This window comes from Callospermophilus lateralis, unplaced genomic scaffold (genome assembly GCF_048772815.1).
Source record: "Callospermophilus lateralis isolate mCalLat2 unplaced genomic scaffold, mCalLat2.hap1 Scaffold_73, whole genome shotgun sequence".
In the NCBI taxonomy this organism is placed as follows: Eukaryota; Metazoa; Chordata; class Mammalia; order Rodentia; family Sciuridae; genus Callospermophilus; species Callospermophilus lateralis.
Window position 1 is genome coordinate 1,197,082 of NW_027515346.1, and position 144,179 is coordinate 1,341,260.

The window sequence follows — 144,179 nt, forward strand, 5'->3', positions numbered from 1 at the left end:
TGTTCTACTAAAACACTGGTTTCTTGGTTTTCCTTTAAATTTCAAAGGTAAAATTGACAAATGAAGTTAGCATAATAGAATAATTAAACACTTTGTCATCATTAAAATAATGTAAACTTTGAATTTTACAATTACATTTTATTTCATGCATGTAATATTTCAGAGTAAAATCAAACTAAACAAATGAATTCATGTACTACTCATTTTCTCATCATTAACTGAAAATTTTGCTGTTCATAATAGAAATAGTCTTCAAATAGAACTAAAATTAAAGGATTTTTTAATTTATCATTTAACAGTCTACTATAAATATCTACTGCTATTTAGTTCTGATTAATTGATTCTCTTTAATGAAGGGTTTCATTTAACATTTCTGCTTCATTTCATGTAAACCTTTTTGTTTAGATAAAAAAAAGGCAGTTTTCAGTTTAGAAAGAAACTGTAAAGAAGATAGATTTGTATTTAAAAACCTATAGTAAAAAGTATTATATTCCATGTGGTATAATCACAGGCAGATGTTATCTTGCTAGAAATAGAAAAATATTTCTATTAATTTTGAATGACTAATTGAGTTAATCAGTCAATATATGTTTTCACCAGTATGAAATATCATATACAGATACAACACACAAATATACACCATTTAAAACTTAATTTTTCTAATTTCTTATTTTGTAAAGTACCTAAAGCATTTTTTCTCTTTAACACATTTGTCTCCATATGTTTCCTTTCCCTCATATTTATAAAGTACTTGAACACATGATCTTTTAACTGATTTTTAGTCCAAATAACATGCAAAGTACTTAAATGTTATTTTATTTGCACATATTCTCAACATATTAATTAGATAAATACATTTAAATATTAATAAAACTACACAATGCAATGAAATATGTAAATAAAATAAAATATGATGTAAAGAAAATTCTTAGATAGTAAACCAAGGTCTATTAAGCGCATTTTTTGAGTAATTTCAACATTCAGAAGGACAATATTCTTAGTTAATTATGTGAATCTTTAAAAGTTTTGGAGGGTAAGATGTTGCTTATAAAGGAATAATATCTTCTAATTATTAATTTTCTACTTGAGGTAACTAAAAGACCAAAAGAAGCAAAATCTCCAATGTAAATTATACAGAATGATGAATGCCTTCTGAATCCAAGAAAAAAAACTTCTAAAGACAGATTTCTTAGAAGAGAAAATATGTATAAAAGAAAAATATAGATTTATAAATATTAATTTTAAAGTGTTAAAAATGTGTTCAGATAAAAAAGTTTAGTAGTAGTCAAAAATAGTTTCCTAATCTCATGTTTCTCAAAGCAAGAACAGTGTGTCATCAAGGGACTTTGTTAAAAAAGATTTCTGGTCCCATCATGGACCACTTAATCTTTTAGTATGGTACTTGAAAATATATGTCTTAAACAAGTACCAGGGATTCTAATGCATATTAAGTTTTTTTTCAAAATTTATTCTAATTTGTTATACATGATGGTAGAATGTATTTTGACATATTATACAGTACAACTTTTCATTCTTCTGGTTGTACAAGGTGTAGAATTACATTAGTCATGTAATCACATATGATGCTAATGTCTGATTCATTCTACTATCTTTCCTATTCCCATTCCCTGTTCCTTCCCTTCATGCACCTTTGTCTAATCCAAAGAACTTATACTCTTCCCTAACCCCCAACCACTTATTGTGAATTAGCATCCACATATCAGGAAAAAACATTTGGCCCTTGGTTTTCTAGGATTCAGCTCAATTCACAATAATAGCTCAACTACAAAACCAACCTCGTTGCCCTTAAACAGATGAATAGATAAAGAAAATGTACATATACACAAGGAAATATTACTCAGCCATAAAGAAAAATAAAATTATAGCATTTGCTGGTAAATGGATGGAACTGGAGAATATCATGCTAAGTGAAATAAGCATATCAATATTTAAGATTCATATGGCTTATACATTTGTAAGTGATTAAGCCAACAATTACTTATCCAATGTCTATTTTATCTATACTAGGTGCCATGCTTGGGACATATGGGCGGGGGTGTGGACAGGAAAAATTGCCCTCATGAAGCTTATATTCTAGCAGAAAAGGCTTATATGCAAAAAGACAATTGTGTGGTGGGAATTAACAAGACAGAATTCAGTTAGAATGGCAAGATGGACAATAGCAGCATCCAGGGAAACCTGTAATTTCTGGTTATCAAAATTCTGAACAAAAAGAGAAAAGACATTAAAATAGAGAAAGGGGAAAGCAAAAAGATGGCGATGGCATAACATTTGTAGGAGGATAAACAAGAAAGAAAAGGGAGTGTTAGGAAGCAGTAGTCAATTTTTCCCCAAACTATAGTTAAATCAATGTGCATGCAGACTGAGAAAAGGTCAGTGCTGAGAGCAGGGTGAAATAGATAAGGGGTGATGCATTTCCCTTTGGTGAAAGCAAGTAAGAAGAAAATGCACCTACAGACCAGTGCCTTCTCCAAGAGGGAATAGATAGATACACTGCAGTGAAAATTGGGTTGTGGCACAGTGAAAGTGAATGAATGGGTGAAAGAAATAGTTTCAAAACACGTAAATTGGTCCTGTGTTCATGGGATTTTTATTCTAATAGAGGGTAGAAATTTTATTCTGGTGCAGATTTAGGCAGCCCATTCTATCTACACTATTATTACTGCTAGTGTATTGGCAAAAATCTGGAGTACAACTGATTTGAACTTTAGCAGCATGCATGAGAATTATTGAGAATACAGAAAAAATAGAAAAATATTTATTGGAAAATGTCATGTCTTAATTGTTTTTTTAAATGTAACTATTGAGATAGATATATTTAGCTTGATTAAACATTGCACAATGTATACACGTATCAAAATATCATGAATTTAATGTCATACTGACAGCTTGCTAAATAAAACATATTCTCTACTTCTAAAAAAAGAAAATTAAACATTAGAATTGAAACTGAAAGTTGATATCAGTTGCCTTCTCAGTGTAATTTTAAAAAGAAACTGTAATTTATGATATGGAAAAGATAAAAATGAAGTGAGAAGACTTCTATGTTTTTCTGAAGAAGGCTAAAGTTCACCCCTCTGGAAGGTTATTGTGTTTTCTATTTTTTTCTGTTTGGAACACATCTCCCAAATGTTTAGATACTTGGCAGTATTCTTGTCATTCAAGATTCAACTCAAGTAGCCCTTCTCAGACAGGTTTACAGTGACCACCTTATTTAAGTTTTATGTACTCTAGTCATTCTCTAAATATCATCTTGAATTATTTTCCTCATTCCTATGTTACGATTGTAACATCCTGCATCCTGCCACCCCCAAAGTAGCATGCAAATATTTTAATGTAGGGTGATTTTCTTGTGTACTCATTAGATGTTAAATAAAATTATGTTGAATAAAGACACTTGGTTTTTTTTTTATTTAAAATAGCATGGATTATAAAAAAGAAAATTAAATTATTAGTTGAAATATCTGTGGAAAAGAGATGTCGATTTTTAGAATAAATAAAATATAATAAAGATGGCATAGAAAGGAAAAAGAGAGATCCTCATTTATAAACTCCCTTGTGCATGCTTTAGTTTTCAATTGGTTTAGAGCCCACTGCTGGATTGTATGGTACGACTGGGTAATTTTGTAAGAAGCTGACAGATTATCTTCTAAAATGGCTATACCATTTTGAATTTCCATTTACAATGAATAAGAGTTCATAAGAGTTATTTCACATTCATACAATTGGTGTTGGTCATGTACTTGGCCTTTCTAATAAGTATATATATATTCTTGTCTGAATTACTCTAGAGACTTATGATATGAATCATATTTTCATACATAAGTATCTTAAAATGTACTTTTTAAAAAATTTGATATGATGAAGTCAGGAATTTTTCTCTTCTGTATGAACTTTCTGCTTGTCATCTGATAATCTAATGATCTCATTATTCTAAATTAATAAAACAAAAACTGTATTTCTCAATCTGTCTTTCCCATTCAATCCATATAGCAAGTCTTTTAAAAGTTTTTAATTTGTTTTAATGAGTTATACATGATAGTAGGATACATTTATGCACTTTGATATATCACACATAAATAGGGGGTAATTTCTCATTTTTCTTATTGTACAGGTTGTAGAATCATGTCGATGTTTATAGTAGCTCAATTCACAATACCTAAACTATGAAACCAATGTTGGTGTCCTTCAATATATGAATGGATAAACAAAATGTTTATATATATATATATATATATATATATATATATATATATATATATATATATATATTCAATTGAATATTACTCAACTTCAAAGAAGAATGAATTTATGGCATTTGCCAGTAAATGGATGGAGTTGGATAATATTATGCTAAGTGAAATAAGCCAATAACCCCAAACCAAAAGAGGAATGTTTTCTCTGACATTTGAATGCTAATTCACAATAAGTGGGGGAGGGAGAGTGGGGGGGGCAATAGGGAACAATAGAGTTACTTAAGGTAGAGGGGAGTGAAGGGAGGAGATATGGAATAAGGAAGGATAGCAGAATGAAACACACATTATTACCTTATGTTATATATATAACTGCATGACCAATGTGACCCTTTTTTTAACCTATCTATTTTATCCACAATGCAGAATGAAGTTAGGAATATAAATATGTTACATATCATAATATATATATATATCTCCATCCAGGGATTAAACTCAGAGGTGCTTTACTATTGAGTCACATACCCAACCTTTTTTTTTTCTTTTGAGACAGTGTCTTGCTAATTTGCTCAGGGTTTCACTAAATTGCTAAGGCTGGTCTCAAACCCTTGATGCTTCTACCTTAGCCTCCCAAGCTGCTAGGATTACAGGCATGCACTGCCACACCTGGCAGGAATAATTTTTAATGATGTGGGCTTGATAAATAGACCTTTCAGTTCTTACTCTAGTTTCTACTAAAATGAAATGACTTCAAAGGGTAAATAAGAATAAATTTAAATGTTTAAAAAGCACATTTTCTTGTTTAAAAATTTATTGAGGTATAATTGATAAAACTCTATTTATTTAAAGAATAAAATGGGATGTATTGATAATATAAGTGTATCTTTTTAACATGGAGCTCATTCTTATTGAATGGGAAACTGTTACACTCAATGTCATCATCATCATCATCATTTTTAAATATATCAATGTCAATATCATCCCAATATTATTTTCACTTCATGAATTTTAACCTGCAAAATAGTCACATACCACACTGACTCCACATTCCTATAATTTTGAACGAAGTTCAAAGTGTTATTGGCAATACATTTCCTATGTTTTCAGACTCCGTACTTTGCTTTTACATGGATCAGAATTCTGTTGCATCACAGTGAACATTTTGAGGAGCCTGAACAGCCTATGTGCCACTCCAAACCTGTGTGCTAGAAAAATGGCCCACCTACTTTTAAAATTTCATTTTAGGTACTCACCTGATCCTCACAAAGCCAGAGAGTGTTTTAAAATTGTTCCCAATGCTTTTGGTGTTAAAGGGCCTCCTCCACTTCCTAGGACTTTTCTTTACTCTTTATCTGTTTCAGAAATTTGAAATTTATACCCTGCTTTTGAAGGCTCACACCTGCTTCAACAAGAGTTATTCTGTGGTCCTGTTTTTATTCTATAACCCAACCCATTTAACAAAACAGGTTTAGAAGTATGTTGTATGGTTTACACACATGTTATTTAGAAAATTGTCTTTAATTTCCAAATCAAAGATTTTTCAGGTATTTTCTTTAATTGGTATATTCTTTAATTACATTGTTGTCTAGAAAGCTATCTTCTACGATTTGTATTCTGTAAAATTTGTTATATTTTATGGCTGAGAATGTCACCTGTCTTTGTGAATTTTCTATACAAGCTTACTAATAAGTATTCTGTTGCCATTGGATGGAGACTGATGTCAATCACAGGAAATTGATTGATGGTATTGTTCACTTCAATTGTAACCTTACTGATTTTTGCTTCCTTGGTCTATTAATTTCTAAAAAAAAAAAGATACTGAAGTTTCCAACTATAATACTAGTATTACCTATTTCCTTTAGTTTGGTTTGCTTTGCCACTCGTGTTTTAATCCTTTTTTGCTATTAGGCACATACAAATAAAGAATGGTTATGGCATCTTGGCACTATACCAGCAGAATTGACTCTTTTTAATCACAGTTTAATAACGCTTTTTATGCTCATAATTCCCTGTCATATTGTTTGAATATGATATTATTTTGTTGTTGACCAAAAGACTACTTGGAATTAATATAACTACTTCAGTTCTTTTATGGTTAGTGTTAAGATGGTATATATTCTTTTAGCACTTTGCCTTAAACCTCCGTGACTGTGGCCAATGATTTTTTTTCTATCCGAAGCATATAATCTACCATGTTTCTGACAATATGTCTTTTAGTTGTTATACTTACACCATTTGCATTTAAATTGATTTATATACTTTGATTAATATTGCATATATATATATATATATATATATATATATATATATATGTATATATATAACAGTTTTTCATTCATTATCCTTCTTTGTTCTGTTTAATTTCTAGGATATCTTTTCTACTTTTCTTGATTTTAACTGAGTACTTACTATTATTTTATCTTTTCTCTTAGCATATGCATTTTAGTTCCTTTTAAATATTTTTAGTGGTTGTCCTATGGTTTGCAATGAAGAGTTCTAACTAATTTATGTATATCTTCAAAAACACTAGGTCAATTTATGAATAATGCAGTTGCCTTTTAAAATGAGAATTCCCAATTTCTCCCTGCTATAATTTATAGCATTATTGTCATTAATTTAAATTATCTATATGCTAATTTGTCCAGTATGTTATAATATTATTACTCATAGGCATAGCTATTATTCTTAAATCATTTAAAGATAGGAAAAAGAAGTGACATTATCTTACTACTATTTATTCCTTCTCTAATGTTTCTCTTTCTCATATACCCAAACATATGAAATATATAATTTCCTTTAGCCTAAATAAAATTTAAATGTTTTTATAAGGCATGTCTGTACATGATGAATTCCAACAGTTTTTGTTTCTCTTAATTCCATTTTTTATCTATTCTGCAGGTTAATTTAACAGGACATATTGTTTTACGTTGATGTTAATATTTTTCTTTTGCTTTCTGTGTTTTAATAATTATATACATTGTCTTATTTCTTGCATGGATTATTATATGAAGTCCACTATAATTTTATCCTTATTTCTCCTTAGGTAATACCCCCTTTTCATAGCTTCTTCAGGTTCTTTCAAGACACTGTTTTGTTTTTTATATTCTACTCTTTCAATATGATATGCCTAATTGCTTTTTGGTTTCTTATAGAACTGGGAATTTGTAGTTTCTTGAATCTGTTTTGCTTCTGTCAAATTTTCAAAATGTCTCAAACATTATTCTGTATGTATGGGTTAATTTTCTTTAGCTCATTTATCTCTTTCTGGTAAATCTATTACATGCACGCCACACATTTTGAAACTGTATTACAGTTCTTGTATATTGTGTTTAGGGTCTTCTCTTTGTAATATCTTTCATTTTGGAAGTTCTGGTCAGTATATCTTTAAGCTACTTAATTCTTTCCTCAGGTATTTTCAGTCCACTGATGAGGCCATCAAAGCCATTCTTCATTCCTGTTTTTTCCCTTAGCACTCACTTTTAATTTTTTTCTTCGATTTTCCATCCCTTTGCTTAAGTTACCCATTTATTTCTCACATATTATCTACTTTTATTCCACTAGTGACCATGCTATATTAATCAAAGTTATTTAAATTCCCTGCCTCTTAATTCAAAACCTATGACATAGGTGGGACTGGTTCAAATGTTTGCCTTGTCTCTTCACAAGATTTCTTTTCCTCATCTCTTAGGATGTTTCACAATTACTATGAGTGAGACATAATACATAAAATATTGGGAAACAAAGTAAATAGGATTTTAGTGAGAATTTTTTGTTTATTTTACTGAGGGCTTCTATTATGCTTAATCCTTACTATGAATTTGGAAATCAGAGTTATATAATCCTTATGGTATGCTTGGTTTTGCTGCTACTATTATATGTGAGTTTTCCTAAGAATTCTTACTTAGATTGCATCTGATTTTTGAAACCCCTTCTTTTGTAACCTAATTTTATTAAGCTGGAGCCCAAATGATAAGTCGATGCAATAATTTGTAATTGAAGCATCACAAAATTTTATGATTTAATACTCATCTGTTAGTGGACCTGTGTACCTCAGCTATAACCTGTAGCATTTCTGTTGTTAACTTCCCCAGTCACTTCAATCTTCTTATAAGAGACATGAATACTGGAAGGGCCTGTGTCAAATATATGCCTTTCATCAAGTGGGATTAGCCACAAAGGGCTCTTTCTACACTTTTCACTAGAAACTTATGGGGTTCATGGAAGTTAAACACAGAAAAGAATGTAACAACTACCACGTTTTTCCACCCAGCATTTTACTCTCAGGTTGTTCTGCAATATCATTTATGGGTTCCTACTAGTTAGTGACTCCTGGAGCTTCTGCGCCCAGTAACCTGATCTGAACTGTCGCTCTCTGGATTTGACAATTTCTCCTGATTTTGTTGTGGTTCTCTACCCTGAAATGTCATATCTTTGAAAGAAATGTCATTGATTTTCACTTTATACATCTTTTTCTTCTAGTTCTTGATTTTTGACAGAAAGGGAAGAATAATTTCCAAACTCTTTGTATGTTCAAACTGAAACAGGAAGTCCTAAATATCCTTTAAAAAAATACATTTAAATAATACTTACAAATATTATATTTTTTACTCATTACTAGGTAATACAGGTTCTATGATAGAACAGGTATAAGAATAATTATTTACCTTCTTTAATACTTGAAATTATGCATCAATATATTTGGTGATTATTTAAAATAGCTTCCGTTTAAAAAATGAAGTTCCCCTGATTTATTCTCTTATAAATATTCTTACAATGAATTTAGTGTCTTTTAATATATGCATATTATCAAAAGGTAGAAGTGACATCCTGAGCAATTTTGTCACTTAAAAACTAAACAAACTCTGTCACACAAAATTGCTTCTAGCAAGAACTGCACTAGTTTTTTCTTGTTCAGATATTTTGCAAATAAAATGAATCAATTGAGGAAACATGTTTGGATAACATCTGCTTTTTTCAACTTGCATAGTCTGAAACAAAGAGTGTGCTAGAGTATTTCCCATTAATTGTTCCCATTGTGAGTGAATTACCCTGAATAGCCAATATACTTTATTCTACAGTTTCTCATTAAAACCAAAGCAGCTAAAGTTTGTGGGCCATCATTTTCTATGCTACATTTAATATGCAAACTAATTTTGAAAGGCAAGAGGCACCTGCACCACAGATTTCAAAGGAATTTGCATAATAAATATAGTACAGACTCAAAGCTTGCCTTGTAGAGGACAATGACAGATGTGTAAGCAGTTTTGTGTGATAGTCCTGCATAACAAAACTTGCTCCAGAGTTGAATTTCAGGGTCAGAGTAGGACAAGTAATCTATTATAGGATAAACATTTCATGTAAGCAAACATTCTATGTTAAAGCATCCAAGATTTATTCTCCATATAAACTGATGGGGGAGGCTCTTGTCTTTTATCTAGAAATCTTGTATTCTTCCTTGACTATTTGACTGCCTCATATTTGAAGATAAGAGCCTTTTCAACATGACAAGGGAGAAGGCACTAAATTTCGATCTTATCCTTTTTCCGTTGAGTTTATTTACTGTGGTTACCATTATTTATTCTTCCTGAAAATTGTATCAAATACTTCTTATACATGTGATTATGGTATTTATAAATATTAATAAACAAATGAAAAATACTGATCAACATTACAATATACCCACTGGCTTTTTTCACAAACTATGTTAATGTTAAAAATTAATTGACAAAGTTAACTTTTAGGATAGCTCAGAGAAAAGCTACTTTTCCTAAAAAATAACTTGTGAAGTGATTGATTTGTGATTCATGGATTTATTAACCTCATTGTTAAAGGTATTGAACACCTGGAATAAAGTATAAGCAATGTTCTACATTTGTCTAATGGTAGCTCTAGGTAAATTACAAATTATAAGCTAGAGTAACTGTGGAGAAATCATTTACTTTTGTAGAATTATGCTTAAGTATATTGGAATTTAGTGGTGTCTACCAAATGAACTCTTAATTAAAAACAGAAGATCCCTTTCCACATGCACAGTGATTTGCTCAGCTGGAAATCTCTGTATTTCTACTCTTAGAATCCCACAAAAAAAAATCTTCAGTGGAATAGTTATTTAATGAGATTTTTTAAAAATATTGCATGTTAAAATATTCAAAATTTAAAAGTATAACAATGTATTGCACTTCTATTAAAATTATTTTTATATGTACATATGTATGCATATCTACATGTGAAGTATTGTTTATTTCTTTTTGAATACCTACGAAGTTACTGTTTGAATTGAAAAGCCTAGTGAAATTGTAGTATAGTATACTCCTTGTAGTTTTCAAAGGCAAAAATATCAAAAATAATAAAATTCAAAGAATTAAGTGATAGTGTGGTTTTGCAACTGTGATATATTTCAGTTTTGGGTAGGGGAAGGCATTGCAGACTATCTAAATATAAAAGTGGAACAAAGTTTTTGTCAATGTGAGTATCTCTTAATTGAAACTGAAATTTAATTAAGAGGACACCAAAACAGCTACCATGTTTTTAATGAAATCCTGGAGGTTTTATGCATAATCAAATAAAAAGGAGGGCAAAATTACAAGTGCTTTTATTTAAGTAGAAACATTACATCCTGGTCATGCAAATGGAGCTTAATCATTGGACTACACTTGAATCAAGAGCAATTTATGAAATAAAATTATTCATTTTTTTCTTCTCCTGTCACTAAAGTAGATGTTATGATTAGATTCTTAGGCAGGAAAAACTAGAGGTTTATTTGATTAAACTGAGACATTCCAATAGAATATTTAAACAGAATATTCCATCAGATTTGCTTCAGTGATATTGTATGCAAGAATGTAGCTGGTAAATATCAAAACTTTTATGTAATTGAAATAAAGACAAAATAACTCAGATGTATATTTGTTTAAAAATCTGGACTATTTTGTGCTTCGATTGTTAGCACCAGGAAAAATTAAGAAATTTAAATAGTACTCAATAAAAGTAAATAATATTTCTCAGAGTTTTATGAAATCTTAATATATTAGGCAGAGAAGAAACTACCTGCAAAATATTTAACTGTATTTTTGTGTAAGAAAATCTAAGTGCTAAGCAAGATAGTCTGAAAAATATGAATCTCAATTCCTCAAATAATTCTATTTTATAAAGTAGCTATAAAGAATATACGTAATAATATAACATTGGACAAATAAAAAATATAATAAAATATGAATAGATGAAGAATATATAGTTAAATGTAGGAAAACATACTGAAGAACAAGTTAGAGGCCTATAATTTATTCTAACTCCATACTAATATAATATCAAATAGTGTTCTCAAATTATGAAAATAACTGACTCAACTGAATTTCCCAGAAGCAAATCTCTTGATATTATGTGATATATTTTATGGACAGCACTTAAATCAGAGAGTGAGTAATGTAGGAGAAAATCTTATGATGAGTAATTGTTCATAATGGGTTTTAAAAACTGATGAAAATAATAATTATGGAGCATGAGAATCAGTAATACTTTTTTAAGGAGACAAAAACTTAGCAAGCAATATGCCAGGCTTTCTTCTTCAGAGTTTTATTTTCAGATTTAATTTCCCTAGAAGTATTCAATTTGAAGGGCTAAGTCTAAGATAGATTCTTTTAATTTACAAAGGATATTTGTTGATTTGTAGAAAACAAAATACTTTAAGTAATTCTAGAGAATCTGTGACAAATTGAGAAGCTCATCAAACAGATGATGACAAAAAGTTTTATTTTGAAAAACTAGTGATGTCTTACTAATAAATTTTGAGCATAGCAAAAGGAGTATGATAGATACATTATAAAAATATTAAACTGGAGGTGTCTGTAATCTGAAAAAGTTAATAGGAGCCCACGTACATTTTTTAGTTGTTGCATTCCTAACATAACACACACACACACACACACACACACACACACACACACACACACATTTATTTACACTGAGAATGACCAAACAAAGAAAATACAAAATAAAAAAAATAAAAATAAAAAGAGGAAGGGATATAAATGAATGGGGAACAGAATTTTAACGTATAACTCATTATATTATGTTTAAAATGGTATGTTGTACAGCATAAAACTTACTTTCTCTCAATGAAGGATTTATGGATTTTGAAGTTAAGGAAATTTTCTACGGCAAGTATCCACCCATGAATGTGTACTAACTTATCTATAGTTTTCTATTATATCAGAGAATTTTCAGTTAGTATTATTTTAAAAATTCTAAAATTAAAAAAAACTAACATATTCTTTGAAAAATCATTGAAATTATTTTGAAACACAGTCATTATATATACCCAATTCACACAGTAATGAATTTTGGAAAATAAAAAGTAATATGCTATATCTTCCCACAGTCATGAAATGTATTTTGGAGAATCTTTGCCTTCATATTTATCCTTATATATATCTTTGCGTACCTACACAGAGTCTTATTTTTATCACACGAAAGAAATGATACTCTATGTGTTGTTTTTTATTTTTAAGAGAGAGAGAGAGATTTTTTAGTATTTACTTTTTTAGTTTTCGGTGGACACAACACCTTTATTTTATTTTTATGTGGTGCTGAGGATCAAACCCCGTGCCCCGCGCAAGCCAGGCGAGCCCGCTACCGCTTGAGCCACATCCCCTGTCCTCTATATGTTTTGTTAATGTAACAAAATATAAAACTTTTTTTATGAATTAGTCTGTAGAATTGAGTTGTTCTTCCTTATTTTTTAGTGGTTTCATTGCATAAATAATAAAAAATTAAACAAATTTAACATTTATTTATTTATTTATTTTGCAACATTGGGGCTTGAACTCTGGAGTTTCTACCACTGAACTACATCTTCAGTCCTTTTTTTATTTTAAGACAGGATCTGTAAGTTGCCCAGTCTGGACTTGAACTTATCTTTTTCCTCCCTCAGCCTCCTCAATCAGAGTCACTAGGATTACACATATGTAGTCTGCACCTGCCTTTCATTTTGCTTTTTTGTTGAACGTGTCCTCACAAGTATTTCATAACATTCAATCACTATACTTTCAATACCTATAAGATCTGTAAAGTAACACTTTAATTTGCATGATTTGTGAAGATCTGTAAGGTCTGTAAAGAAATAACAGTAGCTTTGCTGAATTCCAGCTTCTGTCCACAGTTTGTTCGCCATTTCCACATATTTCACCATTATTTCTCTTATACTTATTCTAATGTTTGTTAATAATTTTCTTGCATCTTACGCAACCTCTACTAAGTAGTTTTTATTGAAGCCAGCACTGTAAACACCCTATTTCTTTCAGGTACCAAATTATTTGTATTGTTAAGTAACAAATCAGCCCAAACTGTAGTGTCTTAAAACAAGAATGAATGCATTTATCCATGAAGGGTCCATGTGTCTCTTGTGGCAGATTAGTAGGGCATCTGTATTTGACTATATGATTCCAAAGTGAAAAGACATAAGTTAACTTCCAAGACAAGAGCACTTTTCAAACCTGTGCTTTCATTATGTACCTTAATGTCCCATTGATCAAATCAAATCATGGTTTAGTCCAAAGTCAAATTGGGATGTACCTATTTAAATATATGTATTTAAGTTTAAAATTAGAGAAATTAATAATAATTTTTAGGCTCTTGAAATTTATATTTTGTTTTAAAAAGTCTGCTCTCAAATGTTAGAGAATAAAATTCACAGTCTTTCTTTTATAATATTTTTCATTTTTATTATGAATTTGCTTCTTCTGGAATATTGTTTGAAATAATTAAAACATAAACTTTACTTTATCCAAATGATTAGTCAATTAGGAGAGTAACATTAATGAATTACTTGAAATGCCCATGAATAATATTTAAATGTATCTAATAGTTTATTATTAAGATTTTATCACAATTATGGCTATTTTATTATGCCACTTTAATTTGCATGATATACATTAAATAATTTATAGTATTTCATTATGTACTATGTTATACCTAAAAATAAGATGCAATTAATAATATATGTTTTCTAATAAATAGTATGTACTGATGATCAAACACTGGTAGTATACATATATTTGTTTTGGACATCTATCACTTTGTTTGCCATTATTTTTATCTTCTTTTTGTTGGTTGGGGTTATTTTATATATCATGGAACCCTGATAAAATTAGAAACCAAGGAAGTCTTCATGAGACGCAAGTGAGTCTTTGCAGGTGTCTATTTAATCTTGGTGTAAAGGCTTGTCTTTTTGGTTTATTCCTTTTTTCGGACTATACGGTACTGGCAATCTAGTGGAGCTGACAAATAAATGACAATGATTTGGTAATAGTTGTAATATTTATAAAAGATACAATGAAATCACCAAGGAACAAAAATGCCTACATTTTCCATGCAGAAGGATGTAATGGATTGTTAAGGAATGCGGTATTTTTACTGAAAGATTTCTAAGCAGAATTGGCCTAAAATAGAATATAGCATGAAAAAGATCCATGACCTCTTCAAGAATATTTGATAATAGAAATTTTACTCTTTTTTTTAACTTCTGGGTATAATAATTGTTCTTAAGGAAAAAACAATAATAGAACCTTAATTATATAAGCATTCATTACTTGTCTTAATACTTAATAGAAATACTTTAGAAAAAATATGGATGTAGAAAATACATTACTCATACCATTTCTTTCTTTAAAAATGTTTTTCATACCCAAAATTTAAATTAAAACTTCAAAAATATAGACATCATTTTGTAAACAGAAAAATGAGAATATTCTATACAAATAATAATTTGTTTACAAATTATTTTATTGTATCTATCCAAATAATAATTTGTTTGCAAATATAATTTTAAACTCTTTGACATAATTCATTTACTTACTGTAGTTATTAATGTATTTGTGCAACCATCCCCACAATCCACATTCAGAACATTTCCATTACCCCAAATCCTCACCCATTTGCAGTGACTCTGTATTATCCACACAATTCTGTCTGTACAAAATTGCCTATTCTGGAAGTTTCATATAAATGAAATTACATCAAATATGGTTATTATGTCATTTTTTCCCAAAGCATTCAAGGATCATCCATGTTATAGATGATAGTTCACCAGTTTTCTTTATTTGACCAATAGTATTTCACTGTACATACTTACCACAGTTTGTTTTTTCATCAATGGAAGGACATTTGGGTTACTTCCACCTTTTGGGTTTTATGAATAATGGCGCTATGTACTTGTATGGCTGTACAAATACTTTCATTTCTCTTGGGTAGAAAGTATATTGGAATTACCATGTCCTGAGACAACTCTAAGTTTATCACATTGGAATACTGCCATACTGTTTTTCAAATCAGCTTTAATATGTTTTTTGACCATTTGTATGTCTTCTTTATACTGTGGTTTTGATTTGTGTTTCTTTAATAGTTAATGTTAATAATTGGATTTTCATGGCCTTATTGACCATTTTTGTGTCTTCTTTAGGTAAATTTTCTATTAAAACCCTTTACCAATTTTTAAATTACCTTTTTTTTCTTACAAAAAACAGCTGACTATAGTCAACTGTTTACAGTTGAATATTAATTCAGCAGTGGACTATTGAAAGTAATCTTGTAAGAGCTCTTCTTGGCTCTTTCCCTAGTTCTGATAAATTCTAATTGCTTTGCTACTTCTCTGATTACTGCCATTATCATGGATCTATGAGCACCCTCTTAATTGATCTCCATCAAGTCCTCTGTTATTTTGACAATGACCTTTAGACGTATAATCCTCACACTTTGTTCCAAACAAGGTCAGACCTTTCAGACAGCTACAGAGCTCTTTATTCTTAATGCTTGGCTGTTTTACAGGAAAGAACTTGTATAGTACAATAAAAGTGGAAGAGCTAAGGCAGCCATGAAATCCATTTCTCCTGTAGTAAATTCCCCCACTAACTCAAAGTTGCTGATGCACCTGGCAATTTCCTTGGTCTTCTTGATTTGTACCTCCATGTACAAAAATACATCAACCCCACGAGTAAGCTTCAGTGTTGGCAGATGTATTCCCAGTGTTCTCCCTTGCCATGCCTCATGTAGACCTCCAGACCTGAGTCAGGACTCTATTTTGAGTTCATTGCAAATACAGTTTCCGCTACAGAGTTGGGAAAGCTAGAAATTCTAGCAATCATCCTCTTGTGGGCTGAAAATGTATTATGGGAGTTAGTGAAAGAGGGCACTCTTGTTCTAATTCAGAGTTGAGCACCTGAAGTAGTGTCCATATGATAGAATTTAATAAGGGTCAGAGGCAAGGACAGAATGGGTTGTTTGCTCATAAACCACAAATGTATGGTTCATAGTGATATTTGATGAATATATAAGTTTCCCAGGTCTGTTACAAAAAATACCATAATCTTAGAGGCTTAAAACAATACAAATTTATTCTCTTAATGATTTGGAGGCTACAATTAAAAGTTAAAGAATTGGCAGGGGTGTTGTCTTTCTGAAGCCTCTTAGGGGTGAAAATTTCCTTCCTTTTCTACCTTTTGGTAGCCCCAGATGTTCCTTGGCATATGACAGCACATCCAATTTCATCATCACATTGCATTCTCCCTGTGTATTTCTATGTTGTAACATCATCTTTATTCATTGGTTCATTTTAGTTATGCAAAACATTAGGATTTATGTTGACATAATTATAAAAGCATGGAATGTAATTTGTTCTAATTCAGTCCCCAGTACTTCCTCTTCTACTCCCCAGCTATCTCCCCATTTCCTTCCCTTTATTCCAGTGGTCTTTCTGCTATTTATTTATAATTATTCTAATTAGTGTCTTGTGGATATACATAATGGTGAGATTCACTGTGGTATTTTCATATGTGTACACATATCATAGGTGTACACAGGAAAGTTAGGTTAGCTTCATCCCATCGCCTTCCCTTATGTGGTCCCTCCTCCTTTTCCCTTAATCCCTTTGTCTACTTCACTGATCATTCTTCTATTTTTTGGAGAGGTGTGCAGTACTAGGGTTTGAACTCAGGAGCAGTTGACCACTTAGTCATATCCCAGACCTATTTTATATTTTTCTTATTTAGAGACAGGGTCTCACTAAGTTGCTTAATGCCTCACAATTGCTGAGGCTGGCAATCTCCTGCCTCAGCCTCCCAAGTCACTCAGATTACAAGTGTGCACCACCTTTCCCATACATTCTTCTATTTTGATGGAATTCCCCTCCCTGCTTTTTTCCCCTTTCTCCCTTTATTTTGGAGAAATGTTATAGCAAACATTCTCCCTTTGATTTTAGGGATCTGTTTACTTGTTTACTTCACTTAGCATGATACTCTCAAGTTTCATCCATTTACCAAAAGATGCCATGATTTTATTTTTTTCTTTATGGCCAAGTAATACTATATTGTGCATGTATACAACACGTATTTATTCATTAATCTGTTGAAGGGTACCTAAGTTGGTTAGCTTGTCTATTGTGATTATGCAGTTATAAATATTAATGTGGCTATATCCTCATAGTAAGCTGATTTTATATCTTTAGTATATATTCTGAGGATTGGGATAGCTGGATTATATGGTGGTTTCATTCCTAGGGTTTTGAGGTATCTCCATACTCCTTTCCAGAGTGGTTGCATCAATTTGAAGTCTCACCAACAATGTGTGGGTGTACCTTTTTCCCCCACATCCTTAACAGCACTTATTTTAATTTTCGATAATTACCATTCTGACTGGAGATGATATATCAATGTAGTTTTCATTTGTATTCCCTTAATTGCTAAAGTAAATTTGAACATTTTTTAATATATTTTTTGACCATTTGTATTTCTTCTTTAAAGAACTGACTCTTTAGTTCAGGCATAGTGGCATCCACCTACAATCCCAGAGGCTCTGGAGGCTGGGGAAGGAGGATCATGAGTTCAAAAGGAGCTTCAGCAACTTAGTGAGGCCCTAAGTAATTCTATGAGACCCTGTCTCTGAACAAAATATTTCTTAAAAGGACTGGGGATATGGCTCAATGTTTAAGTACTTCTGGGTAAAATCCCTGGTACCCGCCCCCATAAAAAGAATCATCTCCTAAGTTATTTTGACCATTTATTAATTATTTTTTTCTGTTAAATATTTAAAGCTCTCTTGAGCAAAAGAAGTGATGTCAGAAGAATCACAATACTAGACATCAATTTATACTACAGAGATAGTATAAACAGTATGGTACTAGCACTAAAACAGTCAGGAAGACCAATGGAAAAGAATATAAGACAAAGAGACAAGCCCACATAAATACAGTTCTCTGATAGTAGACAAACTTTTCAAAAACATAGTTTGGATGAAAAACCTTTTAACAAATGATTGGAAAACTGGAAATACATATATAAAAGAATTAATTAGACTCCTATTTTTTAACCCTACACTAAAGTCAAATTAAAATGTATCAAATACTGCTAATCAAATCTAATTAGCAGTAATTAGACCCAAATTTCTGCACCTGCTAGAAGAAACTGAGGACACAACATTCAAACATGTTGTTACAGGAACCAACTCCCTTAACAAGACACCTAAAGTATAAAAAATGAAACCAGAAACAATAGGTTAGGTAGCATAAAATTAAAGAGGTTCCACACAGCAAAGGAAATAAGGTGTGAAGAGAGAGTCTACAGAATGGGATAAAATCTTTGCCACCCATAACTCAGATAAAGCATTAATTTCCAAGATAATAAAAAACTCAATAAACAACACCTAAAAAAAGCAATAACCCAATCAATAAATGGGGCTAATGATCTAAACAGGCACATCACAGAAGAATAAATAGGAATATTCAACAAATATATAAAAAAATGTTCAATATCTCTAGCAATTAGAGAAATGTCAATTAAAACTACACTGAGATTTCATTTCACTCCAGTTATAGTGGCAATTATCAAGAATACAAGTAACAACAAATGTTGATGAGAATGTGGGGAAAGGGTTCATTCATACATTGCTGATAGAAATATAAATTGTTGAAAACATTTTGGAAAGCAGTGTAGACATTCCTCAGAAAAATTGGAATGGAGCCATGATTTGACCCAGCTGTACCACTCCTTTGTATATATCCAAATGATTAAAATTCAGCATACTACAGTGACATAGCCACATCAATATCTGTAGCAGCTCAATTCTCAATAGCTAAGCTATGGGACCAACCTGGATGTCCTTCAACAAATGAATGGATTAAGAAAATGTGGTATATATACACAACGAAATATTACTCAGCCATAAAGAAGAATGATTTTATGGAAATTTCTGGTAAATAGCTGGAACTGGAAACTATCATGCTATGTGAAATAAGCCAATCCTCCCAAAACACAGGCTGAATGCTCTCTATGATATTTGCATTCTGACACACAGAAAGGCAGTGAGAGAAAAGAATAGAAGTTCATTGGAGTAGACAAAGGGAAATGAAAGGAAGGAAGTGAGGATAGGAATAACAAAGACAGTAGAGTGACTAGAACATAATTTTCTTAAGTGCATTTATGAATACACAAGTTGTAAAACTCCTCATCATTTACATGGCAAAAGAGGGATCCTAATTAGAATAAGTTATATTCCAAGTGTGTATAATATGTCAAAATATACTCTACTGTCATGTATATCTAAAAAAACAAATAAAAAAATCCATATATATATATATATATATATATATATATATATATATATACACACACACACACACACACACATATACATCTATATATCTGTGTATTCTTAGATAAATATATATGGCATTATATACATATAACTTTATATATATAATAGTTTGTGTGTGTGTGTATATATATATACACACATATGACTTTTATTGATTGTATATGTTGAAATGTCCTTTATCCTTGGGAAAAATTCCTGTTTTAGTGTGATTTTTAAGTCAATTCAGTAGTATTTTTTGAGTATTTTTTTGCATTGATATTCACCAAAGATATTGGCTTGTATTCTTGTGATCTTTTCTTAGTAGGTTTTGGGATTTGGATAATTTTTATTACTGTCTACTTCATAAAGTGATTTTGAAAGTGTTTCTTCTTCTTCTATATTTTAAAAAGTTTAGGATTGGTAGTAATTCTTTGAATTCTTGGAAGGATTCACCCATGAGGTCATTCTAGTTCTTTATTTCTTTTCTTTTTGTTTCCATTTTTTCTTGGAGGGTGAAGGAAGCTTTGGATTACTAATTAAATAACTTATTATTGGTCCGTTCTTTTTTCATCTTGGTTTGATTTTGTCAGGCTGCATGTCTCTAGGAATATATTCAATTCTAGATTATCTAATATGTTGGCATATATTCACAATAGTCCTTTATGATCCATTTTATTTCTGAAGCATCTGTTGTATCTCTCATTTCTTATTTTATTTATTTCAGTCTTCATTATTTTTTAGTAGTGAGACTAAGGGTTTATTGATTTTGTATTTTCAAAAACGCAACTCTTGATTTTGTCAAAATTGCCTGGTGTTTTCTATTCTTTATTTAATTTTGCTCATATTATTTATTTTATTTTGCTAAGTTTAGTCTTGCTATTTTGTTTTTCTAATTCCTTTACCTTAAAAGGCAGTTTATCTCAGATTTTTTTAAAATATGGACATTCATTGCTGTAAAATTCCTTCTTAGGAATTTTGTGTTGCATTTCATAGGTTTTGGCATTCTGTTTTTTCATCTGTTTCTTACAAGAGTCTTGTTCAAACCCTTTGATTTCCTTTTTTGAGCCACAGGTTGTTCAAGAAAGTGTCCTGTAATTCTTAGTATTGGAAAAATTTTAAAATATATATATTCCTGCTGTTGATGATTTCTAGTGTTTTTCCATTAATTAATTAATGAAAAAAATACTCAAAATGATTTTGATCTTCTAAAATTTGTTAAGTTTTTCTTGGGGATATCACATATGCTCTACCTTAAAGAATTATATCTGTGTGCTTAAAAAAAAATGGACTTTGAACCCATAGAAGATCAGCAGTGTCTTTTGACCTCATGGAAGAACAACAGTGTCTTTGGCTTCATGGGATGAGAATTCATCAGTAGGCACCTCAGCGGCTCAGTAGGCTGGGCTCAGTACTGGTGAGAACTGGGGGACCTTGGCAGCCAGTACTGCAGCTATCCATAGTAGTATTGGGAGTTGCTTAAGTCCTCTGTGCCCAGACTGTCTGCATTCCACTGCTTTCCTTTTCTTCCATAGAGGAAAGCTACAGCCAAGAAGACTTACCTTTGTTGTACGTTATGCCAATATAAGAATTGGGTATTATAAGTAAAATGCCTCCTATATTTTCCTATGCAATCATTCTAAGTTTTGTGCTCCACTGTTTGGCTGCAGCTTCTTAACTGTAGTCCAGAGCTATCTCAGAGCAATTTTTGTCTTGGGTAGTTGTTACTTCCTTGTTTTAGTAGAGGGGGCAAAGGGTGGTGGTTCCTAGCCTGCCATCTTGGTGATATCACTTCTTAAACTTGTTCCTTTAGGACTGCTGTAGTTACGCAACTCCACCTTAAGGTGCAATGTGCAATAATAATAACTAATTATCCCTTTTTATGAAGCACTGAAAAGTACAAGAACCTTTTGTCAGATTTATGGTTTGGTTACTTTGGAACATTGTTTTATCTTTTCATTTGTTGTTGTTTTAAGCTTTAATCTTTTGCCTATGACAGACATTTCTTGCAGCAGTAGCAACTGAAAAATGCCTCAATATAACTGTAGTGGTAAATTTTGTGTAGTTTTCCAACATATCTGAAAACTTTCAACAATATAATATTGTTTATTGGGTCTATCAAGTACAAACCTTTGCTCATGAGTCAGGTGAATTATAGGTCTGAGAGCATGGCATATTTACTCGAAAGGAAGGCTTCATCTTCTCTGCTTGCAACTCTGAGAAATGCAGGCAGTCTTTCAAGGAGTTCTCTTTACTGGATTCTAGCAGTGTGGGCAGTGGCACTTTGCCGAGCAAGACTCATGTCATTGAGCACATAACTCTTAATTACAAAAAAGATCATCACGGAGTTAAAAATCTACAGGGAAATTAAAAGACCTGTACCAGAAACCCCTGATGGGGAGATCTGCTTTACACAAATTAAATTGACTTATGTTACCCAAACAGTCCCAATGATTTCAACAGTCTGTCTTCTTACAGTGAAGAACAGTTTTAACTATGTAGTTCATTGCCTTAAAAGATATGGATGTGTCCAATTAAGGAAAAAAATGCAAAAATTTCCTGATTAAGGGATAAAAAGTAATGGTAGATCGACCCAGTTAGACTGTGAATCTTTTGAAAAAAAGAAATATTTATGTATACTCTTTATCTTAATGGAAGTTGTTTTTTAAGTATATTTTGCTTAGTATTCTGGACTATTTAGAAGTAAAGTTTTCCCTCAATTCAAATAATAAAATTTTCATTTGGCAGCAAAAGAATATTATAAAAACTGTTTTGTGATAAACTTAAAAAATGAAAGGTTAGTGGCATTTCAAAACACGTGTTGTTCATGTTATCAAGCTTAGTTCTGTGAGAATAAATGCAACTACTGATCACACATGGCATGCCATGGGGAATGCATGGGGAATGCATAAGATATACATATATATGTATATCTATATATTTGCACATATATGTATATATAAATATTATATAGATAAAGTATATCACATATCATAAATATATTACTTTTATGAATGATAATATTAAAATATTGGAAAGAAGGAAGATCAAGTAGCATGGGTCATAGGATGTAGGACTAGAATGTCAGGAGATATGATTAATATGCACAACAACCATCTACTTCATACTTCAACATTTTATATTGTATAGTTGCTCATATTTTAAATGGTTACCCTTTCTTAATATTTAGTAATTTTAGTACTAAACTTAGTACTAAAAGTGTAACAGGGCAATATTACCAAAATAAATGTGTCACAGCGCTTATGGAAAGAACAGCTAGATACTATAGGGCTCTATGGAATTTCTAGACTAGTCATTTCTGAATTGTTTCAGGCATCAAAGGCAACATTAGGTGATTGTACCCATACTGAACAGCTAAAATCCTGATATTTATGGACAACCAAATGAATGAAAAATGCAGAAAAATTGAAGTAGAAGAATAAGTTAGTTAAAAACTGGTAAGAGTCGAGTTCTGTAATAGAACATTAACACCACCAAGCTCCTTGTAGAAATCTGACCTGCTGCTGAGCCTCAGCACTAAAGAAAGAATCGATGCATGAGAAGCAGAGCAATGATTGAATAATTGGGCATGAAGTTGTGGGAATGAGGGCATTGGATAGGGAGAAAATAGCCTGAAATATTCCTTTAATGTCCACTCAGTGTCTGACAAACCTTAAGTGTCTGTTCCATTACCACCACCATGAAAGGTTCGCTTCTTTCCAGAGACTTATTGAACTGTCCAACTATCAGTAGTTTCATGGCACTGAATACACACTTCAGTTTTTTCCCTCTTTGTTGTTTTCAATTTACATGTTTTTTTGTTGTTGTTGTTGTTGTTTTTGTTTTCTAATGTACTGGCCTGTGAGATTTCCAAGAGGAAAATGTTTCCTTAATAACCCATCCACCAAACATAAACATACAGACACACATCCTTACAGATAGCACCAATAGCATTATATACAGGATAAAAGTAAACTTTAAGTTTTAGATACATAAATATTTATTGACTAAATTAAAAAACAAGTGGATTATGTTTTGGAAATTTTTACATTAAAAATAAGGTCAAACTTCAGGTTATTTCTATTTAATATTTGTAACTTACATAATTGATTTTAAGTAGACTTCTCTTTGAATATTTCTCCAAAAGCACTGTGCTTAACAACCTGTAGAATACTATCTGTGAAGCATATATTTGCAAATATTGAATATAGTCTTTATAAGCAAATTTATGCTATTCAGCTATAACTAAAAAGTGTGATCAAATTTAGGGTTAAACAATTTCTGAGACTTCACGTGAATAGAGTCATGATCTAAATTCCAAGAGATTATAGTAATGTCTAGTTTCTTTTAGTAAAAAACAAAAACAGGTTCATTCATGGACACTCCTTTAATTATCAGTTTAATCTCGTAACCAATTTAAAGATGCGTCTTATGACCTATCAATATAACCTATGATCCAATTCTCTTTAATAATTGAACTTTTGATATTAGTGTATATAAGTATTCGTCTTTTTTCCCACTCAAAATTATTGAATGATTGGGGATGAAATTGTGAGAATAAAGGCATTGGATTTGGAGAAAATAGCCTGAAATATCTTCAGTTAGGAGATATGATTAATATGTACAAGAACTATCTACTTCATACTTCAGCATTTTATACTCTATAGTTGCTCATATTTTTAAATGGTTACCCTTTTTTTTCTCATTATCTCTAGTTGACTTGAAACAAAGTGTACAAATATTGCTCTCCATGTATCTTTTTAGAGATGAAGTAGTCTTAATTTCTCAACACATATCAAAATAATTATATTTCTCTCACTGTCAACAAACTGCCCTTACCATCTCACCCAAATCCATTGATATTTTCTCTTTTTTGTTTTATTTGAATTAAAATTATAACACACACACACACACACACACACACACACACACACACATACACGCTTCATTACAAAATGTGGAACATGATTTTTATGCTATGTTCACTTATTTTTCTTTTTCAGAGAGGGTGAAATTTCATTTTTTTCTCCACCCAAAGCTTATAGAAATTAATAGTGGCATCCTTGGTACCTACATTATCTGTGACAACTGACAACCAAACTCCAGGTAGGTTTCACAGAAGAGGTGATATATCGCATTAGTCTGATAGTATGATTGGGTGACAAAGTTGATGCTAAAAATTGTCTGTGAGGTCCCTGTCTTCTTTCACTAGATCACAAGAATTTTGAGGACAAGGATAATAGGGAATTTACCTTTTTCATTTCTTTTCATCCTTGAGTCATATGGTTATTGGGATACAAAAGGTGTGTGAGACAAGTGTGTTAAATGAAATTGTTGAAGAAAGAATAGGCAGGGGGTTGTAACAGGAAGGAAATTGTCAAACACACAAAGGAGTGTTATTGAACATATGCTGCAAGCCAGGGAAGAAAGGGACTCAAAGAAAGGTGAAAATAGTATTCAGAGACATAGAAAATTAAAGTAAAATGGGGGGAAAAAGAGACAATGGGATCTTGTGACTGGAGTTTGCGTAACTTTTTATATATTAATTGGTCATATAGGTTTCCTCTGAAATGTAGTTTTTTATCCCTCACCCATTTTTCTCTCCCATTATTTATGTTACTTTTACACATTTGTGGAAATTCTTTCATTTTTGATATAAATCATTTGATGGTTATGTTTGTTTAAGTGTCTCTCCCAGAATATAACATACATCTTTACTGCCTTTGAGTATGCTTTATTTTAATATGGTCAAATTCATCAAACTTTTCTTTTTCATCTTAGTAATTTAGTCTTTTCTTACATGGATTCTAAAAATGATTCACCTCCAGTTCCTGAGAGTTTTAAAGTATTGTTTTTGCCAAATAAAATTAGAATCCATCTGGATTTAAATTTACATATTTCTATATCTCTATTTATGTGTCTATATATCTTGAGAGTGAAGGGCTGAATGGTAAAGCTGATAAAACATTAGTATTTTGTTCACAAGGTAATTTGGACAAAAATAAAGTTAATCTGAGGTAAAAGGGGCTTACACAATTGAATGAACTGAAAATAGGGATAGTAAGGGTCAATTAACGCTAATTGGTCTTTATAAGACATAACAAAAAGAAAACAGTTGGTTCTTTGTATAATTTTGATAGCAGAAACATATTTCGCAGACATTTGAATAAAACAACGACTAGCTTTACAGTCACTGCAAAGAAAGAAGTGCACAGGTCTCAAAGATGGACCATGTTGGATCCTAACTGAATTTGCAATGCCAATAATGACAAGAAAAAAAAATGATTTGGGAGCACTTTGACACTGAAAGCCGCAGGGAGACAAGCTAAAAATTCAAGTGAAGCCCAGCAATGATTTTGGATTTATTTTAAGTATATACTTTCAGACAAAAGTGTTTTTGAAATTTGGGTGGTTATGTTGGTTTTCCTGTTGACCATAGATGGATCAGAAATATTAATAAATCATGTAACTTTATACCAAATTTGCTTTACTTCTTTACCATTTAGTTAGTACGGATGTACAAAGGAAATCAAGATGGGAAAGAAGCAGAGCTCACTCCCCTGGAATTCAGGGTAAAGTTGACATGAATGAGAGAGAAAGAGCTCTCAGGGTTAGCAAGTGATTTAGATTATTCTCCTGGCATTCCCCTTAGGGTCATGCCTGCCCAGAGGCAAAGGTAATGGCAGAGTCAAAGTTTCTCTCTTTCTCAGTCTCTCTTTTTCAGTCTTTTTCAATTCCAAATTAGATAAGCTCAACTGTCAGACTTGGAATGAAGGTTAGCATAAAAGAAACAGCAAGTAAGAAAAGTACTATAAAGATATAATCTAAAAATGTCAATATCCTTAGTTATTAATATTTATATTTTATTACAATGTTGAATATATTTTAAACATCTTTTGCTAATTTAAGAGTAGCTTCTACCATAATAAATCAGAAATTGTGAATGAAAGGAAACATAGGATAATGGCTAAAAGAGTGGACTCTGGAGCCTCACTGATAAGCTTGGTAATTTGGATAGGTTAATTAGACACCTTGTGCCTCAGATTTCCTATCTATAAAATGGGAGGAGTGATTAAATCCTCTTTGTGGAATTGCAGTAAAGAGAAAAATGTGTGAATAGATATAAAGCACTGGGGGAAGGTCTGGCCTTAATTTTTAAAAAATTAATGTATACTAATAATTATTAGATGTTTTTGCCACAGTCCCATTGCACCATGGAATTATGGTAGGTTGCAGACAGGCCAAAGAAAACACCCAGAGATAGCATGGGAGACATATTATTTATTGGGGAAATCTTGTAAGAGATCAGAGATTGCAGCAAAAAGAGTTCAGTAGTGACAAGCTGATAGATAGCATGTCCATCTATCAAGGATCTTGCCAAGCAATGCTTCCTTTCCCTCATGGTGCTTTGTCTAGTGGCAGCCAGCTGGATGAATGACACATATCCTTTCCACAATGTCCTCATTTATGTACCCCTCCGACTCAGAGACAGGTTTTTATATGTTGGCCTGCATAAGGAGTGATATCATGAGCATTACCATGTTTAGTTTGTTTTTCTGACCTGCATCCCAAGGAGGAATTGTCTTAGTGTCCATGAAAGAAAGTAGCTTTCTATAGAAAACATTAATTTGGACTGGTTCCCAGTGTGCATGTAAGAAAGCAATTGTTCATTAAGATATTAATTATCTGGACCTCCCCACCCAAACTTGCTCTCATTGTTCCCTTAATTTGATGAGGGTGACAGAAAGGGGTCATTCTAGGACATAATGTATTACCTTTATTTTAGGGATGATGCATTAGAATATCCAAATGTATAAGAGAAGAAAAGGAGAAGATTTGATTGATTCCACTAAAATCAGGAGAGGGCAAAGAAGAATGAAGAATGATGTTCCTACAGATCTTATATAAGAAGATAGGATTCTAATATAATATATTCACACTACATTAAATATGAATAGATTATATATTCCTATCAGTTATGCATTATTAATTTCACATATATTCTATATTTTCGCTATTATCAGATGTGAACATTGTAAGTACTGTAATATAAAGTTTACTGTTTGACACAGAAAAAAACTTTTTGCATACATGGATTTTGGGATTTAATGGAGGAAGCAGTAATATGCTACCAAGTAATGTAACCACCACCCATATGTGTATAATTGTTTTTATATTTAAATATATTAAAATGAAATAAAATGAGTAATTCAGTTCTGCTGTCTCACTAGCTACATTTCAAATGTTTAATAGACATATGTGGTTATTACCTAATGTATTAGATAATGGAAACATAGAACACTTTAATAATATTCCATTGGATAATGCTAATAGAGAAGTAAACCATGACCAAATAGAAACATTTAGATACTAACGTGGGGCTGTAATGGAAATAAGGGAGAGCAATGTAATAAATATTACAGGAAATATTTAAAAGGTGGGGGCAGGCACAGTGATGAACAGTGAGGTTACAGAATGCTTTTGTGAGAGGAAAATGTACAAGCTGAAATATGAATGGTTAAACCAAGTCAACAGTCACCAACCTGTGGACAGTCATTCTGGAGAGCTAATACCATGCACACATTCTATGCATAGCATTTGGAAAAACTGAAATAAAAATCCTAAGGATGGTAAATAAGGATAAAAGTGTTGAGAAATGAAGTTAGATACATATAAGCAATAGGTTAGAACAGTTGGGGCCAGGTGGGCCAGGTTAAGACATTAGGATATAATTCTAATGTTAAGTCATTGGTCAAATCATTCATTGAAAATTTTTAAATGATAAAAGAGTGAATAAAGAACAAAAAAAAGAGTCTGAGTTTTTAAAAATCAGTAAAATTATTTTGTTAAGATATTAAAATAAAAATTACATGACGTCATTGAATACTATGTAATGGATAAAGAACAGTCAGATGAACATAAACTAGGAAAAAAATATTGGTAGAAGTATTATTCAGATGGATTGAAAACTAAAGCAATACAGAATGACATAAAGCAATATTTTACAATGATTAGTATATAATGTGAAAGCCATCAAGTTTTTCCTAAAATGTTCCATATATAAAACTTTCATATGTATTGCAATACTCTGGAATGCAAATATTGAACACACTGGCAATCATCAGGACGCATCTCAGATGTGACAATATTTGGACCCAGAAATTTTAAAGAGTAAAGGAGGCTAAATGAGGTCAAATGGGGGGACCCTGATCACTTTTGACTCCTGTTATCATAAAAAGAGTGGAGGACACAGGCAAGCACAAGAAGGAAGTCTGTGTAAGGACACAGAGACAAGGCCATCCAACAAGCCAGAGAGAGACCACAAAAGGAAATCAGTTCTGCTAACACCTTGATCTCTGACTTCTAGCTTCCTGAATGGTGAAAAAGTAAATATGTCATTCAAGCCACATAATCTTATTGGTTATGGCAGCCCAAGCAAACTTACACAGCTCTTGAACGTATTGGATTTTAAAGAAAATTGGGTTTCATCTTCTAATTATTTATTCAAATCAAAAAGTTATATATTGTAAATATATATTAATGAAAATAGAAGTTACCTGAAAAATATATGTCCATCCTAAAAGTCAACAATGAAAAAAAATCTTGGCACATCTTTTTTTTTTAATTAATAGGATAAATCATTTTAAAATAAATAAAATATAAATTTTGAATTGCTCTTTCCCATTTTTGTTTGAATATCCACATGTCCAGAATAAAGTTTGATTTGATTATTGTACATCTACAACTACTTACACTAGGTTTCTTGATCTGACTGTTATGAGTGCCCCCCCCATTTTCACCCACTCCACTTAGAATTTAAGGTATCTTGAATCAATTTTAGAGTACAATAGCATTATATATTTTTTCTTGTAAGCACAAAATTTGTTGGAGACTTGATGCTAGACATTAAAAAATGTATTTCAGTAATCCCATGAACTACATGTATATAATCTAATTTTTAAATAAATAAACCTTGGAAGTATTAGATCGCTTAATTAAACATAGCTTTTATAAATGTTGTAAATAAAACAAAGTACATATTGTTCTAAAACTCCTCTTTTTTATTATATAAAATGCTTTCCCTTTTAAGAATTAATTATTTTACATGGTCCAGTAGCTCCTGGGTGTAATCCCAATGACTGGAGGACTGAGGCACGAGAATCGAATTTTGAGGCCAGCTTTAACAACATATCAAGGCCCTAATAAATTTAATGGGATCATCTCAAAATAAAGAGTAAATTGGGTGGGGGGATGTTGCTCAGAGACAAATCACTTCTGGGTTCAATCCCTGGTACCAAAAATAAATAAATAAATAAGATTGAACTACTTTATTAATTTTTAATTGGCAAGTAAAATTATATATATTTAGCATACAATAGGATATTTTGATATATTATTAAATTGCTAAATTATGTTATTTAAGTTGTCCCCCTTTGAATGCAAAATAATGGCCAAACGGAATTACTGAAATTTCTTAATTGGTTTATCTTCAGTTTCAGGTGCCTACTTTATGCTCAGGGAAGGAATCTATAAGACTCAACTCTAAAAAGATTTGTAATGAAAGAGTAGTATCCACATACATAGACAATTTCATATAAAGCATCCTACTATTCACCTCCATTAAAAAATCCAAAAAACATGCTGCCTTTTCATTGCAAATTTGTCATTTGTGACTGACTCTGAAATAAAGTAATTTCACCTAGCATCGACACTTTTAACAGAGCACAAAATGGATTAACAAAGTGAAATAAAAAAAATTTAAAGACATTCAAAAGTGAAAAAAGAAAGTCACTGAAATCTCTACGATTCAACCAGATTTTCAGGAAGGCATGCCTTCTGACTTAAAAGAAGTTCATTTACAGCTCAGGTGCACATCATTCTTAATTAAGTCTAACTTACAGTTCATATGCTAAAAAGCATTATCATTATAAAATAAACTGGGGCTGCAAAAAAAGAAAAACATTCAAGATGAGTTCACCTTTTGGTTTTCATGTGAGTAGAGCAAATTACTAAATCTGCAGTTGCCAAAATGTGCACATATTTGTTAATGGAGCAGCTGGTAATGTTGTACACAAGCTGCACTCCAGAAATTAATTGTGAATATTAAAAATAATCTTGACCGGGGTCACAGCTGCACTGATTTATTTTTTTCTCCTAGAAATTTATCAGGCCTGTTCTTCTTCCATCTAACTGAAAAGCAGGAAGTCTTAGAGTTCATGATGAAAAACCCGCCAATGTATTATGAACCTATAAAACTAAGACATCTGTTTAAAACCCCATGCTTTTGGTCTTTTCATGATTGTAGAATGCCAAATTATGAACACCATATGAAACATAAAATTGATCTGGCTCACCTTTTTTTTTGTAGGTAATTAAAAAGAAAGACTCATCTAAGTTAACCAATTAATCAAAATTTAATGACTAAATCTTGTATGTATTCAAGTGGTAGAGGTAGATAACAGAAATTCAGCCAAATTTCTGAATTATGGACAAATTTAAAAAAATGTATGGAGTATATTGTTTTTCAGTGCCAATAAAATTCACTTCAAGAAATTATTTGGGTAGATTTTTACCTTAGTTATTTTCTGTTTTTGTTGATATGTGTTATGGTTTGAAATTGAGGTGTCCCCCAAAAGCTCCTCTGTGAGAGACTGCAAGAAGATTTAGAAGAGAAATGATTGCTTTGTAAGAGCCTTAACTCAATCAATGAATTAATCACCTGCTGAGGATTAACTGAGTGGTGATTGAAGGCAGGTAGAGTGTGGCTGGAAGAAGTGAGCATTGGGGTTGTGGCTTTGGGGTATACATATTTTTTTTATTGGTTGTTCAAAATATTACAAAGCTCTTGACATATCATATCATATTTCATATATTAGATTCAAGTGGATTATGAACTCCCATTTTTACCCCAAATACAGATTGCAGAATCACATCAGTTACACATCCACATTTTTACATAATGCCCTATTAGTAACTGTTGTATTCTGCTACCTTTCCTATCCTCTACTATCCCCCTCCCCTCCCCTCCCCTCCCCTCCCCTCCCTTCTTCTCTCTCTACCCCATCTACTGTAATTCATTTCCCTCCTTCTTTATTTCCCCCTTCCCCTCACAACCTCTTATATGTAATTTTGTATAACATTGAGGGTCTCCCTCCATTTCCATGCAATTTCCCTTTTCTCTCCCTTTCCCTCCCACCTCATGTCTCTGTTTAATATTAATCTTTTCTTTTTGCTCTTTATCCCTACTCTGTTCTTAGTTGCTCTCATTATATCAATGAAGACATTTCGTATTTGTTTTTTTTAGGGATTGGCTGGCTTCACTAAGCATAATCTGCTCTAGTGCCATCCATTTTCCTGCAAATTCCATGATTTTGTCATTTTTAGTGCTGCGTAATACTCCATGGTGTATAAATGCCACATTTTTTAAATCCATTCATCTATTGAAGGGCATCTGGGTTGATTCCACAGTCTAGCAATTGTGAATTGTGCTGCTATGAACATCAATGTGGCAGTATCTCTGTAGTATGCTCTTTTAAGGTCTTCAGGGAATAGTCTGAGAAGGGCAATGGCTGGGTCAAATGGTGGTTCCATTCCAAGCTTTCCCAGGAATCTCCATACTGCTTTCCAAATTAGCCGCACCATTTTGCAGTCCCACCAGCAATGTACAAGAGTACCCTTTTCCCCACATCCTCGCCTGCACTTGTTGTTGTTTGACTTCAGAATGGCTGCCAATCTTACTGGAGTGAGATGGTATCTTAGGGTGGTTTTGATTTGCATTTCTCTGACTGTTAGAGATGGTGAGCATTTTTTCATGTACTTGTTGATTGATTGTATGTCCTCCTCTGAGAAGTGTCTGTTCAGGTCCTTGGCCCATTTGTTGATTGGGTTATTTGTTATCTTATTGTCTAATTTTTTGAGTTCTTTGTATATTCTGGATATTAGGGCTCTGTCTGAAGTGTGAGGAGTAAAGATTTGTTCCCAGGACGTAGGCTCCCTATTTACCTCTCTTATTGTTTCTTTTGCTGAGAAAAAACTTTTCAGTTTGAGTAAGTCCCATTTGTTGATTCTTGTTATTAACTCTTGTGCTATGGGTGTCCTATTAAGGAATTTGGAGCCCGACCCCACAATATGTAGATCAGAGTCAACTTTTTCTTCTATCAGAAGCAGAGTCTCTGATTTGATATCTAACTCCTTGATCCACTTTGATTTAACTTTTGTGCATGGCGAGAGGAGGGGATTCAGTTTCATTTTGTTGCATATGGATTTCCAGTTTTCCCAACACCATTTGTTGAAGATGCTATCCTTCCTCCATTGCATGCTTTTAGCTCCTTTATCAAATATAAGTTAGTTGTAGCTTTGTGGATTAGTCTCTGTGTCCTCTATTCTGTACCATTGGTCCACCCGCCTGTTTTGGTACCAGTACCATGCTGTTTTTGTTACTATTGCTCTGTAATATAGTTTGAAATCTGGTATCGCTATACCGCCTGGTTCACACTTCCTGCTTAGAATTGCTTTTGCTATTCTGGCTCTTTTATTTTTCCATATGAATTTCATGATTGCTTTATCTATTTCTACAAGAAATGCCTTTGGGATTTTGATTGGCATTGCATTAAACCTATAGAGAACTTTTGGTAATATCGCCATTTTGATGATGTTAGTTCTGCCTATCCATGAACAGGGTATATTTTTCCATCTTCTAAGATCTTCTTCTACTTCTCTTTTTAGGGTTCTGTAGTTTTCATTGTATAAATCTTTCACCTCTTTTGTTAGGTTGGTTCCCAAGTATTTTTTTTTTGAGGATATGTGAATGGAGTGTTTTTCCTCATTTCCGTTTCAGAAGTTTTGTTGCTGATATACAGAAATGCCTTTGATTTATGCGTGTTGATTTTATATCCTGCCACTTTGCTGAATTCATTTATTAGTTCTAGTAGTTTTTTTGTAGACCCTTTTGGGTCTTCTAGGTATAGAATCATGTCATCTGCAAATAGTGATAATTTAAGTTCTTCTTTTCCTATTTTTATGCCTTTAATTTCTTTAGTCTGTCTAATTGCTCTGGCCAGTGTTTCGAGAACTATATTGAATAGAAGTGGTGATAGAGGGCATCCTTGTCTTGTTCCAGATTTTAGAGGGAATGCCTTCAATTTTTCTCCATTCAGAATGATGCTAGCCTGAGGCTTAGCATAGATAGCTTTTACAATGTCGAGGAAAGTTCCTGTTATCCCTAGTTTTTCTAATGTTTTGAACATAAAGGGATGCTGTACTTTGTCGAATGCTTTTTCTGCGTCTATCGAGATTATCATATGGTTCTTATCTTTAAGCCTATTTATGTGGTGAATAACATTTATTGATTTCCGTATATTGATCCATCCTTGCATCCCAGGGATGAATCCTACTTGATCATGGTGCAGAATTTTTTTGATGTGCCTTTGTATCCAATTCGCCAGAATTTTATTGAGAATTTTTGCATTTAGGTTCATCAGAGATATTGGTCTGTAGTTTTCTTTCTTTGAGGTGTCTTTGTCTGGTTTTGGAATCAGGGTGATGTTGGCCTCATGGAATGAATTTGGCAGAGTTCCCTCTTTTTCTATTTCCTGAAATAACTTGAAAAGTATTGGTATTAATTCTTCTTTAAAGGTTTTGTAAAACTCCACTGTATACCCATCCGGTCCCGGGCTTTTCTTGGTTGGTAGTCTTGATTCTGGGTGTGGAATCTCTCTGTGCTGCTTGCTCATCATGTGAGCTGCTTGCCTTTGCCATGCTCTTCTGCCAAGATGTTCAACCTCACCTAGAGCCCTAAGGAATGGAGCTGAAACTGTGAGCTGCTCAATAAATTTTTTCTCCTCAAATATTGTTCTGGGGAGTCTTATAGTCACAGCAGCAAAAAAAGCTAACTAGAATAACATGTATTTTAATTTCATTTAAAATTAAAGGGAGCATGAGGTTTTTTTTCTTCCAAATAACAATAGATAGTTTTAGAGGCATATTATTTTCAATTCTTTATTTTAAAATATTATATCATCTTTCATGTTGTGAAATTTAGCAATAAATGCCTTAATTTTTTATGTATAAAATGAGAATTACTCTAACAAGCTGATAGAATCTTTGTTTGATGTGAAATAATAGGTATAAAGTATCTGTCATAATAAATACAAACATTAAGGTATGGTTTTTAAGAAGTATTAGAAAATCTTGTTTAAGAGTATAGTCACTGATGGTATAAAGAACCAAAATTCTGCCTGTTAGTACTATATTTTTCTTACCAGTTTGTTCTTTTAAACTTAATACAATTATTCTATTAAAATTTATTTCATATATTTAAGAACACAACATGATATTATAGAATACATATTTAGTAAAATGATGACTATAGTGAAGCAAATTAATTTAAGCATCATGTTTGGCGGAAGAGAGAAACTACAATCTATTTATTTAGCAAAAGTCTCAAATATAATACACTGTATTAATTAGAACTCTAGACCTAGATCCTGTATAACAGGATTTTTATATTCTTTGGCATAATTCTTCATTTTCTTCTCTAACCTTCCCTTATAACCAGTTTTATCATGTACATCTACATATTCAAAGACTTTTACTTTGTTGGCAGGGATACTGGAGATTGAACTAAGGGGCACTCAACCACTGAGCCAAATCCCCAGCCTTTTTTTTCTTTGTATTTTATTTAGAGACAGGGTCTGAGTTGCTTAGGCCTCACTATTGCTGGGGCTGACTTTGAATTTGAGCTCCTCCTGCCTCAGCCTCCTGAGCTGCTGGGATTATAGGTGTGTACCACTGAGCTGAGCAATACTTTTACTTTTGGTTTTGTTTTGTTTTGTTTATATTTCACTTATAAGTGAGATGATGTAATATTTTTATTTCTACATCTGGACAATTTCACTTAGTAAAATGTTCTCCAGATTCATAAATTTCATAGAAAATGACAATTCTCCCTTTTTAAGGCAGAAGAATGCCCCCATTGTATGTATATACCATGTTTTCTTTATCCATTCCTCCATCAACAGCCACTTGCATTTTTTCCAAATTTTGGCTAGTATGAATGATGCTGTGATGTACAGGAGAGTGAAGGTATCCTCATGGGGTATTGATTTTATTTCCTTTGTGTATGTAACCAGAAGAGGTGTAAGCAGTAATCTATTTTTAAATGTCTTTGGGAATTTCCATACTGAAACAATCTAGGTCATCTACCTCTCCAACTTCATTGTAAAAAGGTTTTACTTTTTCCACATCCTAGTTACTACTGGGTATCTCTCCTTTCTTTCTTTCTTTTTTTTTCCAATAATATTCAATGTAACATATGTGAGATGATATAATCCAGTAGTTTTGATTTTCATTACCCTGATGATTAATGATTTGAGCAACTTTGAAATACTTGTTTTATATTGTGTTAATTTATTTATTTTGTCTTCTTTAGAGAAATATATATTCAGGTACCATACAATACTTCTTAATGTTCATTCTCTTTTTTACATATTCTCTGTTCATCTTAGCCCACAAATATCAATATACCGTGGTATTATTTTCATATTAAAAATAGTTAAATGTACTCTCCCTCAACCTTTCACCATCAGTTTTCAAAATTCTCTGAATTCTTACTCGTTTTTTCTTCATTTCTGTAATTTCGGAATATTTGTCTCTTCTTTTACTGGAGGCAGTACTTGTAGTTTTCACCTCTTCTCATTTCTCCCCTCTGCTAACCCCTTTATGCTTGCATTTGAAGATTTTAAAGTTCAGATAATTGTGAAGGAAATTCTAAGCTATATGGAGAACTGACTGTTGTAGCCATTAAATGTAGAACCAAAAGTATTCAACTATGAAATCTATGGCAATAAAAGATAAATATTATGACATTGAGAATTAAATATAATAGCCAACAAATCAGAAAGAGAATGGAGATGATGTAACTGTAGAATTTTTCACATTTTGCTGAGATTTTTAGACATAAAAAAAACTAAAGTTAATAAAAAAAGAACAGCTTTTAATGGTTTTAAAAAGGGCCATGAAAAGTACTAAAAATAATGAAAAAAAGAGTTTGAAGGATAACTATGAGTAAGTACAAATAAATCTGATCATCTCATCTTTCATAGTAATAAATAGAGATCATGAAGATATTATCTTAAATTAAAAATAACAATAGAAAGAAAATTAGAATACAGGTCTTTTAAAATGCCCAGAAGAAAATATGCACATAAAAGTATAACAACTCATTCACTGAAAGGCAATTCCTGAACCAAATCAAGAAAACAGAAGACATCACTACAAACAAGAAAATGAAAACTTTAGTTCCAAATGGAAGATTAAGTATTTTGGCTTTTATCATCAGTTAAGAAACCATGTTGCAGTTAAAAGTTAGAAATTCAGAAACGATAATGCCAAATAACGACAGAAAAATGAGAGAGAAGTCTATAGAGACATGAGAGATAGAGATAGAGATAGAGATAGAGATAGATAGAGAGAGAGAGAGAGAGAGAGAGAGAGAGAGAGAGAGAGACGGAGAGAGATTGATTTAATCAAAGTTATGGATGATGGGAGAATTGAGTCATAAATGCATTAAGAGTTAGGGTTTGCTGCAGTTCACAGAGCAGGATGCATTGCAGAGGAGGATTCAGACTCTCTGTGGCAGGGTTGCAAACAAACAAACCAAAACCCTTGATCTAAAATTTAGCAGGTCTTAGAGGTAGCATGAGAACAGTTAATACAGTGGGAAAAATGGGGGGACAGGTTAAAAGTTTACAGATCTAATCCTCATCCCAGTTAAGTTCCACAGATACACTCAGGTCCTTAGCAGACAGCATTACTGACAGCAATACCCTGAGCAAGAACCTGCCTTGATGCTGTGTGTCTGTGCTGAATAATATGCCCTTCGTGGAATCTGGAACCTCAGAATATGACCTCTTTGTAGACGTCCTCAGTTAAGGATTACAAATAAAATAATTTTAGAATTAATTTAAGCCCCCAAACCAATGAATGGTGTCTTAAGAGAAAAGAAAGGGATGTTTTGAGAGAGAAACAGAGAAAGGGGGAGAGAGAAAAAAAGAGAGAAGGAAGGAAGGAGGGAGGGAGAGAGATGATTCTGTAATAATAGAGACAACACAGAGATTGAAGTTCTGCCTTAAAAGCCAAGAAACATCTGCGGTCACCAAAAGCTGAAGAGAGCCTTAGGGCCTTCAGAGAGTACATGGTCCTAAAGATACCTTAATTTGTACTTCTGGCTTCCAGAATTATGAAAGGATATATTTCTCTTGTTTCAATCTATTTAGTGTGTAATGATCTGTTAATGTGACTCTAGGAAACTAATACATCCACGGCCTATGAAAATCTGTTTTGAAAAAGAATGGAAGAATCTTCTCAGATTCCTTATCCTTCACTCATTTCATTTCTGTGGTTAATGTGGGAGTATGGTTAATCATAGATGGACAAAATGACCTACTGGGCAGAATGGATGCATTTCATTTTATCATCTACAATATCAGGTGGAGTTTTAGCTGGCTCAGCAATTAATTGTACTTCCATTGCAAACTATAAATTCACTCTCTCATACTATTTAAGGAATAATTTCATATCACTTTCTTCTCAAAAATGTGATTCCCTCCTCATCATTTCACTCTCAACTCTTGATTTTTCATTATATTTTGATGAACAAACAGAAGGCGTCTGAAAGGCAATCCAATCTTCTTGCTCCACAAACCTAGTAGACTAATTATTTGTGCACCTACTATGTTCTGCATTGGAGAAATCTGTCCTTCCTCAATGTGCCTGAGAGCTCATCTTTTATTACCTCTGCAAGGACTTTGCTCTTGATTTAAGCCAAGACTACAGTATAATACGCTTTGCTATTCTTATTATACCATGGACAGCCTGGAAACTCACTTTGTGTCCATTGTCCTTCAACCAAAGCAAACACCACCCAAAATGTGCCTTGTCTAAATACGGCCCATTTCCTCTGTTCCACTTCATTGGTACTCTTCTCAAAACCCTTTTCTCTCATTCCTGATCTCTCAATTCAATTCATTCCCTAATCTCCCACTCTTCTTCCAATTTCTACTTCTTTACTTTTTTAGCTTCCCAAATCTGATTTCTTGGCAATAGTTAGCAAAATTGATTCCTCTATGCTATAATAAAAAATGTTCCTCTTTTATATGTATTACAAGATACATTGCTGATTTTTGTTCAATTACTAGTTGCTCTTCCTGAGCTATGTTGGAATTGCTCCTTCTTTACCCCAATTTGGGAGATACTTGATGATAAAAGCTATTTTTCTATTTCTATTTTCTACATAAATAATTACCCCCAAATGAAAATACCTGGTTCAAGCTATTCGTATGTTGACTTTAGCAACCTTTTTTGTCACCTTCAATTATCACACCATTTTTCGAAGAGTTTTTTTGTGTGTGTGTGAAAATGTGCATCTGAGTTTCTTATAGATTTCTATTATAACAAAAAAATTCAAAAAATTAGAACAAATTTTGCTTTTTATAATGAATAGGTACTATAAACTGAAATTTTACTTACCAAATTATTAGGTAGTCTGTAATAGTAATTTGAAAATTTTATGGAATAATTTCTGAAACAAAATGTGTACTCTAAACTGATCACCAAAAGTACTACTAATTAGCTTTTGGAATTGCTGAGCGTTGCCCTCAGACAGTTGTCAGGCAATCAAATCACCATTAAATTTATTATTTATTATCTGACCTCAGCTGAAGGAATATCATTTGAGTACTTCACATTTATTTCTTTGCTTATTCTACTAATTATTCAGGAAAGATCCTATATTTACTTTCAACAAGTGAAGAATTCAGATCTATGCTCTAAAATTCAGATTCAAGATATCAGACATGGATCGGTATTCAAAAATAAATTTAAATATTTTCTTTTTTTTTAATAAATGTTTATTAGCTTTTTAAAGTTAGCTTGAGAATTCAAGAATTTGGAAAAACCTTAAAAACATGTTTATCAAATTATTTAATAATTTTTTAAATTTCATAATAAAAAATAAGGTTAAAGTATAGTTAAATGTTTCTTAAATTTATTTATCATAATTTTCTTTACAACCCCATTTCTGTATAATAATTTTTATTTGCATAGTCTTGAATAAAGACATCAAATACTAACACAATCATTTTGAAAAATATTAAAATATTCAGGTTTTGTTATTACTCCACATTTAGTAATGGTACTTTCACATGATAAGAACAGCATAAAATAAACATGATTAAATGTATTTCTTTTGTCTTAAGCAGAAACAATTATCTTAAATGCATGATTATGATTCTCTGCTATTATAATCAACAATATTTTCCTAAAAATAGATATTATTTCTTGTATAAGTAAAAACTTAGGAAATATTTGGATTACAAATTTGAAGCTGTTAAATCTAAAAATTGCTGATAGCTATATAGATCAAAACCAGAGTAAGCATTCCATTGGCCTTGTTAGGTTCCAGCTTCCTTGTATAATTCAAGCTAGCTAATGATTTTATGTTATATGTGAGAAAAGAAAAGAAACTTGCACAGAACTGCCAACATTGGTACAGATACTTAAACCTTAAATATAGAAAGAAAAACATCATTCATGAACTTACAGAGGAATAAATTAGACAAATAAAAAGGGCATAGCATTCTTGAATATATTTATAAATTACATATGAATTATTATATGTTAATATATATAACAGTGCCTTATATGTATGTATATGCATATATATATTTAAAGCAAACCTACATGGTTAAAATTTAAATTTATTCTTAAATGCTATCATTGACTTCCTACTCAAAAATAAATATGTGACTCCTTGATCACCTGTTTGACTTAAAATATTTGACTGTAAAAATGAAGTATGTTAGGCCTACACAGTTATCCATGAAAAGTTAATGCACTGTTATTTTACCAGAACCTAAATGATTAATGACTAAGGAAGAAGTAAAGAATGCTGATTAAAAAAAGACATGTTCTACTCATACTCAAAGATGTGCTGGCAAACCATGAAACAGCAGGCATGGTGCCAACTTTCTTCTGCACAGTGCCACATAAAACTTTATTATTCAGCATGACAACCTCAATTTGGGACTGACATGAACTAAGCACCCTGCATAAGGATACATGTATAAACAGTGAGTACAAAATGATGCTGTGTTTATTTTACCAATCATGTTAAAACAGATATTTCATATCATTTATCATCTTCATGTGTCCTTGTAATATTTAACTATAGAGGAATATCAATGAATTAGTTCAGGAGGAGGATTAAAAGCCAAATATTTACATCTTTCTAGTGCTTTGTTTTTCATTCTGTAATGCTAACTACATATCAGACTTTAGACCTTTCTTTAATATTTGATAACTAATAAACATGTTCCCAAGATGTGATTGATAGACCTCAGATATACAAATCATGAGGAAAATGGTGGATCTGAAATCAATTTGACATGCTCAATTCATAATAATCAGCACAAGATTTTAGGCATTTCAGGAACATTGGAACACTGCAGCTTTCAATGTGAAGATTTGACACACTTGTATTTAGGCCACCTCTTGTTAATCTATGCTTCACTTTAAAAGCATAGTTCCTTCATATGATACTGTAATAGTTTTCAAATGTAAGGGTAAAATTTTTAATGTGATTATAGTGCTTAAAACAGTGTTTTAGAAAATGAATTTAACTTACTGGCGATAAGGAGGTTTTACAGGGAAATCCATAACTTTAAGAGTGTACAAATAAATATTTTGAAGCCAAAGTAGGAGGCAGAGACAATGTATCCTCAAAGTTGTTACAAGCATTAAAATATTAGCCACTCATAACTTCCTTAATTATTGATGTATTTGTGTTGTCTATTGGTAAATCCCTTTAAAAGTTTTAATCCCTCTGTATTTATTTTTAAAGTGTTCACTTTATTTATTTATGTCCATGGCATTTTTAGTGACAGTTGCTGTAGACAGAAACTACAAAAGAAGAAAAAACAGAGATAAGTAAGGAAGACAGAAAGAAATATAATGGCAATCTAATGAGAGTGGCAAATCAGGAAGGATTTAATAATTGAAAATCTCTGGTAATTGGCTTATTTCATTCTACAGAGTCTTCGTCTTCCTAATAAAACACAACAAAATATCCTGTACAATGATGAATGCTTTGTTGATTTTTATATATTCATACCTGATCTTATTTCACAAAAGATGTTAGGTTGTTCAATGTCCTCCATTGTAAACTGACAGAGAACATGAAGAAAGCGCATAACACTCTTTCATGTGAGCACAAAAACGCCCTGCTTAAGTCTTTTAATCCATTCCATTCCAATAATACTCATCAGCCTCCCCATGTTGAACTAGAATCATTAATTATCGATGTTCTTTTTTGTGGTTTTAAATGGAAAAATGGTTAGCTTCTTAAATATTTGTAAAACTATAAACAAAGTGGCTTAAATACACAGTATTAAGGCTCTTCTTTGCCTCCTTAGGGTAAATGGATTATGGACTCAGAATAGCTATTGCATTGTAAGTCACAAATCCTGATTTTTGGCTGCTGCTAAAATGTCCATTTGTGCTATTCAGTCTAATTTCCCATATGAATAATCCATAGTAAGCAGTAGAAAATGAAAAGAGCATTAATAATGGCAGGGGAGGGTCTGCATTCTATCAGTTATCAAAAATCTTAATTATATAAAAGTAATACTCCATTATTACTGAAAAACATATCTACTTTATCTTGTTTAGGATTATAATAAATTAGTTTTTATTAATTAGTTATTATTTAGAAAATTATATGTCTATTCCAATAGATAACATGGACTCTGCCCTTACACTGGCAAAACTGTCATCAGAACATTAAAGCAGCTCAATTCATTCAGCCAAATATTTAGTCTGAGTTTTCAGTCACAGTGTCTGAATTTGTGTGCATGGGTGTACTTTGTATGTTTCAACTAACCCGATACCATAGTATTTGTTTATAAGATTCGATGATCCTTGGGGCTGGGGATGTGGCTCATGTGGTAATGCGCTCCCCTGGAATGTGCAGGCCTCTGGGTTCAATCCTCAGCACCATATAAAATAAAATAAAGATGTTGTGTCCACCGAAAACTGAAAAATAGATATTAAAAAATTCTCTCTTTCTCTCTATCTCTCTCAAAAAAAGATTTCATGATTCTTAATCTAGAACCATCATTACCCCAGTTTTGTCTTCATGCTGATATTGTCATATGAGTATATCACTTTGTATTTATAAACACAATCCAAATCATTTTAACCTTTACAGTGGAATAATGAAGTTATACACAAGAGCCAAATTCAGGACTCTGTATGATTTAATTGGATTTTTTATAGTGATACTGATTTTAGCACTGTCACAACCATCCCCAAATAGACTTGATATGATATTAATTTTACTATAATATTCAGTACATTTACAAGCTTATATTTATACATAACATGCAAAAAGGTCTGAGTAAATATGAATTGTGCTGCTGTACACATTGGTATGCATTTTCACTATAGTATGCTGCTTTTAGGTCTTTCACATAATTACCAAGGCGTGAAATAGCTGCATCATATGGTGGTTCTATTTCTTGTCTTTGGAAAAATGTCCATAGAGCTTTCCAAAGTGGTTGTATTAACTTATAATTTTAAGTGCCCATCAACAGATAAGTGGATAGAGAAAGAAAATGTGGTATATATATATATATATATATATATATATATATATATATATATATATATATGTGTGTGTGTGTGTCTCTCTCTATATATATATAGAGACACACACAGTGGAGTTTTACTCAGCAATAAAAAAGTATAAAATTATGTCACTTGTGGATAAATGGATGGAACTTGAGGTCATGATAAGTGAAATAAGCCAGAATCAGAAAGTGAAAGATTTAATATTCTCTCTCATATGTTGCAGCTGGAGAGAAAGGGGGGGGAATTAAATAAAAATGTAGGAATCTCACAAAAGTAGAAAAGAGATAGAGTAAAAGAAGGTAATCTAGAAGGAGGGAGGAGGGAGGGCATGGGAAGTACTAGGTAATGAATTCTAACAAATTATCAATGTCCATGTACAAATATACTACAAAGAATCATATATACATATATAATTGTATATAAACATTATATATATATATATATATATATATATATATATATATATATAAAATAACAAACTAATTCAAATAAAAATAATAATAATAGGAGGGAGATCAATGGAATAGAACAAGCAGATCAGGAAGATGAAAGAGAAAGAAAAAGGAAAAGTACTGAGAAATAAGATTGATCAAATTATGTTATGAGCATGTATGAATAATGGCATGATAAATCTCACTATTATGTATAACAATAATGTATCAGTAAAATATAAATTAATTTCAAATAAGTAAAAACTGAACAACAATAATTATTGCAAAAATTATAATGTGAAACATTAAAATCTAATATTTACCACAAGTATTTATTTCAGAATCAATTTTGCATCTTATTTGCTTAGTTTCCTTTTATCTTTACAAATTCTGTTTAGTGTTAAAAATTTTCTCAAATTTCTTCTTTGTTTCCTTTCTCCCTTAACTCTGGGTTTGTCATTTTCTTACTGTACCACTTCCTTCTATTGTTATCCCTTGATTATTTCTAAAATTGATCTATATGTTTCTCTTACAATACAAATTCTTCTCAAAATTCATGTTAATGAATTTATTTGTTTAATGGAAACTTGTCAAAAAACATACCAACAGTAATAAATCTCATGAATTATGAGGAAAAAGAGTAATCTAACAAAATGATGATCATTTGCAATGGTTGGATACTAATGTACTAATTGCTGGGTTTTTTTTTTTTTGTATTAACCAAGGTATTTAAACTCAGCATATCTAAACTGGAACTCTTTATCTGTTCAATTAATGAATTTATTTTGCTCTGACTTTTTAATTAACAAAGAAAATTTCCAGCTGATTACAAAAATATCTCAGTATTTATTACCCAAACTTTATTCTACTGCCATTATATGTTCAGTTACAAAATTTAAGATACTTGGGATATCTCTCTCTCCCTTAACTCTTCCGTGTTTGTCATTTTCTTACTGCGCCTCTTCCCTCACCCACTATACTTCATAGTCATCAGAATTTTAATATGCGTTCCTTTCCTCCATTCTCAATGGCATTGCCTTGTGCATTTGGTTATCATCACTTGGATAATTTATCACAACTTCAATTTAATTATGAATTGCCTCTAATATCTACCATTTTGCAATTTAGTCTTTTATCCCAGCTTTATCATGTTAAGGTATAACTCTCATCATATGCCATACTCCCAACAAGAATACTGTCATTAGAAGGCCTTAATGCTTCACTGGATACAAAGTTATTCTAAAAGCATTGCATATATTTCATTTGTTTTAATCTTCACAGCAATTCTATAAATAGGTCTTGCTATTATCATTTCCCTTGATGAATCTCTGAAATGAAAGAATTCATTAGGCAACAGAATATTTCCAATATTGAAATATTTATTAAATGCTCTACTCAGCACACTGTGATTACCTAATAAACTTATATTCAGATGATCATTTTGGATATATACTCATAACAAATTAGAGATCTGTGATATGGTCAGATTACATGATATTTTGAATATTTGTTTTGGTCTGCAGAGTTTTATAACCCTCACTGTATTAAAAAAAATTACCATAGATTAAAAAAAACAATTTAATACTGTTCAATTCTAATACAATAAACTATTAATTTTGGAGAGAATTATAAATTATGTATGAGGTGTTTTTCTTTTTAAATACTCTATTGATTATTTTACCATGTTATTTGTCATATAGCCAGCTAAGTTTTCTAAAACATTAACATATTCAATATTTTAGTCTTTAATATTTATATTCGTGATTTTGACATATTTTCCTTCTTCTGTCTGAATTTACATGCATAATGTTTTTTGAATCAACGTTTTTGATTAAATGAATTCATGTTGAATGTAAACTATGTAACTATCATAAATAGTGAGCCTGTGCAATTTTCATTATAAAAATATATCTAAATATAGAAATGTAAATCTAGTTCCATTGATGGTAAAATAGCTTGTTTGATGGAATACTCTTTCATTAAAATTATAAATACTAGATAGAAATTTTATAATATAAAAGCAACCACTTAAAGGCATTGAAAATTTGACAAAACATGTAGATTTGGTAAGAGATGACTCATGAAGTAGGTTCCACATTACATAAAATTAATTTCTCTACAAGGGCAATTAGTGTTCTCTGGAGAGTAGTGTAGTTTGAATTCAAAACAATATCCAAAGTCATGTAACTTTGTTCATGGAGTTTAAGGCTTCCAGGTAAAAACCAAAGGAGTAAATCCTAGAAGGGAGAAAATTTCAACATACAAGCCTTAAATCTTCATGGAAGCTGACCCAAATCTATATATAACTTCTGATCTGGACATATGTAGAAAAAAGTGTCAATGAGCCCACAGGGAAAAAAAGGAAAGAAGTAGATAGAAGCCTATAAATACTCAGTATGCATTTCAGTTATTGCTCTGAGGATTGCAGGTCTCTGAGACAGAGGGATGTGCAAACACTTCTGTATCCCATAGACTTTCCAGAAGGTCTAGACATTTGGATTGAGAATCTGTTCTAGGATTGAGAAATCATTCTATGTCTGTAAGCAAAATTAAAACAGGTCAGTTCTCATAAAGCGTCAAATCATGACTTCACAATTTGAAAGTGATCAGATTATTTTACTGTGTCCCAGGAGAAAAGTTTTAAATCCTCTTTTAAAAAAGCAAAATTAGGAATCTACTGAGTATTATGTGCAATTTCCAATAGAATGAAACAATGACTTTAATGAATATTTTACATGTGTATAATTAGAATAAGTGAACCCATAGTCAAAATTAAAGCAGTCCAAAGACAATGGCCTCAAATGACCAAGTTGACTAAGTCCTAACTACAAATTGACTAAATACTCAAATTGAAAATATGTAAGAATGTATTAAAAGAATAGCAACCCATTCATATATAATCACCAGTGAAATACTTACACAAAGACATAGAGATACTGAAAATAACACAGTGATAAAAGAGATGCCATGTAAATGCAAATATTAAGGTGTTAACATTAGATTATGAATGTTGGAAAAATATTATAAATATTATAAGAAACATAAAAGAGTATTTCAGAATGATCAAAGGTATATACCAGGAAGGTGGAAGCTTCTGCACATCCTGTGAAAAAGATCAAGGCCTCCTGAGACCCATATCAATACAATTTAGTGAGGACTTCAGGTCAGGTTTCTACCATTACAGCACAGAATGAAATGTATGATTAAACAAAAGCTCCATGTGCCTGAATATAAGAGCAGCACAAAATACCAAAATATAGTCAGGATTTGTTTGTATCATTATTGTAAATCATACACTTTAAAATATAAGGACCAAATTAGTTGATTTGGTTTTCATATTCTCACATTAAATATTTATCAACAATTGGAAACAATCAACATTACTGAAGAAAAATTTTTGATTTTTGTTGCCAATGTAAGTGCAACAATTTGATTGAAATTCACTCAGTATAACTGACTCCAAACAATTAATAAGTTACACTCCATTTCTAGTAGGTATAAGCTAGATCATATAGACATTGATCTGCAACAGAATTACACAAACAAAACTCTAGGTTAAGGGTTAGGGATATAGCTCAGTTGGTAAAATGCTTGCCTCACATGTATAAGGCCCTGGGTCCAATCCCCAGCACCAATAAAAACAACAAAAACAACAACAACAACTCTAGATTATTCAATTGAAGAGCAGTCAGCTTCTTTTCAATTAATTAAAATAATACAACATATTTACATTTACCCTAGCCACTATTAGATTAAGAAATAAAATCAGGAAACATTATAAAATAGTGTTTTGACATTTATAGAGACATATATAATGAACTCTATAAATAATTCAAATAAGCAGCAAAAATTATATTAGGGCTCATGATTTAGAATTGTGACACATTACAAATCATGATCATTTCCTGTCCATTTCACAATCATGGAGATTAAGACTAGCATATGTTAAGAACCACATTATTCTACATGTCATTATGGCAAAATAAACGGGAAAAATGGGTCAAGAAGTCTATTTTAAAGAGAAGAAAGTTATATTTTTGGTCAGTATCATTCATGTGATGGCTAATTTCAATCAATCTTACTAAACAGCTGAATCCTTCTCTTCATGTAAAGAAAGATAAGTTATAAGTGGATCAACTTGACTGGCACTAAACATGCTGGCCCAGGACTGCCAGACAGTTTGTCTCTGCACACAGTGCCAAAAATAATAAATAAATAAATAAGTGGTGCATGGCACAACTACATAATACAGAAGAGGGAAATCAAATAGTCCACATATACTCAGATACTCTAGATGACCCTAATTTTTACCATCTGATAGCCAAAAAGAACCTATCCTAAATTTAAAAATATATAAATATTTTAGTGAAAATCACATGCTAATAATATTAATTGGGAAAAATCATATACATTTAGCACCGTGACAAACAAGCACATGAGAAGCCCCTTCTTTGATGTGTGTTTCTTTTTCATTTTTTTCCTCTTTCACCTCTCCTTAATTTTCCAGTTTTGATCTAAGTAAAATTTACTTCTGGAAAGCATTGTTGGTTTATGGTGAGAAAATACAAAAATAACATGAATAAATTGAAGTTATGGGAATACATTATGGTTATTTCAGTAGATTTGAAAATATACTAGACAAAATTCATCATCTCTTTGCATGTTAATAAACAAGTAAAATCTGAAATAGGAAGGAAAAATTCTATGCAATATAACACAATTTTAAAGTAATATTTAATATTATATAAAATAGATATAATGCTGGGAAATTCTTAATACGCAGAGTATATTTTGCACCACTACAAATACATAATTTCAAAGTTACCTGTTTGATACAATAATAATTCTATAATAGGCAATCTTTTTTTTTTAAATCCCTATTTCAAATCTCCATTATTCTTCCAGAGACTTCATTATTCTTCTGAGCCAATGACACTGTCTATTACAAGAAAACTAGAAGCTCTGATATGGAATTCTTTCCAGCTCTGTTTTTTTTTCCAGGGGGAGGAGTTAGGGAGGTTACCAGGGATTGAACTCAGGGGCACTCCACCACTAAGACCACTAAGACACATTTCCAGCCCTAATTTGTATTTCATTTAAAGACAAAGTCTCACAGACTTGCTTAGCACCTTACTTTTGAACTCGTGATCCTCAGCCCCTGGAATTACAGGAAAGCACCACTGAGCCTGGCTCTGTTTTAATCTGAATGTAATGCACAACCCCATCTCTCCTACCCCCTTAGAAAAACCCTCCTATACCTTTTCTTCAGGCATTTTGTTCCATTGATGATTTTCTTTTCCTTCTGTGTACACCAATCACTCTGTTCTTTACTCTTCCCTCTACACAGTCAATAATTCTGGCTTCTATTCAGTTTTTACTATCAGTATTCCTCCTATTTATAGCCAAGCTGCTCAAAAGAAAAGGTGACATGTGATTACCATACTACTTCACCTTTGCAAGGTACTTAAATCTGATTTCTAGTTTTATAGTTAAGACAGCTTCTACCAGAGCAGTCATGTGGTATTGGCAAAATCAATTAGATATTTTAGTTTATTGCACTTAACAATCTCTTTTTGTTTGCCACCACGATATAACTTGTTTGATTTTTCTATTTAAATTTCTTCTGTCAGATAAAATATATGAGGTATAAATACTACTGTTTTATTACAGGGGAAAAGAATGAAAGTCTTGTAGTAGAAAGTGTCCTAATTCTCAAGACTCTAACTCTTTCAGGCTTTCATGAGAAATAATGGGAAGAATATTTTTGACCAGCAGACTACTCTTTCCTGCATCGTATACCAGGTCCCACTGCTTATGAAACTGCATCTATACATATTCCATATAAAACTCATCTGTTTTTATTGTGTGAATAGCCATCTTTAGGTGCAACACCAGCACTCACTGCCCTCTTCCTAAATCTACATTTGCATATTGAATTGCCTCCACTATATCACTCTGCAGACTCCAAAGAGCACATCAAAATAAATATGTGACATGAACCCATACATCCCTTCCCTCATTTTCTGTCTACCTACACTACTAAAAAAATATTGAACAACTTAACTTTCATCTCTCAAAGAAAAATACCGGAATCCATCCATTCTTTCAATGAAAAATATGGCAGTAATTTTTTGCTTCTGTCTCCTACTTTCTAAATCTATTCTTTTGATTGTTTAGAAAATCTAGTTGAGTTTTATCCCTTCAATATATTGCTTTTCCTCATTATCCTCACTACCAATGAGTTCCTCCCTCCTCCAAGCACCATATATTATATCAAAAGTCCTAGTAGGACGAGTAATATTAATATTCACTAATATTACTACTTTCAAATACAATTTTCACATATCTGCTGCCATAATCTTCCTCAAAGCAACTTCACCATGAAATACCCCTGATTAAAACTTACCATGACATAAACCTGATTAAAAGTCATGACATCTCCTTTTTGGAGGTCTATCTATCTACTTGTTGGTCTATATTCTGGATTGAATATTTTGTGTGTTTTACAAACCTATTAAAATAATTTTCCCCATAAAATTTCTGAATAGTGTCCTCTGTCTCTGTCCTAATTTAAAAAACAGAAATACACTGTTGTTCTTTTTCTTGCTCTTTATTATCATCATGCCAGTTTGAATGTGATTTTCATATATAAACTAATTGAATAGAGAATATATGTTTACAACTGTAGTTTTCTCCTGAAAACCTCTTCATCTATCATTTGACATTCAATATTAAATATTGCTTCACATTTGATTTGGAATATATTATAAAATATTTTAAGTGCTTATAATTTCATTTCCTCAAATTTATATTTGACTCTTTTCATGTATATGTGGCTCTAATTATTTATGTAACTTGATTGCTATGAACTGAATCAATTTTGTAAAGGTGTATTTTTAACTCAGTACTTTTAAAATTATATCTTTGAAATTTGTTTCTCTCTTGTCTTTGCAATGCATCCTTTTGTGTTCTTTTCCATTTGTTTTATATCTCAGTAATCATTTATCTATTTATTGAAAGTTTCTTATAGAAACATATGCTCTTCTTGTTTTTGATTCCATTAGGCATTTTTCTTAAATTTTATTTTGAAATTTTTAAAATAGTTTTACAAATATGCCACTTCTTGTATATACAAGCAGCATGAGAGAAACTGCCCTTTTACTTTCGTAATATTTTTAAAGTAATATTTTCATATGATTAATCATTCTTAGATACTGAAAACTCTAAACTCTCTGTGTTTTTGAAATTATACCATCACTCTCCAATCCTGAATGAGAAGTGATCAAATTGCCATTACCTAGTGCCAGTAAAACTGGGTAGAATGAGTTTAATCAATAATGTGCATTGAAGATAAACTCTCCCTAATAAAATCTGGAACTCAGAATCAATGGACATCATGACAATTTTAATATTTGATTTATGAAATATTATAAATTGGCTCTTTGCTTAATAGATCCAGCCTATATTTTATTAGAGTTTCTGAAATGGACATATACAGAGAAATATGAGTTTTAAAATTGTTAATAACTAATGCTACCCATGATTAAGAATTTTTTATTTCATATCAATATATTTCTTTTCTGCTTCAATCATTAATTTACTAGATAAATTCACACAATACTTTTTAAAAATAAATTAATTGTCCTTTATTTATTTAAAATATTTTAGAATTATCCTTTGCCTTCATAGGTGTTTTAGCGGAGCATGAAGAATATTAAGAATGGCAACTGAGCAAATTTTTTCTTCTTTAGTATATTATGACAAAATGAATTTTAAAAAATTCTCAATACTATATATGAAGCAGTTTCTAAAGCTTTATAAAATTAATTCTGATAGGATGATTTTAAAAACAAAAGCAAGTATTCATCATTAAACAACAGTCTCCTAATGTTTTTGCAAAATATTCATGTTTTCCTTTTAATTGCTTACATATACATTTTGACACTCTTTGGGCTAAAAAGGAAAATGGCTTTTTAATATAAATAAAAAATCACCTTTCTCAGTTAAATTAACAACTTTTGCTTACTTCAAACAGCAACATACAATTAAAGATATTTAGTGGGCAGCCAAATTATCTTAATATTGTTTAATATTTTTAAATTTTGCTTAGTTATGGCCTCAATAATACTGGTATAGTAAAATTGTATGTGAAATATCTCTTCATGAAAGAGAAAAGCAATGGATTTTAAACTCTAAATTTCAGAAGGAAATATTTATAATTTGATATAATATTCTCCTACCTCCTGCCCAACATTCTCTAAGCTAAAGCGATTCCTAGTATTTTGAGGTTAAAATAGTAGTAATAGTAGTGTTTAGATTGTCTTGTTGTTCGTTTATTGTTGTTGTTGTTGGTACCATGGAATCACTGTATTCTATATAAATAATAAAGCCCCATACGTGTTCAAATAGTCACTGTGCATTCAGTTTTGATTTTTCAATACTGTTTTTAGTTGGACCATTATCCAAGCGTGACTAAATATAATTTCTTTTGACACTAAAACTACAGGTAAGGTGTTGGTAATATAATTATAATGCAAATACTTATACTGCATGTATTACTGTATTATAGTCAGTAATAAAAGCATGCTGAACTGTTGTGAAAACTCCTCTTGCCTGCATTGTGTTATGATCTTTGATAACCTTTATTTCTTGATGAAAGTAGTTTACAGTACTGTATCAGTTATAATGAGCACCAATAAACAAGCTGCTTTGCCAAGGGCAATATAATTCTAAGCAATAAAGTTGGATCTATGATAGTGTATCTTCTATTCTTCATTTCAAATTCATTAACTATTATGGAGATCAATCTCTTTGACACAGTACATTTCTAACCACATTTATGCCAGAATGAGTACTCATTAGCATGTTTGAATTCCATAGCTAAAATGACAGGGTTCCCCCCTTGCTTTGTAATATTACACATAATTTGAAACGTAGGCCCTGAGCATTCTGACAACCACATTAGTTACAATATGTTTGTTCTCCGTATACATGCATATGTTTATGTACATTCTATATATTTGGGGTATACATATATTAAATGTGAAAAAAACATTGTTCATAAAATTTTAAAAAGTAAAGGCAATGATGTTAATAAACAATCTTTAATTAGAAATATTTAGCATCATTAATGTATTCTTACTTTTCCTATGAATATGAATTTATGAAATATAAATTTTACAATATAAACTGGAAAATTTTATATTGTGTATAGATAGAATTATGAAGATTGAATTATGAGATTTTTTTTTTTTGCCTAAAGGTTTTCATTGACAGCTTTGTAATTGGCATCTATTAAAATTTATAACTTCCCTTCTGATTGCCATCACTTGATATGCTCTTTATAGTTCAAACATCATTTCCTTGACACAACACATTTCAATATATTTAATAATAAAAAGCAAAGAAAGAATAAAAGATCACCAAGAACAAGTTGATATCAATCAAAACACATTTGTAGGCAATCTAAACTACTAAAATTTCCCTTTCCCTTCTACTAACAAGTGTATAAGAGATTTTTAAATTGTCTACCTTGTATAAATAGATAAATAACAAAATGTAAACCAGAATCTTCCCAGTCCTTCATTTTACTTGGGTGTGACTAACAGGCAACTCTTAGAAGGAAACTTCCTTATGAAGAAAGGGAACTGTAATTTTTCAGACAGGTATGTAGTCAGGTATGGCTTGGGGGCCTGTGGACAGTGAAACAAAAGAAAAAAAAAAACTTCTGCTGAATGTGGTGGCTCTGGAGGCTGTGATCCCAGTGGCTCTGTAATCCCAGTGGCTCTGGAGGCTGAGGAAGGAGGATCAGGAGTTCAAAGCCTCAGCCAAGTGAAGTGCTAAGCAACTCAGTGAGACCCTGTCTCTAAATAAAATACAAGTCAGGGCTGGGGATGTGGCTCAATGGTTGAGCACCACTGAGTTCAATCCCTGGTACCCTCACCAAAAAAGGCTACTTCAGAAGAAACTTGTTCCATAAATCAAGAAGTTTGCCTGGTATCTAACAATGTAAATTCATAATAGAAAAAGATATAATAGCTTCATTTAAAAGGTTAGTTCCAACAACTGTGTGGAGGGGTATACATGCTGGTAAACAGATTATTTAGGTGAGTGCTTCATGACCTCAAAGACTTTTAAGTGAATTAGAAGTCAGGAAAGGACATCCATTCTCAAATATTTACAAAGAGGGAAATCATCAAAAAATCTCTATTTGAGATCTCTTTTAATTGTAAAAGTAACAGGAACTTCAGAACTAAACTTAGTCCTAGACTGATGCCATATTATTCACATCATTATATCAACTTACAAACTGTCAGTTTTAATTTTCTAATATTTTGAGTAGGTTGGGAAAATCTGACTGATATCCTTTCAAGTGTTATTTTTTAAACTAAGTGGATGTTCATTTGATATAAATTTTTTTCACGGATACTGCAACTCCAATTGTACTCAATTGATTCAGTGCAATAGGGAAACAAATGTCTGCATGATCTGGAAACAAGGGACACTGTGGAATTCTTTGAAAGGAAACCATAGTAGTTGGAGAAGAAAGGATAGATCCATTAATTACACATAGGTTCAAGTATTGATTATTGTAACCTTAAGACTCAAATAACAAAACAGAATGCATGGTTAGGAATTTCAGTGAAAGAGTAAAGAATGAACACTGCCTGGGTAAAAACACTGGTATATCATGGGGTGGTTCTACACTCAGAATACTCTTTTAGATTAACCATTTAGAATTTTGCAATACCAAATCACCAAATGGAAGAAATGTGGTGCATTATATTATTGTATTAAGAGAAACAACTTTTAAATAATATCTCTTCTCTGAACTTCTCAGTGATTTAACATTTTTTTTTCTATTTGCTCTTTTAGCCTCATTTTGTACCCCCATTTCTCAATTGCCGTATTAACTTTGCAACACTCTTGAGTATGGTGAAGACAAGGACTGTGCCTAATTTCTCTTTGTCATTTTTCGATAAATACTGATTTGTATACTATCTTGTTTATAGAAGATATGGGATCACCAAGAATTGACCAGATGAATGAAGATGAATACGTACTTTTTAATTCTAAATAAGCATTTATTTATTAAACAAATAGTAATCAGAAATCTATATTTCCCTGGCTTCAAACATATTTCTTAATTTTTGGAAGTGTTAATTTCAATGTTCTCAGTTTTTAACACTTATCAAGGAAAATTTAAATTCACATTGGGTCACAAATGATAGCATGCAATAACAAGCATCTTCAGAGAGTTATTTTACCTTCTCATTGTTTTACTTTTATCTCAGAAGATAATAATTTTAATTTTATGAATGGATGAAAAGAGAATCCTCATTGGTATAACTTCTACTTCACACAAAGCATGGTTTGATATACTGAAGTGAATGGTTGAGATGTATTTGTGGGGGACATGGGATGATGTATTTTTGTGAATTTGCAAAAGGGTACACATATTTTACTCTGTATATTAGTCATCTTTGCCTTTGTGTAATCAAAATACCACAAAGTATCATGTGAAAACAATTTAGAACAGGGAAATGTATTTTGGCTCAAGGTTTCAGACCTTCAGTTTATGGTTAATTGACTCCATTGCTTTGCATACAAGATGAGGCAAAACATTATGGCAGAAGAGTGTAGTGGAGGAAGGATACCCAGTTTAAGAAGACAGGAAGCAGAAGATCTCCACTCACCTTGGAAAAAATATATGCCCCAAAGTAATACCCTAAGTGACCTCATTCCTCTAGGCACACCCTACTTGCCTAAAGTTACCACCCAGTTAATCCATTCAATGGATCAACCCACCAATTAGTTTACAAATCTCATAATTCAGTCATCTCACCTATGAACATTCTTGCATGGTCTCACACATGAACTTTTGGGGAACACCTCAGATCCAAACCATAACACTGTGATATTACTTTCTTGGAAACTTAACAGTTTTTCATTCCAACAGTTAATATGGCTTCAGAAAATTTTTAATTCAAGCAGTCGACCATAGCTTTTTGGTTTTATATTAATGTCCCCTTAATTTGATCATTGCATAGAACAGATTTTTAAAAACAATTAGTTATTTATAAGAGAGAAGGATTGATTATACACGAAATACTTTATATCTCAAACTAAAAACACTGGTATGAGAATTCTGGATAATTAAGAATTCAAGTGAAAATAAAACAGGCACATATCAAAAAATTATAATTTTACACAAAGTTTAATTGTGAACTGGAGAGATTGTGTTCCATATTAATAACAAACAAAACTAAAGCTTAATTCCGGAAGTGCAGAGCAGAGAATGTAACAAAATCATGTCAAGAACAGAAAACTGAGAAATTCTACAGATAGCATTCAATACAGTTAAAAGTTTACACTGTATAAAGACAGTCAGATTAATCTTTGAGGATTATTTCTGGTAAAAGAGTTTGCTTTTCTTAGACACCAGACTCAAGAAAATAGAGAATAATTTGCTGTCTGAGAATATAGATACCAAGGAATCAAATTTGAAATATGATCAACTACTCAAAGTGACACTCTGCCTCTCCTCCTGCCACTAAATTTTGGTAATTATTTAGAAAAACTTGATCCTGAATCCTCTGCACAATTCACACATAGAATAAAATGCCAGTAAGCCACACACTTTTTTTAAACTTCTTTTTGTTTGTTTTTGCAGTGCTGGGGATGGAACCCCTGGACATTGCATATGCTAGGCAAGCACTCCACCAAAGACTCAAGTCCTCAGTCCTTCTCTCTCTCTCTCTCTCTCTCTCTCTCTCTCTCTCTCTCTCTCTCTCTCTCTCTCTCTCGCCTCCTCCCACCCCCCATTTTTTTATTTTATGACAATACCTCACTACTTTGCTCAGGCTGACCTCAAACTTGACAATCCTCTTGCCACAGCCTCCTGAATAGCTGGGATCACAGGCATGCACTATGACAATCCACCTTTTTTTCTTTTAACTTTTAATTGGAAAAAGGCTAGTAGTACACAGACTGCTGCCCCTGTCATTATTATATCTACTCTAAATGATGGCTGGCCTGCTTTTCATTAAGGGTATGAGGGCTATAATTTGTCAAGATTAAATATTCCACCATTACAAACATTAGAAACAAAAGAAAAAGTATTTAGTTCTAATTCAAAGCCATAATACCTTTACTTGACCTATCATTCTACTTATTTACACAAAGCAAAGCATGGTGCTCTTTAATAAGTTCCAAGCATATGACTAAAAGATGATCAAGCACACGGAAGAACAGCCTAAAAAGGACAAAGACTGTGATCTCAGAAACAAAAGTGAAAACATAATGCCTTGTAAATAGTAGCATTAATATCAGGCACATAAGAGGTATTGCAAGTGCTTCTGCTTTGATAAAATAGAAACTATCACTAAAATAAATACAATGTCTATTACCAAACCGTACAATAGCATACATTGAGCACTATCTTTGAAGACAGAAATTATTTCACAAAATAAGTGTAATTACTTAGCAATAGATAATATTCTGTAGGTACAAAAGGACTTTGTGTAATCTGATTTTATTTCATCCTCCCTCTGATTCTCTGAAACAGATGTCATTATTGACAACATTATTTCAAAATAATGAAACTGAGAATCATAAGTATTACTGAATTTGCCCTGAGAGAATGTCTCTCAAAAGAGATCCAGTGCTTTACCACTGAAACCTTGTGCCTATTAACAATATGCCCATATGGGACTGGAATTGGAATGGGCAGAAAAATCATTACAGTTGGGATATAATGGAGCTCAGGGAAATTAAGCAATTTCCCCATATTTATTGTGAGACCTTAGATTAGACTTAACTCACTGGAATTCTTACTGCTATAGCAGTATTAGGGAAAATAAAATAAAAATAGTATGTTGCTTTACAACTCAGTATTAAACTTAGAATTCATTTATGTGTGAATAAGTAAGCCAGTGAGTTTAATAAAAGGATATAAGAAGTATTCCCATTTCACCCTCTTTTTAAAGTTGACCTCTAAAAAGACAAAATGTTCCAAATAAAATGTGCATTTTGTAGTAGTTAGAAAGTACTTGGTAAGATAGGCTAATGTGTGACATTTATTATATTAAATAATTAAGATAAAGCTAGACAAAGAGCATTAGTTGGATATAAAATTTAATTGCAAAATTAAATTACTCATGCATGTCAAAAGTTTCCAAAATAAATAATGAAATTCTGTTGTTAAGAAATCTTACAACTGACTAATAGGCTCATGAGAGAGAAATCCAGACAAACAGGAAATCAAATAAGAATTTACTTACAATATTCTATGGTGAGAAGTCTTATTAGCAGGAATCTCTATAATGTACAAGGTCAATGGCATGTTCATTAGATTAATTGTATCAATTAATACATTCTTTCAAATTGAAATACAGGGAAATAGAAGTAGAAAGTCACAGAAAGTTGGAAGTTTATACAATGTTGTTTAATGACAGATGTTCTCCTCACTTCCGGCCCCCAAACTTTCAGCATAATAGTCATCTTCCTTTTGTCTTTCTTCATTTTATGGGAAATGTTACATCTCATAATATCTGTTGAGGGAGTAACATTTGCATCCAAGTTCTGATGTATTATGGCCACTGTAGTATGGAAAGACCTGTATTAATAAAACATTTCTGTTTCTCTCTTACTTACTTTTCCCTTCGGATGGAGGTTGGAGGCTAGAGGGCAAACTGTCTGAATGATGACTTTGGAAGGAGAAATTGGGCATGTGCAGCCTAGTAACTTGCTATTTCTCATTCCCTTAAAAGTTTGCTGATCACTAAAAAAATAAACACTAATCTAATCCTTAAGCCAACAGTATGAAGTTCTTTCTTAGGCAGATAAGTCCACATTCTCCATGCTAAGAAAGGTGACTTTTTGTTTCTACAAGCTTTAATTAGTTGTCCATCTCAATTGGATGGTCACTTGTATGGGAAAAATATTATGGTATGTATTTATCTTTTCAAACACCTAAGGTTGGGTGGTAGATTGACCTGTGTGTCTCAGGAAATAGATGAGAAAATAAAAATGGGTTCAAGAAAATATGAATGGACTGATTGAGTTTTTGTGTGGTTTATATCCTGGATTTGAGTATATTATTAAGGAGTTATGTGTCTCATTTACTGCTTCTGTCTGGGTGAATAGCTATAAGCCTTAAATCAAATATGATATGGACCTTATCAGTTTCTGATAGCTTTTGCTACATCTACACTAGAAAATAACTGAATTCATGGAAAGCAGGGATCTTTATGTGGGTCCTAGTGCAAAAACCAAAGAGTTCAGGTTAAAGCCTCAGGTAATGCTGTTGCCATATGACCCTCTGTGAAGTAAATGGTAAAGGGGTCAAGTAAGATACCTCAGCAGATACTTCCCTGCTCAACCCCAACAAGCAAACACTAAACAGTCACATGGGACTATGGGGCACTTAACTACTCTATGGGAGATTTAAGATGTAACACACTGCAGGTTAAACTTGTAAAACTAGCCATAAACCTTAACTCACGAATGAGGGCAGTGGATTATACTGGCAGACAGTTGTTTAAAAGACCATTGTACAGGATAGAAACTGAGATCATGGGAAATTATTGTAAAAAAATGTCTTGCAAGGTAGAGTAATCTTTCTTCTGTTTCAATCAGCTTTTTTGCCACCATGACCAAACGACCTGACAAGAAAAATTTTGGAGAAGGAAAGTTTAGTTGGAGGCTCATGGTTCAGTGGTCTCAGTCCATAGATTGCTGGCTCCATTCCTTATGGTTCTAGGGGAAGCTGAGCAAAGAAGGGTAGAAGATTGTAACAGAGGAAAGTGGCTGACAGCAAGATGATCAGGAAGCAGAAATAGAGAGTTCCTCACCATGGCAAAATCTAAAATCTAAAGGTATGTGCCCAGTGTCCCACCTCCTCTAGCTGTACACTACCCACCTTCAATTACCACTCACTTAATATTTATTATGGAACTCATTCACTGATTGGGTTAAGGCTCTCATAACTCAATAAATTCACTTCTAAACCTTCTTGTACTGCATCATACATGAGCTTTTGGAGGACACCTCAAATCTAATCATAGCATCTTCCTTTAAATTTCTTAGTACATGCATTATATAGATATTACAGAATGATCACATCTTGGCTCTTCATTGATTTAACAAAGGAAAAGGCATTCTTAGAAACTAGAGACCTCAGGCACAATTCATGACATAGTAGTGAATTTAACCAGTTGGACTTTTAGACCCAGATAATGTATTTTACTATAATCCAAAATTTGATCATTTTTTTTCCCTAGTCATAAGGGATGTAAATCATGGGTGTTTTGCCACTGTGCTCCATCCCCAGTCCTTTCCTTCTTATTATTATATTTAACTCTGAGGCAGGGTCTTGCTAAGTTGCCTCTGTCTCAACCTCCTGAATCACTGGGTTTACAGGCTTGAGCCATCATTCCTGGTCATACAATTTGACCTTTCTTGAGCTATGCATTTTCTGTCCAAGTGGTTCCATATCCACTTTCAAGCTTGCACAGAATACTTCCTGGTTCTTCTTTTTGGGGAGGAAATAACATATGGGCTTATTTTGGGTCCAGTGAATATTAGCAAAGAATCTGAAAACAACCCTCATTTAGCATAAGACTAAACATGTCTACACATTAAAGTATTTCAAAATCACATAAGTAGATAAAGTTTACACCCAATTCCTTGCTGGAGTGCCAGAAGCCAAAGGCAAATATAGGTTTAGGATATATCATATAAGAAAAAAAAATCCTTATTGTTTAATAAGGATGTCAAAATTGGTTCTCAAATGACATATTTAAAGAGAAGACAGTCAGCATAGGTAGATTTGTCCTCAGAAAGACTAAATGCAAAATGCCAATATTAGCATCCTTCAATATTAGATCCTTCAGATCTCCCCTGTTCAAACTCAAGGAGGTGTCAGTTTACAGATTGTGAACTCTGAATAACTGCTACTCATTCAGGGTCTCCTGACAAGTCTAAAACCAAGACTATTTCCCCCATTTTGATCCTATATATGCCTATATATTTTGATCCTTTATATGCCACTAAATCACTTTCATTTCTAGGCAACATCAAATACTAGGCTTTAAGAACATGGTGTCCTTTAGACTCTCTGCACCAGATGTTGGAAACTGGAGTATTCTAAATGCTGTTCCTACCCAGTACAGTGTTATGATGATTCTGCATTTACTATTAACTAATTTTTACTCTTATAAAATGTGAGTCAAATAAGAAAATTCAAGCTTAATGAATGAAATTTCTTATGCCCTGAACAAACTCTGTCTATCCCAACCTAGGCTATGCAGATGGCAACTGCTCAGGGAAGGCCAATGCCCTCTGGGCATAAGCCCCCTTCAGCCAATACTGAGCAGGTAAAAAGTTGGGAGAAATGGTTTTGAAATTTGGTGGAACACTGGCTTCATTTTTTAAGTCTAACCAAATATTTATTTTTTAAACTTTACTTCTAGGGTGAGAGTAATGGTAGGTAGTGTGGACCTTTAAGACTTTGTGCCTGTGGGATGTCCTTAAGTCAATTGTTGATATGCCCTCAAGGGAGATTATGGAATCTTGGCCTCTTGGTCTCTTTCTGCTTTCTCTCTCATGATGTAAACACTCACTCTGAGGAGTGGTCCAGCCATTATCACTGCTATCTATATCTGAGGCCAAACCAAAGGGGCCAACTGATTTGTAATTGAACCTCAAAATTGTTAGGTAAACAAAACTTCTCTTTTATTAGTTAACTGTCTCAAATATTTTGTTATAGTAATGACATGAATCTGGTGTGTACTTCCCCATGAGAATTTAATAATGGGATAAAAATTATCTTAGACTCTGCCATTTCATCTTATTTCTAAACTTAGAATGAATTTATTCAACAACAAAGCCAAGCATAATTTAGGATGGAGGATAGAATGGGAAATTAATTTCGACCTTGCATACAAAGTGACCTGGGAATGAATTAATGTACTGCTCCAAGGTTTCTGGTATCAAAATATCTACTATTGCCAAGCAGCCCTAGGAATATCCAAAGGAATAGAGATTGATCACGGGAACTGGCTTTGCAAATTTTTGCCCTATTGTGATAGAATTCGGACCCCTACAAGAGAAAAGTGATAGTTCTGGTGTCCATAATCTCAATACTTAAACCAAACCTATTCAAAAATTTGTTTTGACAAATGACAGAAAATGCATATTCTAGTATTATTTTTAATACTATCAAAGATGAAACATATTTTTATCTATTTCTCAATTTATTGGAAATAGCCTCTGGTTAACAATGGAGAATCAGAAAGAAATACTCAAGGTTCAACAATGCCATCTTCATTTTCTAATTGACTTTACCCAAAGGGAAAGAAAAAACATTCTCATACCTTCATGAGAGAAGGTAGTTATACAATTTAAACTGCTTGTAGAAGTTGATTTTTTTTCAACTCCACAGATATTGGGAGACAGGGGCCTTATCATTCTTTATACATTTCACAGGGATGGTTTCCATGTTTCACAAAAAAAGGAACAGAGCTGTAAAACTGCCAGAAGTCTGCTAAGATTTACCCATGGATTTCCCTTAAGGAAAGGGAAGTCAGGGCTTAGAGAGTAACTGGTCTAAAGCTCAGTCAAACTGAGGATAGTGTTAAGGCTCTCTTGGTGAATATTAAAAGAAATTTTCTCTAGATTTTTCAATCACCAATTATTTTTTCCAAAATTATTTTTAATTTGTGAAATCTGACCTTTTTAATATTTTTGTCTATTGATTTCAATGTCATTTGATTATTAAACCTTCATTTTAGATGATATTGATTACTAATGGTAAAATAGCAATTTGTTTTCCAGGGTCTCCTCTTATTTCATCATTTCTTTCATATGTATTAGAATTTTATCATAAAAAGGAGATCCTACTTATTTCTTTATCTATCTATCCATGTATCATTGATTTGGACTTATAGATTTTATATTATTCAATTATTTACTATTTAAATCTACCTATATTCTTTGTGACATCAGTGTTTGTTGGTAAAAAAAAATATTTCTTAAAACTGGCTTCTATCACATTTTTCTTGCTGTCATTATGTTTTAAAATCTCATTTTTCATAAAAAGATACCTCAGTCTCATCATGCAATGTTCATACCTCAACCACCACTGGCAAAATACCATTTATCTAGGGAACGATATTTAGAAGTAATGATATATGCACTAAGTATGCTTATTGCTGCTGGATTATCAGTGTTTACAGTGTTTTCATCAGACACAGCTCGCGTAGGTTGATGCTTGCCTCTGCTGACTTTTCTCATTCTGTATTTGTATCTCCTTTTTCCATAGGGAAAATTTTGATGCCCCCAAACCAGTATATTTATTCATTTCTTCATTCCCATGATATGCATAAAGTCAGTAATCATTTCAGAATTTCCATACCTGTACCACTACAACAAATAACCATACCAAAAACAAACAAATTTTATTTTTGTTTTTCTTTAGATTGAATGTATATAAAGTACTATGTCAAAAGTAACTGAAATTATTCTGTCTTCCAGTATGACTATGTACTTCATTTAAACTGAAATTAGGTTGATTTGTTTCTGTTTGCATTAAGATTTTGTTAGGTCTTCATCTATTTTGGTTCATTTTATGACAGTAGAACAGCAAAATATTTCTTAAAGATTAAAAGTCTTTTAAAAAGCAATACTCAGGAAAATGCTATTTTTCCATTTATTCCACTCTACTCTCCTATATACACATAGTAAATCTGTTTTATTGATTTCCAGATGCTACTCTTTGCATGTTTGAGAAACTATGTGCAGTTACACACATGTGTGCACACATATTTATTTATTTCCACCTTTTTTACACACACACACACACAAATCACACCCTACAAACTCCTTTACATTTAGGAGTCTTTTCATTTAACAATATGCACTAGAAAACATTATAAAGCACTCCATACATAACTTTTCATCATTTATTATACCTTTCTAATATCCAATTACAAATATTTAACATAGCTTATCGACTAACTCCCTATGTTTGGTAATTCTGGAAATTTTCATTTGTTACTGAACTAAAAAATACAAGCAATGACTATCAATTAATATACTTATATAATATTTTGCAATGTCATGCTAGTCTATTTTAATGAATAATGAAAAAACAGCTCAAAGTTATTAATTTTCTTTACGTTATGAAATAAGGTTATTAGAGCTAAACTATCATCTGTTTTCATGATGTTTTCTAAATAGTTCATTCAGAAGTACTTCCTGTAAAATTCTATAAAATTGAACTTGATAACACCTTTGACAATGAGTAGACTCATGTGTAAATGTCTGTGTGTGTGTGGACTAGCATGAAGAAATGTGAAGTTTGAGTACATGTTTAACAATTTACTTCTAAAATTTTGACAATCATCTTAGATTTCTGAAGTATTTTATTCATGTTTTCAATTAGCCATTCAATAGCTTATAATATGTTTCCTCCCTTTGTCCTGAATTCATATATCTTTACAAATTGATGTGAATAGTGAGTGCGCTTTTGCTTGCTTTATTGTCTATTTTATTACTTTAAGGAAAAAAGTGCTAAATTAAAAATTAAAAAGTTATTTTAAACTATTTTAATAAAAATGAGACAGTGATAAATGTATTGATAATACTGTAAAGAGTCTTTTATTTTTAAATTTTCAGGTATTTAATGAAACAAGTTGATCTTCCTTATTCTTTTACCTTGATTACAAAGTCAAGCAGTTCAAGATGAGAATTATTATAGTAAATACGTACAACTGAGTTTATGACATAATTTGTATCCAATATCATTATTAATATTTAATGTCTACCATTGTTAATGAAAAATTGAAGAAAGAAAATTACAGGCTTTTCATATTTACATTTATGAATTTCCTAAGTACATAGGAAGTTATGTTAGTATAGTTCTTCCTAGAAGTAGTTGCTTAAATTAGGAAAGTTAGAATTAAATAATTCTTTTCTTAACAGATTACTAAAAAAATGTTCACAAGGAAAAGTAGACAATAAAATTCCTTGTCTTTAAACAGTAATGACCAAAATATTTATAACACTTATGATTTGGATATAAGGTGCCCCCCAAATCTATGTTAAAGGAGGAATGTTCAGAGGTGAAATGATAGAATTGTGAGAGCTCTAAACTAATCAGTCTATCCAAGTTAGAATGGACTGGGTGGTAAATGTAGGTAGGTGGGGCTTGGCTGAAGAAGATGGGTCACTGTGGCATTCTAGTTTAACTCAATTCCATGGTCCCTTGGTCCCTTCTTCCTTCCTTGTCTCTCTTTGCTTCCTGGACACCATGAGTTGACCTGCTTTCCTCCACCATGCCCTTTGGCCATGATGAGCTGCTTCTCTTGAACCAAGAGCAATAGATCAGGCCATCCATGGACTGAGACCTCTGAAACTGTGAGCCCCAAATAAACTTTATTTCTCTAAGTTGTTTTTATAAGGTATTTTTGTCTCAGTGGAGCAAAGCTAATTAGAACAATGATTAATATCTTATTGTGCTTATTATCTGTCATTTATTTATTAAATATTCTCATTTTGAATCTTTATAGATCAATGATTTCACCTCAGACAGTACTGGTTTACACTTTTTTGTCCCAATATAGTTACTAAGTTATATATATGCACATACTTATATATTTTTAGAAATTCTAGTAGTACTTATTCCTCCAATTTAATGGAAAAATGTTCAAGTTAGTCTTTACAACTATCAAATAACCTCAGAATATGCTCAGTGAAAAAGATCAAATTCACCAGAAAATAAAATGAAACTCTTTTAATACGGTAAAAATTATACAGAAAAAATGAAAATGATTCAGGGACAAAAACCATTACATAGTCATTTCTATGACAATGCTTATGACAAAATCACCAATCATCAGGATATTAATTCAAATTTACATTAATGGAACATAATGAATGGAAGGAACATTTGAACTTTGCTGGTGTTTTGAATAAAAAAATAAGAATCAAATAAAGGGTTCCTAAATCAAGGGTGTAACACCAATGCCCTTCCAGATAGCCTTAATATGTAAGACAAAAAAGGAAAATTAATAATAGTAAAAGATATCCCATGTAAATGTTTTATATTACAGTAATAAAAGTACATCGTAAAAAGTTGGAGATTTAAAATAAGATAGTATTAACAAAAACAACTCACATTACATTGCATTTTTCTAGTTTAACTCAAAATTATTTAAAATTTTAGTGAAGCAAAATTTAGTTGTTCCTGCTCTTTTCATATAATCTTGTAATATTGTGAAGATACCTAGGTAAGTACAGAAATCTTCTCAGTTTCTTCCAGGGTTATAGTAACCTTTGAATTAAAAATAATATTGGCTCACATTATTTATTGCATACTCTGTGGTAGAGACTATGCTAGGACAACTGCCCATGTTTTCCTACCTAAAAACTTTACAGTCAGACAATGCAACAAATACCATCATTACCCTCATTTAAAGATGAGAAAATTGAGGCAAACAATTACAGGCAATTTGCTTCAAGTTACTGGAAGAGCAGATGTTGAAACCTTGAATAATTTGATTAAAAGGATCTGTAGGATTAATCTTTGCTTTTTGTTTTTGTTTGTGGTTTTTTTTTACTTTTTCCTTGAGAACTCCAGTTTGTTCATGGAAATAATTAAGCAGAAAATAAACAAATAGATATAGATGTTCTTGAATCATAAATGCAAACTTAGATTACTAAGTGAAGATATTTGCTGATAATTTTTGTATATGTGAAGGGAGAGGAGATATGAGAAGACATATCAGGAGATTTTAAAAGGAGACTGCGGAATGAAAAAGTAAGATCTTAATAATCTAACATACAAAAAGTTTTACATACTTATACTGGTAATTGAAAAGTTATAGGCACAATTGAACCAGAATTCTAAGAGTAAATTAGTAACTGCTACTGGGCAGACATTCAAAGGGAGATATTTAAAACCTGGTCAAAGCGTTTATTATTTAACTATTAGGGAGATCAATAATACTTAGAAATGATTTAAAATATAAAAGACTAATGTGAAGTCATGGAAAATAATGAAACAAAGAGAATATTTTTGAGTAAAAAGGATAAAAATTTACAAAAAAACTTTGAGTAACATCATTTAGAAGAGAAATGAAGAGGAAAAAATACTAAAATACAGAACAAAACTTGAAAATATGAATTTCATAAAAGATAAAGGAACTTAAGGAGAAAAAGTTTCAATGTCAAATTGAAGGAGACCTAGACAATGAGATCATCTGACTTCAATGAATAGTAAATTATTTGGAGGCCTTTACTAGAGACTTGATCAAATGCATGCATATTGTAGAGTTGGGATTAACAAAATAAATTTTTTTAAAAAATCATTTTTCTTAATTTAAAGTAGCTTAAGGATTTAGTTTAAAATCATAGTTAGCTTTTTCAAAATGTTTAAATGTGCATTTCAATGGGAAAACAACTCGTAGCTTGTATTTAATATTCACACTATACTGAATCCCAAATCCAGAGTGATAGTTTATAGTGAGAACAGATGAAGTAAATGCTTGCCTGTTTTATCTTTTGGTAGTTTGTTTTGCAGCACTGGGGATCAAACCCATGGACTCCTGTATGCTGAACAAACACTTTTAAATGTAGAGAAATAAGGGAAGCAGAAACAGAAGAGTGAAACAGAGAAACTAAGTTAGAAAGAAGAAAGTTCAGGAAAATCATATTGTAAGCTTAGAATCCAGGAAAATTGGAGATGAGAGCACCCACATGATATAGATAAGGTTTTTTTTTGGTATAGGGAAGAGATTATCTAAAATATCTGAAATTAGTAAGTTCTTAAGAAACCAATTGCAAGATAAATAAAATAATTTTGGATGATGACGGAATGTAAGATTTTATGATTCTTCTCTGAGTTGATTAGTAGCTAGAATGAAAAGAACTATTATGGAAAGCATTCATTAGCTAAGACCAGAAATTGGCCTGACAAGAAAGTTAAAAATTCCATTTTTGTGATACTGTCTAGGGTATTTGTGAACCCCCTGTTGAAATGACTGACCCCAAATCTAAAATTGTCATGGAAGTAAGTGAAAATCCCAAAAGGAAATGATGGATTGCATAAATATTGAGTGATTGATTCTTTAGAGGTATGATGAAGATGAGAAAGTAAATAGGTAAGAAAGAAAGAAAGAAATAGTTTCAAAGACAAGGACTCAAAACAAGAGACACTGGGCTTTGTGTTAAGAAAGTAAATGTAATTTTAAATGGTAATGTTGACTACAGTAAAATAATTAGCCAAAAATACAGTAAATAAGGAAATCAAACTAATGAGAGCCAGTGTATTAGAAATGTGAATAAGAAGTTTAGAAGATTTAGAGACTAAGGACTTTAAAGAGAGATTCAAGGGAAATTATGAAATATCCATAATAACTAGAAAAAGAATGATAAAATAATTTCATTCTTGACATGATACCTTGCATATGACTACAGTAACCAAGGGAGTGTGGAACTGGCAGGCTAGACTCAAGGATAAATTAAACAGGATAGAAAATTTGAAAAATAGATTCAAACAAATATTTGCAATAAATTTTGGACAAAAACACGGTTGTAATTCAATGGAGATGGCATAGACTGTTCAACAAATGGTGCTCGAGCATTGAGGATCCACCAGCAATACAAAAAAAAAAATTATATACATATAATATATAATATAATCTTTAAATAGTAAATATACTAATATATATTTAATATATATCCTTTAATATATATATATATTAAATATATATATATCAGTGCCCACATAGTCTTAAAAATAAAATACAAAGCTAGGACCTCTAGAAATAAACAAACAAACAAGCATAAGATCATGCTTTTAGGACCTAGAACTAAATTCTTAATTTGACACCAGAAGCGCAATTGGTCAAGATGAAAATTGATAAATTGGACCTCATCAAAATAATGAAGTGGATGAAAAACATTGATATATTTATATTTCCAAATTAAATATTAACAGAAAATATTTATAAATTACATATCTGATGTGATCCTTGAACATAGAATACACAAGTATCTCTCAAAACTCAACAAAGAAAACTATAAGAAGATAAAAAAAATCTGCATAAACAATTCACAGAAAAAGACATGCAAATGGAAAAAATAGCAAGGAAAGTTGTTCAATATCATTATTCATTAGAGAAATAGAAATTAAATCTATCCTGGGATATCATGACACTTTATCAGAAAGGAAAAACTTTGAGAATGAAAAAAAAATTGAGTTATTTTATATCAATGCCCTTCAACTTAGAAAGAGCTTTATTACTGAAGTCTAACTACCTAATATGTATGAATGTCTGATTTTTTTTTTAAAGAGAGAGAGAGAGAGAGAATTCTTTAATATTTATTTTTGTTTTCAGTGGACACAACATCTTTGTTTGTATGTGGTGCTGTGGATCGAACCTGCATGCATGCCAGGTGAGCACTCTACCGATTGAGCCACATCCCCAGCCCCCGAATGTCTGAATTTATTCTCTTTTTATTAGAAGGACATGTTTAATATTTACCTAATTGTTTTTAATAAGAAACGTGTTAATAAAAACGCTTGTTTCTACCATGGTGTCATCTTTTTTATGTCAGCCAATTAATGAAAATTTTATTGTTTAGAAGAGATAGAATTAAAGACATAAAGTAAATGAAGGATAATAAAGATTATATTTTCTTATAGTTATACTAATAGAAACTAAATCCATAATGAGTGATTTTGAATTATCTTATGACTGATGCCTAGATAATAGTGAAAAAATTGAATTTAACTACTTATAGTTTAGAATGCTAATTTTCTAGAGTAGAATAATTTTTAATGTAAAACAAATTATTAGGCAATTAGTGTAAGTGCAAATTGTTATAAATTCTAAAAATAAAAGACGTTAACATAAATGGTCTAATGTTTATCATTCTTGTTTTTGATTTGGAAGCTGTTTATAATGTAGAAATATATAATAATTTTCACTTAATGCATTTTTCTTAAAAATAATTTGTAGTAGCTATGAAACTGGCCCTTTCACTCTAGGACTACCACTAGTAGCATAAAATTATTAGGACTAATTTAGTAGACAAGAAAATGAAATATACACTATTTATTATTTTAAAATGCTTTAATGGATGCGATGTTTCTGAAGTACTGAGTCACTACAATTAATTTTGAAGTATTTCAAAATATTTTATTTTTATCTTATAAAAGGGTGGTAAAAGTGAAGCATTGTTGAGATAAAAACAATTTTATAGGTAAAGAAACAAACATTTTATTATATTTTTAACAAAATCGTACATTTTTGCTCTAGATGAAACCTATTTTGAAAACTTAAAAGTGGCTTATTAGGACAAACTGAGTTTGTGGAAAAACTTATATATACTTAATTATATAATATACTGAATAAATGTTATCATTTTAATACAAATTTATGTTTAGATCCCAATTTCTCCAGAAATACTCCTAAACTTACTGATCAAAGACAAATTTTTTTACCAATATACTATTCTTAAATGGTGTTAAGCTATACACAAGTAGGCAGAACATCATAATTAAATATGTAGATATGGTCTTATGGGAAAATGAGAAATATCAAACAAACTGTGGCTTATTTATCCCAAAGCATAATCAGTACCTCAGAGTTTGCTATTCATGTTTTGCTCATCCTTTGCTAGAATTATAGTAAAGATTTTTTATTGCTATGTTCACTATTTTACAGTTAATGTTATAGCATGGACATGTATGTTTCTCAAAAAATAACTGATTATGTTTATTCAATCATGGTCTCTACATCATCCATCTGAATAATAGACCTACATAAAGATTAAACTTCAACTCTTTCCTGAGTTTGAATTTTTAGTGAAAGAAAATTTAATTATTAGCTATATATATCATGTGTTCTTTGTGCATTTATCAATTAATAGAAAATTAGGTTCTTTTCATTCTTGGCTATTATGAATTATGCTACAATAAACATGGGAGTGAAGGTGTCTCTTCAACAGATTAATTTCATTTTCTGAACTATAAACACACATTAGTCCTCTCCTATCCAGTTTTACTTTTTGACTTTTCAGTTACCTGAGAGCAATTATGATCCATTAATGCTAATTGGAGTATTTTTGAGATAAAAATTCATGAGTATTAAATTGTACATTTAATAAAGACATTTTGCACCAAGCTGTTTCATCCTCATCACGGCATGAATTATTCCTTTATCCACTGAATCCACAATGTATGTCCTGCTCTTCAGTTAATCACTTTGTAGTTATCTCAGTTATCAGATTGAATGTCATAGTATCCAAATTCTTGCATTCAAGTAACATTTATTTGACTTAATAATGTCCCCAGAGTGCAAGAGTAGTGATGCTGGCAATTTCAATGCCAAAGGAAAGCTATAAAGTCCTTGCATTGAGTCAAATGGTAAAAGATCTTGATTTAAAAGTTCTTGATTTTTAAAAAAAATGTTGTGTGCTAAGGTTGTTAAACTATACAATAAAAATGAATCTTTAATATGAGAATTTGTAAGTACAAAAAATTATGCTAAGTTTGTTTTCATACCTCAAGATGTTAAATTATAGTGACAAAGTGTGTTATATATTTGGTAAAGATGGAAAAGATCTTTTATAACATGTTTTGGTAACATATGTGATTTTAGACTTTCACTGAACATCTTAGAATATATTCCCCATAACTAAGATAGAGGGGGAATAGTATACTATGGGAAAACAAATCAGATTTTATAGAAATAGAAAAAGGAAGAAAGAAAGACTCATACATACACAGATAGATATGAAGAGATAAGGAAGTTGAGAAGTAAGACAGAAAGAGAGATTGACCCGGCACATAAATGAACTTGTCCTATTTTGGTTCAGGATGAGACTGAACACAATCAATAATGAATATAAAAAAAGAATCAATAAACACTAGCCTGGGATTTTTTTTGAACAGATTAGTCAAAATTGCTGACTTTTGGCTATCTCACTCACATAGTAGATATAAAAGAGATTGGATAAAGAGAGAGGCAATGTTTCAAATATTTCTTTTGGGAGGGATGTCTTATAAGCACCTACAGTCTGATGGCACAAAGTAGCACCAAGTAGAGGGCTTGATAAATCTCTGCTGCATTAAAAGACACACATAAGATTTATTCCTGCCTCCAACTGGGAAATCTCGAGAGACAGGTAATAAGAGAAATGGAATAGATACTTGATTAACTGGATGGAGAAGAATTTCTAAGGTTGAAAATGGCACATGCTTCTAGAGTATCAATATCTCTCATGAATTAGATTGCATTTTAAACATAGGACAATTTTCAAAAGTACAAAGCAACATTATGACAATATAAGGCGACACCATTCTATCTCCCTTAATTTACCTAATTCAACTATTTCAACCTTATTTTAATCACAGTACTTAGCAAAATAAAAGAGGATAGGTAAAGATATAAGGGACAAACAACACTACTCTCTCCCATGCCATACGCCAGTGAGAGACATCACAAAAGAGTAAAGGTGGATCTCATTTTAAATCAGGTGTGATATTGGAATTGTTATGAGAATAGGAAGCATGTAATCAGACAATTGAAAATGTGCTATAATGCTACTGTGAGACATTGTATCATAATAATAAACAAAATAATGAGGATGCCTGAGTTTGAGCTGTGAATAAATATAGAACTTTATTGTTGAACTGATTTTTATTTTATATTTTTAATATTTATTTTTAGTTGTAGTTGGACAAAATACCTTTATTTCACTTATTTATTTTTATGTGGTGCTGAGGATTGAACCCAGGGTCTCGCACATGTGAGGTGAGTGCTCTACCGCTGAGCCACAACCACAGCCCTTGAACTGATTTTTAAAAGGTGAGAAACGTAAAATTACTTTCTGATTATGTTAATGAATTGGGGTTCCTTAATGTGCAATATACAAATCATTTGTGCTTTCAAGAACAAAAATGTAGAAATATCTATGTTCAGAGTATTAAGAATTTATACCAATCCATCAGACCCAAGTATATAGTGAACAAACTGACACTTGCTCAAATCTTATCTCTAACTCATCCATAGCTCTTAATACTGTGGATAATAGACAAAAAAAAAAGTGATATGGTCAAACCTCTATGTAAAAGCCCATCAATTCAGTGGGCTTTTTTAATACAAATGAGTCTTTTTTCAGGCAATTCAGATAATATAAATTTAGTTTTTGAAAAGCAAATAATCATTTCACATTTATTTCTTCTTCTCCCTTGGCAATTACCTGTTTCCAGATATTAAAGAAGGAGTTGATTTGTTCAGGGTAGGAGTGTGCTTCTAACTTACCTGCATCTATTGCTGAAGTGTTTACATGAACCATACCCTACAGGGTCGAGATCTAAACATTTTTTATTCTTATTTCTGGGGGCTAAAAGTCCTCTTCAAAACTGCAAGTTCACTGGTATGCTCCTAGCCAATCTTCTCTCCTCATTCAGTGAGACACAGATATTATTTGAGTGTTCTCTAGACGACATCACATGGTGTGGGAATTGCAAGGGCTGCTCTCTCAGGCTCCTGCTCATCTTGGTGTTATCCTACCATATAAACTGGATATTCGTAAAAGGAGGTGTTCCTGGCTTTTGCTTATTCTTTGAATGCATGTGTCCAACCAAACTTGGTATAAGAATCTAATACCCAATGTGTAGTATTAAGAGGTTAAACATTTTGCAAAGTGATTTAGTCACGAGATATCCACTTATGAATGAGTCAGTGTTCTCATAAAAGAATTTTTGGAATGCTATCATGCCTATGGCCCTTCAAAGATAGAATGATACAGCAATAAAGTTCCATCTTGCAAGCAGAGAGAAGAGTTTACCACACCTGGAATTTATTGGAACCTTGATCTTGTACTTCCTACCTATTGAAATGTACAAAATGAATTTTTATTATTTAAAAAATACAAGTCTATGATACTTTGTTCTAGCATCACAAATGAAATAAATTAGATTTTTTTTCTCCAAGTTCTAGGCAGAAAGCAGGACATTCATCTCAAAACTATCTAGGGTTTCTTTGTACCCCACTTAAGGTTTTATTTCAGAATGGTACAAAATAAAAACCTTTATTCTCACTGACAATAACAACATTTTAAGTGTTAGTCAACTCACTTTTGTTTCCAATTAAATACAAATATAAAATACATGGGAAAATTTCTAAATAACAGACATAGTGAAATTATTCTATTTTAAAGTAATAAAATGGCAAAAAAGTGTTTATACATACTGAACATGTGGGTGTATAATAGAATATTTTATCAAGGAATTTATCCTATGATGTGATATATATATATATATATATATATATATATATATATATATATATATACATACACACACACACACACACACATATATATGTATATGTGTGCATATATCTGTTCATATATAACATATGAACACATGCATGAACATATACTACTTTAACATATACATATTATATCAATACTATATATATACACAATACTATATATATACACAAGAGTTTCCATTAAAAAATAATCAATGAAATACATCAAATTCAATAAGACTAAAACTCCAAAATAAGATGTAATTAAATATTTGGAGGATTGTGGTAAATGCGAAGAAAAAATACAATTGCAATATTAGAATTCTATTTATAAGACTATATTTTTGTTTGCAAAAAGTATAAAACATTAGGTCACAAATAAGCCAAAATAAATATTAACTGTGTTTTGTTTTGTTTAATTGTGTTCATATGTATGTGTAAGTTTTGTATATGTTTATAAATTACTATGTACTTTACAACCTTATTGTATGATCAACAATCAACAAGTCTGATCAAACTTATTATGCTAAATACACATTATCCTTGGCATACCTTTCTTCCTAGGATCATTTACTCACTCCACCTTTCTTTCCTTTCACTAGCCCATGAGTAAATTATCTTCATTTTCCTAATCCTAGGGAATATCTAGTACATTCTACTTAGTTTCATTGTTTAAATTCAAAAGCAAGTATGTGAATAAATTGGGACCAGTACAGATAATTCCCATGGAAGTCTTTAGGAAAGGGAAGGTGATAAACTGGAAAAGCATAATCAGCATCAGCTCTGCAATCCATTGTTTCTATTTGAAGGGTTGTGTGTCCTGGAGAAATAGGCAAAAATAAAAAGTGATATGGTCAAACCTCTATGTAAATATGCTAATTACAGGCTTCTAGGCAAACACACGATGCTATTTACTAATAGAGGAGGTTTATGGAAGGTATCTGACTTGTCTAAAATTGCTTATGGTAAATAATTACAGAACATAAGGTTTTTAGTTTGTGGATACCTGGAAAAAAGACATATAACCACTTGAGTAATAAATGAAGAGATGTCCATCCTGAATATGTAATTCGTTCATATGCATTAGGTAGAAATATAACATTATTCTGGTCAGAGTATGTCCTAATGCGACAATGACAGACTCACTTATGTGTGCTAATAGTCTCAAATCTCCCTTTTTTCCCCACATAGCTTCTAGTTATCTATGTCCTTGAAATTATTAGGAAAGGTTAGTACTGCGTAATATCTCAGATTAATCTGAATCTGACTTGACAATTTGATCCTTCTGTTATCTTAGATACATATATAACATTTTTTATTTCTCAAATATAGAAGGTATTAAGCATTTCTATTTATGTACATATAGCATGATTGAAAAACATCATTATGTTGATTTATCTGATTTTATTATTTCTATGTAATAAAGGAGATTATGAAATTTTGCAAAACATAAAAAGTAATGTACTTCATTAAGCATTTATTGTGAAGCAATTACATTACTCAAGAATTTTTGCTTTTTTTGGTTCTGTCCGTAAATAGTATTTTGAAAAATATGAAACCTACTGAAAACTGAATAGACTAGCCAATGAACTCAAATACATTCTTTGCTTGGATTTATAATTAGTGAGTAGTTTAAGTGTGTGTTTTTTCTCTGTTATGGTTTGGATACGAAAAATCCCCCAAAAGCTTATTAGATTATGAGTGCTATAATATAATTTATGTATTGAGGATTTGATGAATTTGCTGTTTAAATGAAAAAAAAAAAAAAAACAGGGTGGTACCTGTAGGCAGGTGGAGCATGATGGAAGAAGTAAGTCACTTAGGGTATGCCCTGGAAAGGTTTATCTTCTCAGAAGCCCTATTCCCTCTATGCCCCTCTCTCTGCTCCCTGGTCACTATGAACTTAGTACTTTCCTCTTCCATACACTTTTTATATAATACTGTTCTTTACCTCAGGCCCAGAGCAATGGAGCCACTCAACCATGTACTGACCCTCTGAAACCATAAACCAAAATAAATCTTGCTTCTCTAAGTTGTTAAGGTCAGGTACTTTGGTCCCAGCAAGGCAAAGCTGACTGACATAGAAACTGGTATCAAGAAATGGGATAGCTCCTGTTACTAACCTTACCAGGTGGTTCAGAAGCCTTTGTAACTGGTTTATGGGAGGAATTTGGGAAAGTTTTGAGATGTACATGGAGATACCTTAGCATATACTAAGCAGAGATTAATGGGCGATTCTAGTGGGCACTTAGAAGACCAGAATGCCCAGTGGAAATGGGGAAAGAAAAGACTCTGCTCATGAGGTTTCATAGAGGAATAAAGATAGACTATTGGCCATTGATATTATATCCTGACAAAGAAGTTCTCTACATCTTATTAATGTCCTGAGACTTTCTCTGAGGCTGAATTTAAAGGTGATGAACTAAGTAATCTGGCAGAGGTAATTTTAAGGCAGCACAATATTCAGGCAGTAGCATGAATATTACTAGCAGATTTTAGCCATGTTTCCTGTGAGAATCAAGATTAAAAACAGAGAAAGCTTTGAAAGACTTGCAGTTTGTCAAGAAAAGAAGAAGCATATGTGAAATTGGGGCCCCCCAAAAATGTGGTTGTTGAAGAGCTTACTACAGAGCCACTAAGTACTTTCCATAGAGATAAATGTGAAAGATATACTGAAGGCATTTCAGGAATCATTAGAATCACACCCATTGCAGACTCAAGTGTGTAGAAGTGAAAAGTAATTTAGGGGATGTTAGGGGCACCCAGCTCACCCAGGGGTAACTAGAAATTTGTTTCCCCAGGATTCATTTAATCATGCTCAGCCACCTAGGCACTCATAAACCATGGCAGCCATGGTCCAAAGCTATAGCTTGAGCTGGCTGCAGACCTTGGATTGCCACTGTAGTGCTGGTTGTTCAGGAATGCAGAATGTTAGAGTTAATGAGTCTTGGGGTTTTCATTGAGATTTCAGAAGAAGGTCTGGAAGGTCAAGTGGAGCAGGATCAGAATCCCTGCCAGAAGCCCCTGGGAGTGCAATGCATAAAGTACTGAGATGGAAGCCAAAACTGACATGGAGAACCCAGGGATTAAGAAACCAGTAACAGGAAACATCTGCTGAGGAAAGCTGCCAGCTATGGACACAGGCAGCCTAAGAGAGAGACCATGTGGAGTAAAACCAGCAAAGTCATAGGGGCAAAGTAGCACAAGCCCTTTGGAGACTACGCCTCACCATCACCACCATGTGCTCTGGTTGCATTACACGAAGCTACAGGACAAGTTTCCTCATCTGGGTTTCAGTCTTGCCTTGATGTTCTTCCTGTGCACATATTCATGCCCTTTAGAATGAAATGTTTACTCTGTGTCACTATATATTGGATCTATATAACTTGCTTTTGATCTTTATAGGAGCTCAGAGTCAAGAGTTTGCCTTAGGGCTCAGATGAGATTTTTGACTTGAACTCATGGGAAATGCTGAAACTACTAAGACTCAGATATTTGGAGATGGACTAAATGTATTGTCTCACTGTGAGATGAACATGGGCTATTGAGGATCAGAAGGGGAATTTTGTGCTTAGGATATGAGGTGTCCACTCAAAGCTCATGATTTTATTATGAGAGTTGCAATCTAATCTGTGGGTAAATCCATTTGATGAATTGAAAATGTGAAGGGACTATAGTTCCGTAGGCAGTTAGAATATGGCTGCAGGAAGTCGGTCACAGGGGACATGATTTGTGGGTTTATATTTTGTCCCAGGTATCTCAGTGTTATTCCTTTTTTGCTTCCTGGCTGTCAAGAGCTAAGCAACATTCCTCTGCCATGTCCTTCCTTTATGATGCTCGGCTTCACCTCAGGCCCAGAGGAATAGAGGCAGACTACCATTCACTGAACTTCTGAAACTGTGAGCCGAAATTACAATTTCCTCTTTTAAGCTGTTCTTGTCAGGTGTTTTGGTCACAGCAACAAAAAGCTAACTAACACAAAAAGCCTCTCTTTATATATACTTCATTTTGCTCAAAGTCTCTCTATATATTTATCCTTTATTTCTCTCTCTCTCTCTCTCTCTTATATACACACACATATATTCTATGATGCTTTACCTCTGAATATTTCACCACTTATTTCTTAAAACTGTTGCTAACTATGGACACTTATCAATATTATATCCAAGGAAATGAGCATTTATACCATAATGTTATTTGATATAGAACCTACACTGATTTATTTTATTCCAAATTTCTCAATGATATCTTTACAGCTCCTCTTAGTTTCAGCTAATGAATTTTGATGACTCTCACTTTTTTGGTGACACATACCTAATTCAAACTAACTAAACTATAAAAAGGAGATGTATCACATTATATATATGAGGATATAGAGATGTATTACAGGCAGATCTCTACCTAAGGGCTCAACATTATCAAGTCTCCCCATCAACTTCATCTTTTCATTTTGTTCTTGTTTGTTTCTTTCTCATGAAGGATTTGTTAATATTTTGTAAATATAGTTTACAACATTCTTGCAGTTTAGAGTGTAAAGAAAGTAATGCTTCTCAGAGAAGAACTCCAGCAATCATCTCAAGGATTCATTTTCATTAGTCAAAAAGACATTTGGATGGTGTGCTTATTCCTGAAATGATCTTATTATTCAGGATTGGGGATCACAGGTAATCTTTGAGTCCAGCATGAGATTAATTCAGCCTAAAGCATAGTGTATAAAATGTAACTACACAATTATCATTATATTTGGGATATTTTGTTGTTGTTGTCATTATGTGGCTGAAAGACTCAAGAATAGGCTGCCTCCAGGTTAAATGGTGAAGGATGGAGAGGTTGTCCAAAAGGGAAAAAATATTCAGCTCATTTTAAAGCAATATAAGGTAACCTTAACCCTTACCCTAACCCTAACCCTAACCCGTACAATCTTGCACTAAGAATTTAAAGATGAGTGAATACTCTAAGAAGCTCACACTGTAGTAGGGGAAGAAAGGTACAAACAAATGTAGATAGTATTGCACACCAAGCACATTAATAAAGTTATTTAGTGTGAATAAAAAGCAAAAAAAAATTAATTTTGAACCAGGTGTGGTGGCGTACACCTGTAATCCCAGCAGCTCTGTAAATTGAGGCAGGAGCATTGTGAGTTTAAAGCCAGCCTCAGCAAAAGCGAGACACTAAGCAATTCAGTGAGACCCTGTCTCTAAATAAAATACAAAAAAGGATTTGGCTTGGTGATGAAGTGTCCTTGAGTTTAATCCCTGGAATAATAATAATAATAATTATTATTATTATTATTAATATTGATGATTTTTATCAATCCAAAAGCTCTACCTTCAGATATGGAATAAACAGAATACTTATTTCTGCCATTCATTCACATAAAATGTAACTACACAATTATCATTATGTTTGAGATATTCTGTTGTTGTCATTATGTGGTTGAAAGACTCCAGAACAGGCTGCCTCCAGGTTTAATGGTGAAGAGTTTATATTATTTCAGTTCCACTGTTGATAATTTTTCCCTGGCTATTCTGCTAAACATTGAAATAAAAGAGTGCTCTTGCTCTCAAGAAGCTTAAAGTTCACTGAGGTTGCAACACAAAATTGCTTCAGTTGTGACGCCTTTATTATTTATGGGTGCCAAGCACTTGTTCTTCTACTTGACTTCACCTATTTCTCATTTCCTGCAGATGGCCTGTGTGCTCTTGGTATCTATTTTATTCTGAATTGTATGTCATATTTTGTTCCTGTTTGTCTAAATTCTGGCCCCCTCACTTTGCTGGTCCCAATTCTTCATGTATGCTCTTTACTTTCTTTCCAAATTTTCCCTTGTGACTCATTGGTATGATCTTTTGTTAGATGCATTTAATGACTTAGAATAGAATTGAAAATAAATGGTGCTTTAACACCTCCATCAATGACAATTTAAAAAATAATGTCATAATGTCCTTATATATTAGTATGTCATCTTTTATGTGTTTGCTAATTATAAATACAAGCTATTCTTTGATAAAATTTGGATTAATAAACACATTATTTTTTAAATTATCATTTTTAGAGTTCTTATTGCTAGAAATAACATGGTTTTTCACATTTTCACATAGATGTATTCATGTTCAGCTTTATTAATTTCCTTGAAATTAATTTTCAGGAATTGTGTTGCAACATTCATAAAAATGTTAAAGATTTCTTTTAGCAATTTTTCAAATTGTCCTCTAAAAATTTTGATAAATTTTTATTTTCACTAGTAGCATGTAAAAGTGTCTCTTACCTGATCTTTCATTATTTGTAATTTATTTCAAATTTTAGCAAAATTGAAATGCATATATATAGCAGCTAGATTCACTTTATAATTATTTATTAGTGACACTGAACATTTTTACATAGATAATAGCTTGAATTTCTTTTCATATTACATGCTTATTGTTATTTTAACTAAAGTTTTTGTTAAAATAATAAGAATGAGCTCACCAATTTATCTCTGCACTGAGCAATATATAAATGCTAATCTATTGTCTAACTTATTATTGAGAAATATTTCTTTAATATACTTTTTTGGTTTTTAAAAGTTTTATTTGTGTTTTAAACATAAGCATATATATTTAGGGATAGTGAATCTATTTCATGTCTCATTAGTTTTCCTATCATGATAAGCTTCTTTTTAAAAATACCTTTATCTTATTTATTTATATGTGGTGCTGACGATCGAAACCAGGGCCTTGCATGTGCTATGCAAGCGCTCTACCACTGAGCCACACCCCAGCCCCTGATAAGCTTCTTATAAAAGTTAAATTGATCATTTTTTTGTCAAAAAATATTTTATATATATTTAAACATCTCTACAAATAATGAAAATAATTTTGTTATACATTAAAACTATGACTGTATTTTCTATAAATACTTCTGATGACAGATTATTCGTAAGAAGAATACAGTGTTTCAGGATGAAAGAGTTAATTTTGTCTGTCTTTCTCTTCTACTACTAAATTATCTCATTTATGTTTTGGCCAAAGTGCAAAGCTGAGATGTCCATTTGATGTCAATATTCATGTCATTTTTTAATAATTCACCCTCATTAAAGTTGTGGTTGTGTTGATATTTCTTCGATAAGCCTTTCAAATATTCTTATTCTTTTTAGTCATTAAAGCATTTTTCCCTAAAATTACCCCTAATGATGTAACATTTGATGGCATTATACATTTTATGCATATTAACTATATTTTGATGAATTATCTATCTGTAGTAATTTTCTTCCAGCCAATGTAACCACAAATTCCTAGGAACAGAGTTTTCAAATAGCAAAAGACAATAAGGATTAACAACTATTTTGTGACTTCCAACTATCCAATTTAGTGCTTACTGTTTTAGACCTTGTGAAATACGTGATGTATAAGGATGGAGGCTGGTAAACAAAATGTGTTTCCTTTCCATAAAATTGAAAAAAGCCCTGTATTCCTGAATTATAGATGATCTTAGACCTGTCAGCTTCTATTCAATTTAGTTTGATGGCAGTTAAACACTACAAATTCAACCTTTATATCTGCTACTATCTATAACAACTTGCTCTGAGTACTAAAGAAAAGAGGAGACTGAGTTTGGAAACTTTACTGGATAGAAGTGAAAAATTAAATAATCAACTCTAGGTTGGAGAAAAGTGATGATGGAAAAAAAATAGCACACTAGGATATATATTCCCCTAGGAAGTTAAAACCTAGGAAGTATCTAATGTGTGGAGAATCTTCCTGAGTAGATCATGTCAATGACTGAAAGCTTCAGTTATAGCAGAACAGATTGCTCTAGGGGCCAAATTAACACATCATTGTTAATTCACATTGCTAAATGGGAGGTATCCATAGCTATAATCATCCACTTGAAAGTAAAAAGCTACACTTTTTAATACAAATAAGTACATACTTTGGAGTAATGCCACACAGAAACTTTTAAAAGGCTTTTGAAAATCTCTTCAGTAATAACTAACTTCTTTAGAAACCCAAATTTGCATCAAAGGAGACATTTGTTTACTATAAACTCTCCTCATGGTACACTTTTAGCTGTCACCACCTTTGCTTTCAAGGACTCTTTGAAGTGCCAATTGTTAACTACCAGAAGCTTTCAGGCTTTGGAAACTAGCTGTAGTGTTTTCTATCAACTCTATTATTTTTGAAAGATCAAAGAACCTACTTGCATGGAGCCATATATTGTAGATGTCAAAAAAAAAATATTTACTTTGTTACTGGTTTTATTCCATAGCTAGTATGTAATAACAGGGAAAACAATAAAATTATTTACATAAACATCATAGACTTTTTCACAGAACACATTAAATACTGGGAGCTGTTTTAAAGAGAAAATTTTTAACTATTCTTGTCTTTTGAAAAATAAAACAAAAATGGAACTCATAGACAAGAAAACAGAGGAAGATGTTGAACTTTTAACCGATTAGGAGTTGTATTTAAAAATTATAAAAATAGTATTTATATATCTAAATAAATACCAAAGTGGAACTTAAGGTTACTTTTACTTATGAAAATGCAATCAAGGTTTTATTAGATTCTATTGGAATGTTACTTAAAATATATCACCTCTAAAACTATGAAAGATCAACAAAAGTGTTTCTGCACTTGTTATTTTTAGATTTTAGGTGTTCCCCAAAAGCTCATATGTGAAACAATGCAAGAAAATTAAGAAGTAAATGACTGGGTTATGAGAGACTTGACCTAATCAATGCATTAAATCCCAGATAGGGATTAACTCGGTGATACTTATAGGAAGGTAGGTGTGGCTGGAGAAGGTGGGTCATTGGGGACATGCATCTAGTCTAGGGTATATATTTTGTGGGCGGGGAGGGGAGTGTCTCTCTGCTTCCTGATGCTATATTTTGAACCACTTTCCTCTGCCACACTCTTCCACTATGACATTCTGCCTCTTCTTGGGACCCAAAGAATGAAGTCAGCAGTCTCTGGACAAAAACTCCTGAAACCATGACCCCCAAAATAAACTTTTCCTTCTTTAATTATTTTTGCCAGATCTCTCAGTCACAGCAGGAAAAAAAAAAAGCTGACTAAAACAGCCAAGCTTTTAAGTGCATGCTCAAGTGCATTTTCAAACACAGATTTTGGCTTCACAATATTGATAGGAAATGTGGCTTTCATGGTTTCCTGTAGGTTGTTCAAACTATGAACTGTTCCAGGAGTTACCATATGTGTTGGCATCTCTCTCTAATCCCGTTTTGAAGGACAAAGTAAATCTAATGCAGAACCTCTGAATATAAGATTGTAGTGCCTCATAAAAATAAAATTAAAAAGTAAAACAAATAAACTCAGCAGAGCTTATTGTAGTCCACAAAGCCTGGCAGGTATAGAAGAGAAATAGAGAGAAAGGTTGTAGGGAGAGAATCTTAGCTTATTATTTTCCTGGATTTATAACAGTAAAATTGTGGGACTACAAGGGATTTGAAAACCTTATAAATTACATATTGCAATCATGGAGAAGCAGTTACTGATTATGATTGCTTTACTTTTAAAAACAAGCACTGGGTAGTATTACCTGAGAATTTGAGAGTTGTAAATATAAGCCTTACTTCTGCTTTATAGATGATTATCTATCCCTATTTGGAAATCCTGACTTAAGGAATATAAAAAATATTCCAAGTTTATGCTTTATTTGTGGAACTTGGAAAAAAATGTCTTTTTCTGTGACAAATTCTAAAGTCTGTAAGGAAAGTCCAGTCTAGGAGTCGTAGCATTTGCCACCTAAGGAAAAACAAGGAACCATATTAAATACTGAATAAGAACTAAATGTGAATCAGGAAGACATAAATATTCAATATACTGACCAATAGTATTTAACATCTGCCTATCCTTAAATAAACAATGCAACTGTGTTAATAATCTAAGGAAGGCAGATTAAAAGGCTGAGTGAGTCATTAATTAAGCTGAAAGGAATGTAAAACACAAGGGAACCTCTGAGACATTCTAATAGCTAATCAGCTGTTAAATCCCAATTTCTGTGTGATGAGAAGAGCTATGCTTGCCCCTCCTTTTCTCCTTGCTCCACTTCTTTGACTTTGATTCCCTGCTCCTTCATCTTTCTGGGTAAGAAAGTAATAGAGACAAATATGTATCGAAAATTGAATCACTATTTCAAAACTGGTTTTGATTTGAGCAAAATAATTATTTCAAATGCTTAGAAGCCTCATAGAGCATTGTTTCTGATGACACAATGGTATTCTCAATCTGAGAGAAAAATAAATCATTTGTAATTTCATGTTTTCACTACCATCCTTATCATTTCAGATTCTCATTTGATTTTAGGAGATCTTCATAATATATATATATATATATATATATATATATATATATATATATATATATATATATACACACATACACACACGTGTAATTGATTAATTAATTATTTATGTGTAATTTATTTATTTATATATAAACAATTTATTAAAAGTACATAAAATAGAATACTTAAAATTAATTTATCAAAATTTGACTTCTGTATACATGTACAGAGGTCACGGACATTGCATGTATGAAGATGTGAATTGGTCAACATACATTATATACAACCAGAGATTTTATGAAAAATTTTGCTGTATATGTGTAATAAGAATTGTAATGCATTCTTCTCTCATTTATTTTTTTAAATCAATTAAAAAAATCTTTAAGTAATCAGCAGGAAGATTAGTAGAGTAGAGGGAAGGGAACAGGGAGAGGCTAGAGGGGTGATAAAGGGAAGGCACTGGGGACTGAATTAGGACAAATTATATTTCAAGCTTTTATAATTATGTCAAAATGAATCCTAATGTTACGAGTAAAAATCACCAACAAAAAGGAAAAAATATGAAAAAAATTGACCTCTGATTAGAAGTTACAAAACTGATCTTTAAATATCCCACATCTGTATTCTAATCCAGGCATTTATAATTTAGCCACTTTACCCCTGTTCATAGCTTTGCTTTCCCCAAATTTAAGATAATAAAACCAACCTAGAGCAGTGCATTAAAGTTTGTAAATAATATATTTAAGCTCCTGAGGTAGAATGTTTTATTTTTTTCAAGATTGGATGCCTCTGCTATAAAGGGGACTTACTTCCTCTCCCTGAGGATAACAGGTTAATGCCACAGATTTGTTTTTCCTGTGGTAACTGAACAGAAGTAATATATATAGGACTTGTCATAGACATTTTGAGAAAATTTGTGTGATTTTTTTTTCCTTATATGCTCTTTCCAACTTTTCCACAAAACTGATACACTGAATAGTGGTGCTCCAGAGGGAAGGGGTAGCAGAACAAAGAGACAGTCCAACTTCATTGGACATTTGGCATGAGTGAGAAAAAAAAACTTGATTTTGTAAGAAAGTGAGATTTTTAGGGTTGTTTTTTCAATATAAGCAAACTACCTAAAAGAATCACTTAGCACAGAGCTAGTGAGGAATAAACATGATAACTCGATTATTAAAATTAAGGGATTTCAATAATCAAAACACTCTTTCTCCCATATTTCAAGAGAAGAATGTATGTTCAATATGAAAAAGGTGTCATCCAGGTCACAAAAGTCTGTTAAAAACAAGAAAATTTAATTGTATCATGGATACTGAGTTTAGCACAGATTGATCCTAATACCTAATAGTTAATTTTCAGCTGTTGAGAACCTATCACTTAATTTCAAATACTTGACTTTCTCATTAGATAAATAGAGAAACTGATCTCCTATGTGCTGTGGAATGTTCCTAGTTTAAACTTGCTTTTAAAAGAATACAGATATGGAATCCTGGTCCAATTACTCTTAGGTGAAAACTATTGGCACTTATGTACAACTAAAATATAACACTACCCATATATTTTGAGAGACACAAAAGCAGACACAGATTAAAAATCATATATTTGTGAATCATTAAGAAAAAGTTAATTTTTAAATATCAACTTTCCACTGTAGAGGAGAGGAAAACACATTTTAGAATGACAGTTACATGTATGTAGTTTATATATCATTTTTCAATGTGGCTCAGTAATTGGACCTGCAATAACGATGAAAAGCACACATGTTAATATACATGAGTGAAAAATAAGTGTTTTATCTTTCTGTGTGAACCAAACCAAAGATACTTAACTAGTATACTAGTGAAGAATAGTAAAGAGATGGGAAGATGATTTACCAATTTGAAGTGCTGACCAAAATTTCATTCCTGTCCAGAAGGTCAAGAATTCAGATGGCATGAAAATGGGAAACTCCCCGGGAACCTTTAAACCACTACTGGCTTCAAACCCCTGACTACTTTCCCTTTCAGATGAAGAATATGTAACAGTCAAACTCATAGACACATAGAATGCACTAATGGTTGTCAGAGACTAAGGGTATGTGAAAAATTGGCATAAAGTTTCACTACACAACCTAGTGGCTATAATTAATACAGCATTGTATACTTCAAACTTAAAAAGGGTAGATCTCATATTAAGTGTGCTTCACATATGCACATATATGCACAAAAATACTAAATTCTGAGTTTTCACAAAATAAGTGACTGAAAAGCAAATTTGAATACTTGAATATTTCAGGGAGCCATAGGAGGATTTGCATCACAGCAGTCAAATATATTTAAAAAAGTGTTCCTTACATACAAAGGTGGAGGGGTAGTGTTGAGGGTTTGCGGGTGAAAAGGAGAAATACTCTGTAAGTCCTAGGGGATGAACTATGAGAATTGATGGACCTCACAAAAAAGGCAGCTTCAATGCAATACAGCTCACTTCTTGTTAGGACTGAAGTGATCAGATCTGAGCAACATCTCTCTGGAACAAGAAATTTTTAAGCCTACAGGCTAATTAAATATCTTTGATGTACATCTCATTAAACCAACTTTTATTACTATCCAGTTTAGTAATGTCAGTAAATTTCTAGAGTTGTTCAACCATCACTTAAATTTAGGCTTAAAGCATTTTCATTATTTTAATGATTTCTATCATACCCATTTGTAGTTAATCTTTGCTTCTATTTTCAGACCTAAGCAAATAATGATCTTCTTTCTATGTCTACAAAGCTCTAAAAATCAGTCTTTTTAAAACATTTAAAAACTGGCTGGTTTCAGTTACTTAGCATAATGGTTTTGTGGTTAATCAAGGTTGTAACATGCATAGCATAGGTAGCTGGTTCCTGAAATTATTGAATATTTCCTTGTGTTAACATAACATTTTCCTTATCCATTCATCAATTAAGGGACATTTATCCTATTTATGGTGTTGAACAAGTTATAAATAATAGTATGAACACTCACATATATGTCTTCATGTGAGTTTAGTTTTATTATATCTCTTGTATATATTCCAGTGTATCCAAGGAATGAAATTGCTGAGTTTTTTCCCTAAGTTTATATGTAGAATGACAAGAAATCACCATAATATTTTTCATAGGTGGGGGTGGGATAAGATTTTAGATTTCTATCAGCAATAAGTGAGCAGTCCAAAGCATCTGAATCATCTGAATGGTCACCAACAATTACAGAGCTTCACAGGACCATTTGAAGTGAATCCCAGGAATGAGTGAGTGTTTGTGGTAACACAGACTTTGTTTTCTGATTAAGTGGAGGGGATTGGTATGCTGAGATTATTTTTGATTATCTTGATTAGTCCTCAAGGCAAATACAAGTATCCTAACAGAGAAAACTGGCTCGGGTTTTGAAGTTAATAAGAAAAAGTAAAAGATAATGTGACTGTTTCCAGCTGGCTGGGCTGACAAGATGAGCTGGGTTTAAAGGAGCTGGCTGCAGCAATTAATTAAGAAAACATGCAACACATGAACATGAAGTTTGAGGGTGGGACTGCTCTGAGACCCCATGGGTCAGCTCCATGCTAGACAGTGCTGGATCTGGAGCAAGAGAGAGAGAGCACCCAGAACCCCTCTATTTATTGTGGAAAAGACATTCAATAGAATATTCCACCTTCTATTATAAGAATAGAATAAGAAGTCAAGGGATTAGGTTTTGAAAGGTGGAGTCTTGCTTGGTGATGTCTTCTGGTCAGCAGATTGACATCTTTGCAAGTCACACCCATCTCAGGAGCTGTGTAGGATCACAGAGCAATAGGAAAGGCACACTTGCTTGGCACAGACTAATCATCTGGCAAACCAGACCAGTCCCTTCATGTGATCAAATGGGCATAGCTCACACACACAGCCAATGGATGGCTCACAACCTGTGACTATAGAGGCAGACATTGAAGTGATCCAGCCATACCCAAGAAAAAGCATATTGCCTCCTGAAACTCTGAGATAAGGGATGGATTCTTACCTAGAACCTTCAACAGAAACATATCTCTGATTGCATCTTGGCTTGGGCTGAATGAAGCCAATCTTAGAACTTCCAATAAAAGAAAAAAAAATAGTCTGTTGTTTTAAGTCTAGAAGACATTGAAACATTTCTAGTCACATAAAGCCTGCCCAAATTAAACCAGGGACACATACAAAATCTAAACAGACCAATATCAAGCAATGCAATTGAAACAACAACGAAAAGATGAAAAGTCTACCAAAAAAGAAAAGCCTGGATGGAATGAATTCTCAGCTGAGTGCCACAAGACCTTTAAAGAAGAACTGACCCCAGGGTTCCTCAAATTAGTGCATAAAATTGAAAGGAGGTAACACATCATTTTTTTTTCCAATGCAAAACATTTTAATAGGTTGTCAAATATACACAGTTATTAGAATTATCTAAATATCACTTATAAAAATTGGTATATCACATTAGATGAATCTATAAAATAAAAACACAAATCACACATTGACAATAACCCCTGCAGTCCAAGAATAACCCCCATTAATAGTACAAATTAAAAAACGCACTTAAAAAAAATAAAAAATAAAGACATTACTTAGACATTTAGACCAAAGTTACTGTGACTAAGTACATTCACTCATCAAATACAAGAAATTTAGCATTGCTGCTTATAGTCACTAATAACACAATTTTAGGTGCAATTTCACATGCTTTCATAAATCTTTGAGTACAATTCCATAGTAAAGTGTCTATGTGCACTCCATTTTCATTTATATGCAGGTGCATCATACATCATACTTAAGATTATTTCACTTTATAATTACACTGTATATATTTTAGGTGAACACCATGCCAAAATTTTACCCCAATGATGACATTAAAAATAATACAATTCTTGAATGCACATGCCAATTTATTTAATTGCACAAGTACCTTTTCCTGTTACTAGAATCCATCAAATTAAGCAATAAGAATTTCAAAGATTAACAAAAAATGATGGTGACTCCAATTTTCCTGAAATATTAACAATTTTCCTGAACTATTTAAAATTTCAATAAAATCACTGAGTCAAGACATTAATTTCATAATATAAAGCCAATATATCCCTGGTACAAAAACCAGACAAAGATTCATCAAGGGAATAATACTACAGGTCAATATCTCTGACAAACCCTGATGCCAAAATCTTTAATAAAATATTATAAAACTACACTAAAACCACAGAGCATTATGATAAAGTGAATTTCATCCCAGGGATGCAAGGTTGGTTTAATATATACAAATTAATAACTGTAACTCACTATAAAAATAGAATTAAAAATAAGAATCATGTGATCATCTCAACAGGTACAGAAAAAGCCTTTGATAAAATCCAGCAACCATGGAACATAACTTTCCTGTGTTCATACATAAATACTTGTAGAAAAAAAATTCTAAAATTCATTTGGAAAAATATTCTGGGAAGACCTAGAATAACCAAAGCAATCCTGAGCAAGACAATCGATGCTGGAAGCGTTGTAATTCCTCATTACAAATTATACTAAAGAGCTGTAGTAAAATAAATAGCAACAGCATATGATTGGCATGAAAATAGAAAATAAAAGCAATGGAACAGAATAGAAGACACAGAAACAAACACACATAGTTACTGTTGTCTGACTCTTGACAAAGTAAAAATATATGTTGAAGTAAAATGGCCTATTCAACAAAGGATACTAAGAAAACTGGACATGCATATGTAGAAGAATAAAACTAGATCACTACCTTTCATCCTACATAAAAATTAAATCAAAGTGGACCAAAGACTTAAGAAGAAAACATAAGGTCAACATTCCATCATATTGTCACAGGAACATATTTCTTTCTGAAAACTCAAGAAATAAAACTAAGACTCAATATTTGGGATGACATCAAATTAAACAACTTCTGTGGAGCCAGGGGAACCTTAAAACAACATGAAGAAAGATCGTACAGAATGGGAGATAATTTTTGCCAGCTGCTCCTCTAACAAGGGTTTAATAGAGGGTGAATGAACTAAAGAGACATTTCTCAAAAGGAGAAACAGAAATGAGCAAAAAATATATGGAAAAAAATGTTCAGCATCCCTAACAATTACGGAAAAGTAAATCAAAAGTACACTGAGGTTTCATCACTCCAGTTAGAATGGCAATTATCAAGAATACAAATGAAAAATTCTGATGAAGATGTTGGGGAAAATGTACCCTCATACATTGTTGGTTGGACAGCAAATTAGTACCACCACTTTAGAAAGCAGTATGCAGGTTTCTCAAAATATTAGAAATGGAACCATCATGTTACCCAGCAATCCAACTCCTTGGTATTTATCCAAAAGAACTAAAATCAGCATGAATACGACACATCCACATCAATATTTACAATAGCACAGCCCACTATAACCAAGTTATAGAACCAGGAAGGACAAAGCAAGGGAAGAAAAGAGGCAGGGGCAGATATCATAAAGATACAAGGAAGATCAACAGAGAAGACCTATTTTTTACTCCATATTGAGAGGGAGTAAAGAAAGACAGGTAAATGGAGGCCATACAGAATGGATTTGACAAAATTACACTATTGCATGTACAAGTAGCATGCCTGAGGCCCTGGGTTTAATCCCTAGTGGTAAAATAAAAATAAATAATCATTGTTCCTGACTTTTGTAGAAAATATTCAGTTTTTCCATTGAGTAGAATGCTACAATGTGTTTGTCATATGTTTTATCTTTTATGTAAGTTACCTCTATTTCCACTTTGTTGAGAGTTGTTACCATGAAAGGTGTTGAATTTTATCAAATGCTTTTTCTTTCACATCTATTGAGATGATCATGTGGTTTTCTCCTGCATTCTGCTAATACTGTATAACAAACTGATCTGTATAGTGAACCAACATTGCATCCCAGGAATTATTCCCATTTTTATGATCATTTCAATATGATGACAAATTTTATTTGCTAGTATTTTGTTGAGAATTTACATAATTATGTTCAGCGAGGATATTACCTTGAGTTTTCTTTCTTGTAATGTTCTTATATATTTTTTTTTGTTTTTGTTATTGGGATAATAATGACCTCATCAAATGATATTCGTTGTTCTTTCCATTCATATTTTGGAAAAAATTGAGAAGTACTGGCATTGATAATTCTTTAGATGTTTGGTAGAATTCTACAGTGAAGCCAACTAGTCCTGAACTTTTCTTTGTTGTGTCACTTTGAATACTGATTTGATCTATTAACTAGTAAATTATCTGTTATGATTTTCTGTTTTTTAATGATTTGGTCTTATTAAATTTTTTATTTATGGATGTTTTTCATTTATTTTACATTACCCATCTTTTTGTGTATAACTGTTTAAAGAAGCCTCTTGTTATCTTTTTTTTAAAGAGAGAGTGAGAGAGAGAGAGAGGGAGAGAGAGGGAGAGAGAGACAGAGAATTTTAATATTTAGTTTTTAGTATTTGGTGGACACAACATCTTTGTTTGTGTGGTACTGAGGATTGAACCATGGGCGAACACATGCTAGGTGAGCGCGCTACCCCTTGAGCCACATCCCCAGCCCCTCTTTTTATCTTTGGTATTACTGTGTAGTTACAAAAACTCATTTATTTTTTTTATTTGAATTCTCTTGAGTTCTCTTTCTCTCTCTACTCCCCCCCTCTCTAATTAAAGTATTGCCAATTTTGTGTCTCATTAAAAAAGTTTTCTTTTTCATTTTCATCTATTCATTTTTTATTTTGTGTATTTCTATTTTAATTTTCATTATTTTTCTTCCTCATGCTAAATTAGTTTCAGTTTGTTCTTATAGTATTTTAGTTCCTTGACATTAATGTTAGGTCATATATTTGAGGTTCTTATGTTTTATGTAGCCATTTATTACTACAAGCTTCCCTATTAGTTCTATTGTTGTATCCCATAAGTTTGGTATATTGTGTTTTGATATATTTTTGTCTCAAAACATTTTTTAAAATATTTATTATTTTTTAGTTGTAGTTGGACACAATATCTTTATTTTTTTTTATGTGGTGCTGAGGATCAAACCCAGGACCTCACATGTGCAAGGCGAGTGCTCTACAGCTGAGCCACAACTACAGCCCCGCAAAAAATTTTTTATATCCTTTTTCATTTGGTTTGACACTATTGTTGTTCAAAAATGTGTTGTTTATTTTCCACATATCTTGAGTTTACCACAGTCCCTTGTTTTATTGATTTCTATTTTACTTTAATTTAATTTAATTTCTAATTTACTTTAATTTTCTGAATGATCAGAAAAGATACTCGGTATGATTTCAAATTCCTAAACTTTGCTAAGATGTGTTTTATGATGTAATATGTGACCTACCCTGTGAAATATTTATGTGCACTTGAGAAGAACATGTTTTCTGAAGTTGTTGGGTTAAATATTTTGATTATGTCTCTTAGATCTATTTTATCTATTAAGGTAGTTCAAGTCCGCACTTCATTTATTTTCTGCTAGGTTGTTCTATACTTATTACAAGTGGGAGAGTATAACCTTATAATCCCCTTAAATTTCTGTGTATTTCTCTCTTCAGTACTCTGAATGGTTGCTTTGTATATTTAAATGTTTATGTTGGATATACATATATATGCATATTTTATATACAAATATATGCTATATATGTATAATATATTACATGTCCCAGGTGTATTGATTATTTTATCATTGTATAATGCTGTTTAGCTTTTGTGTTTATATTAAAAATTATTTACCCACCATTGTTATAGTAATCTAGTATTCTATACTTTTCTTTATACTTATATCAGTGAGCTTTATTTATGTGCCCTTGTGCTATCTTGTTGCTGTTTAGTGTTTTTTTCAAGTCAAAAATTTCCCTTCAGCATTTCTTGTAAGGCAAATATAGTGGTGATAAACTTGACTACTTTTTTGGGGGAGGCGTCTGACAAAACATTTGTCTTCCTCAATTTTTAATGGCATTCTTGTTGGTTATAGTATTCTTGATTGGCATTTCTTTCCAGAACTTTTCTGTGTATTATTCCATGCCCTTTTAATACAAATTCTATGATATTTTTATGAGGCTCCTGTTTTTATGACACATTTTTTTTCTCTATTGTTGCTTTGGAAATACTGTCTTTGACTTTTGATAATATGTTTATAATGCCTCATGGAGTGAATTTCCTTGGGTTTATTTCATTTAGGATCCTCTGGGATTTCTGGAACTGAATGTTTATTTTCTACCTAAATGTAGAAACATTTTAGACATTATTTCTTTGAATTGACTTTCTAGCTTTTTATCCTTCTACCTTATGGAATTTCATTATGAATGTGTTCATTGACTTAATAATCTCCTATAAGTGCTTATGTTGTGTTTACTTTTCTTCATTCTTGAATTGTCTAAATTCACTGATTCTCCTACTTGCTCTAGTTGGCCACTAAGCCCCTTTAAATAATGTTCAGTTTAATTAGTATTGTCTATAGCTCTAAGAGTTCTTTTTACCTCCTTTTTATATTTTGTGTCTCTTTGTTGAGATTTTTCACTTTGTGTATTATTTTCTTAATCAATTAGATAGTTTTGTAAAAAAATATTTTGAAACCCCTGTCAACTCATGTATCTTCATTTCATTATTTTTAGTTTCTGGACTCCCCATTTATTGTTTGATTTGAATCTTGTTTCCCTATTTCTTCCCCTTATGTCCTAGTATCTACACATTAGAAAAAACACGCCACTTTCCAATACTTCTGTATTAGCATTATAAAAGGGAGGGCTATTGTCAAGCAACCTCATTTCTCAAAACTTTGTGATATCCTAAACTACTGTCTATATTGTTAGCATCTCCAATATATCTAGAGTACGCTAGATCCTGTCAGTACTTGGAGACAAGTAGGAAAAATGTCAACCCCATGGATATTTCCCAGAAAAAAAAAACAGAAAACCCAAGTATGGTTGAAGCCTTTCTCACTCCAGGAAAAAGGTAATAACTGGGTTTCTTTGCAAGTTGATTCTCTGTTAAGCTAGGAGTAGGGGTATGGCAAGTGTTGACATAATAGTACAAACTGATACCTTGTTCTCTGTAACCCTCACGGGAATAACATATACCAGGTCTTGTTACCTTTCCAAGGAATATATGATTGAAGACACAGAATTCACAATCTAATTTCTTTGTTTCTCAGAAAGAAATTGGGACTTTAAGTTTCCATCCCAATTACATGGCACTGTGCTGAGTTTATGGAGTAGGAAAATAGCATCTCCAATTTCCCACCAGTTTCAGTATGTCTGGTTTCTTACTTGTATCTCAATTAGTTCCTGGCCATCTCATTAAAGAAATTGATCAATGTGCTATTGAATCAGTGGGTTTGTGAGGTAGAGTTCAGGTTTCCTTATTCCAATTTCTTACTAATCTCACATGTAGGATTTTTATTTTTAGAATGTCTAAATATCTGTTAAATAGATATCCACACTTCAACATTTCTTCATTTTTCTAAAAGAGTATGTTCATCATAGAGTTAAGCATATATTCTATGAAATTGTGCTTTTGTCTATACTGTTTATATTTAGGACTTTTGTATTTACCAATCACATAATTAGATACCAATTTCCCCTATTTTTCTCCGGTCAAAATTAATAGGTACAAATAACGTGATCCATTTTTCTAAGCAACAACTAATTAGAAAAATTAATTTATGAATAGAATATATATTTACAAAGGTACAGATAAAAATGTTTAATACATATAAGGCAAAAATTTCCACTTCAGCAATCACAGATATGCAAATTATATCACTTAGATATTTTCAACATTTAATACTTCCAAAGTGATGTTATTCAAGTAAGCAAAAAGTAGATAAGCAATCTCTCTTGACATTGCTAATAAGAGTATTATTTGGTTTTCTTCATTAGACAGTCAGCTTGGAAATAAACATAGTATTCTTATAATACAAAGTACATTTTAAAGAGAATTCCTATGTTGGAAACTCTGATGTATTTAGAGAAAATGGAAACAAAAACAGTTAAAAATAAGGAAGTTTTGTACTTTTAGCTCTAGCCATTTTTCCCTAGTGAAACTATTGTTTTTACAATATAATATAGCAAACATAGCTATTAATTCCAAGAATGTCACCACCAAATGTACTTTTTACACTTTGCATTTATTGTTATAATTCTAACCATCATTGAGCAAATCCAGAGTTTACTAAAAAAAAAATTTTATTCATATTGTCCTTTCCTATAATCACCACTGATATCATTGATAGGGAAGTTAACATCCATTCTTATTTTTCATAAATTTTACTGTTAATTCATGATAGTTCCTAAATCTATGTTATGTCTGTGCTATAACAAAAGTCTGTAAAGAACTTCGTATAATACTTAATCAATTTTATGTTCACTTCCTTGAGGAAAATTGTTGTAGAATTGAAAGCTTGCATTAAAATATTTATGTGATTTGTATATCTGGATTCTAAGTAGTTCTAATGAAATATAAGCTGATATATACATAGGTTAATCAATATACTTAAAGCATATTTTGGAGCATATGTTTCATGTATTTAAAATGGGGAAAAAAGAAACAAATCTTTGAGGATACTGGTTGAAGTTATAATGTATTATGCAATATGATAAACTATCATATACTCATTATGTTCTATTTTATGTAAGAATATTTTTCACACTAATATTTGCAATATAATGAAAAAATGAAATTATATCAAAATGTAGAAGTAACTGATATAATTTTAAAATATATTATTTGCTTCTTGCTTTTATTATTATATCAGTAAATATAGGTATGTAACAGGGGAATAAAATATGTATAAATGTCAACTCAATAAAGATTATAAATTGATTATATATTTTAAGAAATATTTTTTTGTGCTTTTCTTGCATTTTCTAAGTGTTTTAGAAAACAGACACATATGACTTTATTAGTTAGGGAAAATTATATACATATACCTAAATATAATATTACCCAAAGCATTTCTTGAAAAGTAGCTTAAGAATCTCCATTCTGGATTAAGCCAAATGTAATTTTAGATCAATTAAGTCTTCTAAATAATCAGCAAATATTTACATCATCTGTTATCTTTTGACAGAATATAATACTAAAGTTCCTTTCTGCTGAGAGCCACAGTGAAGTCTGTATGGCCCCTGGCATTTTGCCAACAGTATTGATTGACAGGTGAGGCATTACTATCCGCCTTTGCCGCTACTTTTGAGTTCTCGCACTATTTTGGAGTTCTCGTGGGGATTTCCAGGGATTCCCCGAGAGTTTCCATTGGTTGGGGAAGTGCAGGAGGATATATTTCCAGGGGATATATTTCCGGCTGGGGGTTCCTGCACCAGCCTCGTGGCATTTGGAAGAATTCCCCAGGAGCTTGTGTGAGGTTTTTTCTTGCAGTTTAAAAATAAAGTTTGTTCCTATTTCAGTGGCTCATGATTTGTGCCCAGCCAGACTGCGGCAATTGGCGCCCCGTGCGGGGAATGTCTGAAGCTTCGGGGTAAGTAAAATTGCTTGCCCTTAAGGGAAGGCGAGAGAATGGGTGACCATTTTAAAAAACAATGTGTTCTTGTTTTGATTTGTTTTGTGTTTGTTTCAAGCTGCCTATCCCTAGAATTTTCTCAGGCAGACTGGGATAAATGGTTGGCTCAAGGTTTGAAGTTGTTCGCCCCTGAGGAAGTGATAGAAATAGACCACAAATGCACATGTCAAGAAAATAGGAAAATTGATACAACGATTTTTTGTTCCGTTTTTGCTTCATTCTGTTTCGGTTTTGTTTTGCGTTCTCTTATTGGGTTGTGTTATCTTTATAACATATTAGAAATTAGTAAAAAACAAACTGAAAGAATGTTAAGTAAATTGTTAGAGGTTCAGACCATGGAGAAAGACATTTTAGATCAAGCAAAAGAGAAGGTGTCTCGAGCTAGTCAGACAGAGGAAAAAAATTTAAAGGAAGAAAGCTTAGAGGAGAAACAGCTTTTAGGGAAAAAGCTACAACAGGAGGCTGCTACTAACACTGTTCTATCACCAGAGGGCGTAATTCAACCAACAGCTCCACCTATGGAGATAGCTGAGTGGCCCTCAACCCCGGTAGCTGATAGATGGCATCCTGAGACAGGACCTCAAAGATTAGCATGCCCTGTACTTGAGCAGGCAGGAGGGCAGCGAATTAACCGTGCTTTAGATTTCAAAACAGTGAAGCAGTTAAAGGAGGCTGTAACAACCTATGGTCCTCAAGCACCCTTCACTGTAAGCATGGTCGAATCCATTACCAAGTTGGACATGACGCCAGCAGATTGGGCTAGTATGTGTAAATCTGTGCTAAATGGAGGACAATACCTGTTATGGAAGGTTGCCAATGAGGAATTTTGCAGGGAGACAGCTAGGCGAAATGCAGCAGCCGGTTACCGTCAAAGAAATTTAGGTATGTTGTTAGGAAAAGGCCCTTATGAAGGTCAACGGCATCAAATTGAATATGATCCTGGCATATATGCACAAATTGCTGTAGATGCAGTTAGGGCATGGAAAACTTTACAGGGGCATGGAGATTAACAAGGACAGTTATCTAAGGTAATACAAGGAACTAATGAACCTTACGCTGAATTTGTAGATAGGCTGTTTCAAGCAGCTTCTCGAATTTATGGGGATACAGAACAAGCAATGCCATTGATAAAACAACTGGCTTATGACCAAGCAAATCGTTGCTGCAGAGAGGTCATTAGACCATGGAGACATGAAGATTTAAACACATATATTAAATTATGTAGAGACATTAATGAACAAGGACAAGTCTTGACAGCAGTACAACAGTCTTTAGATGCCAGGCCAAAACCATGCTACAATTGTGAAGAAACCGGACATTTTAAAAGGAGTTGCCCCATAAGAGGAGGGTTTAACAAAGCTAGGTATCAAAGGAATAGAATACCGGGTATTTGCCCACGATGCCGTAGAGGGAGACATTGGGCTAATGAATGCCATTCTCAAACTACCATAGACGGTACTCCGTTATCAAAAAATGGACAAGGACCAGGTGTTTACCCACAATATCGTGGAGAAAGGCATCGGGTTCCATTTCCAAAAAACAGACAGGGGGGCCCAATGCTCTGGGGCCCACGACCACAAATGTACGGGGCACTGGAGGAACCCAGAAACACCATGGAGGAACCCAGCAACAGCATCAGGGTAGTGCCCAGGACACATTATCCATCAGATCTCTCATCAGACGAACCAGAGGGAGCGCAGGGTTGGACATTTGCGCCTCCGCCAGAGCAGTACTAACTCCAGAGATGGGAGTTCAAATCATTCCCACGGGAATAAAAGGACCTCTTCCCCAAGGAACAGTAGGCTTATTGTTAGGACGCAGTTCTTCTACGCTAAAAGGACTTATGATAAGTCCCGGGGTAATTATCCCAATTATGAAGGTGAAATAAAAATCATAGCTAGTTCTCCAAAGGGTATATCAGTAATTTCACCAGGAGATAGAATAGCACAGTTATTAATAATACCCAGGCTACATGATAAATTTTCCAGTAGTAGTAAAGAAAGAGGTTCCAGGGGATTAGGCTCCACAGGTGTAGATTGGGCTATGCTTTCTTTAAATTTAGATTCTCGCCCCATGCTAAAACTAAATATTCAAGGACATGAATTTAATGGGCTACTGTATACAGGTTCAGACCTTAGCATCATATCTCGTCAAGAATGGCCAAAACATTGGCCATTACAACAAGCCACTCAAATGCTTCGAGGCCTAGGAGTGGCAACTAATCCCCATAGAAGTGCAATGGTATTAGATTGGAAGGATTCTGAAGGATGTGAAGGAACTATACAGCCATATGTATTGGATCATCTTCCTATAAATTTATGGGGACGAGATGTCCTAGATCAATTAGGTTTGACATTAGCAAATAACATCAATCCAAATGTGCCCACTATTAGTGCTAAACAAGGTTTCAGGAAAGAAAAAAGATTAGGAGAACAAGGTATAGCAGCACCAACTCAAATAGATCAAGGAATAAATAGACATGGACTGGGTTTTCAGAAGGGGTCACTGAGGCAATAAAAATTACTTGGAAATCAGAAAGACCAGTATGGGTTCCTCAGTGGCCCCTGACTAAAGAAGATACAAGCAGCCCATGACCTGGTCAAACAACAATTAGCGGAGGAACATATACAACCTTCCGTATCTCCCTATAATACTCCCATTTTTGTCATTAAAAAGAAATCTGGTAAATGGAGATTATTGCAAGATTTAAGAGCCATTAATAATGATATGGTTATTATGGGACCTGCTCAATCAGGGATTCCTCAATTGTCTGCTTTGCCAAAAACCTGGTATGTTTTAGCTATAGATATTAAAGATTGTTTTTTTTTCAATTCCAATTCATCCTGAGGATAGTCCACGTTTTGCATTTACTATCCCTGCACTGAATCATGAAGGTCCTGATCAGAGATATGAATGGAAAGTACTCCCTCAAGGGATGGTTAACAGCCCAATATGTGTCAAATTTATGTTATCAAAGCAATCCACCCACTTAGAAATTAAAATCCTGGACTACAAATATTTCACTATATGGATGATGTAATGTTAGCACACAAAGATAAAAACACATTGCTAGAATGTTATGCCACACTTACAAATTTATTAAGAAATTATAATCTAGAGATAGCAACAGATAAAGTACAATTAAATTTTCCAATTAATTATTTAGGAGTTCTATTATCCTCAACCATGTCCGTCCACCAAAAATTCAAATATGAGTAGATCAACTCAAATCACTTAACGACTTTCAAAAGTTATTAGGAGATATAAATTGGATAAGGCCTTATCTAGGCATACCAACAGGAGAGTTAGGACATTTATTTGATATCCTAAAAGGCCCATCAGATCCAAATTCACCCAGAATATTAATGCCTGAAGCAAGAAAGGCATTAAAAATTATTGAAACATATATGGAAAATATGCATTTGGATAGAATTGATACAAGTTTGCCTTTATTATTTATTGTAATACCAACAAAAAATATTCCTACAGGAGTATTTTGGCAAGAAGGTCCATTATTATGGATAGATTTATCTTATTCTCCTAACACTATTCTTACTAGGTATCCTGAGGCTGTAGGGCAATTAATACTCAAAGGAATAAAAGCAGCAAAGGGAGTATTTGGAATTTCTCCCAATAAAATTATTACTCCATATACTATGGATCAAATTGATGAGTTAGCTAATGAGTTAAATACTTGGGCAATAATCATGTGTAAATCTAATGTTTCATTTGATAATCACTTACCATCTAATCCTTTGTTGTCTTTTTGGTCTTTGCATCCTGTAGTTTTTCCAAAAATGACAAGAAAAACCCCTATCATGAATGCTCCAAATCTATTCACTGATGGGTCAAGTAATGGTACAGCAGCAGTAGTTACCCCTGATCAAACTTTTACATTTTTAGTACCCAAACAATCAGCTCAAAAGGTAGAGCTTAATGCATTTTTACAAGCTTTTGTGATTTTTAAAGATTCTGTATTTAATTTATTTTCCGATAGTCAGTATATAGTTAACGCTATAGTATCCCTTGAAGATGCTGGTAGGATTTCCCCTTCCTCTACTGTTTTCTCTTTGTTTTTCACTATACAAAGTCTGATATGGGACAGAAAAGATCCATTCTTTATAGGACATATCAGAGCACATACAGGATTGCCTGGAGCCCTTAGTTTGGGCAACGATTTAGCAGATAAAACTACACATGACATACATATTTTCTCTACACTAGAAGAAGCTACAAATTTTCATAAAAGGTTCCATGTCAATGCTAATACTTTACAAAAGCGTTTTAAAATAACTAAGGAACAAGCTAGACAAATAGTAAAACAATGTCAAAATTGTGTGACCTTTTTACCACAAGTTAATCTTGGAGTCAATCCTAGAGGACTGATACCTAACCATATTTGGCAGATGGATGTCACACACTTGCCAGAATTTGGAAAATTAAAATATTTGCATGTTACAGTTGATACTTCTTCTGGATTTTTGATGGGCTCCCTTCATGCCGGAGAAAAAACTAAAGATGTTATAGCTCATTGTTTACAAAATTTTGCCACTGTGGGCGTTCCAAAACAGTTAAAAACAGATAATGGTCCTGGTTATACTTCTACCTCTTTTAAACAATTTTGCTCATCATTTGGTATTTCTCATATAACAGGAATCCTATACAATCCTCAGGGACAAGGCATAGTTGAAAGAGCTCATCAAACTATTAAAATGTACTTATTAAAGCAAAAAGAGGGAATTGGAAAGGGGTATATATCCCCCAAAGATAAACTTAAAATAACCCTTTTTACTCTAAACTTTTTAAATTTGGATTCATCAGGACTTAGTGCTGCGGAAAGGCATATGTGTCCAAAAAATGTACATAAGCCTAAGGTGCTTTGGAAGGATATTCTAACAGGACAATGGAAAGGTCCTGACCCAGTGATTGTCTGGAATAGGGGGTCTGTTTGTGTGTTTCCACAGGGAGAACAGCAGCCGATTTGGATTCCAGAGAGATTAACTATGTCCTGACCCAGTGATTGTCTGGAGTCGGGGTTCTGTTTGTGTGTTTCCACAGGGAGAACAACAGCCGATTTGGATTCGAGAGAAACTAACCAAAGCGAATTCTACGGATGGAAAAAAAAAAAAGGTGATTTGACTCAAATGCATAACAGCTGATATCCAGAGCTCCAGTTTGGCTATTCTTACATCTGCAACAGTGATTAACCAGGATGTTCTTTTCAATATTTATTTTATTATTGCCTTTTCCCACAGCATAAAGTTCTATTTTATTTTTGAACACATACAGACCTAGGTTAATGTTTTTCTGATCAGTTTTATTTTTGACTGTGGAGTTTTTAAACATTGCAATGGAGATTTCACCTAGGTAAAGCTACAAAGCCTTTACTATCGTCTTATGTGTTGTATGTTATGTGTGCACACTTCTGTTTTGTGTTGTATGTCTGTATGTGCGTATGTCCATATATCATATATGAGGAGCACTCATGAATAAATGGATCCGAATTTTTTTATTCACGTGATTTTAATGGTTTAATTTAAATTGGGTAAACAGCTGTTGAAAATTGTTTTAATATGTAAACAAATAAGGAGGTTAACAGATCTGTTTGTTTACTTTCACCTTTCCTTTTCATTATATTTAATAATTCTGTTCAGGATAATGTAAATTGTTCAAAAAATTGTTTTCTTAGTGCCTGTTGGAATGTTACATAATTTTTTTCTTAGCATCATTGCCAGAATTCCTATCTTCATCCCAGTGCCGGTGAAGACAAAGATAAAACCAAACTACAGCTTCCTCGATAGTTATCACAACAAACTGTATAAACTGATGCATCAATGAATAATAACTCAACAAGTAATGCTCAATCAAGGAATTGATTTACTTTGGGAGGAAATGGACATATTGACAGATTCCTCTGCTTTAAACTGCTTGCAGAACTTGTCTGGACTATGTATCACTTGTATGCATTGTGAACTATCTATTGATGAAGTGAATTGTGGTAGTGCTGGAGTATTTTCGCTCATGGTGTCACTGGTGCTACAATTTTTCAAAGGAGCCATCAATTGGTTTAGTGTCATGGCATTTTGCATCCTCCTCCCTTCTACTAGTGATGGACTAAAATTTGGGGGCCAACAGAGGTAAGGCAAAGAACCTCATCCCCCCACTGGCACCAAGGCCAAATTTGGGGGCCAACAGAGGTGAGGCAAAGAACCCCACCCCCCACCACTGGTGCAAAGGCCTATCCACAAGTATGGCTGTATGCTGGACTGGTAGTCAGTGACGGGTATGATCCAATTGCAGTGGTACCAACCTAAGACAGGAGGCTGATGCCTAGAGGTCAGTTCATCCGATGACGGGTAAGAGCCATATGTTGAATTGGACTGCCTAACAGGCACAGTCCCTAAGCCACATTGCTTGTTGTTTAATTAAACAGAAGGGGGGAGATGCTGAGAGCCACAGCGGAGTCTGTATGGCCCCTGGCATTTTGCCAACAGTATTGATTGACAGGTGAGTCATTACTATCCGCCTCTGCCACTGCTTTTGAATTCTCGCACTATTTTGGAGTTCTCGTGGGGATTTCCGGGGATTCCCCGAGAGTTCCCATTGGTTGGGGAAGAGCAGGAGGATATATTTCCAGGGGATATATTTCCGGCTGGTGGTTCCTGCACCAGCCTCGTGGCATTCGGGAGAATTCCCCAGGAGCTTGTGTGAGGTTTTTTCTTGCAGTTTAAAAATAAAGTTTGTTCCCGGCTTCAGTGGCTCGTGATTTGTGCCCAGCCAGACTGCGGCACCTTTCTTTATGTGGATCGAAAATTTAGCTTGTTTCAGTTCATTTTCCTTTTTTGTTGACAACCTAATTTTCCCCAATACCACTGAAGAAGAGCTACTTCCACCTTCAGTTTTCTGCATCATCTTCTTTCTTTCCTTCTTTTTTCTCCACCCTTTTTAAATAACCCACAATCATTGTTGGGTTTAAGGTTTAAATTTCTACTCCTCAGCAAACCTTAAGACAGATCTTCCTTTATCAACATAAATCAGAACTCCCTAATTATCATTTCTTAACTTTCTTTGTATCATCTATCCTATTCAATAATTGTGAATCAAAACATCTTATAATTTATTTCTATACATCCAAGTCTAGACATCTCACTGTGTATTTTATTTTTGTTATATACCTAAACATATTCATTAATTCAGTCACTCAACAACCAACCACCAAAAAATATCTTTAGAAAATTTCTAGACAGTATTGAAGGAATTACAGATCTGTCAGTGAGTAAGGCTGATAATGTTCATCATGCAGTATAAAATTTAGGAAAGAAAAAGATTAGGAGAAATTAAAATTTACATAACTTTAGTTGGTAATAAGTGCTCTGAAGTACAGTGTAGCAGGGAGAGAGGATGAAGACAGACTGAAAAACAAGAATATTGTTTTCAACAAAGAATTTCTGGTCTTTCTCTGGTCTTTTAGAGAATGACCAGAGAAAGACTGCAATTAGACTGACAAAAGCAGAGCAAAAATTAGAATGCAATGAAGAAGCAAGTCTGCAAGGATATGTGGGGGAAGAGCTGCAGGCAGAGGGGACTGAATTTACAAGGGCATTGACGTGAGTGTATTTGGGAAATGCTAAGAACAGAAAGAGTGTCAGTGCCACTGGAGCAAAATGAGTCAAGAAATGTGGTCTAAGATGAAGTCAGAGCATTTGAAAAGGATCAATTCATGTAAAAGCTATGCTGATTTGGTTTTTAGTCTACATATGAGGGGAAATCTGTAGAAGATTTTGCAGATGAAATGACATAATCCCATGTACTTATTAGAAGATAATGAAAATATTCATTTTTGCTGAATGAACACATACAAGAGCAAAATGAACTCATACCTGTATTCTACATCTAGTTAGTTTTTATCTTCATAATTTGCAAGGAAGGATTATGCAGTTTTACCAGCACTTCTAGCTGTTGACCATTTTTGTTCTCCCTGTCACCTAGTAGAGAAATCTATTAGGTGTAGCATGAAGCCATTGGCAGTTCTCATTGACCTTTTCGTGCCCTGTGACTCAATATACAGGAATCATTAATAAATTAAATTGTAAGACTCAGTATGAATGCTGACAAGCTTACAGAACTGTACCTGAAATCTACCAGGATAATCAGAATTGGGTGAAAATATTCAAGAAGTATCAAAGTACACATCAAGATTCCATTCCAAAGGCCTTCACTAAGGATTTACACTTTTCTCGTACCTTACTGAATTTGTTACAGTTTTGCTTGCTTGTTTAACTTAGTTATTTACTATGGTAAAATACCTGTGTGCCTTTTTATATAAGAAAGATGTGGTTTATCTCTCCTTAAGTACAAGTAATCTCAGAGATAACTCACTAAATTATAGGATGATTGAGTCAGAGATTAAATGGGCAATGAAATCACTTAGAAATTGTTATCTAATATTTAATTAACAAAATGAAAACATTTTAAAGAAAATCAGCTTCTTTAGTTATACAGGATTATGGTTTTCAAACAATTTCTTTAAATGATTCTCAATGTTGAAAAGGTAGATTTTATTTGAACTGTGAACCTTTGCATACATTACACGGATATTTGAAAACTTTGGTATTTTCAAAGAGTTTGAATTTATTAGAAAAAAAAAGACCTAAATTATCAAAATTCAATATCACTATTTATAATGATTTACTGTTCCTCAAAATCACGTATTATGAACATTTTTCCATCTATATAGCCAGGCTTCAGAAAAGAGACCATTGAGCCCTAATTTATTCAATCATTCTCTGGGCAAAAATGGTAGCAAATTTTGGAAAAACTTCTTCATGACATTTTTTTAAAATACAGAATATAATGCAAAAGTGGAAAGATCTATTCAAATGCTGTCTACTTTAGCATGCAGGACTCTCAATAGAAAATGTTAATCCTCCCCCAGCTCAGCTGATTTAAAACCATGTTCATCTGAATTCAAGAATATATAGGTTGTCTGTAATTCAGTTCTTTCTTGGAGTGATCACCTCAAATTCACTGTCACTAATAACCTTCAATTGAAAAAACTTCAAATGCATGGAGTACATCTGAAAGGAGTCTTTCCTGGAGAAAGACTCCAAATTCCAACTCCAGGTGGTTGAATATTTTCTTTTGAACAAAGTCAGAATGTCAGCAGCCAGTATTTCTATTACTGGATATTCAATACTTTTATTAATGCTTTCTTATTTTATTTTATTTTATTTTTTATAGCAGGCCCACACTAAGAGACACCATAAAAAATGCAGTGAAGTCCTATTGGCTGTTGGTGCACTTCATGAAGTCTGATGATAAAACTCAACTCTGAATATACATTTAGAAAGAGTTCAATTTCTAAGCAATGTCTGTTTTATCTTATATATCACTCATTTTTGGTATTGGGGATTGAACTCAGAGGCACTTGACCACTGAGCCACATCCCTAGCCCTATTTTGTATTTTATTTAAAGACAGGGTCTCACTGAGTTACTTAGCACCTCACCTTTGCTAAGGCTGGCTTTGAACTTGTGATCCTCCTGCCCCAGCCTCCCAAGAAACTGAGATTACAGGAGTGAGCCACAGTGCCTGGCTGTTCTTAAATTACTTTTGTTTTATGAATATAGAAGACATTGTGGTGATAATGTCATACCGCTTGTCATGACCAACAGCATTAATTGCAACACTTATCTTCCTTTTGTTTCATCTTTTCATCTTACTTAGCTAATAGCGAAACTGAAGTTTTGAGATAAAACTCGATTTCCCGGCCTCCTCTGGCAGGTGGGGTCTGTGTAAAGTTGCAGAAGCCTACAACCAGGAAGTGATGCAGCTTTTAATGGCAGCGCCAGGCCTTCCAGGGTTGCTGCAGACTCCAGCAGCTCCCTGCCAATTTCTTCTTTCAGGGTCCTTGTCTTGTGAATTCGAAGAATGAAATCCACAGACTGGGATGAGTGAGTGTAAGAGTAAGATTTATTGAAGAGTAGAAACAGGAACAGAACTCATGCAATGCAAGAGAGAACCCATCAACAGGTTTTCTTTGTCCAAGTGTGTAAGTGAAGGGGTTTATTGGTCTAAATTTATGTTAATTAGGGCTTAGAAACATACTAATGCTCTTGGTCAGTTGAGTTCCAACTTTCCTTCTAGTGTGTTCCACTTCCATATTCTCCTGGCAGGTAAGGAAATGGAAGGTTGAGGTGGTGAGAGGGAGCTGCAGCAGGCATCCCAAAGGTGCCCAGGCCTGGAAATTGAAAGATGACAGGTGACACTTGGCTCACCTGGGCGTTGGTTCATCCAGCCTTTTGCCCACCTTGCTTATGTAGCTGGCTCCATGTGATCATGGGTGGTGTTTGCTGCCAGAGCTCCAATCCACCTGGGCTGCCACTCAGCCACCACTTCAATGTGGGAACCAGTTTCCCAGCAACACTGCTTGGTAGCCGGAGCCTGTTGATAGGAACTATTGAGGTAATTTTATCAGATATCAATAAATTCTGGGAGATAGATTGGGGAGTGGGGGCTGAGGAAAAAATATCTGTTAAGGAAAAATGTATTCTTCCTTCTATAATGTAGTGTTTGCTATACATGTCCTGTGTCTTTGTACCTGCTCAGGTCAAGTGAGTACATTTGAGCCAGTGACTTGTAAGCAGAAGTGAAGAATGTTTTTCTAGGCCTGAACACATGACATTTCCAATTTTCTCTTTTATTAGCACTAACTTTCCTGAAAGGATATGTTGAAACTTTCTTGTTAACACTAACTGTATGTTGAAACTCAAGGTGACTTAAAAAAAAAAAACAACAACATATACACACATTAAAATGACAGATTATCTACCACCATGGGCCCCTGAATAACTGTTTTGAACATAGTACTTTCTTCACATTTTGTACACCATCATGAAATGAAATTCAATGACCAAATGTGACCTATTGTAAAACTACTGAAATTTTAAGGCATATCTGCTTCATCGTAGCTGCCTTAAGTAATATAAAAAAATTGTACCTGGAATTGAGATATAACTATTTTCAAAAAACAGTCCATGTTATCAAGTGGAAAATATTTTGCAAAACTGACACATCTAAGGAAGCAAACCATATCCTTTCTTAGTCTCTATTGAAACAGACTGAGAAACAGAAAGTTAATTAAGTTTGCTGATTGTTATTGGTAGCATTTAGCAAAATATTGAAAAAAAAGTGATGCACATGAAAGCAATCAGCTGGTTTTCAGACAAAAATAAATCGAAATAGAAAACTATCCAGAAATGTTTAGTCTTGCAAGATGGGAAATTATAGTATTAAATAATTTTAATCTCCAAAGAATAAGTTATATACTAAATATTTGTGAAGATGTGGAGCAAAAAGGAAATTTTAATTACTGCTGATATGAATGCAAAATGGTACAGCTACTTTGGAAGACAATATGACACTTTGTTACAAAATAAGACAAATTCTTATATAATATAAAAATGACATTCCATGATATTTATAGAAAGGAACTGTAAACATATCCACTTACCACCTTCACATGAGTGTATATGTCATATTTATTTATAATTGCTAAAATTTAGACAAATTATTTCAAACAACAAGGACATCATGAAGTCCTAACAATATAACACAAAATGTTCAGCCTAATATAACCAGCACAGAGGACAAGATTCTACAGTCCAAGAAGACCTTTCCTTGCACACTTTAGTCTCCTTGCCTTTTCATTATGTTTTACATCTCTAATTTTTTTCTGTGTTCTCCTTTTATTCTTTTCATACTTCAAGTTCACAAATTCTTTCTTCTTCTATGTCTCACATACTGTTTATCCAATTATTCAGTTATTTTCAGATTTTATATATCTTAATTATAGAACTTAATTTGTCTCTTTCATTAAGTCTAATTCTCTGCTGAAATTCTTTAACTTTTCAATAATTTTCTCTACTTAAAATTTTTGAGCTCATTAATTATAGATTTTAACATACTATATCAATAACACAAATTATATAGATTAGTTTTTTTCTGTTCTTTTTATTTTCTTTTTAAATGGTCATGTAAAGCTCTGAAATTATTGACTAAATATTCACCTGTTATTTAGGGAATACTCACAACAAAAAAGTCAACAATATGCTCTGATAATTTTTTCCTTGAATATTTTAAATCAGCATATTGTTAAATTTATGGATGTAGAACTCACAGATTCAGAGAACTGATTGTAGTCAAGTTAATTATTAAAGCATTTATTGTTTGAAATAGATCACAAGTATTAATAATATAGTATTGTCAAGTAATAAAAATCAAAACTTTTCTCCTTTTAAGATAACTAGTTTACCAATATATAACTAGTTATGTTACAATATGTCTAAGCAATTTATTTTCCATTATAGGAAATCTAATTAGATTACATTTAGTGAGATAAACAAAACATGTAGAATGTGTTATCATCTGGATGTAGTTTGAACCTAAAGGTTTATGTTGAGAACTTGTAAGAATTTTGAGAAAGGGTAGATCTTTGAGAAGTTAGGCCTAATTAAAAGTGATTAGGCCAGAGGGGAACCACTCTTAAGTGTGATCAATGCAGTTCCTATGGGACTGGGTTAGCTCACATGAGAGTGAATTGCTATAAAACTGGCCTGGTAACTTCCCAGTCTCTTGTTTCCTTTACTTACCTCTTTTTCTAACATAGTTCTTCAAGTAGACATATTTTGGAACGCAATAATGAGTATATGTTGGAGGAGAACACAGCCTTTTTGTTGTAAATGGAATGTTTGATTTTGGTGACTAGAGTAATAGCTAGAACATCTTAGAGAGTGGATAAATGACCATGACCTTAATGTTGTTAGAAAGTTGGATGGTGAAGACCAAGATGTCGAGATCTCAAATGGAAATATGAACTATCTGTTACAAATTAAAGACCACCCTTTCACATCATTGCAGAGAACATGTCTTTGTTGTCCATTCCTTAGAGCTTTATGGCAGGCCAAATTTAAGTTGACCTATGGCATCTGGCAAAATGCATTGCTAAAAATACTACAGATGAAGCTATATGGGTTTTATGGCCCTCTTTCAGTGAAATTTACAGTAAGATTCACAGGTAAGAGGAAACAGAGCTGAAATTTTTGGAAAATGTATAGAGCTGCCAGAAAGAAAAAAAAATGTGATAAGAGTGCATCTCAGAAACTTCCTGCTAAAGATGTTAGCCTGGAAAAGAAGGAGTCAAATTCTGTGCATCGGGACAATTGGAAAAGTGTCCCAGGGTACATCTCAGAAATCCTTAGGCTGCCTCTTCCATCCCAGGCTCAGAGATCTAGGGAGGCAGGATGTTTTTCCAAAGGGGATTAGAGCTGCCTTGAAACACTGCTCCAATATTTTCCTGGAAAGGGATCTGTGACCATTCCAGCATGATTCAAAAAGGCCCCAAAACTGCTCATGTTTTCATTTTGAAGCGATGAAATGGAAAACCTTGTTTATGCCCAGGTGATCCTAATTCTGCAGGTGAACAGAATGCCAACGTTTAGTTTAGTTAAGGCAGCTTCAACCAAAATTTTACAGGAATGACTGGGCACTTAGGCAGAGGCTTCCACAGAGAACTTACAGTGGGAAAACTTTTACTGAACCCATGGAAAGGGACCCCCAAAAGTTAGAGTCATCAGTAGAATATAATACCTGCATAGGAAAGCTTTAGTAATAGTATGTAAATCCATTCCAAGAAAGCAGCCAGGTAGTCTTCACAAAAGCATGGTTTTAGGCCTGCACAAAGCCATACAAGCCCAATTCAACCTGGAGTTTTGAAATTCATTGTTAAGTCCTGCTGAGTTTGTCTTACTTAGGGTTCTTTCTTTTTTCTTTTGGCTTATTTCTCCCTTTTAGAATACAAATATTTATTTTACCCAGTCCTGTCATTGTATCGTAGAAGTAAAGAACTTATTTTTTATTTTACACATACAGAAGAAGCTTCACTAGACTCCTGGATGAGACTTGAACTTTTGAGCTGATGCTGGAACAATGTGAGATGTTGAGACTATTGGCAAGAGAGACATAAATGCCTTACACATTGGAAAATGGACATGAACTTCGTGAAAAAAGGGCAACATTATATATTTTGAATGTGGTTTGTCCATCAAATTTTCATGCATTGGAAAGTTGGTTTGGTAGTATTGAAAGATGGTGGTTAGGAGTCGAAAGTCTTTGAGGGTTAGGGTTTAGTGGAATGTTTTTAGGTTACAGAGGCACCACCCTCAGAAGGGATTAATGTAATTCTCAGAGAATTGGTTTAGTTCCTGTGAGAGTGGATTGCTATGAAAGAGCTAGCTTGGCAAAACTCCAGTCTTCTGTTTCCTTTCTCAGCATATGACCTTTTTTTTTTTTTCTCACAAGTGCTATCTACTATGATGATAAGCAAAACAAATGTCTTTCCTTAAGAAGTACTCAACTTTATAACTGTTTCTTTCAATAAAAACAAAATCAATGAAAACAGGAAGTTTTACATATTAGTAGATAATTTAAATGTCCTTTATATGGATCACAAACCATTCGAAGAGACAGTGTTCCTTGAAGTCTCTTTCTTTGAGTAGCAAGACCTAGTGTGCTGGTGATCTGGTAGTAAGTCCAAGGGTGCTTACCATATACTACCCTAGAAGAAAATTTAGTATGTGAAGTATAAACTTATATTTAGTTCTTGGAGCTTTTTTATATCATTATTTCCAAGTGTTTCTTTGAGTGAGGAAAACATGCTTTCAAACTCCATTGCTCACATATAAACCTAATTTAAATATGCAGTGTCATGTCATAATTGTTGATTACTTAAATCACTCATATCTTCAGTTACTGACAGAGATTAATTGCATCCTGTAAGCATAAAGGAAATCTTAAACACAACAGACAAAGAATTTCCACAAGGAACCAATATTGTTTTTTTTTTTTTAATTAATTTTTATTGTAGGTTGTTCAAAACATTACATAGTTCTTGATATATCATATTTCACACTTTGATTCAAGTGGGATATGAACTCCCATTTTTACCCCATATACAGATTGCAGAATCACTTCAGTTGCACAACCATTGATTTACATATTGCCATTCTGGAGTCTGTTGTATTCTGCTGCCTTTCCTATCCTCTACTATCCCCCCTCCCCCCTCCCCTCCCCTCTTCTCTCTCTACCCCCTCTACTGTAATTCATTTCTCCCCCTTATATTTTCCCTCCTTTCCCCTCACTTCCTCTTGTATGTAATTTTGTATACCCCTGAGGGTCTCCTTCCATTTACATGCAATTTCCCTTCTCTCTCCCTTTCCCTCCCACCTCTCATCCCTGTTTAATGTTAATCTTCTTCTCATGCTCTTCTTCCCTACTCTGTTCTTAGTTACTCTCCTTATATCAAAGAAGACATTTGGCATTTGTTTTTAAGGGATTGGCTAGCTTCACTTAGCATAATCTGCTCTAATGCCATCCATTTCCCTCCAAATTCTATGATTTTGTCATTTCTTAATGCAGAGTAATACTCCATTGTGTATAAATGCCACATTTTTTTATCCATTCCTCTATTGAAGGGCATCTAGGTTGGTTCCACAGTCTTGCTATTCTGAATTGTGCTGCTATGAACATGGATGTAGCAGTGTCCCTATAGTGTGCTCTTTTTAGGTCTTTAGGGAATAGACCGAGTAGTGGAATAGCTGGATCAAATGGTGGTTCCATTCCGAGCTTTCCAAGAAATCTCCATACTGCTTTCCAAATTGGCCGCACCAATTTGCAGTCCCACCAGCAATGTACAAGAGTACCCTTTTCCCCACACCCTCGCCAGCACTTGTTGCTGTTTGACTTCCTAATGGCTGCCAATCTTACTGGAGTGAGATGGTATCTTAGGGTGGTTTTGATTTGCATTTCTCTGACTGCTAGAGATGGTGAGCATTTTTTCATATACTTGTTGATTGATTGTATGTCCTCCTCTGAGAAATTTCTGTTCAGGTCCTTGGCCCATTTGTTGATTGGGTTATTCGTTATCTCATTGTCTAATTTTTTTAGTTCTTTGTATATTCTGGATATTAGGGCTCTGTCTGAAGTGTGAGGAGTAAAGATTTGTTCCCAGGATGTAGGCTCCCTATTTACCTCTCTTATTGTTTCTTTTGCTGAGAAAAAACTTTTTAGTTTGAGTAAGTCCCATTTATTGATTCTAGTTATTAACTGTTGTGCTATGGGTGTCCTATTGAGGAATTTGGAGCCCGACCCCACAGTATGTAGATCATAGCCAACTTTTTCTTCTATCAGACGCCATGTCTCTGATTTGATATCAAGTTCCTTGATCCACTTTGAGTTAACTTTTGTGCATGGCGAGAGAAAGGGATTCAGTTTCATTTTGTTGCATATGGATTTCCAGTTTTCCCAACACCATTTGTTGAAGATGCTATCCTTCTTCCATTTCATGCTTTTAGCCCCTTTATCAAATATAAGATAGTTGTAGTTTTGTGGATTGGTTTCTGTGTCCTCTATTCTGTACCATTGGTCCACCTGCCTGTTTTGGTACCAGTACCGTGCTGTTTTTGTTACTATTGCTCTGTAGTATAGTTTGAAGTCTGGTATAGCTATACCGCCTGATTCACATTTCCTGCTTAGAATTGTTTTTGCTATTCTGGGTCTTTTATTTTTCCATATGAATTTCATGATTGCTTTCTCTATTTCTACAAGAAATGCCGTTGGGATTTTGATTGGCATTGCATTAAACCTATAGAGAACTTTTGGTAATATCGCCATTTTGATGATGTTACTTCTACCTATCCATGTTAAGATAGTTGATTTGGTAGGTAGGGAAACTCAGTGAATGGAAGGAGATGATTGCTGAAACTGTTCTTCTAAGATTGGTAGATATTGGGCACAATGCACAATCGGAGGAGAGGATGGAAAGATGTAGGACATCCATAAAATTTGATTCAGACAGCAGAACATCAAAAGCTACCCAACTCAACAGATACCTAAACTTGTACTGTAACCTTCTCTTAGGTTCCTAGGCCCACCATGACAAATTACCACAAACTTGGTGCCTTACAAACACAGAAATCAATTTTCTCATATTTTGAGGCTAGAAATCTGAAAGTAACATATTTCCAGGCCATGTTCCTTCTAAAAGATTTAGGGACGAATCACTGCCAAGATACTTTCTTGACTCTTTCTATTCTAATTGCCCCCAAGCAATCCTTGGAATACTTTAGTTAGTGGCTGCATCACTTTAACTGCTCTCTCCATTTCACATGCCCTTCTTCTCTGTATGTCAATTTGTACTATTCTGTTAAAAAAATTCTTCTATTAAATTTGGGTCCTGCTCTAATCCAGCATGATTTCATCTTGATATTAACTATATCTGCTAAGACACTATTTACAAATAAGGTCATCTTCTGATGTTCTGCATAGACGTGAATTTGGGAGGTGTTATTGAAATCACTAAAATCACCTATCCTAAATTACTATGTTTGCTTTCATCGGGCAGATAATGTTTTTCCATGTCAAATTTGATAAAAAGAATCCTCTACCCATTGTAAGTATTATTTCCTGATTATCAAAATTGAGGTGTCATGCTTTCTGTCAGATCATTTATACAAAAATCATATTCATTCCTTAGAGCCACTATCTTGTCAGTTGTGTTAATTACAGAAATTGCATGTGAAAGGTCATTTCTTTAATTGCTATGAATTTAGGAGTAAACAGTAATTTACAAGAATGGAAATAGAGCAGTATTTTCTGAAATAGATCAGTCTGATGCAATAGATTAAGTAACTCAGAGCTTGCTTATTCTTAGTTTAGAATTTAGTAAAATATTTTTAGTAGTGAAGCACACTGAGATATAATCTTAATTTGACACATTTTTTTTCTAGCCATCACTGTCAAGAATAAGTCATTTGCATCCCTTGTAAAGGATGTTTTAAATAGTACACAAACTGTATTATATAATGTTTGGTGTATAATAAGGTATAAAAATTGATGTGTAATATGAATATATATTTAAATTCACTCATACAAAGATTTGAAAGATCAAATGTTCACTGATTTATATAAGCCCTTAATATCAAAATCTTGAGTGCTCTTTTATAAATACTGAAAACACAATTAGCATTAAATCTGCACTATTCTATTGAAATGAAGATTCATAGCTATTATCTATTAAAAATATTATCCCAGATTTAAAAATGATTTAGTTAAGAATGATTCTACTCTTATTTAAAAATGAAAATATATCATATACAATATATAATAATAAATATACATATATTTATTTCTTGAAAACTTCAATTTTTCCAGTATATTTCAGACTATTCAATGGACATAAGTAGTAAGATCTAGAGAATATTGTCCATATTTTACACATTTATCTATTTAGCACTCAAAACACTACAGAAATATCATAAGTACTAAGCAAAACAAACAACAAACTCTTATTGCTAAAAGTATCAGGAAAGGAGTAATTGATTAACAATGTGCACCTAATGCCATATTATATACTATATATGTTTTAGTCTTCTTAGCGCTGTAACCAAAAGACCTGATAGAAACAATTTTAGAGAAGGAAAAGTTTATTTTGGGCTCATAGTTTTGAGAGCTCTCAATCAATTGATGACCAACTGCATTGTCATCATCCAAGTGAGGCAGAACATAATGACAGCAGAGTGTGGAAGAGGAAAGTGGCTCATGACATGGTAAACAAGAAGCTGAGAGAGTGTTCCATTCACCATGGACAAAACATAAATCCGCAAAGGCAGACCCTTAATGACCTACCTCTTCTAGTCATACCCTATCATCCAGTTAATCTGTATCAGGCTATTAATGCACTGATTAGGTTAATACTCTCATAACCTGATCATTTTGCCTCTAAACTTTCTTGCATTGTCTTAAACATGAGCTTTAGTGGGACACCTCATATCTAAACATAACATACTGTGTGTGTGTGTGTGTGTGTGTGTATTTTTTTTTTGCAATTCTTAGAATCAAACCCAGGGATTCACAAATGGCATGTAAGCACTCTAACACTGAGAAATCTTCCCCAAACCCTTTCATTTTTATTTCCAGACAGAATCTCAGTAAATTGTCCACTCAAACTTAGTATCCTCTTGTAGCTCCCAAGTAGCTGGGATTACAAGTGTGACACCCTTTACATTTAATATAATGTATCTTTACTGAGTTTACAAATTTCCTAACAACTTCTATAATTTCAAGATAATAATAATATATATGGCTTAGTTTGGCATGATACTACTTGTTGAGCTAATTTAAATTTATGAAGCTAAGATACCCTTCTAAACTATTATCATATCTGGAATAATTAATTATGGGGAAAACTGTTTAAAGATGTTAACATGTATTTCCTTTAAGAAATATTAAAGTATAACTAAAAATCTAGGGCTAAATAGAGACTCAAGATAACCAGTATATGGAAGCATAGAAGTCCTGCTTCATAATATTTTTAATTAGGTGACATAGATGTTTCTATAAGCAGTTCTAAAAATAAACACATATATTGAAAAACTAAAAGGAAGCATATTGCACTTAGTAAAACCAGGCAACAAGCCTACAAGAGATATAATGTGCTTTTCCTCACCATTTGCTTTGCTCTTATTATGTAGTCAATTTAGTCAGAGATACATAGGGTGTTCATTTGCAGCAGGGCACTTCATATTTTCAACTAAAGAGAATGACTTAGCTACGGAACAGAAGTAGCAAAATAAAGCACTATTATTGACATTTTGAAGAGACACAGAGGAGAAAGAGAGATGCAAATCCTATGGGCTAAAGGACACGTACAAGAACTCTGGGAAACATGACACTTTAAAGGACAACTTTTCTTAGATTTCAATCTCTGTCTTCCTTAAGCAAGGGAATTCTATCTCTAACAGCCAATGAATTATCTTGATGGAGACCACTTCTGGCATTTTCTCAGGTACCTGCAGAGCTCATTCTGGCTGTACTATATCCCACAGTGTGGGCAGATGGCTCCAAAAAATTGACTAATGCAGACAGCAGTAGTCTCTTTTGACATGTTGTGAATGGGTGATACTTCAGACCAAAAATAATGTTGTTTTTTTTTTTTTTCCCAGTCTCAAGTGTGAGAAGTTCTTATCAAATGTTCTTTATAGAGGGTAATATCTTATTCTTCTCAGAAATCCTGCTTTATTTTCAGAGTTAGTGATTATATGCTGAAAAGAAAAAGGAGAAAAAAAAACAACTTTTGAGCACTATGTCCTCAGGACAGAAAGAGACTATGAAGTCAAAGAACTGGGAAGGAATTATATGTTATAAAGATGCATTTGTATTCATATGATGCTGTGGATAATGTAATGACAACTTTTGGTACTTAAAAAGTAAGCTACAAAATATTGCTCCTTGAAGAAAATGGGTTCTGAAAAATCTAAGATGTTGCTGTATGATTCTCCACCTTGAAAGTGTATATCAACAACAGTATAATTGACACAAATTAAGTTTGACAGGTAGCTCCAAGAATGCTTAAAAATGCATTTTCTGCTTTCATAGAGTGTACATTGCTATGCACACAATCACAGTAGTATAATCTCTAAACTGCATCCCATTTATTTCTTTAATCTACAGACTTAACTGTGGGACAAAAAGATTAAGGAATGTCACATCTATGCAGACATGTTCTGGGATAGGTACAGTCACATCATTAGGTGTATTTATGAGAAAAGGTGGCAACTGCAAATGAGGTTAAGAATTGTTTTATTTCAAAGTAACCTTGCATAAAAGTCCTTAAGAAGTCAGACAAAACAAAAAGCAAAAATCTGTTCTTTAAAAACTCTTTACTCATTGACTTTGCGGGGCCAAATTATACATTTTGAGGGAGGATAGAAAATAGTTTCTCTTTTATTTTCACATTTTAAGAAACTCTCTAACATTTTATAAAATAATTTAAAGATTTCTAATTGCAGTGCCAGACCCATGTTGGAATAATATATTTAAAAGAAGGAGTTTTGGGGCTGGGGATGTGGCTCAAGCAGTAGCGCGCTCGCCTGGCATCCATGCGGCCCGGGTTCGATCCTCAGCACCACATACAAACAAAGAAAACTGAAAATAAACATTAAAAATATTCTCTCTCTCTCTCTTCCCCTCTCTCTCTCACTCTCTCTTAAAAAAAAAAGAAGGAGTTTTGTTCAGAGCCTCAGTATTAAATATTATTCAAACAAACCATTAACAGTTACAAAGTAATTATCTTATGTAATGCCCCGGAAACATCTGCCTATTGCAAAGCATAATAGAGGTGACTTTTTAAACATTATTTTTAAGATAAAGAAAGATATAATCAATAAGTATAGTTTTGAATTACTGCATGGGAGGAATTCAAACTTTTCACACATTTTAAGAGTAATATAGTATTTTTGATTTTGAAAGCAAATTATTTGAATGAATAAATTTAAAAAACTAATTTTTCTGATGAGTGAAATAGGAGTAAAAGAACCTCACTGAAGTAAGAATTAAATACTTCTCACTGAATTAACTTTGAAATAAAGAATCATAAGCAATCATGACCCTCTAAAAAGAGGTAAAGAGGAAGAAGAGTGCAGAAACACAGAGGTTTAGACAAAGACAGGAATAGAGCAATTGCAGATGCAACATCTTTTTAGATACTATAGAGATCCACATACATACATTTAGCATTCTACCCAGCCATCACCATTCAGGTCCCTTACTTCTTGAGAAGACACAATACAAGGGAGTCTACATAGAGGAGGAAAAATCACTCATGCATGTAGTCACAGACACTTCTTGGAAGACATGATTGTGATTCTAACAAACATTACAATGCTACTATTATCTCACAAGATTTTCTGCTTGAATCTTATAATTCTGATAATTTATTTATTTGTATTTCCCATTTCTTCAATTTAAGACCAATATCTGATAATCATTGATTACTAATATTATTGTTCTATTGTGTGTGCATGTACAAACTAGAGGCACAACATTCTGTGGTGTTTTATTGCCTCTGTGGCATCCAGTTCTTATATATTTCTTAAGACACAAACTCAAGAAATATCCATTAATCAAGATATCAGTTTCAAGAAATCTTACACAATTTTTTTCAATTTCATGAAAAAAAATAGAAATCCTAAAATTCTTACTATAACAAGATATACCTCACAAATATTAAGAGAAATAGCAGAAAAATTGAAATTCATTTAAATCAAGATATTTATCTAATAATAAAATGAAAGGACTACTAATATAATACATTATTGGGAAACCATGGGTCTGATGGTAATTACATATAAAACATGAAAAAACTTTCAAAATTCCACTAAAATTAATTCTATTATAGAATAGGCAGACCAATAGAGTAGACATTCGTATAGATTGTATGTATCTTGAAAAATTTAAGCATGTTTTCTTTAAGTATTTTATTAAATTGAAAATATTTGTGTCAGGTCTTTTCTGGTTGATATTTGAATAATGTTTTCTAAGTTTTCGCCTTAGAGAATGCATAACAACTGGATGTCATCAGAGCTACCAAGCAGCTAAAAATGTTGTTCTTTCTGGGTTCAGATGTGGAATTTTCTACTCTGATAATTTCCTCAAATAGTTTATAATGTAACTCTTATATTTGGGTCTCTGATCCATTATGAACTGATTTTTATATATGGTGACAGATCCCTGTATATATTTATTTCTCCAAGCCAAATTTGTTAAAAGAAAAAAATTACTATTTTTCCATTTAAAAGTATTGATAACCTAATTGAAAATCCTTTAGCCATATATATATGAATTTATTTCTAGAATCTCCATTTTATTCTATTTGTCAATAGGTTTATCCTTTTGCCAATATCACACTGTATTGATTAGTATAGATGTGCAGTGGGTTTTGAAATGAGGATATGTGAATCCTACATGTTCATTAGAATTTTACAAAATTTTTCTTTTTTTCAGGGGGGTTACTCTAGGTCCCTTGAATTTCCTTATGGATTTTATAAGCATTTTATCAATATCTGGGGTAAAATGTGATGGATAACTTAAAAGAGATCATGTTGAATCTGTAGTTTAATTGTCAAGTATTACCCTCTTACCAAAATGAAACCTTTTGATCCATGAACAAAGCATACCTTTCTTTTTGTTTAGATCTTCTTTAAGATTTGGACAACGTTTTGTTGTTTTTAATTATGTTTTTCTTTCTTTTTTATATTTTTTTCTATGTAGTATAATTATTTTTTACTATTGTAAATGGAATGGTTTACTTGAGATTTTCTAGATTGTTTAAACTTGTGTATAGAGATATAATTTATGTTTGTGTTGATCTTGCAACCTGAAACTATAATGAATATTTCTTAGTTATGCCAGTTTTTCAATGGAATTCTTAGGACTGTCAAATAGCATATAATGCCATCTATGAATAGACAGGATTTTACTTTTTATTTGCAGACTGAAGAATTTTTTCTTGACTAATTATCTTAACTAGAATCTACAGAATAACATTGAATAGAAGTAGTAAGAAAAGGTACACCTATCTCATTTCTAAATTTACAGTGACAAAATTATCTTTCACCATTCAATATAAGGTGGATTTTGAACTTTTTATGCATGGCATTCATCAATTTGAGAGTATTCTTTTTTATTCCTACTTTGAGATTTTTATGATGACCCACTGGCAAATTCTGTCAAATATTTACTCAGATCTATTGAGATAATTATATAATTTTTGTCCTCTATTACATGAGATAGTTTGTTGTACTAATTAATTTTTGGATGTTAAACCAACCTTTCATTCCTGCAAAAATTCCATGTAGTTGTAGTATGTAATCTTTTTATAGGTTTATATGTCAATGAAATCTACATTTATATTCAAAGGGATATCGTCTGTGGTTGTCATTTTCTGCATGTGATTTCAATAGTAGTGTTTAAAGAAATATAAAACTGACCTCAATGAGTGAATGAACACTTTTTCTTCTCTTTTATTTTCTGTAAAAGTTTATTAAGAATTATTGTTTGAAAGATGATATGTCATGAGCTTTGTAATGTTTTGAACAACCAATAAAAAAAAAGAATTATTGTTACTTCTCCTTTAAAATTTAGTGGAATTTACCAATGAACCTATATAAACTTGTGCTTTTCTTTGTGAAAGTTTTGACATTTTGTTTCTTAATTGTTGATTCAACTTTTTTAATATATATTTTTTAGTTGTAGGTGGACACAATACTTTTATTTTTTATTTATTCATATGTGGTGCTATGGATCGAACCCAGCACCTCACACCCACTAGGCATGCGCTCTACACTGAGCCACAACCCCAGTCCCTCAACTTTTTTTTTTAACTTGTTAATGGTTCATTAAATTTTCTATTCCTTCATGGTTCAGTTATAGTAGTTGATGATTTCCAGGAAGTTCTCCAATTTAGCAAAGTTACTAAATTATAACTCATTTATATATAAGTGTACAAAATAATTCCTTATAATCTTTTATTTATAAAAGATTTTATTTATAAAATATTTCTTTTATTATGAAAATAAATATTTACATATATTTTATTTATAATCTTTTATTTATAAAATATTTTATATTTTAATAATTAGATCTTACATCCTTTTATTAATGAGCATTTCTAAAGTCTTATCAATTATAAATGGACCTTTCTTTTTTAGTATTTATTATTTCCTTTCTTTTGTTTGATTTGGATCCATTTTTTGTCTCTTTTTTATTTCTTATTTTTTAAAGTGTAAAGTAAGTTTACTGATTGAGGTATCCATTTCTCACAGGTTTTTTCAACTATAAATTATTACCTCTAAGAAGTGCTTTAGCTGTATCACACAAGTTTGGATCTGTAATTTTTCATTCCCTTGATTTCTTCTTTGTCCTGTTTATTATTTGAGACTGTGTTTTTAATTTCCACATATTTTTAATATCTTGAATATTTTTCATTTCAAATTTAATTATACATTTTTCTAGGGGACATACTTTCTAAACTTTAAATGTTTGTACACATATTTAAGCTCATTCTGTGTCCTAAATATATATTCCATCCTAGGGAACACTATTGAGGTAAATGTGTGTTTTGTTGTTGGTTGAAATGTTATATATTATTTCAAGTTAGTTGACCATGTCAGTAATATCTTCTGTTCCCTTATTGATCTTCTGTTTGGTTATTCTCTCCATTATTGGACTAGATGTGTTGAATTATTCAACTATTATTGCTTCATTGTTTATTTCTGTTTTCAATTCTGTCAGGTATTGCTTCATGAACTTATTTGAGGTTCTACTGATTGGTGAATATATGTTTATAACTTTTTTATAATATTATAAAACATTTCTGCTTATTGTTAGCAAAAATTGCATGATAGGTCTATTTGTCTGATAGTAAGAGAAGTGACTAAAGTGACTAATGTTCTTTTCTCATGAGCATCTTTGTGGTTACTCTTTTCTCTATCATTTTACTTTCAACCTGTTGGTGTAACTGAATACAAAGTATATCCTTTGTAGCTATCATACAGTTGGAAAATTTATTTTCATTATTATACTAATCTCTACGTTTTAGATTAAGTTTTTGTCTTTTTATATTAAATGTAATTATTTATAAGTTATAGTTGAAGCCTACCATTTGACTCCTTATTTTTTTTAATGTATCTTCTTGATATTGTTATTTCCTTTTCCCTCTGTTACTGCTCTCTTTTCTATTAAATAAATTTACAGGGTATCATTTAGGACCTTTGTTGTTTCTTTTAATATATTCCCTGGATTTTTGTTTCCTTCTTGTGCTTCTCATTATCATGTCTTACAACCATTTAGTTGGATTCATAGTAACTTAATTTTAATAGTACCCAAATATTCTGCTCCAACGTAACTGTTTTCTCCTCTACCTGTGTGCTGTAGTTGGTATATAAATGACATCTATAAATTGCATTTTTAAATTATATTTTTATTATAAACCCATGAAAAGAATTTGAAAATATTCCTTTATGAGTCTCTCTTTTAAATAAGTATGAGAATAAGCATTATAAATTAAAATATATTTGTTTTCTTTTATTTTACTTGGATAGTTACCTTTGCCAGAGCTTATTATTTCTTCAAGTAGCTTTTACTTATTTATTTTTGTATTTTTAAATTCAGTGTGGGGAATTAAATGTGTAATTCATTATATGGCAGAACTACTTATGAGAGATTCTCTGTCTTTTAAAATTATTATTATTTATTTGAAAACAGCGTGCCTTTATTTTTTGAAAGTGGTTGTAAATTTTGTTGAAAATTGGATACTTGAAACACTATATTATAATAATTCTGAAAATGACATTTTATCATGTGTCAAAGCTTGCTTGCTCTTTGATTTTATGTGTGCACACATACGGTGGGTTGTTTTTCTTGCACTAATTTTGTGAAGAGAGTTCTGTCTATCTATCTATCTATCTATTTATTTATTTATTTATTAATGTTTGGACAGAGATACTTTTGAATTCCTCAAATCAATAAGGCTCTCACTGTTGTCAAGGGACTCTGTGAATATGTTTGGTCACATACTCTGGTAGTCAATGAACTCTACCGGAGTGTTTACTTCCTACTTACATAGGTCAAAGATCAGTCAGAAAAGTGATTACAACATTCAGAGGTTTTCCTAAGCATGTGCATGCGTTTTCACACATGAAAATATCCTGGAATTTTATTAGAATTTTGTAGACTCCTTTCTGGAATCTCTGTCCCAAGACTTTTTTTTTTTTTTTTTTGAGCTTTGTTGCTTCTTTTAATGTTGCTTCCATCAATGTGATTGTAAACAATTTCCACTGATTTGGGTTGAAAAATGCCTTGTAGATAGGGTTTTCCTCACACAGTGAACTCTGAGTCAGGTCAAAGAGAGGGACTGAAGAGGACTTTTTAAAAAAACTGCCAAATGTTTTCTTTGATATAAGGAGGCTGATTCATAGTTGGGTAGGGAGAGGGAGCATAGGAGGAATAGATCAATTCTAGATAGGACAGAGTGGTTGGGGGGGAAGGGAAGGGGTATGGGGTAATTATTGATAGTGGAATTTGATGATCATTATTATCCAAAGTACAGGTATGAAGACATGAATTCGTGTGAAAATACTATGTATACTACCAGAGATATGGAAAATTGTGCTCTATATGTGTAATAAGAATTGTAGTGCATTCCACTGTCATATATAAATTTAAAATAAATAAATAAATAAATAAATAAATAAATAAATAAATAAATAAATAAGCAAACAAACAAACAAACTTCCATACAGTACAAATAGTTAAAAATTTCACGGGTAGTACTTTTGAGGGAACTTCCAAACATTCTTCCCCTTTTAGCAGCTACTAGACAGCTAGTTTTCGTAGGTGTTTCCTAGGCTATTAGTTTTCAAAACCACTACAGAGTATGAGCAGAGGACATGAACTAGATGACCAAAAATGATACAAAGCTCACTTTTTTTAACCTAGATTCAACTGCTTTTCTTGAGTAGATATTCCATAAATTATTAAAATTTTCTTGGTAGCTGAGTTCTGAAAAATTTCATTCTGACTTTTCTTGCCAGTCCAGCTCTTGTTTTCTAGAGGTACATTTACAGCTTCTTATTTCATCATTACTGAACCACTTATTTCCAATATTTTACCTTTTATTATATAAATCAGAATTTAGCTATTTTTCAAAATATCATATCCATACGGGTGCTATTCTTGCAAATTAGGTTAGAGAAACTGAAACATTACATACAGTGACAAAACTAAGATTGCAAGAGAAATCGTTGTAGCATAGGAATAGCATGAGCATTTCAGTTCAAATGTCTTTGACTCAAATTCTAATACTAACTCAAGACAATAAAATTTGTTTTTTTTTTCATCATTGATGCCCATAGATCTTTTCATGTATAATGGGATTAATGATAGGTTCTAAAATATTCTCAAAAGCCTTCAAAAAATGTTTTAGTAAATCAAAATTTTGCTTAAGCCTTTTAAATATAGGTAAATAATGAATACTAAGAAGTGAGAGAATGGTTTGCTATTAGAATCTTCAAAAACCATTGATATCCTTATCTAGATTCCATGTTTCCTGAAAGTACAAAAGTTTGGCTTATGTCAGAAGGCTTTAGTAGAAATTTTAAAAAAGTATCAAAGGCTTTAGTTATGTAATAATCTAGTTTTCTTTTCAGTCAAATATTTTTATTTATAAAATATTAACCTTAACATCAAGAAGATAATTCAGCTTTTATTAATTAAAATATAAGGGTCCTCAGGATTTTGTAAAGTTTTATAAGCTCAGAAATTGAAAACTGACTTATCCCTGTATTTCCAATCTGAGCTTCTATGAATCTGCTTATAGATTCTTTGATATTGATGTGACTTGTCTAGAAGTTGAACTTCAAAGAGAAAGCAATGTCATTAGGAAAAAAAATAATTTTTCTTCCTTCCTTCTATCTTATGATCAGGTAAACTTTTTAAACTCAGCTCTGAATAGAAAAGGGGAAGAAAAGGTGTGTTTGAACTATTTTTTTTCTTCTTTAAAGAAAGATTGAAGGAAGACTTCAAAGAACCTGTCACAAAAGGCATCACACCTTGGGTTGAAGGTGTGATTTCTACAGACCTCAGTTCAGCCCTCAGGGATACGTATAGATCTATCTCCAAATGGATACAGCACTGCCTTAGATCTAGTCATTTCTTAACAGTAAAAGTAGACTTGCAAATGCAGGATGTAGAGAGTAGAATTTAAAGCACCTGATGCCACTACATAAACTATCAATATTGATTTAAATTATGGTCTCCCTATGAAACATAACCTCAGTGTCTCTTTTGCATGGCTTTCTTCTCTTTCTATAGAAAACAAAATTGGCTCTAGAAAAGCTAGCAATTTTACTGTAACTTGGAGAGTACCAAGACATATATGTTGTCCATTTTTGTTCTGCATTACCAACCTTATGAAGAAGAGATGAGGAAAGGAGGGATAAGGAGAAGGAAAACACACAACTATCTAAAGAGATTCATCCAGGTATCTAGCTATTTTTTTAAGTCTAAGTAATGCATATATCACATATTAAATTAATTTAGGAATGTCTCACTGTTAACACAAGTGTCTCACTCTCTCCAAGATTAACTTTGTATTTTATTCACTTCTTTCTTTGTAAGTAGAAATTTGATCTCACCACATACCAGTTCCTCTGGCATATAGATACCCCATCCTATTCTGACCATCTGTTGCCCATCACTAGCAATAGCCAATTATTCAAATGCACTCAAATATTCCAAGTATTTTTTCTTGTTTTTAATTAAAAATGTGCAAAAATTATGTGAAGAAAAATATCTTTCTTGCATTTCTGCCTATATCCTCCTTACCAAAAAAAATTTTCATTTCAGCCAAAAACCATCTGCAGCAAGTCAAAGTTGCAACTTTTCACACCAGTTCCTTCACTAATTCTTTCAGATTCTATGAAGGACAACAAAGGGCTCATTCATCTTAATAAATAAATCCTAATGAAAAAGAGATAAAAATATTCACTGCCTGTTTAAATAATGAACACCCTAGAATTACAACTCTCTCATACTTCCTCTCTTCATCTTTAAATGTACACCTGTGATATTTCATTTTACTGATAAACACTATCAACAATATTAACAAAATTTTTGCCACAAACAATAGAGTAAGTTTAGGGCATTACCCTAGCGGTATAGTAAATAAGCAAAAGACTCAGAAAGAGATGTGGATGCAGCTCAGTGGTAGTAAACATGCTAGAGGACCTGGGTTCAATCACCTGCAGGAAAAAAAAGAAGAGGAAGTTCAAAATTAGAGATCACATAAATAACATTTATGTGAATTAAAATGGGAAATGCAGCTAGAAAAGGAAGAACAGATCTCAGCAGGCTGAATTTAATGAATACATTCAGACAAAGTGATTCTTAAGCTAAAATTAAAAGAAGGAAAAGGTTAAAGTAGCATTAAATTAATAATAATAGTAACAACAACATATATATTAAGCTTGACAGATTTGGAAACTGCATTGCAGTAGGTAGAATCACGATTTAATTTTGACCAAGGCATGTTTAAATCAAACTAAGGCATGGTTTGCATTACAAACATACCCCAAAACATGATTCAAAATTCTATTCCTTCTCCAAAATTTATTTTCCTTTTTAACCTAGAATGTGTGAATCTCAAAGATGCCTTCCTCCTTGTCTCTTTTTTCAGCTCAATTTCCTAGTGTCATTATTTTTTTTAATTTCCTAATTTTTTTCATATCTTCATACATGTATCATTATTAAATGTCTACACAATTTAGAAATTATACGTTTTTTCAGTAAACTTCCTCTTTTGAAGATTTCCAGGACATCAAAACACATCATAATGTAAACATGTAAGAATTCAAACATCAAGAACCTGACCAATATTTCCTTTTATTTTAAAAGCTCTAAGTGAAATTAACAAATATAAAAACTTAGTATCAGTTCATACTGAATAAAATTTTATTAAAGTAATACACTCAGCATAATTTCATATCTTTTAGTCATTGTTTCAAACAATATTTATACTTATCACAGGTATTTTAAATATTTTAAATACAACTTGAAATAGTCAACTAAAAATGCGACCTTCTGACCAAAGACGGTTTTCTTATTTTTTTTTTTCTGTGAGTTCATTTACACTCACCATTTGTTGTTCTACTGTAGTAGATACTGGATTGTACACAGGCACTTGATAACTTGTCTTATCCTTAGTTGGTCTTGTTCCTTTTGGTATATGCATATTTTGGTCAGCAAAAAAAATACTTTGATATGAACTACAATTTTTCAGCACCAGGGTCAAATCTTATTGCATTTAAGGTTTGATTATTTTAAAAAATAAGAAAATTCCTTTCCTGCATTAATTCCCATATGTAATCATCACCAAGATTACTGCTACTTTAAACATTTGAATAGTACATATCTGTGCTTTGGTGACAAAGATGCTCAGAATCTCAGATGGTATCAATGAGGATCTTAGGAACAAAATTTTTGTGGTGGTGGTGGGTGTACTGGACATCAAATCAGGAACTGTGATTGATGGTTCGTTTTAACTGTGAACTTGATGGAATTAAGGGATACCTAGATGGCTGGTAAACCATTACTTCTGGGTGTGTCATAAGCATGTCTCTGGAAGAGATTGGCATTTAAATCAATGGACTAAAGAAGACCTGCATTTACCCAGTGGAGGTGGCCATTATCCAAACTGCTGAAGGAATGGCAGAACAGTAAAGCAGAGTAAAGGCTAATTCATTCTCTGTATTCTGGAGTTGGTAAATCCTCCTTATCTTGTTCCTGAACATCAGGCTTTCAGGCTTTCTGGCTCTTGATCTCTGACTGTGAGTTACATCATCTGCTTCCTTGGTTTTGTCACCTCTGAAATTGGATGACTGGGCCATTTAGCCGAATGACTTCCCTCTCCTCCAGCTTGCAGGCAGTCCGTTGTGGGACTTCTCAGCTTCTACAACCCTGTGAGCCAATTCCCCTAGTGAACTTCCTCCCATATTTCTAATTATAACTATATGTATATCCAACTACTAGTTGTCTCTCCAGGAAACCCTAAATAATATACTACTCAAACTGCATAATTTGGTCATGGTTTAATAGATGGGCCTTTGAAAATCAAGGTGAAAAGAAAGCCACAAAGGAAATTGAAGTTCCCACGAAATAACAACCAACAGGCTGTAACACTCAAAACTTATGGGGGAGTCACTGTTGCAAAGTGCATCAAGTAGGAGTTATGATTAGACACAGGACACAGCTATCCCACATGGTAGGAACCAGACTTTCTTCTTCTTCCCCCAGAAGCATTGCCACTACTTTTCACTGGTCAAATTCATCTAGAAACTGGACATTAAAAAGACCACCAGGGGGATCCAAGCAGGCGAGCCTTCTGGGCATACAGCAGACTAGAGTATTGCAAAGTGGATCAGAAATGGCCAGTGGACAAAAACCCAGAACACTTGGTAGTCTGTTTCTTTATGTTAGATCAACATTTTAAACTTCCTTCCTTATATCATGGAGCTTTAACAATAACCTGGTGCCAAATATTCTCCAAATTCATTTTAGGAAGAAAGACCTATATTCCATATGTTACCTTCTACCATTATTGGGGTTATATTGAATAATCTGCACTTTATCATGTTCTGCTCATCCCCTGCACCCCCCAAAAAGTATTCTTCACAATTTTTAAATTACTCTAACCCCTTTTAATCTGGTGCCCTACTTTCTTTTAATTTTTTTTGTATCTGGCTTTTCACTTCTTCCTACAGGTTTGTTGAAATTGTGTTTTCTCAGAGCTGCCATGTCAATCTGGACACAGAAATACTGTAGTTGTTATGGAAAGGAGGAATCTAATGACTGAAATCATAACTTTTTTTTTGGTATCAGGGGTTGAACTCAGGGGCACTCAACCACTGAGCCTTATCCCCAGACCTATTTTGTATTTTATTCAGAGACAGGGTCTCACAGAGCTGTTGAGTGACTCACAGTTGCTGAGGCTGGCTTTGAACTCACAATCCTCCTGCCTCAGCCTCCCAAGCCACTGGGATTACAAATGTGCGCCAGAGTGCCCAACCTGAAATCATCTTATAGAAATATGTGAGCAGCTAGAGAAGAAATGGGAAGGAGGGTTCATAGGATCAAAGTAGGTGGATCTGAGTGGTCCCAGTGAATCCTTCAGGATAAGTGAACAAATCAGAGCTTTCAAGGAAGACTGAGAAGCCAAGTACATCAACTGTTAACATGGGACTATAAAGAACAATTAATGGTGGATTCTACGGGATTTGTGTAGCTACCATCTCACGCTGTCATTCTCCAGGTATCTCTGCAACTATACCCAACTGTGTCTAACCATGACAACATCTGGAGAATAGTGTTTGGTTCCTCCCTATTTTCTGCATAAGTTTGTTAATTTTCTCAATTGGATAATTCAAATTAGTAAATTAAATGGACACTGTGAATTGCAGGTCCTGGCTGAAGGAGATTGTCTTAGTTTTATCAGTTTGCTAAACAAATTATCATACACTGGATAATTATAAACAGAAAGAATTTATTTTTCATACTCCTGGAGGATTGAAACCCCAAGAACAAGGTGTTGGCAGATTTAGTGTCTTATGAGGGCTCATTCCCTTCTAGCTACAATCCTGCAAGGAATTAGCTTTCTGGTGCCTCTTTTATAAGGGCACTGATTTCCTAGGGTTCTATCCTAACCATCTGATAACCTCCTATTGATGAAATCCCTTTGGGGGTTATATTTTGGCATATCAATTTTGTGGTAACATGAGTATTTAGACTGTAGCATTAATTAATAAAGATCCAACATCTATAACTTACCTTCTTATTTCTATCCCAACATATAATTTCATTGTTTTCCTAACTTTATAGGCTATCTGAAATTATTTATTTATATATATGGAGAGAAACCTATTCTGCATTATCCACTGATATGTCCCATACCTAGTAAAGTACCCAGCCTATTGTAGTTTTCTCTATGTACACATATGCTTTGAATTAATTAGCAATGAATGAATGAATGTATGGAGAATGAGTCAATGAATTAATCAACCAAATCTAATGTAAATTAATTTATAGTAAATTAGTAGGTCAGAGGTTGTTTAGCTTTCAAATATGTCTCGTGTAAAATATTGACTTTAAGAATTAATAACATTTGACAAGTTGCAACATTACAAAGTTATTTATTATTTGCAAATTTTTTTAGTTGTCATTGGATCTTTTATTTTGTTTACTTATATGTGTTGCTGAGAATCGAACCCAGTTCCTCACACATGCTAAGCAAGTGCTCTGCCATTGGGCCACAACCCCAGTACCCCAATAAGTTATTTTTTTCTTTTGCCTCTCATGTTGTGATGTATGAACTAATGGTTAATTTACTCCATTTTTTTTCCAGTCACATTTTTTATTATCCATTTCAATTTTCATTAGCTTCCTTTATTCCATTATTATCCATAGATTTTTTTGTTCTTTATCTATTCAGAATATAGAAAGTAAAAATATAATCTTGTGAGCTCATTTGTTATAAAAGTTCATATGTTATTGTCCATATCTTTAGCTTGGGTTTTGCAAAGTATGGTTTAGTTAATGCCAGTTTTTCTAGAAACATATTTTATACCATCCTATTACAGCCAAAAGCTATGTATAGAGGGAAAAAAAAACACACATTTAAAAAGGGAGAGAGTTAGGAAGAAATAAGTTGCAAATATTACAATCCCTTAGTCCTGTATATCATTCACATTTTCTTTTCTTTTATTTACAAATTCCCCTACCATCTCTATATTATCCTCTATATTAACTTACTTCCCCTATTTCTATATTATCAGATTCCCCATCTGGCCTCTTACAGAGAATGCTCAGCAGTGTTACAAAGTTGTGTCTTAGTAGCCTGAAGAATCAATTCACTTCTCAAAGGACCCATTTTGATCTCAGGAAGTAACATGGGTTTCTGGAAGTTGTGTGGCTTAAAAGTGAGCAAAATAAAAACTTTCTTTTTTATTAAACCATATTTTCTCCAATACTATAAATGATTATAATTAAAAGTGATAACTTTTGAGCCATGAAAATAATAGCAATCTATATTTTCCTGTAAACTTTGTTTAACCTTGTATTCAAGAAAACAACTTTTAAACAATGGTAGATCATAAGGTCTGTTATTTCCCTGTAGCTGTAGATTTGTGAACTTGAATATTGTCTCCTCTTATTGGGACCTCTCCCAACATTCATATAGAAAAATTAGTGAAAACTAATTTTTGATCAAGTTTGCAGATATCTACCAATTAAAAACAAGGAACATAAAAATTTATAATCATCTCAAAAGGAAATCATGACATTTTGGACTATGAAAATTATAGAACTTTCTGATCTTTACTTTGAAGGATGTCCTGAAGTGGTTTCTGAATTAGAAGATGTAAAGTTTAACGAAATAACACCTTTCTATAATATCTGTGTTTTTGAGTCCAAAACAATATTTCAGTATTCAAATATTCAACTGCTGAGTCACTAAGTTCAAAATAGATCTTATTCCTCTCTTGTGCAGGAGGATTTTTTGGGGAAGAACCTGCACAATTTGATAAAATTCATTAGAATATTTGTCAATCTAGTAGCCTAGCTTATTAGGATAAAAACAAAAACATATTTAAAATGTTGCAGAATATGCAAGAAATAAAAAAGTTAGACCTTCATATACATAAGGGGAAAGTTATACATAATTGGTTTACAAACTAATCTAAAGAGTAATGGATGTCCAAGGACCACATTTTCATTACATGTTTTACAGGTAGATTTTATTTTAAAAATAAAATCCAGCACCTGTGTCCTAGGCTCTTTATTACAGAATGTTATGGTGAGACAGTGATGACTTGGATATGAGATGTTCCCCCAGACATAGGTTAAGTGATTGGATTGTGAGCACTGTAACCTAATCAGTCCATCTTAGTTTGGATAGACTGTGTGGCAGGTAAGGCATGGCTGGAGGAGGTGGATCACTGGAGGTGTGACCTGAAAATGTTTATCTTCCCTGCAGCCCCTTACCCCTGTCTCTCTCTGTTCTTCCTGACTTCCAGGAAATGAGTAGAGCTCCTCCACCACGATTTTCTGCCATGATGTTCTGCCTCACCTTGGCCCAAAAGCAATGGACCAGAACAAACATGATTGCCCTTTGGAATCATGAGACAAAATAAACTTCCCCTCCTCTAAGTTGCTCTTATCAGGTATTTTGGTAATAGAGCCCAAGCTATCACAGATATCATAATTATAGCATTAATCACTGTATTCAAGCTTAACCATCAATAAGTACTAATTTTTTCATTTCTTCAATCAAAATTATTCTAAATTACTATATTATGTGAAAACACTTTTCTATATACATGAATTGTATCAGTAAACAAACTGTATTACAATAGAGACAAAATATATGGTAGGATGAGACAGATTTACATAAATTATGAGGATATTTGAAAATTTTAAATTGAGCCAAAGGATTATATCAATAAGAATTTTACAATTGAACAAATATCTAAAGGAAATGAATGAATAAGTGAATCACATGGATATAGAAGGAAAAATTTCAGGTCCTCAAATGAGAGCCTCCTTTGAACAAGAAGGTCCCATTGTGATTGCAACTGAGTGAGTAAAGGGAAGAGTGATAGCAAATAAGCTTATAAGACTGAGGAAAGCTGCCCACACAGAAATTTGTAGAGCACTGTAAACACTCAACTTCTAATGAGATGTGTCTGTTGTAAAGGTTTAAGCAGCAAAGGGGTATTTGTGGAAACTCCTCAACAATTACACTTAGGTTTTTGTTTGGTTTTGAGAATAGGGTTGAGATGAAAGGGTGGATACAGTGATATCAGAAAACAAGTTAAGATAATCTATATGAAATTCAATGATAACATGAAGCAGGATGTTAATGGTGGAGACAGTGGGATGGGATAGATTCTAAATATAGTTTGAAAGCAAAAAATCACAGGTTTGCTGGTGTGGGTGTGAAAGTGTAGAATATAGATGACTGGGGGAAAAAAGAGGAGATGAAATGGATCCTCAGGTATTTGGATGAGTAACTATACAGAAAATAAAATTAATTCATGGGATGTTTGAGCTTGCTCTGCCAGCAAGAGCAAGGCCTTATGTTGGAAGCTGTAAATTAGCCAGAGTTGGAATATTTACACCAAGGACTTCACTGGAGAAGAGGCATTGTTAAATGTTGTCCAATATATTACCAACTAAGATATTTTATTGGGTTTAATATGCAGGTCACTGGAGATCTTCATGTGAACATTTTCCTTAGAGTAATGAGGGGAAATGACTTAGTGAACTAGGTTCACAAAAAGTGGGGAAAAAGAAATTGCAGAGTGTTAGCATGCATAACATTTTCAAGGAAAATTTACATAAAAAGGCAGTTAGCCAGAAGACAACACAAGTCCAGAAAAGTATTTTGTAAAAGGTATTTATAGCATTGTTTTGTGCTGGTGGGATTGACTGTGGAGAGATACACGATAAAGAGGAAAAATTATTGAAATGATAACTTCATGAAGGTGATGAGGATACGGCGCTCAAATAGAGGAGCTGTTTTCGTCCATGGCAATAGGAAAGAACACAGAGTATATGGTTCATATTCATGCTGAGTAAACTTCGTTTGTGATTGCTTCTTTTCCCAGAAGTAAAATCATCAGCTGGAAATGAGAATGGGCAGAAGGCAGTTGGAGTTTTGAAACTAAAGGATGAGGTGGGAAACAACAGATTAATGAATGGCGAGGGAAATGCAGAAGTTCCACCTGTCAGGATTAAAGGCCCACTGGATACTAATAATCATGATATTTAAAGGAAGCCAGCAGAAAGGACTGTGATTTTCTCCAGCAACAGCTGACCCCAGGAGTAGGTAAGAATTAGAAATGACAGTGAGTAAGTGTAAAGTGTGGCTCTGTAGGGGAATTGGTAACGAAAAAGATTAAAATTATGAAATATGGAATCAAAGCTACTTAAAAAAGTGAAATGAGAACTTGAGAGAGATCAGGAGAATTCAAAAGGAGAAATATTTGAGTTAAGTCAAAAATAGTAGATTGGAAGCCTATAAGGGTAAGCTGGGTAAACAAGTGTAAACAGTTATTCATGATTTTGAATTTGGAGGAGAAAAGAAGTCTAGTTATTATAAAGACTGCATTGATTTCCATTAATATTACAAGAAATAAGAAATTTAAATCTATGAAAACTGAAAGAAAATGAAGAGAATTGGAAGCTACTTTGAATTGGGTCAGTAATTAAAACCTCCATTAGATATCATTTCATGATCACTAGAGTAACTATAACAACAACAAGAAAACAGAGAGTGCTGATGGTGATGTAAGGTAAAGGATCTGCCCTACATTTCTTGTCAGAATGTAAAACAATACAGCCATTTAATGCAAGTGGTTTAGTAGTTTCCTAAAATATCAAACATCAATTAATCATATCATAAAGCAATTTCATTTACAACTTTATAACTAGAAGGAACAAAATCAAATGTCCATGTAAAGTCTTGAAAACAAATTTAGAGAGTAGAATTAATCAAAATAGTTAATATATTGAAGCAACCCAGATGAATATCAACCAGTGAATGGATAAAATGTGTATATTGGTACAAGGGAATAGTATTCTTCAATGAAAAAAAAAAACATTGATTCATGCTACATGAATAAAACCAAAGAATGTTATATTCATTTTAAAAAGAAAAATCACATATTTTATAATTCTATTTGTAAGACAGGTCCAAAAATTGAATTTGTAGACATAAAAGTTGCATAGTGACTCTTTGAGTCTGGAATAGGAAAAGAGACTTTTGTTTCAATTATCATGAAAACCTTAATGTGGTGACTGGAATGTGATGAAACTGTATGATGTGATGGTTGAACAACACAACAAGTTTACTAAATAGTTATAATAAACTACAGAATTGTACACATAAATTGGATGAATTTTTTAGGATGAAAATTACACCTTAATTACATTTTTTAAAGTGGGCTTTTGAAAGAGGAGTACAGTTGTTGTATTTGGTAACATAGAATTTAAGAGGCTTTTATAAAATCTTTTTCTGGGTTGAGGTGGGCTGGTTGCAGGGTCAGAACAAGGAGACTTGGATGAAAGCAGTAGTGAGCAAGAGGCATCCTTATTTCTAGTTGTGTGCTATGGGTGGGGAAAAATCAGTTTCCACTTAAAAGGTTTCACATCCTAAGTTAGAGATAGAGTCAGAGCAAGAAAGAAAAGAGATGATTCAGACAAGAGTGAATTTTGCTCATGATTAAGCATGTTTAAGTGTGAACAAGAAGTGTTTTAAGAACACTTCTTAAAACAGAAAAAAGGATGCAGGTCTTTAAGAGAGTGAGAACCAGAATAACCTGGTTTAGCTCTATAATTAACACAAACCAAGACAAAGGGTATCATGAACTATGAACGCTCACAGAGTTCACAGATTTTATTGGCCTGCTTGTGGCCTAAATAAGTTAGCTGGCCACTGTTTCATGGATGTTGGCAGAAGACACTAGATTCTGTGTCAAAAACAAAGAACTTTATTACTCACAGCACAGCAAGCAGCATGCCCTTCATGTTTGTTTTGGTTTCTCTTTTTCCGAGTTCCACTGGAGGAATGTAGAATAAACTAGGTGGAAACTGTGCCAGCAGTATGTTTGCATCACAAATACAGAATGTTAATTTTCTTAGAAACCAATTTCATCAAACCTATCTTTTGTATTTTGTTACCAGTTACCTGAGTAACCATTTTCCTGGAAAAGACATAAAATTGGACATTATACCAGAAAATAGTGAGTCTGCCCTTGATCTAGAAGGTACCATTATGACCTTCCAGGACTGTTTGCCACAGAAGCACACTGATATATAATCTACAACTAATTCAACCAGTCCCTATACTCACACACATTCAAAAGTGCAAGAGATCCATGGAGAATGTCCCAACAAAGGGCAAAATTGAATTAATCTGTGTGTTCTCTTTCTGATTGTGATCACAAGGCAGACAGTTAACTACTACAGAAAGTTAGTATTGCCAACGTACAAGTGGTAAGATTCTTTCTAAAATCACGAAAGAGTTAAAGGCCTCTTTTTTCCTAGAATTAAGAAATCCAGAGCAGAGGTCTTAAGGGAAACCGGAACACTGAATTCCTCTTTGTTGCACACAAATTACAAATTCACTTACTTATAAAATTAATGTAGAGACTCTGAAGAATCATATTGTTACTGAAAAATATTCCCTTTCTTCTAAATTCCATGGAATGTTAAACACCATAACTCTTTCCATAATGATGGATTAAGCCTTATGACTTTCTTGGATGCAAATGGGATATTAATGGACCCAAGGAGATAAAAGTGAATGGATATTGATCTGTGCTTGCACAAGTGGTCTTGATCATTTTTAGATTCCACAGTCTCCACAGAAAGAAAATAGTCAAGCCAGTTGAGGACAGCTTGCAGGAGACAACCCTTGGAGGCAAAAGTCAGTTTGGCTGAGATCAGAGTACCTAGATATGCCAGGCTGGATTAGCCAACTGCCCACCAATTTATAATTTATGTAAGAATAAACTAGGCTTTTGTTAATCCATTGAGTTTTGGGATACTTTTGGCAATAGCTAAGTGACTTATAAATTCATTATATGCAGAAAAAAATTTCATTGATGAATTAAAGGCACATACTTTGCAACAATGGATAAGAAAAGGCAGTGAAGTTTTAAGTGAAAATCACAGTAGGGTGAGTTTGTCTTCTCAGGTGACAAGCAATCTGAAAAATAGGAATTCTAGGAATCTGTTTTTGTGACTCACATTTTTTTTGCCAATTTTATTAGCATTCTCCAATGTGTTTCAGTTTGGCAAAAAGCTATATCACATTATTTCAATATTAATTAGTTTAGTAATTAAATATTTAAAATTAATAATTATATGGTAATAATAAGTGAGAGTATAATTAATAGCATGGTAAATAGATTCATGGAGATAATTAAAATTTTTCACTCACCATTTTTTTTTCTCAAATCTCCTTAACAATGATCTGTAAAAGGAAAGGAGTATTTTAACAACATTGGTCTGGGTATTTTTGGTTTTGTATTTATTTTTTAGTTAAATAATTATTAAATTTTAACATAAAGAATTTGATTAAGTCTTTTTTCAGATGTGTAGAATTCCTGATTTATTAACATCCATCTTATTAATCCACAATTATATCACGTAAAAGTGATTCAAATAGGATCCTTGCAAATCAAAAATTCAGAAGGAAATAAGCAAATATTCGACCTTCTGTTTTGAATTAGAATCTTATTTTTCCAAAAAATATCAGCTTTAAACGGTATTTTTTTGTTTAGACAGTGATATTATTATCATTTATTATATGAGTGAAGAAAGTATAATCTGAAATGAAAACATAGGGCATTTATTCTGCATTCTACATAAGCAACTATATTCTGAGTTCCAAGTTATCAGATTAAATACTTACCTTGGAAAAGAAAGAAAGAAACACACAAATTTTATGTATGACATATAATCATTGAAATTTCATTGAAGACTGTTTATCATTATTCTACTTTTAATTTGAGAGGTGCAGAGTATCACAATTGTTATAACTGGACCGTGCTCAAGAATGTACTGTTTTAAAAATTGATCCTTGAGGAAAAATAATCTATATTTTTGTTTATATTTTTTCCTGCATTAAACATACAGACTAAATATGCAACTCTTTTTGAAAAGACTCACTGTATACAAAAAGTGATATTGAGAAAAAGAGAATTAAAAGGTATTAAAGGTAAACATAAACAGCTTTATTAATGTTATCACTGTTGTTTATTCATTAATACAAGCTAAATTAATCAATTTACATAGGTAAATTTGCTATTATTCATTTTTGTCTACTATGAATTTAAAATTTCATTATTTTATAACAATATTAAAAATCAATTTTAGAAAATTCATTTTCTTGATTTTAATGTTTGGTGATTGAAACCAGAACAACTAAAGAGAAGGAATCAAAGATGATGGTGCTCAGCACAAAATTTGTAGTTGGTAGTGGTGAAAAGTTATAAAGAAAGTATGTGCATGTGTGTGTATGCATGTTTATGTATGCATGTGTATTTGGGCATGCTTTTGGGATGAAATGTTTTTACTACAGTCAAATGTATTCAGAAATCATATACCTGTAATGTCATCTCTGCCAGAAATGCTCTTGACATTATACAAACAATATTGGCTATTTTTGCCAACATTGTAATTCAGACTAAAGTTGTTTTTGAACTTTTTGCAAATTTAATGATAAAGACAATGCAATTCTTAATGCAGTCTCTAAATTCATCTGTTATATTAAAACACCATTTCTTGTCCAGATGGATGTGAAAGGAACTAAGAGCCTGCAGTGAACATAAGTTTTCCAAGATGGTAAGTAAAAACAGCAACTGAAAATGTGCAGCATTCTGAGTGGACCTATTCCTGTTGGATATAAGTATCTGTGACTCTACAGAAGTTTTCGCCATGGGTAAGCAAGAAGGAAAATGCAATAAAAAATTTTAAATAATGAATGCTAAAAGAGGAATGAAAATGGATACCTGAACAGTGAAAACATAAATGACTTTAAAAGAAGACTTAAACCACTTCTCTAATTAGCCTTCAACCCTCTTAAATTGGGTTCCATGGAATAGTTCTATTCTTATTTATTTGTTTTTTGTTGATAATCTTTTTCCAGCTCTAGTATATTTTAAAGTATTAAGTTAATTTTTATGTACATATAGCTAGACTAGCATCTGCAGCTTTGACAATTTATGAATCTGGTTATCTATTGCTATCGTTTGTGTAAATGCCTTCCAAAGACCCATATATAATTTTTTTGTCCCCAGTGTAATGCTGTTGGGAGACTCTGTGGACCTTTAGGAGATACAGCCTTAGGGAACCTTAAGTCATTATGAGCCTGTCCCTGAAGGGGATTGTAGGACTCAAGTCTCTTATTCTTCTTCTCCACTTCCTCTTGTTTCATAATTGAAGTGCTCTGAAAATGCTATCTCTGTGACTTTCTATACTCACTTGAGACCTAAAGTGCTGGAGCCATTTGATCTTGGAATGGAACCTCTGAACTGTGAGCCAATAAAAACATTTTTTCATTGTAAGTTAATTGCTTCAGTTTTTTGTTGTACTAATGGAAAGTTGACTAATGTCACCGATTCAATTGCTATTTTTGGTATTGCAACTATTAGTTACTTCATTTAAAATACCTTAATGTTATGTATTTGCCTTAGGGTTTAGTGAGACACAATAGTAAAACTTCTTCATTGCTAATAAAGAACTATTGCATGGGAAGTGTTTTGCAGATTTAATCAGGATCATAAAATCATTTAAAAGAATTAACATAAGCAAAATTCTTAATTCAAGAGTTATTTCTTCAATATTATGATTCCATTTAATAAGTCTTTCTATAGATATGAGCAACCTAATGGACAATCTGAGAGGCAAGAAAATCCCACAAGTTTGAAATCAGATAATATGTCACTGACTGGTGACTTTGCAGGTGAAAACAGCAAAGGCATGATAATGACCTTTAAGTAATATTTCTCTTGGTGCTCTTACTTCAGCAAGCCAACATTGACATAGTCATTATGATGTTACAGAAAAACTGCCTTCAAAAAGAGTCCCTCCATCTAATTATTTATTAAATAATTCACTTATAGCATCAAAAAATTCTTCCTGTCTGAAGTTTCCTAAGTTACAAATATCACCCTTGTATGAATTTGGTAATTAACATGATAGTCAGATCATTAAATTAAAGTTGTAGAATAATAGGAAAAGAAGAAAAGAAGTAATAAGTTCATTTGATGTATGTAACTTCTGTAACATTTCTCCAGCCATTTAACATATGTAAAACCATAAAATTTGCAAAGCAAGGAACAATGAAAAATTCTACACTTTTATCAAATTCACAGTACCAGCAATGAATTTCACTAAGAGGGGAAAAAAAAAATCCAAAGCGCTCATTAAGATTTGTATCTCCTGCTTTTACTCTTATTAATTTGAAGTGGCTTTCTCCTGTACTCTTGTTCTCTGTCCTTATGTTCCCTCTTCTCTCTTTTCACTGACTTTTATTGCTGTGTTTCTTAGATTGGACTCTTGATAAAACAAAATTTCTTGCAGTACTGTTTTGTTTTGTTTTCTGTCCAATATAATTTAAAAATTCTAATTAAATTACTTGAGGTAGGTATTGGTGGTATTTAAAAAGAAAAATATTATGGTATCTTGTGCTGAACATTATATGTCTCTGAATATAATATTTTTCCATGCTGAATTAATGAGGGATAAGTACAAAAAGTGTGAAAAGAATTAATAATTTAGACTAATCTATAATATACATTGTTCTTCCTAGTTCTACTTTTGTCACTTTTAATACCTAAGGGAAGGTGTATTCTTTCAAATCCAGTTATACCTGGGGAGCGAAGCTGTTGCAAGTTTGGAAAAATGATCATTATCATCCTAGGGACCCATGTGTACTTCACTTTTGTTTAAACTAACATTGAAATCCAACATTTATCCTGAAACTACTATGAATCTAGAAAATTACATGTAAAATATCAGCCAGAGAAATTTTTATAATGAACTGTAAAGGGTACCTCAATGTCTATTTCAAAACTGATTTGATGAATACAGAAAAGGTCAAACTAAAAATAACTCAACTGAATCAGTTATAAGTGGTAGTAACATATGCCCTATTTAATAATGAAACTTAAATTGGTAGCACAGTTTAAATAGTGCCATGAATGCTAATCCTGACAGCAAAGGGTTATGAACTACCTGTCGACCTGCACCTAACACAAGGTCAGACAGCTATGAGCTAATGCAACCCCGATGTACCAGAAGGTGAATGACTGACATGAGTGGGCTTGTGGGAAGAAACTGCTGTAGCACGGGTGGCACATTCAGAATGACACGGTGTCCTGAAACAGAAACAACTGTGATCCCATCTGTTTATAAATTCGAACTGCTGAAGTTAAAACCTCCCTTTGCAGGCAACATATTTCCTAGGAGATATATTTTTTATATTCATAAACACTCAGATATTACAAGTGCTAAGCATTTTCAGATTCTCCTTACATATGTGGTTAGCTATTTCTAAAAAATAGCTAACCACATATGTAAAATAGCTATTAAAAAATAGCTATTTTTTAATATTTCATTAAAAAAATTTTGACACGTTGAGCAACAATGAAGACTTGCATGTGGGGATTGTAGATTGGATAATCAGTTTTACCCAAGATCCAATTCAAAAATTTTGAAAGTGATTATGTCCACAAAGATTTGTTTTAAAAACTTTGTGCCTGCGATAGCGATCAAATGAAAATATAATTTATGCTTGTTAAAATTCAGAAAATCAAAGCAAGCCCTAAGCACTAAAACCCTGATAAAAGCTAATGCTGTTAATGTGAATATACTTTTAAAGTATCTGTCAATGTGCACTCTATCAAGCCTACACTTTTATCATATTCTCCCACCATTTAAAACCCATGAAAACAAATCAGTTTTCTGTTTTTCTCTCTTTTTAAGAAGCAATCTATAGCCTTAAATTGCTTTTTCCCACTTATGTACTTGGTTTAATTGTATCTTGAAAGTAATAGATGATAACAATAATAAGAAGGAGTTATGACATTGACAAAAGTTTTATTTTAGAAAGCAACATTAATACAAGGAGAAATTAGATGAAATAACCAGGCTGACACTACCCAACACACTTGCATACAAACACACACTTGTGTATACAAATACCATTAAACATTTGAGGGTACATACTTAAAATTATTTGATTCTTTTCCTTTAGAAAGTCTTAATATTGATATGGCATAACACTATCAAGGGTTGTTAAAATATATTTCTTCTTAGCCAAGGAATGACTTTTTTGGGTTTCAATAAAACGAAACTGGGATTAGTTAGAATTTGGAAAATTTGAAGGAATACCACAAAATTATCAACCTTCTACATCAGTTTACATATATTTCTTCTAAAGTAACAGCTAAATTATAATAAATTACAAAAATTTCTTTATCTACCAATAAGTGTTTTCAATTTATCAAAAGAAAAATATTTTGAGTGGTTGCTAATTGTCACTGGTTTGTGGGGCAAAGTTCAAATCCAATAGCTTGTAACTAAAGCAGACATGAATCAAGCTAATTTTATGCCTCTTTGTTTGGCACCAGGAATAAAATGCTGAGCAAAAACATTTAATTCTCAAGGGAACGAAAACTTAGATATCATTCAAATAATATGAATAAAAGTATAATTTAGACAATTATTTAAAACCATAACATAAATAGATGCTAGTCAAATTGAGTTGGGGTAGAGTACATAAGGATAAGTCAGAAGCAGATCTATATAGAAGGAGAAAGAAATAGTAGCTTTCAATCTAGGAAGCTCCATGATGAATACCCTGACCTTACTCTTCTGCCTGTGTTTCCCTCCTGGCCTAAATTCTTTTTTTTTTTTTTTTGGGTCCTGAGGATTGAATCCAAGGTCACTTAACCACTGAGCCACATCTCCAGTCCTTTTATTTACTTAATTATTTTCTTTTGAGACAGGGTCTCACTAAGTTGCTTAGGGTCTTACTAAATTGCTCAGGCTGGTTTATGAACCCTCAATCCTCTTGCCTTAGCCTCCTAAACTGATGGGACTATAGGCCTATGCCACCTCCCCTAGATCCAGGACTAAGTGATTAATTAATATCTACATGTAATACTAGTTTATATATTTTCTTTAAACCAAGTAAAGCTAAGGGGGGAAATATGAAACTTACGCTATGGGTGTATTTCAAGTGTTACTATTGACTGGATGCCATCAACCTAGAGAACTTGAAGAAACCAGACCATTGTGACCTGCCCAGGGGCTCCATGGTTAAGAAGCTTCTGCTAACCAGGCTGACACCACCCAACACACTTCTAAAGTTCAACATTTACAAAGTTTTCTTGAAAAAGAAGAGCCCAAGACTCAAAATATGCATCTCAATTTCAAATGCCCACACTCCTTCTCCTTTTAATGTGTTCTGCTCCATTGATGCTTTCCTGAAGTAATCTCTTGCTTTCTTGAATAAATATTTGTTTTTCACATTTTCTGTAGCTTTCTAAAATTTCTTTTCATGGCATAAGTCAAGAACCTGCCAGGACTGAGTTAGAAAGTTCCTTTCTCCTTTCTGGTGCATTCTTCAAAACTTTTCCAGAGATAAAATAATAACTTATCACATATGAACTAAGCTTTTTCCCTACAAAATTGGGTGGGGGACAACTGCAGAAACACAATTTTTCACTAAGGAGTATAATGTGGAAAGATGACTTAGTTTTCAGGATTAGGAAAGATACTCAAATCAGAATCCAGCTACTAGTTAAAGGAAAGTTAAGTGGACATCCAAAATCAAACCTGTTCAAAAAGGAACAAGTGTGTTCCAAAGTGCCATGTTGATGAGGAAAGAATGGATGCCAGGAACAAGTTGGGCCAGTGTGGAACAGGGAACAAGAGCAACTACAAGGTTTTGAAGAAGTTGTTGGGTCTTACAAGTCAGTTTAAGGACCTTGTTCCTTGTGTGAAGTCCAGTGAAAAGCTGTGAAAGAATGCTAGAGTGTTAGACAATGTAAATCAAATTTAGATGTAATCATGCAAAGGCATTAGAGA